This window comes from Salmo salar, chromosome ssa27 (genome assembly GCF_905237065.1).
Source record: "Salmo salar chromosome ssa27, Ssal_v3.1, whole genome shotgun sequence".
Taxonomy (NCBI): domain Eukaryota; kingdom Metazoa; phylum Chordata; class Actinopteri; order Salmoniformes; family Salmonidae; genus Salmo; species Salmo salar.
The window spans coordinates 10,936,310-11,080,488 of record NC_059468.1 but is presented as its reverse complement, the minus strand read 5'-3'; the positions used below and the strand labels follow the sequence as shown (position 1 = coordinate 11,080,488).

Sequence of the window (144,179 nt, the reverse complement as noted above, 5' to 3'; positions counted from 1 at the left end):
CACAGCTTAATGATTTCTTTCCTTGGACCCAGTTTTTCTTTACAATAACTGCCTGGCCAAGTTTCCAAAACCTAGAAACAGGCTACAATAAAAAGAGACACATGGATAATGCAACACTTAACAGTTAAAACACACAGTACCAGTCAAAGGTTTGGACACACACTACTCATACTCAGCCCAGTCAAAACTGTTCGCTGCTCTGGCACCCCAATGGTGGAACAAGCTCCCTCACGACGCCAGGACAGCGGAGTCAATCACCACCTTCCGGAGACACCTGAAACCCCACCTCTTTAAGGAATACCTAGGATAGGATAAAGTAATCCTTCTAACCCCCCCCCCCCCCCTTAAAAGATGTAGATGCACTATTGTAAAGTGGTTGTTCCACTGGATATCATAAGGTGAATGCACCATTTTGTAAGTCGCTCTGGATAAGAGCGTCTGCTAAATGACTTAAATGTAAATGTAAATACTCATTCATGGGTTTTTCTTTATTTTTACTATTTTCTACATTGTAGAATAGTGAAGACATCAAAACTATGAAATAACACATATGGAATCATGTTGTAACCAAAATGTTTTAAACAAGTCAAAACATATTTTATATTTGAGATTCTTCGAAGTAGAAACCCTTTGCCTTGACAGCTTTGCACACTCTTGTGACATTGTCCTGAGCGGGGTGGAGCAGGTTTTCATCAAGGATCTCTCTGTAATTTTCTCCGTTCATCTTTCCCTTGATCCTGACTAGTCTCCCATTCCCTGCCGCTAAAAAACATCCCCACAGCATGAATCTGACACCAACATGCTTCACCGTAGGGATGGTGCCAGGTTTCCTCCAGAAGTGACGCTTGGCATTTAGGCCAAAGAGTTCAATCTTGGTTTCATCCGACCAGAGAATCTTGTTTCTCATGGTCTGAGAGTCTTTAGGTGCCTTTTGACAAACTCCAAGTGGGATATCATGTGCCTTATACTGAGGAGTGGCTTCCGTCTGGCCACTCTACCATAAAGGCCTGATTGGTGGAGTGATGCAGAGATGTTAGTCCTTCTGGAAGGTTCTCCCATCTCCACAGAGGAACTCTAGAGCTCTGTCAGAGTGACCATCGGGTTCTTGGTTACCTCCATGACCAGGGCCCTTCTCCCCCCGATTGCTGTTTGGTCATGCAGCTAGCTCTAGGAAGAGCCTTGGTGGTTCAAAACATCTTCCATTTAAGAATGATGGAAAATCCTTCGACCTCATGGCTTGGTTTTTGCTCTGACATGCACTGTCAACTGTGGGACCTATTATAGACAGGTGTGTGCCTTTCCAAATTATGTCCAATCAATTTAATTTACCACAGGTGAACTCCAAGTTGTAAAAACATCTCAAGGATGATCAATGGAAACAGGATGCACCTGAGCAAAATTTCTAGTCTCATAGCAAAGGGTCTGAATACCTACGTAAATAAGTTGTTTGTTTTTTATGTTTAATAGATTTGCAAAAATTTCTAAAAACCCATTTTCACTTTGTCATTACGGGGTATTGTCTTTAGATTGCTGAGGATTTTTGTATATTTTTTTAATCCATTTTAGAATAAGGCTGTAACATAACAAAATATGGAAAAAGTCAAGGGGTCTGAATGCTTCTTGAAGTGAAATCATTCTTACTGCTGTTCACCGTTGAAAGTGTCTCAAACAAGAGCAAAACTATGACAAAGTACATTTTGAACACTCACATGTATTGTATGACCCGGAAATATACAAATATACTAAATTCTGCGTCTACTTCAGGTCCGCCACACAATGCTATGACTGTGTGCTCTTAGCTTTCCCTAACAAGTAAACTCCTGTTGTCACGTCCTGACCAGTAGAGGGAGTATTTGTTATTGTAGTTTGGTCAGGACGTGGCAGAGGGTATTTGTTTTATGTGGTTCGGGGGTTGTGTGTATTGTAGAGGGGTGTTTTATTTATGTGTTCCAGGGTTTTGGGTGTATGTTCTGGTTATTGGTATTCTAGGGTTTTCTGGTTTGTGTATTTCTTTGTTGTCTGTGTGGCTCTCGATCAGGAACAGCTGTACTTCGTTGTTCCTGATTGGGAGTCATATATAAGGAGCTTGTTTTCACCTGGGGTTTTGTGGGTAGTTGTATTTTGCACTGCTAGTTATTTAGCCTGTGAAACTGTCTCCTGTCGTGTTTTCTGCATTTCTTGTTTTTCCGTATTTAATAAATGTCGAGCACGCAACCCGCTGCGTATTGGTCCACTTTCTCCGACAGTGATTTCTCATTATCAGACGATGAAGAACGTGACACCTGTGTTGATCCTGATCATTAAGTTGAACAGGTGTTGTACAAAATCCAAAGTCTCTTCTCTGAAACTGTACTTCATAAGCAATAGTCATAATCATGGTTTTGCACACTATTCATATTCAGAACGCAAATGCGCTGTTGCTTACAATTCTGTTATCATTAGCCAGCACTATCCTCCTGCAGATAAATTCATGTGCAACAGGCTATACTTTTCAAACTTTTAAACAACATTTTGGCCTGTACTGTTGAATATATGGTAGACCATATTTAGAAATACAGAATGTGGAAAAAAAGGGGCTTTTATTATTTATTTTGTATTTTTTTCAGAAAAACAAATAAATCATACAGGATGTTTGAAAAGCAGTACAGATTATATACATTGTGTGCGTGTGTACGTCCGTGGGCATGTATGTATGCAATAAGTCATGTAAAACACTTGCTTAGTAAATAGTAACAGCAATGCAATTAATTAATTAAATAATTTGGTGAATGCATTTAGTCCACAGGTAGCATGCATAACACCTGAGACCCTATTCATTAAAAAACACTAACTAGGTTTCTGGCATAAGAGAAAAAAATGTTTTGTCTTGACCTTCAAAACTGCATGTTAGAATTATTTGTGTTCTCCATAAATCAATGTTTAAAATGTGATATTAAAAGAAACTCCAATGCATATTAATTCAAGAGTGTAGCTTTGTCTTAGCCTGGTAACCCAGTGAACGGTTTATGAAATGGGCCCTAGGTTGAAATAAACAATCATAACAAATGATATTACAAATACCCCAAGTATTGACAATGCGCTACAATATTAAACAGCATAATTTGTACATATATTTGCAGGATCTTAAAACAAGATATACAATACGGTTGAAACACTCATGAAACACACAAATGTGATATAGAGAATGTATGCTTTTAAGTTAATCAAAATATTACTTAAAATATAATTTATGATTTTTATTTCAATCTAGGGCCCATTTCAAAACCATTCACTGGGTTATTTGGGTATTTGCAATGTTTGTCTATAACTCTTTTGAAATATTATAAAATATGAGTATGTCATTGATTGGCCAGGGATATAAAACATATCAGCATATACCTCTAGGTTTATATAACCCTGATCTAGTACAAATTTAGTTATAATCCCTGAAGAATGATACAATTACCTTAAAGATGCCTCTCCATACAGTAACATCCACTGTAACAGTAAAACAATGAAATGTACGACAGAATACATAAATTGAAGAGAATGAAGAGGCAAGATGGTGCCGACAGACATGGCAGCTTTGCTTCTAGCATTTCGCTACACCCGCAATAACATCTGCTAAATATGTGTATTTTTTTTTGTGGACCCAAGGAAGAGTAGCTGCTGCTAAACAAATGTGTGTAAAATTGCAATAGTCAATATCAGTATATAGGCTACTGTAAAATTGCAAACACATTACAAACATACATCTTCTTTGAACATCTTTTACTTTGTGATAAAAAAAAACAAGTCGATAATGCTATGTCTGGCTAGTAAAAAAGCTAATTGATGTATTTGATCGGTTTCCCTACAAATGTGTGTTGTTATTACACCGTGCCTGGCCTGTAAGTGCGCAATAGCTTTCCAGTCATCGACACATTGTATGGAGGAACGAGCATAAAAGTAGACTACAAATGCTACAATACAATTACAACAAGTAGACTATTGTGATAGTAGACCGCAGCAGTTTATATGGTAAGCGATTTTAAAAGTATATTAATTTTATTATTCTTTGCCACACCTGGCAGTACATTTTCACTTTCACTTTGATATTCGAGTACACCATTTACCGCTTTGACTCTGGCAAATACATTCTAGTGAAAAAATATACAACAAAAAGCATCAAATTAGGTCTATACATCTTGCTAATTACACTACAGACGTGTTCTAAAGATATATCACTATTTTAAAAAGAATATGTCGATGGAAAGCTCCTTCACAAATGTCCTTCGAATATGGTGTATTTCTTAGGAGTTTGAAGAGTATTTCTATCCAATGATTTGATGGCTGAAATAAACCTAGCTGTTGTCAGGTAAAATAGAGCGTGGGACGTTTCCGTGGCGTCATACTGAAGAAAAATATAGCCACGGCTATGAAAATATTCGAACATATTTTTACTTGAAATCAAATATTTAATAAAATCTCTATAATGAGTCAATAACAAAAAAATAAATATTCTTACAACTCTATCATAGGTTTACTTGATTGTAACCCCTGATCTTATCTTTATTTTATGAGGTACTTAGACTTTTGAAACTTGTCACTGACAATTCATGTGAAGTGATATTTATTTATTTGCTTTACTTTAATGTTATTGTATGTTTCTTATGAGAAAATATACTTGTAGTGATATCCTATGTTCATTTGTTATTGTAATGCAATTAATAAAAGATAGAATTTATAGATAATTGGCCCTCTTTCTGGGACTCACCCACAAACAGGACCAAGCCTGGCCTGTTGAGGAGTGACGGACTCCATCCTAGCTGGAGGGGTGCTCTCATCTTATCTACGAACATAGACAGGGCTCTAACTCCTCTAGCTCCACAATGAAATAGGGTGCAGGCCAGGCAGCAGGCTGTTAGCCAGCCTGCCAGCTTAGTGGAGTCTGCCACTAGCACAGTCAGCGTAGTCAGCTCAGCTTTCCCCATTGAGACCGTGTCTGTGCCTCGATCTAGGTTGGGCAAAATTAAAAATGGCGGTGTTCGCTTTAGCAATCTCACTAGTATAAAGACCTCCTCCATTCCTGCCATTATTGAAAGAGATTGTGATACCTCACATCTCAAAATTGGGTTACTTAATGTTAGATCCCTCACTTCAAAGGCAGTTATAGTCAATGAACTAATCACTGATCATAATCTTGATGTGATTGGCCTGACTGAAACATGGCTTAAGCCTGATGAATTTACTGTGTTAAATGAGTCCACAGACCCACTCCAAAAGGCTTTCGGAGCCATCATCGACTCAGTGGGTTTTGTCCAACATGTCTCTGGACCTACTCACTGCCACAGTCATACTCTGGACCTAGTTTTGTCCCATGGAATAAATGTTGTGGATCTTAATGTTTTTCCTCATAATCCTGCACTATCGGACCACCATTTTATTACGTTTGCAATCGCAACAAATAATCTGCTCAGACCCCAACCAAGGAGCATTAAAAGTCGTGCTATAAATTCTCAGACAACCCAAAGATTCCTTGATGCCCTTCCAGACTGCCTCTGCCTACCCAAGGACGTCAGAGGACAAAAATCAGTTAACCACCTAACCGAGGAACTCAATTTAACCTTGCGCAATACCCTAGATGCAGTTGCACCCCTAAAAACTAAAAACATCTGTCATAAGAAACTAGCTCCCTGGTATACAGAAAATACACGAACTCTGAAGCAAGCTTCCAGAAAATTGGAACGGAAATGGCGCCACACCAAACTGGAAGTCTTCCGACTAGCTTGGAAAGACAGTACCGTGCAGTATCGAAGAGCCCTCACTGCTGCTCGATCATCCTATTTTTCCAACTTAATTGAGGAAAATAAGAACAATCCGAAATTTCTTTTTGATACTGTCGCAAAGCTAACTAAAAAGCAGCCTTCGCAAATGGAGGATGGCTTTCACTTCAGCAGTAATACATTTATGAACTTCTTTGAGGAAAATATCATGATCATTAGAAAGCAAATTACAGACTCCTCTTTAAATCTGGGTATTCCTCCAAAGCTCCATTGTCCTGAGTCTACACAACTCTGCCAGGACCTAGGATCAAGGGAGATACTAAAGTGTTTTAGTACTATATCTCTTGACACAATGATGAAAATAATCATGGCCTCCAAACCCTCAAGCTGCATACTGGACCCTATTCCAACTAAACTACTGAAAGAGCTGCTTCCTGTGCTTGGCCCTCCTATGTTGAACATAATAAACGGCTCTCTATCCACCGGATGTGTACCAAGCTCACTAAAAGTGGCAGTAATAAAGCCTCTCTTGAAAAAGCCGAATCTTGATCCAGAAATTATTAAAAAAACTATCGGCCTATATCGAATCTTCCATTCCTCTCAAAAATGTTAGAAAAAGCTGTTGCACAGCAACTCACTTCCATCCTGAAGACAAACAATGTATACGAAACGCTTCAGTCTGGTTTTAGACCCCATCATATCACTGAGACCGCACTTGTGAAGGTGGTAAATGACCTTTTAATGACGTCAGACCGAGGCTCTGCATCTGTCCTCGTGCTCCTAGATCTTAGTGTCGCTTTTGATACCATCGATCACCACATTCTTTTGGAGAGATTGGAACCCAAATTGGTCTACATGGACAAGTTCTGGCCTGGTTTAGATCTTATCTGTCGGAAAGATATCAGTTTGTCTCTGTGAATGGTTTGTCCTCTGACAAATCAATTGTAAATTTCGGTGTTCCTCAAGGTTCCGTTTTAGGACCACTATTGTTTTCACTATATATTTTACCTCTTGGGGATGTCATTCGAAAACATAATGTTAAATTTCACTGCTATGCGGACGACACACAGCTGTACATTTCAATGAAACATGGTGAAGCCCCAAAATTGCCCTCGCTAGAAGCCTGTGTTTCAGACATAAAGAAGTGGATGGCTGCAAACTTTCTACTTTTAAACTCGGACAAAACAGAGATGCTTGTTCTAGGTCCCAAGAAACAAAGAGATCTTCTGTTGAATCTGACAATTAATCTGGATGGTTGTACAGTCGTCTCAAATAAAACTGTGAAGGACCTCGGCGTTACTCTGGACCCTGATCTCTCTTTTGAAGAACATATCAAGACTGTTTCAAGGACAGCTTTTTTCCATCTACGTAACATTGCAAAAATCAGAAACTTTCTGTCCAAAAATGACGCAGAAAAATTAATACATGCTTTTGTTACTTCTAGGCTGGACTACTGCAATGCTCTACTTTCCGGCTACCCGGATAAAGCACTAAATAAACTTCAGTTAGTGCTAAATACGGCTGCTAGAATCCTGACTAGAACCCAAAAATTTGATCATATTACTCCAGTGCTAGCCTCCCTACACTGGCTTCCTGTTAAGGCAAGGGCTGATTTCAAGGTTTTACTGCTAACCTACAAAGCATTACATGGGCTTGCTCCTACCTATCTTTCCGATTTGGTCCTGCCGTACATACCTACACGTACGCTACGGTCACAAGACGCAGGCCTCCTAATTGTCCCTAGAATTTCTAAGCAAACGGCTGGAGGTAGGGCTTTCTCCTATAGAGCTCCATTTTTATGGAATGGTCTGCCTACCAATGTGAGAGACGCAGACTCAGTCTCAACCTTTAAGTCTTTACTGAAGACTTATCTCTTCAGTAGGTCCTATGATTAAGTATAGTCTGGCCCAGGAGTGTGAAGGTGAACGGAAAGGCTGGAGCAACGAACCACCCTTGCTGTCTCTGCCTTGCCGGTTCCCCTCTTTCCACTGGGATTCTCTGCCTCTAACCCTTTTACAGGGGCTGAGTCACTGGCTTACTGGTGTTCTTCCATGCCGTCCATGGGAGGGGTGCGTCACTTGAGTGGGTTGAGTCACTGACGTGGTCTTCCTGTCTGAGTTGGCGCCCCCCTTGGGTTGTGCCATGGCGGAGATCGTTGTGGGCTATACTCGGCCTTGTCTTAGGACGGTAAGTTGGTGGTTGGAGACATCCCTCTAGTGGTGTGGGGGCTGTGCTTTGGCGAAGTGGGTGGGGTTATATCCTGCCTGTTTGGCCCTGTCCGGGGGTATCATCGGATGGGGCCACAGTGTCTTCTGATCCCTCCTGTCTCAGCCTCCAGTATTTATGCTGCAGTAGTTTATGTGTCGGGGGGCTAGGGTCAGTCTGTTACATCTGGAGTATTTCTCTTGTCTTATCCGGTGTCCTGTGTGAATTTAAATATGCTCTCTCTAATTCTCTCTTTCTGTCTTTCTCTCGGAGGACCTGAGCCCTAGGACCATGCCTCAGGACTACCTGGTATGATGACTCCTTGCTGTCCCCAGTCCACCTGGCCGTGCTGCTGCTCCAGTTTCAACTGTTCTGCCTGCGGCTATGGAACCCTGACCTGTTCACCGGACGTGCTTGTTGCACCCTCGACAACTACTATGATTATTATTATTTGACCATGCTGGTCATTTATGAACATTTTAACATTTTAACATCTTGACCATGTTCTGTTATAATATCCACCCTGCACAGCCAGAAGAGGACTGGCCACCCCTCATAGCCTGGTTCCTCTCTAGGTTTCTTCCTAGGTTTTTGGCCTTTCTAGGGAGTTTTTCCTAGGGAGTTTTTCCTAGCCACCGTGCTTCTTTCACATGCTTTGCTTGCTGTTTGGGGTTTTAGGCTGGGTTTCTGTACAGCACTTTGAGATATCAGCTGATGTACGAAGGGCTATATAAAAATAAATTTGATTTGATTTGTTTGATTAATAAATTTTTTTTTTAAAAGGCTATCAAAATACTGTGATTTTTCATTGTAGGTTGAAATGGATAGCTTAAATCATGGACAACATAAAATATACATTCACATACCCTCAATCATTTTATTATGTAACAATTATGAGAGTTTGTATTTTACATTGACAGACATTTTCTGACCACTTGGTAAACTTTCTCTTTATCGGCTTGTCATTCTCTTTTTCTCTGATGATACACATCTCATCATAATGTAATGATTGATTGCTCTGACATAGGTGTCAATCAGCACATCTCTACTGTCAACTCATCCCTCCCTTCATCATCTTTATCCTCCAGCCCTCTACCTTACCGTTTTCCAAGTTCCCCACACTCCAGAAGTCCGAGTGCCTCCTCTTTTTCCCGACCCTTCCCTCCTTTGTTACTTCCTTCCGAAGCAGAACCCGAAGCCTCCCGTCTTTTTGTTGAAAGCCTGAAGCCCACCAGTGATAGATTTAAGAGCCTCTTTCCTCCCCCCTCTCCTTCCTCTTCTCCCCCCCTCTTGGTAGTGCAGAGTGTCCATAGGGTAGCCGGGGAAGGGACCCAGCGACCACCTCTCCAGATCCCCCCTCATCAAGCCCTTCTGTCCCCCAGCTGTTCTCTGCCACCAGCTCCCTGAGCAGGCCCAGACGTGGGTCCTCTGGTCCCAGCTCCAGCAGCGGCCCCCAAGAGCGGAGGCCCGCTGCAGCTACAGCCCCTGGGACATCGAGGGAGGCTTGGAGCTGGAGTAAGTCAGCCTCCCACTCAGGGTTCGCCAACCTGGGTAGGATGGCAAGGGGGAAGTGGGGGTGCCCGTGTGCCCCCGAGATGGGAACCAGCAGAGCCAGTGAGAAAAGAGTGAGCATCAGCTGAGAGGCACAGAGAAGGAACGAAGATAGTCTCATCTATAGGTTGTTGGAAAGATAAAGTAGTTGTGAAATAAATCAAACCTATCCAGATATTTGCAAGCCCTGATTCTTAGGGCCCTGTTCAAGAATAAGAAAAACATAACTGTGTGGTGCAACAAAGAAGATAAACATCATAACACAGCATTTCTTCTTCCCACACAAAAATATTATTTTACCCTGAAATAGCACTAAGTGAGTTAGATAAGATAGGACAGCAGCACACAAAATGCACACCTAACATGCAGATTTCTACAGGTATTTACTTAGAACCATTTACTATGTAAGCACTGAATCATATGTACCTGTTGACAATATTATTACACAGAAATAAACAGAATATCAACATCCACACCTAATACCAACCACATGAGCATTGATATATCCATTGGCTTACCTTGTAGAGTTTTCAGTGTTTCTGCCTTGACATTCCCCTGACCCTTTAAATACCCCATAAATTAAGAGTTTATCAGCTGACAGCATCGTGATTGGTTAATCGGGCCCTTGACGCACAAGTGTAACGCAACTCTGACATCTACATTCTTCTGACTTGGAAACACGTCTTACTTAACTGATGGACTCTAAAGTGTCCAATTATTGTACTTGCTTGTGAAGTGATTCATTAGGATTTGAAGAAACCTCCTTAAGGTCTCAGTCATTGAGGTCATCTCACAGGGAGGACACAGACACACCTGAAAGAATTCCATTGTCCGGTTCTGTAAGGATCGACGTTGGTAGAGACGAGAAGCAGGTACAGGGAGTTAACATTTAATAATTATCGGACATGGAACGGAACAGGACAGGAATGCCTCTGGACAAGAACACATAACGACATTAATGCTGACACAGGGAATAAAGTGAGGAGCAGACCAATATAGAGGGGATAATCAACTAAGTAATGGAGTACAGGTGAGTCCAAAATTACGCAGCTGTGCGTAATGATGGTGGCAGGTGTGCGTAATGTAGGCAGTCTGTCGCCCTCGAGCGCCAGAGAGGGAGAGCGGGAGCAGGCGTGACAGGTTCCTGACATAATCCCAGTCATTACAGACATAGTTCATAAATACTCTGGATCAGTCACTTTTCCCAATTGAACTATTCAAGTAAAAACGTTATAAAACAAGACTACTATTACGATTATACAATACCAACTATGTCTGAAATTCCAACACGAAAGATAACTTCTCTTTTGCTTTCTGTTTACCATGTAAAAAAATCACTATGGTGAATTAAGTTTGTTGGAGCCTCTCCAGCGCGCTGACAATAAACAATGATTCATTTAAGATTGCCTTCGAGTGTCCCTCGTGGTAATTTCCAAGACACAATCGTAAGTGGTTTATTGAGGTCACACCCAAACTATAGATTAAATTAATTACTTAACAGAGCGGTTATCCTCACAGAGGACAGTCCTCTGTGCTTAGTAAATGTTCCTTTTAAAGAGATTCTCCTGTACTTTTGTATACTTTTAGCCAGTAGTTCTGAAAGTTGTGCTCACGAGCCAAAAGTGTTCCCTGAAAATTGCTTGCTCTGTCACACAAACTGTCACACAAACTGTCAACTGCGTTTATTTTCAGCAAACTTAACGTGTAAATATTTGTATGAACATAACAAGATTCAACATCTGCCACATAAACTGAACAGGTTCCACAGACATGTGACTAGCAGAAATTGAATAATGTGTCCCTGAACAAAGGGGTGGTCAAAATCAAAAGTAACAGTCAGTATCTGGTGTAGCCACCAGCTGCATTAAGTACTGCAGTGCATCTCCTCTTCATGGATTGCACTAGATTTGCCAGTTCTTGCTGTGAGATGTTACCCCACTCTTCCACCAAGGCACCTGCAAGTTCCCAGACATTTCTGGGGGGAATGGCCCTAGCCCTCGCCCTCCGATCCAACAGGTCCCAGACGTGCTCACTGGGATTGAGATCCAGGCTCTTCACTGGCTACGGCTGAACACTGACATTCTTGTCTTGCAGGAAATCATGCAGTATGGCTGGTGGCATTGTCATGCTGGAGGGTCATGTCAGGATGAGCCTGCAGGAATGGTATCACATGAGGGAGGAGGATGTCTTCCCTGTAATGCACAGCGTTGAGATTGCCTGCAATGACAACAAGCTCAGTCCGATGATGCTGTGACACACCGCCCCTGACCATGACGGACCATCCACCTCCAAATTGATCCCGCTCCAGAGTACAGGCCTCGGTGTAACACTCATTCCTTCGACGATAAACGCGAATCCGACCATCACCCCTGGTGAGACAAAACCATGACTCATCAGTGAAGAGCCCTTTTTGCCAGTCCTGTCTGGTGGAGCGACGGTGGGTTTGTGCCCATAGGCGACGTTGTTGCAGGTGATGTCTGGTAAGGACCTGCCTTACAACAGGCCTACAAGCCCTCAGTTCAGCCTCTCTCAGCTTATTGAGGACAGTCTGAGCACTGATGGAGGGATTGTGCGTTCCTGGTGTAACTCGGGCAGTTGTTGTTGCAATCCTGTACCTGTCCCGCAGGTTTGATGTTCGGATGTACCGATCCTGTGCAGATGTTGTTACACGTGGTCTGCCACTGCAAGGATGACCAGCTGTCCGTCCTGTCTCCCTGTAGAGCTGTCTTAGGCATCTCACAGTACAGACATTGCCATTTATTGCCCTGGCCACATCTGCAGTCCTCACGCCTCCTTGCAGCATGCCTAAGGCATATTAACGCAGATGAGCAGGGACCCTGGGCATCTTTCTTTTTGGGGTTTTCAGAGTCTGTAGAAACTTTAGTGTCCTAAGTTTTCATAACTGTGACCTTAATTGCCTACCGTCTGTAAGCTGTTAGTGTCTTAATGACCGTTCCACAGGTGCATGTTCATTAATTGTTTATGGTTCATTGAACAAGCATGGGAAACAGTGTTTAAACCCTTTACAATAAAGATCTGTGAAGTTATTTGGATTTTTACGAATTATTTTTGAAAGACAGGGTCCTGAAAAAGGGGCGTTTCTTTTTTTGCTTAATTTATGTGCTCCCTCTCTTGCTCTGCTGTGTGTGCATCTTGCTAGCTGTTACTCAAATGGGAAAGGGGCTGAAGCTCATTGGCTGAAATTCTAATTGCTAGGGGGCTGGCCCATGTGGGGGAAAATGGTGCTGCACAGCTTCCAGAAAACAGTCGCTTTCAAACTAGGGATTTTGTGGCCAATTGAGGTAAAACAGTAATTCTGCTAATAGATTATGTATGAACTACACATTGAAACATCCAGCCCAAAGCAGGAGGTTTGAAAAATACTTCCTAATTGCCAAAATTCCGGAGCATGTCTAAGAGGATTGTAGCATGATCCTAACTTAACCTGGTCTGTTAAAAGCAGTCTAGTAAGGCATGACTTCTCCGATTTGACTGATAGGAATTTACTTCAGCTATCTGATCTGTTGAAAAATGCTTTTAGACAACGAGTAGATTAAAGACAACCTATACTTCCATTAGTTAATACAGAACATTTATTAAAGTACAAAGATACAAAGACCTCATATTGTCATAATAGGGGTGGGATTGGGTTACTTGATATTGCACACACACATTTCCTGGCACTTACTGTGTACAATATCATCACAAACATCTATACATCTTATTATTGATTACTGCATTGTTGGGTTTAGAGCTTGCAAGAAAGGCATTTCACTGTACTTGTGCACATGACATTAAAAATTGAAACTCTAAACTACATGCACATACTGATATTATAACCATGACAAACTGTGGAACAAAACAAGTAGTCACGAGGAATAATCATAAAATGCTTAAATTTACCATAACATTATTATATACTGAACAAAAATATAAACACAAGATGAAAAAATATCACAGATTTTACCGACTTACAGTTCATATAAGGAAATCATTGAAATAAATAATATGATATGCATTGCTGGGTCTCTGCTTTTCACTGACAGTCACATCTCAACAATAATCTATTTTGTATTTGCAGCACGTGCTGCCCAACATGCGGGCTCTTCCAACTGTAGGCCAAATCATGCTTTCTGGTGTAGTATCCGATTTTCAATGATTTTATTTATTTCTGTATAGACAGGAGTAAGCTAATTAGGCTATATAATTTTAGCAATTTAATTATATTTACTTTAGTGAAAGCGTAGCTTCCCCTAGCCTTATGGATACGCCGCCTATGCCTTTTAATGTGGAATAAACACAACCAGTCAGGAGGTTTTCATCTGACTGCCAAACAATCGCTTAACAAAGGCGCTCCTATAGGCTATCTGCGAACATTCGTCCACTCACTAAATAGTTTCAGCAACCAAACCCCAACAGTGCACTGAGCAGCCGCAATGTGATGAATGGAAAGAGACACCTGTTACAAAACACCTAGGTGTATTGTGATGACATTCTGCCATTGTCATTAGGCCTACACTTAGCCTAGCCTGAATTGATGCATCCACTGTTGTCCACGCGGTCCTCAGACTCCGAATTGACCTCCAGCGTCTCGACCTCTCATCTCCACCTTTACAAAATGTAAGTGTTCTCCTCAAACCACAATGCAATTTGGAGCATAGACCACCATGTTAATTCGAAAATGTTTCATGCCTCAGACATGTAGTAATGTTACATAATGGTGTAATAGCCTATATTTTTGAGGGCATGTTGTATTAATTGTGATAGGCTCATGTTTTACAGGTACGGCGTACCCCCAATATTTATTTTGCGGGGACGTCATACTGGACCTTACCGCCTTACTTTCACCCCTGATATATGGCAAACATTAAATGCCTTACAATTGTTTTCTTTCTGAGTGTATTTGTGTAGCGACAAATCCCCTTAAATTCAGGTGGTAAAATAACTAGAAAGAAGCCCATTCTGTTGAGGTAAAAAAAAATATGGATACAGCAATATACACCCAAGGTTAGATAAACCATACCCCATTCGGGTGAGTTTTGGTTAAGTGGGACACTTAGCAAAGTGGGACACTTAAGCTTTGTAATGGATATCTTTAAACGTGTACAATAACACAACCATCAATGCCTGTGTGTTAGTGGGGAGGTATGTGATTGTAAAAAAATGGGTTCAATGGGTATGGCGTCATCATTGTGGGCGTTCGGTCTTCATTGATGACCATAGAGCAGCACCAAAAACAAAAATTGAACTTAAACAACATTTTTTACTTTTTCCAAAGTCATTGTATTCTGTCACAATAATGCTCCTCTACTGTATGTGGCTCTTGTGTGGGATTTGTTTTCAACATCTTTCAGTAAGTTGTTTTGATCTTGAAGGATGATCTCATCCTTGTCGATCTTCATACTAAAGCTGAAAGTATGTGAAGTACACCTAGAAAGTATGTGAAGTACACCTAGGTTCATTGTGTCAAACAGCATGCTCGTTATTCTTCAGTGTTTAGAAGGTAGGTGTTCATGTTACCATTCACCTGCGTCTTCACCATGAAGAGAGAGAGAGAGAGAGAGAGAGAGAGAGAGAGAGAGAGAGAGAGAGAGACAAACAGAGACAGACAGAAACCAGACCGACAGACAGACAGAAAAATAAAAAGACAGAAAACTAGACAGAAAACCAGACAGACTGACAGAAAACTAGACAGGCAGACAGAAAATCAGACAGACAGACAGAAAACCAGACAGACAGACAGAAAACTAGACAGACAGACGGAAAACTAGACAGACAGACAGAAATACCTCATTAGTGCTCCTCCTCTGGTTGGGGTCCAGGTGAGTGTAGAGGACCACGTCTTGGGCTGAGTGTTCCCAGGTGACCCTGAAGCTCTCTGTGGAGAACTCGCTGCTCCTCAGGTTCAGATGTTTTGAGACAGTCTTTGGATTAGACACAAAGGGCGAGTCATTTAAAGAGAGCACACAACATATATTTTCAATCTAAATTGCTTCCTAAAAACATTCAGAATTTATTGCACACGGGTAGTTCATAGAGTGTAGCACAATGAGATCGCCGCATAGGCTGGATGAAAGGTGGCAATAAATGTTACAAATTCCCTACCTCTTTTTAGCACCTCACAACCCTACCTGTCGTCAGCAGAAAAATAAGTAAATCAAAATGACATATTATTTACACTAAATCCTATCATTAAATTCCTAAGATAAAGAAAAGCAGCTCCCAAGTGCTCACTCCTCCCCAACTCACAGCTGTCATGGTGACTGGTACCAGACTGTGTGTCTTCTCCTCCCAGAGGATCCCTCCCAAAGGATCCCTGCTGGCTAACAACAACATATCCTGACATAATGTAAACATTATACATTACCTTCTCTCCCTCAGTGACATGAATAAGTATATTTCATATTCTCAGAACCCAACAGTCCCTCCTCTTGAACAATAGCTTCCTGCTGTTCATCTTACATAAACTTGGAAATGACTTATACATGAACAAACAATGATAACAAAACATGAACAAAAAAACAAAACATAATTAACATTCACAGTGAGGTTTACAAACTCAGAGACTTATGGCCTCTATTCTATAGTCATACCAAGCACAATCGTATTTCCATTTCTCGTAGAACACTGATAATAACGTGTCCACTGGAGCTGTTGACCTCAAAGCAACAAGAAACACAAAACATAACAGTATTAACAATGTGGTAATCTATGCATAATTATACATGCAAAGAAAACCCAAAGTTTGATAACATGACCATTCCCACTCTCTCTTCACCTGACTATGCCTTCAGGATACTTTTCTGCTGAGTTTGGCAAAAATGAAAGCCTTAAAAACCCTCCTCATGCTTTCGCCCAGTCTTCCCCGTCAGACCACAGGATCCAAGAGGTGTTCCCAAGCCATGTCATTTTCACTTTGTTCCTCATCTCTTTCCTCCTCCATTGCCACCTGATAGGCACGTCACCTGATAGGCGAATGCGTATCCCTAATCAACGCTACATCCTCTTGAGGTAACCCAGCACTGTATATGCTTTCACATCAATGCCTCCAGAATGTTGTCCAGAGTACAATTACCCCAACATCTATCCTTTCATCTGATGCATTAACCAATAAAGCAACTAACCCAACCCAACTATGGTGGTTAAAGTAGCTCCAAGACCCAACCCATCTGCATGTCTATAGTGGAATCTACTCTTTCTCTCTCTCTTTAGCTCCGCTTCCTCTGTCACTGCGTCTTCAAGCTCACCCATTATGCAGCTGGACCTCACTTCACGTGAGAAGGGTGAACCCACCGAGGAGAGACGATCTTTACCACTGCAGGTGCTGTAAGGAGTACTGTGTGTAGACCAGACCAACGCTGTCCCAACACCCCCTCCAGGTGTATCTTGATGTACACTCAATCTCCAGAATTCAGCCCGTTCTCTCGGTTATCTCCTGCTCCTCATGTGCCGCTTTCACCTGGGAATATACACACTGCAACGCATGGGTCATTTCCTGACAACATAGACTCTCCCTACAATGCTACTACAGTAACCCCTGCTACTACTAACACTGCCCATGACGCACACCTCAAAATCCTCAATTTGCGCCGTAGTCCAATTCCATGTGGTTACTATAGCCTCCTTCAATTATTGTCCCTATAGCGACTGCCGTGAGAATAACTACTGCATGGAATCTGTTAAGTGTTCGCTGTCTGTTTGGCTGTTATAAATGGGAAAGAGATCAATGACGTTGGAAGAATATCAAACCTAACAAAACTCTGAGTCACAGGTTTCCTGAAAGTGTCTGAAACGCCAACACTATCTCTGCTACTTTCACCATGATCTGGGTATGTGTAATAGTCCCTATATTGTGCAGTTAGCTGTCCTCCCTCTCCTACGAGCTATCTCCTGTAACAATATACATAGCCTCTGGGAATGATACCACTATCACCCCGACCTCAATTTTTAAGCCCCCACAGATCTCCACCTCAGTCACATTCGATCCCACTTAACAGCCTTATGTAAACCTTCTGTCTCAAACGCAGACCTCATGTGTACCTCGCCTCCTGCTACAGATACATTTGCACATATATCATTCCATCTAACCCATAACACATGGTCACTACTCCTAATGCACTTCTAAAGTTATAAATATACTAAAATATTCTCAAATCAATTAGGCAATATATGTCAGTCCCTCCTCTGGAACAATGATTACTCTATGTTCCACGAAACCTAAAAACATATTGACTTAAACAGGGAAGAGAGAAAATACATGTTTAATAATTTCACACCACCCTTGATGCTACTACAACTGGGGACAGAACCGCCCATCCTTTACGTGCTATGCCGATGTCATGCTGGTCTCCATGCCCGTCTCCTTCATTTTCATCCTTGGGTGTTAACACAAGACACAGACTATGAGCCTTGTATGCAATTAATTGTACCGCATCATCGAGCAATCTATATGTATCGATGCGATTTGACATAAAAATTCTGATGACATGGTAAAAATGATTTTTATAATGAAATAAAAAATTGTTGACCCAAGCTATCATCCAGTGAGTTCTCTAGCAACCTCCCTATTGGAGGACACTTAAAGACAAGGTCTGTACAGCCTCCGTAGGCCTAATACATTTGGGCAGTGTACCCACCCCTCAACAGTCTGAGAGCAACTCTCTCGCTGGAGCCGAATCATAGATAAAACATTTTAGAAATTATCCAACCCAAATTTAGAATGACAGTCTTTAGGGCTTTACTTTGAGTCTATCACTCTAATGCGAGCTTCTCAACCTAGCACACATCTTCACGGTTAGAATGTACATTTATAAGCGGGACCTTTTATTTCCGGTAATAACACTTCTCATTACAACCCCCCTTTGTCCCTGTTTTCCTGTCTCAAGTGGCATGGTAATGAAATATCGGTATCTCAATGCATTCTTAGTCTAAATTGTTCGCAGTGTGTAGACCTTGATTAATACCACCCCCCCTCCCGGCACTTCCTCCTTCCCAACGGCACATTTGTAACTCTTGCCTGTCACATTTGATGGCCCTTGGTAATATAAAGTAATCAGTTTTTCCCACATACGAGTCTCTCACCTGAGCTGCTACCACCATTCTGTCTGGTCCATTTCTCCCACCAGTACACCAGGAGCTTGAGGGAAGTTTGAATGTTATCTCTCCATGCTCACTCCACATGCGCGGTCTCAGGACTCATGGCGCAGTCCTTCCGCCCGTACCCAGGTTAATGAGTCGGACTCAGACAGGAGTGTTGTTACTATCGCATTGAACGCCTCTGTCGCTCTTTCTTCAGCCGGTTAGGGAGGGTTTTGAGGCTCACACACACTGTTTGTGGTCAAATTATTCCTACCATGCATTAAGACACAATCTGACATCACCTTCCATGATAACCTCAAGAGAGGACAGATAGAACAAAAGTTTAGTTCAATTCGTTTCTGATTCAGGAAATCCAGACAAGCATTGACTATATGACAAATTATTACATTCCCAATTTTCTTAATAACCTTATCTCTACGACAAATGTCAAAGAGCATAACAACATACGGTTACTGTTGAAACCATTTCAAAATTTAGTTCATACTCCCTTGTTTTACTGGCGACCTCTCGGAAGAGTTACCAGATCAGGGAGTTAGCACCCTAACCCATGGGGGTATCCCAACAATCCAGCAGACCCAATCTGGTGAAATTTGTATTGAAACAAAACAAAAGTGAAATCAGTAATACACATATCACAATCCATTTGGAGTAACTGTCAACTCTTATTAACATATTTTCCCTTCTATATGCAGACTGAACAAAATACATTTGTGTATTTACCCAAAGACCAGGGCCCCAGGGAACTGGTAATTTCCCCTTTGAACACATGATTCACAACGTGATTCAAAAACAAACACTGCATGTTAACTCAAAAATAATTAAATTGAATAACCAATCAACTTAGATTTACAACTCCATAAGGAAATAATAGTATCTCATAAAGTAATGGTTAAATAGAATAGAGACTGGTGTTTCTTATTCATTTTATAATTAAATCCCACCAGTTTCGATTTCTATTTCATTTCTAATGAGATTGATCAGGCCTCACCAGAAAGTCAGGATACAGGGCATTCGACACCGTTAAATATTTCCTATCCCTTTTTTTCCCCTGTCCTTCCGAAACCCTTTACAAACATTTCAAACATTTCCATCATTCTGCATACCCAATTTAAAACCAAATTGAAAAGGTCCCACAAAATAAATCCCATGGTATCCGGTAAGTTGTGCATGCATGCTGGTGTGTGTGGTAAATCGTAGGTCAAAAACACACATGAACAGGCCTTACTTATCTGGGAACTCCGTTTATGGCCTAATCCAGATACTTTTATACTTAAAACTGACGAATATCACTAACTGCTCTCCCCAAGACAGTCTCAGGGAACATTCACTTCACTCGGGCATAATAGAGGGGTGTTGCGCTACCCGGTTCTGCACATGCGCAGATCAAATACACAGCTGGAATGCTGATTAAGCTGTACATGTCCTAATAATTCTAAAGATTGCTCAGAAAAACAGGTGTTTTTATCGGCGTATGCTTACTCCGATTATGATTTTTGCCGATTAAGATAAGCAGAGTAAGGTGTTTACATGACTAATGCCATACTCGGCCTTCTGCCATAATCAGTTTAATATCGAATTATTAGTGCGCATGTAAACTACTCATTGTTTCATGGGTTGATGTACGAACTAAGATTCATATGTTATCAAGTTTACCATGTGATTTGTTCTGAGGTAAAGAAAATCTCTTTGCAGTGAATTATTGGACACCTTTTTAGACATTAACACTAAGAGCTCGATTCAATCTGTAGCGATCATGCAGAATATCAGCGTTGTAAAGCAGTTCACAATTAAAGGGGAAATCTGTCGTTGCTGTATGCATTATTGGACTTATAAAATCATTATACATACCCATTGATCCTTCAAGAATATAACTTATAAATGCCTCATAAATAAAGGGCAAGTTCACAATTTGTATGATTTATATTTAATCGGGGTTCTGCAGCACCCTCAGCAGACCTACTTCACGCGGCTATGTGCCAATAGACTATGAGCATATATAACACTCAATTCTGTATATCTGTATCTAATTAAAGAATGATAATATTATCTTTTCCCAGTGATAAATTATGACACTAGCAGCACTGACTGGTAATGTTATTAAAAAGTATTGTCAGTTATTTTATTATATATTTCTTAACTACATAGTGATTGCAGTTGAAACTATGGAAGTACAGATGTTAGTTCTGCTGTTCCAGGTCAAGGCAGCAACGAACGTCTAGAGGGAGGCAATGCTGACTAATGGAGGTAACATAATTTATCATTAATATATTTGTTTTTTATACAATCATGGCCTCATAGGAACTCATTCTTTTTGTAACAGTATTTTTTATTGGAGTTTCCAAATTTTCACCCACATTAAGAGATACAACAACAAAGACAAGGTAAAAAAAACAGCACTCACTTACACATATCCGTATGTATGCACGCACGTACACACACACACACACCCCTTTCCCTCTCCCCGCTCAGCGCTTCTCTCACCCCATCCCCCTCATTGTGTCTCTCAATACATACATTTTAAACAAACATAAACAGAGATAAAAAAATAAAAAATTAAATTAAATTAAAATTAAATTAAATTTAAAAAAGCTCAGTTTAAACCAAGAAGTTGAGTTCACCACATGGAACGTACAGTGTAATTCTGAAATACATAGACCACCATTCTAAGAGAATCCTTGCAGCATAATAGCTGACACTTCAGGTTCTAGGTAATTTAGGTAAGTTTCCCATACTCTGTAGAACTGATCTGTCTTAGAATGCAATGTACATGTCAGATATTCCAGCGGCACCCATTCAAACAGTATCTTATGCCAATCTTTAATAGAGGGAACCTTATCACTAATCCACTGTAAAAGTATGTTTTTCCTCGCTGCGAAGGTGAGGATGTTGTAAAGCCTCCTCTTACCCACAGAAGTTACATGCCTACTAGGGAGACCTAACAGTAGAGAGACTGGGTCCAATTCTAGATCGACCCCTAGGATCTTTTCAATTTCTTGCAGAACACCCGACCAATATCTTTGTATTTTGGTACATGACCATAAACAATGTGTTAGGGTGCCTGTATCAGTTTTACATTTAAGACATTGAGGAGAAGTGGAAGAGGGGCTAAAAGCATGTCTGCGATTTGGGGATATATGCAATCTGTGTATTATTCTTAATTGAATTGCTCTAGTACGATTACATATAGATATTGTTTTTGCATATTTCCAAATGTCCTCCCACATCTCTTCGTCAATAGTAACAGACAGTTCTTTCTCCCACACTTGTTTCACCCTTTGTGTATCGACAGCGGAAAAGGACCTTAAAGCATCATAAAACAGACTTACAGACATTTTCCTTTGTGGGAAAAAAGCATTCTTTCAATGACAGACATATCAGGGTTGCCAATTAAGGTGGTGCTCTTCAGAATATAATGTCTTACTTGTAGGAAACGGAAAAAGTCCTGCTTTGGGAGTTGATATTTCTCGACCATCTGCTCAAATGACAATAAAATCTTATCCGCAAATAAGTAATTTAGTCTGCGTATGCCCTTATTAAGCCAAACGTTAAAGCCAGCATCCAGCAATCCTGGGGCGAAATCTGGGTTGTTGAGAATTGGGGTAAGAGCAGAGGTTAGTTTGGACCTTCCCAGGAAACGTTGAACTGACCTCCATACTTTGAGTGTGTTAAGTGTAATGGGGTTGTTACAATTATCTTTTACAGACTTGAAACTTGTGAAAAACAAAAGATCCTGTAAAGGGTATTTTGAAAGAGAAGTCTCAATGTCTAACCAAATAGAGGAGTCATCGTTTGTGATCCAGTCTGAGATATAACATAGGTGGGCACACCACTGATAGAACCTGATATTGGGCAGATCCAAGCCACCCATAGAACTTGGCAGCTGCAATATTGCCATCTTAAGTCTTGGCTTGCGTTTACTCCATATAAAGGAACTTAGCCATCCATTTACATCCTTTATTACCTTATTGGAGAGTAATACTGGGATCATTTGGATTGGGTAGAGTAGCCTAGGTAAAATGTTCATTTTCAAGAGGGATATTCTACCCAACCATGAAATCGGAAGAGAGTTCCAGCGCTCCAGATCCTGTCTTATTGTGTCGAACAAGGGAACAAAATTGGCTTTGTACATTTGCTGGAATTTAGGAGTTACAAATATACCCAGATATGTAAAACCTGAGGGAGACCATTTAAAAGGGAAGGGGGAGAAGTATTAGGTACAGAGTGAAGGTTACCAAGTGGCATAGCCTCTGATTTAGTTAGGTTAATCTTGTAGCCTGAGAATTCGCTGAATAACTCAATAATATTAATAAGAGATGTGATTGAAGTCTTGGGATTAGAAATGAATATCAGGACATCATCAGCATACAAGCTTATTTTATGGTGAACATCACCAATGAGCAGCCCCTGTATAGCAGGCGTTACCCTGATGGCCTCGGCCAGTGGTTCCATAACAAGTGCAAATAGGAGGGGGACAAAGGACAGCCCTGTCTGGTACCTCTGTGTATAGGGAAGCTATTTGACCGTAGTCCATTAGTAAGGACAGCAGCCTGAGGATCATCATATAAAACTTTCACCCATTTTATAAAGTTGTCCCCCAGACCAAATTTATTTAGAGCAAAGAATAGGTAAGACCACTCCACACGATCAAATGCTTTCTCAGCATCTAGGGAGAGCACAAGACCATCCATAGCACTTCGTTGGTAGACTTCAATTACATTAAGAAGCCGTCTGACATTGTTACATGACCTACGTCCCTTAATGAAGCCAGTTTGGTCTTCTTTCACAATTAGTGGCAGTGAGTCCTCTAATCTTGTGGCTAGAATTTTAGAAAGCAATTTTCTATCCACATTCAGAAGGGAAATTGGTCTGTACGAGGAACAAGACTCCGGACATTTTCCCTTTTTGAGAATAAGTGATATGTTGGCTTCTCGCAGCGTTTGGGGGAGCTGGTCATTTCAAAATGAGTGGTTAAACATATCACGCAATGGCTCAAGGATCAGGCCATGGAACTCTTTATAGAACTCACTACAAAACCCATCCGGTCCTGGGGCCTTACCATTTTGCAGATTCTTAATTGCGGACATTATCTCTTCCTCAGTAATAGGAGCATTAAGGAGAGACCTCTGTTCTTCGGAGATAGTAGGGAGCTCAATCTTAGAAAAGAAGTTCTCCATTAACTTGGGTGCGTCATTTGGCAGTTCTGAGGCATAAAGATTTGCATAAAATTTCTTAAATGAGTCATTTATCAATTTATTTTCATATAAATTATTTCCATCAGAATCAGTAATAGCCGCAATTGACTGTGAGTCAGCTCTCTTTTTAGCTAGGTACGCCAAGTACTTTCCTGGCTTATCGCCGTGTTCATATAGCTTTTGCTTGACAAATCTCATTTTCTTTTCAGCGTCCTGTGTTAGGAGGGAGTCCAACGTTGATCTAATGACTGATATTTCCTTTAATAGGGCAGGAGTGGGAGTTTCAATGTAGTCCTTCTCTTTAGTTCCTAATTCACCCTCTAGTGTTTTTTGCTTTTCACGCTTTTCCGCCTCTTAGTGGCTGCGTATGACATAATCAGACCCCTGGCGTACGCCTTACAGGTTTCCCAAAGGAGTGAGGGGTTATCTGTTGATTGAGAGTTAATAGAGAAAAATGCTTTAAACTCTGTAATAAAATATGATGTGAATGTATGGTCTTTAAGAATGGTTGTATTCAACCTCCAGTGTCTTGACTGATTGAATGCCCCGTTGAGTTTTATGTCCAGGATCACCTCCGCATGATCAGATATGACTATGCTTCCTATCCTAGCGGATAAAACCGACTGCAGTGACGTCCTGGGCATAAAAAAGTAATCTATTCTAGTCTGACATCCATGAGGTGCAGAGAAAAAAGTGAACTCTCTGTTGGAGGGATGAAAAGCTCTCCAAACATCAGCATACCCCAGATCATCACAAATAGCTGTAAGTGACTTAGCTTGAGGAGAGAGTGAGGCTATACCACTGGGAAGCTTATCAATAAGGGGGTTCAACAAACAATTAAAATCTCCTCCAACCACTGCAGTGTCTGAGTTTAATTCTGAAAAGTCTAGAAATACCTTAGTGAGGAAGTCGGGGGGGGGCAGGGGGGAAGTAAATATTCATTATGGAAATGCTCTGCCCTTGTAAAGTACCATTAATTATAACAAAGCGACCCAATTTATCTTTCACACACTTCAAGACCTTAAGTGGTAGGTTCTTTTTCACAGGAATTGCTACACCTCTACTTCTGGATGTAAATTATGAGAAAAACACTTGACCAAACCCCCCTTGTTGTAATTTCAGATGCTCCTTATCATTCAAATGAGTTTCTTGTAACAGGGCAATATCAATATTTTCTTTTTTCAAAAAGGACAGTACCTTCTTCCTTTTAATGGGGTTATGGCTCCCTCTAATGTTCCATGTACATACACGTAGTCTGTTACCTGCCATTGCGCTTTGACCATTCAATATCCAGACTGAATCCTACTGTAAACATGGGGTGGTACCTTTTTCCATGTGTTGAACTCTCCTCTATCTCACTGAGCGTAAACAAACGATATGAACCCTGAACTCGAACTATATTAAACCCAAAAATTAAACATGAAAAGATCCAAAAGGGGTTTTTCCCACTAGCTAACATGCAGGGGATTTCAACTTTCCAATGTAGACTCTTAAGTCCGCATTGCCACTCAATAGCCTCATCCTTTATATATGTGGAAATTAAAATCAATAGAAGAAGATTGAGGCTCTTCTACCTAAAACCAAGCCTGGGCACCAATATAGGTTCACACATATCTCAGTCTGCGCTACGGCGGCAGTTACTTTAGCAAGAAAAATAATAACGATACGAATATTACTGAACAGGAGCACATGAGAATTTACACCACTGTTTCATGATCAGATTAAAAATAAAATAAGACGTTATCCAATGCTGCGGAGGTGTAGCTTAAGGTTATTTACCCGAGAGAGTCAATAAACGCAGCAGCCTCTTCAGATGTGTAGAGTTTTTTAGGCGATCCGTTGACCATAATCTTCAATGTGGCCGGGTACAGCAGTGCGTAGTCGATCTTCATTCTCTTGAGTCGAGCCTTCACCTCATCAAACGCCTTGCGCCTTCGTACAACCGCTGTGGAATAATCATTGAAGAATGAGACCTTTGGACCTTTACGTTGACTACCGTCAGAACCGATGTTTCTAGCCGCATCCATGACGCGCTGCTTGTCGGTAAAGTTGTGGAACTTTATAACCACTGGTCGTGGGCGCTGATTGGGACCGGGTATCGGTGCTTGAGAGCGATGTGCTCTGTCTAGCTTCACCCGACCAGCCTTAGTGTCCATTTGTAGGTAGTCAGGGATCCATTCCTCAAAAAATTTACTGAACGTGTCCCTTCAGAATTTTCCGGGAGTCCCATAACACGTATATTGCATCTGCGTCCTTGATTATCCAAGTCGTCAATGTGCTCCGCCATTTCGCGCACCTGTTTCTCAAGTGCTTTTATCTTAGTGTCCATGGATGTAGTTGAAGTTTCCACAGTAGCAATTCTTCCTTCCGCCTCATCAACACGTTTGACAACCCTCTGTAGTTCAGCTGAATGGCCTGCTATTGCTTCCAGGACCGTTCTTATCTTAACATCGATCACTTTAGTAATGTTATTCGTCATCCTTTGAATCACTAAGTCCATTGTGCCTGGATCTGTAATGTTGTTAGATTCGCTAACGTTAGCTAGCTCCTCCTGCACATCTACACGGATGGCGGTTTTGGTCGACTTCTTAGTAGCTCTGTTGGGCATGTTGTCGGAGATTTTTGAGAAATAGTCGCCAAGACTCATTGTAGGGTAACTTATTTAGCCAATTCTGCCACTTTTTCAAGCTAGGAGATTAATGTAAGAATATAAATTTACGAATACCGCGTGAGCTCGCTGAAACACCGTGTTCTCTCTACGGCGCCATTTTGTTCCCCCCAGGAACTCATTCTTGAAAGTTGCCTTTTTTTCTGGTGTCAATTGATGTTGCGTGTATAACAAACGCTGTGTCACGTCCTGACCATAGTAAGAGATTATTTTCTATGGTAGAGTTGGTCAGGGCGTGACAGGGGGTGTTTTGTGTTTGGTTCTATGTTTTCTATTTCTATGTTGTGTTCTAGTATTCAATTTCTTTGTTGGGGCTTTTTGGGTTGATCCCCAATTATAGGCAGCTGGTCCTCGTTGTCTATAATTGGAGATCATACTTAAGTAGGGTTTTTTTCCACTTGTGTTTTGTGGGTTGTTGTCTTCTGTGTAGTTTATGATCCTCACAGGACTGTGCGCGCTCGGTTTCCCTTTCTTTTTTGTTGTTGTTATTTCTTCTTTAGTGTTCTAAGTTTAAATAAATATTGATTATGAGCATTCAACACGCTGTGCTTTGGTCCACTCCTTCCGACAGCCGTTACAGAACAACCCACCACAAAAGGACCAAGCAGCGTGATGAGGAGTGGACCTGGGAAGAGATCCTGAATGGGGCAGGACCCTGGACAAGGCCTGGGGAGTATCGTCGTCCGCAATGGGAGATAGAGGCAGCAAGAGCGGAGCGGCGATACTACGAGGCGCTATATCCGCCTATAGGTAAGTGCGAGAGGTAGCCCCCCCAAAAAAATGGGGGGGGGGGAGGGGGCACACGGGGAGTTTGGCGGAGTCAGGTTGGAGACCTGAGCCAACTCCCCGTGCTTACTGTGGGGAGCGGGTGACGAGGCAAGGACCGAGTTCTGCGGTGATGTGCACTGTATCACCAGTGCGCATTCACAGGCCAATGCAATCTGTGCCCTCGCCCTGCATTGGTCGAGCTAGGTTGAGCATCCAGCCAGAACGGGTGGTGCCAGCTCTACGCTCGAGATCTCCAGTGCGCCTTCACGGCCCAGTATGTCCTGTGCCTGCTCCTCGCACTTGTCCTGAGGTGTGTGTTACCAGTCTGGCGCCTCCTATGCCAGCCCCACGCATCAGGCCTCCAGTGCGCCTGCCCAGTCCGGGGTGTTCAGTTCCTGTGTCCCGCACTCACCCTGAGGTGCGTGTTACTAGTCTGGCGCCCCCTATGCCAGCCCCACACATCAGGCCTCCAGAGCTTCCGGCGACAGTTCCCAGTCCAGAGCTTCCGGCGACAGTTCCCAGTCCAGAGCTTCCGGCGGACAGTTCCCAGTCCAGAGCTTCCGGGGGACAGTTCCCAGTCCAGAGCTTCCGGGGGACAGTTCCCAGTCCAGAGCTTCCGGGGGACAGTTCCCAGTCCAGAGCTTCCGGGGGACAGTTCCCAGTCCAGAGCTTCCGGCGGACAGTTCCCAGTCCAGAGCTTCCGGCGGACAGTTCCCAGTCCAGAGCTTCCGGCGGACAGTTCCCAGTCCAGAGCTTCCGGCGGACAGTTCCCAGTCCAGAGCTTCCGGCGACAGTTCCCAGTCCAGAGCTTCCGGCGACAGTTCCCAGTCCAGAGCTTCCGGCGACAGTTCCCAGTCCAGAGCTTCCGGCGACAGTTCCCAGTCCAGAGCTTCCGGCGACGGCCTACAGTCCGGAACCTACTGAGATGCAGAATCCTCCGGCGACGATCCGCAGCCCAGAATCCTCCGGCGACGATCCGCAGCCCAGAATCCTCCGGCGACGATCCGCAGCCCAGAATCCTCCGGCGACGATCCGCAGCCCAGATCCTCCGGCGACGATCCACGGTCCAGTGGCACAGAAGCAGAGGGATCAGCGGGCGGAGCGGGGGTTACTCCCCGAACCAGAGCCACCTCCTCCACTGGGGAATGCGCGGGATGAGAAGGTTCTGGGTACTGCACATGAGCTGCCATAGACGTTAGTCACCCACCCTACCCTCCCTTTGTGGTATTCTTTTGGGGGGGGGTGTTTGGGGGGGTTTGTTGTTTTGTGTAGGTATGGTCAGAGTCCGCACCTTTGGGGGGGGGTACTGTCACGTCCTGACCATAGTAAGAGGTTATTTTCTATGGTAGAGTTGGTCAGGGCGTGACAGGGGGTGTTTTGTGTTTGGTTCTATGTTTTCTATTTCTATGTTGTGTTCTAGTATTCTATTTCTTTGTTGGGGCTTTTTGGGTTGATCTCCAATTATAGGCAGCTGGTCCTCGTTGTCTATAATTGGAGATCATACTTAAGTAGGGGTTTTTTCCACTTGTGTTTTGTGGGTTGTTGTCTTCTGTGTAGTTTATGATCCTTACAGGACTGTGCGTGCTCGGTTTCCCTTTTTTTTATTTCTTCTTTAGTGTTCTAAGTTTAAATAAATATTGATTATGAGCACTCAACACGCTGCGCTTTGGTCCGCTCCTTCCGACAGCCGTTACACGGTGTCTGAGCACTTAACAGATTTGGTGCCAGCAGCCATACCACCCTGCATCCAACTACAGGCATTGACACTGCAAACCATATATTAACCAACATCCCAACAAATATCAACATCAAGAGACTACATGGACATGTAATACTAACACACCACTACTATTTATTTCATGAAATGGTCCTTGTCCACCCCCGACTCTGGTAATATTGAACTTCTATTGTAATTCATAGAGTTATCTAAATTAATGTTATTAGAAATCCCACTGTTACTGCAGCTATAGCCCTGAGTATTAAAAGCAAGCAGCCATTGCCATAATGACTTTATCTCTCTATTCTCTCAGACATTAAAGTGACTGACAGCGCATCCAAACCAAAGAACGTGTGATTCTGTTTTTTTAATCAACAAATACTGTGAATCTGGATGTATTCATTTCCAAGCATTTACCATTCTGATCAGATATGTTTGGATATGAAGTTCTTAGTTTATGATCATTTTGATCTTTTGAAAATCGCAGTGGGATTCCTTGTGAGAATAAGATGTGCCAAAATAAATGTGTTTTCACCCGAATAACATTTTTGTGAATCACATTTTAGATATAGAAAATGAACATGTGTTTTCATGTTTTTCTTACCAGATGTATTGATGCTGGAACCATAATTCGATTTCTATTGTACAGTTTACATAACCAACCAAACTTGTTTGACCACATTCCATGAGGAAAGCCTGGAGCTCACCTTGTTGTGAAAGCCAAGGTGCACTGATGTCACAATGTCTAGTTCACCTGGAAATTTGAAGCAGACTTTATTTAGGCATATTAGTCTTCTTATTTTCGGGCCGTTCAACATTCATGTGTGCGTTAAAAATGTATTACTTTTGTTCCTTTTTGCGACACTTTCGACGGTGGACAGCGGTAAGAATATTTATTTCTGTAAGTGAAATGTTTTTTTGCCGAGTTGCAAGTAAAAAAAATATAATAATAATATGGGGAAATTATTTTGACAAATCATGTTCAATTATTGTATCATGTGAAAATGTTATGTTATTTATTGTTCTGTTGACACCCAAAATGTGCGTGAACTGTCAAAAATAATAATTTGTTACTTAACTACAACGTCTCAACATTTTATTTAGTTCTTAAAACTGTATTGATAATTAGGCTACAATTGTATTATTCGCCTGTTGCTGCCAAGTACATTGACTATACCTGACTGTACACCTGTGAAAACTCTCACCTGGCAACAGAAAAGGACCGTTTGATTGGTTGGAAATGCTATGGTGCCGACTAGCCTAGTGTCCAATTTCGTTGATCAAAGATCAGTTTTTTTAGTTTGGTCTCTTTCAACAACCATTGTAGGCTAAGTGATGAACAAAAAATTGAATGATTATTAAATACAAATAATAGAAAAAATGTAACAGATTGATTAAGGTACATTTTATTACCATCATTCCTTGATTTAGAATTCCAATTAATTTGATATTCCTTAAAACAGCGTTTCCCAAACTCGGTCCTTTTTCGCAGTAACACTACACAGCTGATTGAAATAATCAAAGCTAGATTATTACTTCATTTTTTTATCTGCTGTGTAGTGCTAGGGCAAAAACCAAAACGTGAACCCCTTGGGGTCCCCAGGACAAGTTTGGGAAACCCTGCCTTAAAACAATCGTCCTCAATTCTTGGACAGGCAGTCCACACACTCCTTCCCAGGTAGCCCTTGGTGTTCTGGTTGAGGATCTGCACCCCATCCCACTTCCTCTTAGTCGGCTGAGCTTGAACAACTGGGGCCACCCACTGCATAGTGGCATCATCAAAGGCCAGGAAGTCGTCACCATTGTAGCTGTATTGGTCAGTGCCCTTTATGAATTTCAATGTGCCGTCAATCTGTTGGGCAACCGCACAGTCATGTTTCCACTGAAGACTATGGACATAAGAGGAAAAACAAGTAGAATAGAGCCCCACAGTGGAGGTGCCATAATACCCATAAAACCTAGCGGTCAAACAGGGAAATGGTTCCAATCATTTTTCAACCATTCATTTTTACCATAGGGGATTTTAGACACACTTGAAATAAGGGCTGTGTTTCGTATAGGCTTAGCCTGGCGTGGCGTTTTGATATCCATGTAAATTTCTCTCGGACAAGATGATTTTTATCAATATATTCAGCTCTATTTACTCTCAGATTCTAAATGCTAATTAGCATCAAAGTAGACATCATGCAAGACTACAAATCCCTGCAAACTCCTGCACGTCATCTCTAACTGACACCTTTGCTAACAGGTAAATGTAAAGAAATGTAGAAAATGTATTCATTGCTACATTTAGCTAACATTAGATAGTTAATCCAGAGATTCTTTTCAGCAGTCTCATCCATATCATCGTTGCATGTTTTATGATAGCCACATTAGCAGTTAATTCGCATTTCATTTGTTGGGGGTAAATACAGGCAAATATACTGATAAATGTCACCTTGCCGAGAGAGATTTACAGTTATCAAAACGTCACGCCAGGGTAAGCCTACACAAAACACAGACCTTCTGTTCAGTGTTTATAAAATCCCCTATTGGGAAAATGAATGGTGGAAAACGATTGGAACCATTTCCCTGTTTGAACGCAGGGTTTTATGGGTATTGTGATTCATGCTGAGGTACTCTACAGAAGCAGGATATACTCACCTATGGTATGGTCAAGTCCAGTCTTTGCATTGTACTTAGAAGTTGATCAATTATCTTGGAGTTTTAGTAAAATATAGTAGGCTATGTAGTGATACAAATGCAGGTGCGGTCCATCACCAGTGTTGTAATGCATCATGTGCTTCATCAAGATATCGACATTAACTTTGATCCACTGCTCCTTGCTCTTGCGTGACTGAGTGCCTTTTTCCCAGTAGTCTGCTGGCAGCTTCTCCCTCATCCAGTCCTGTTTGGGAATCTTCTTCTTTGACACACTGTCATAGTAGTCAATCTGTTTGTTATTCATCAGACTCATGGCAGTGAATTCACGGATACCTGGCAATTCTACTGGCTTTGACAGGGCAGTGTAGATGTAGCTCAGCGCCCATGTCTCTAACGGTTACAAAATGCAGCAAATGGGTTAGTCACAACTCCTGGGTAGAGATGTAAAAGAAGTGAGGAAGTGATGTGAATTTAAAAACAAAGTATGAGTATTGATAACTGTAAACATAGTAACATCATAATCATTGTCTTGGTATGAAATCTAGACTACCTGATCAATCAATCCATTATTTTATTGAAACTTTGTTTAATTCAATGATGTATTAGACTAATTTGTTGTTCTGAAAGAGACTAAATAAGACTAAACAGAGACTAAGCACTTTTATGTGCCAGTCATACTATATAGTCTTGTCATCTGACACCTGGCAGTTCCAACCAATCCAACTGTCTTATGTTGCCAGGTCAAAATGATTTTCTCAGGTGTATAGTCAATGGAACTTGCCAGCGGCAATAAGGAAACATCGCAATATAAGGACCTTCAAAACTAGCCTACCATTAAACAAAAAGCTGGAGTTATCAATAATATGAATATAACATTACAATATGAATAATATGAACAAAGCATTATATTTCATTCAACCAAAATAATAAGCTAGCAATTCAAAATTAAGTTTATTGATTTGAAAAATAATGTAGGCTATATATATATATATATATGGCTCTGCCAAGAGCTTTCATTTTCACTTATGATACATTTTCTAGAAGTAAAATCCTTCTTAATGCTGTTCACTGTTGAAAGTGTCCCAAACAAGAGCAAAATTACAACAAATACATTTTGAACCCTCACATGTATTGTATGACCCTAAAATATACAAAAATACTAAATTCTGTGTCTACTTCAGGTCTGCCACACAATGCAACGACTGTGTGCTCTTAGCTTTCTCTAACAAGTAAACGCCTGTGTTGATCCTGATCATTAAGTTGAACAGGTGTTGCACAAAGTCCAAAGTCTCTTTGATGCAACTGTACTTCATAAGCAATAGTCATACCTTGTCTTTGCACACCATTCATAATCAGAACTCTGTGCAAATGCGCTGTTGCTTACAATTCTGTTATCATTAGCCAACACTATCCTCCTGTAGATAAATTCATGTGCAACAGGCTATACTTTTCAAACTTTTAAACAACATTTTGGCCTGTACTGTTGAATATATGGTAGACCATATTTAGAATTACAGAACGTGGAAAAAAAGGGGCTTTTTTATTTATTTATTTCAGAAAAACAAATCATTCAGGATATTTGAAAAGCAGTACAGATTATAGAGAGTGTGCGTATTACATACAGTAAGTCATGTGAAATACTGGTTTAGTAAATAGTAACAGCAGTGCCATTAATTAATGAAATAATTTGGTGAATGCATTTAGTCCACAGGTAGCATGCATAACACCTGAGACCCTACTCATTAAAAAACACTAACTAGGTTTCTGGCATAAGAGAAAAAATATTTTTGTCTTGAGCTTCAAGATTGCATGTTGGAATTATTAGTGTCCTCCATGAATCAATGTTTAAAATGTGATATTAAAAGAAACTCCACTGCATATTAATTCAAGAGTATAGGTTTGTCTTAGCCTGGTAACCCAGTGAACGGTTATGAAATGGGCCCAAGGTTGAAATAAACAATCATAACAAATGATATTTCAAGTAATATTTTGATTAACAAAAAATCACATTTTCTCTAACACATTTGTGTGTTTCATGAGTGTGTTTACCATATTGTATATCTTGTTTTAAGATGCTGCAAATATATGTTAAAATTGTGTTGTTTAATATTGTAGAGCATTGTTAATACTTAGGAAATTTGCAATGTTTGTCTATAACTCTTTTGAAATGTTACTTAAAATATGAGTATGTCATTGATTGGCCATGGATATAAAACATATCAGCATATACCTCCAGGTTTATATAACCCTGATCTAGTACAAGTCTAGTTATAATCCCTGAAGAATGATACAATTACCTTAAAGATGCCTCTCCATACAGTAACATCCACTGTAACAGTAAAACAATGAAATGTACGACAGAATGAGATACATCAATCCAAATGGTGCCTAACCACCTCACTTATGAGACTCTATTTGGAAGCAAGTACTTACTCAAGAACAGCAAAAACGATAAAATTCAGCAGTTTTTAGCACATTGCATCAAAGTAACTATCATTTCCATCACTAGCTTATAAGATTGAAACATTGTAACTGAATAACAAGCGTTATCAATAGCCATCCTATAAAATTATGAAATTGAGGTTCCTTTGTGGTCCGGTCAGGAAGTTTGGCCACCAATGGTCATCGATCCACCTGCACATAATTAGACAACATGGAAAATATGGGCATTATTAGATTGAACACGAGTTACAGTGCAAAATGTAGTTACACTGATTACTTATTACTACTGAGATGGAAAAACAACTCAACAATTTCAGACAAAGCAGTCATCTAAACTATTGCATAATCCTATTTCATCTAAATGAATTATGGGTTACTATAGCTTTTATTTTCACCATAAAATAATACAGTTGTAAAATAACTGTCCATAAGGATGATATAGTAATTTGATATTGCTCCAACTCTGGCCACCCCAAAAACTAGATAAGGCTTGAAATATCATGAAACCATTTGTTAATGAAAAATATGCTTATTGTGTGGTAAGCAAACAATATTTTTTTTGTGTATATGTGATTGAGAATAGTGCCTTGTTCTGTTCTCTGGCATATTGTGACTCAGATTTCCCTGCATGTTTATTATCATAATAACAACATTGCTTGTCTTATAGAGTAACCAAGGAAACCTTTGGACTATGGTGAAGACCACACACAAAATCTCTCATATTGGGGTCAGCCATTGAGAACAGCAAAAACAAAATCTACAATCATTTGGCTAGTATTTACACATACTTGTAGAACTCATTATGAATACATTTATATGTAATTTACCATCAACTTTCTGAAGCAACACCTAACCTAATTGATTTAGTTTATTTGTGTGATTGAAGACTGTTGTCTTACCTTGCTATTTCCTTTTAACCCCATTACAGCCACTCCATTGCCATCTTGTATACCATTGCCATCTGTATACTTGTATACCATTGCCATCTGTGAACTTCTGGCCCTTCTTTGGACACTGTGTTAACTAACCTCCAGACGAGCTTCAATGCCATACAACTCTCCTTCCGTGGCCTCCAACTGCTCTTAAATGCAAGTAAAACTAAATGCATGCTCTTCAACCGATCGCTGCCCACACCTTCCAGCCCGTACAGCATCACTACTCTGGACAGTTTTGACTTAGAATATGTGGACAACTACAAATACCTAGATGTCTGGTTAGACTGCAAACTCTCATTCCAGACACATTTAAGCATCTCCAATCCAAAATTAAATCTAGAATCGGCTTCCTATTTTGCAACAAAGCATCCTTCACTCATGCTGCCAAACACACCCTCGTAAAACTGACTATCCTGCCGATCCTTGACTTCAGCGATGTCATTTACAAAATAGCCTCCAACACTTTAATAAGCAAATTGGATGCAGTCTATCACAGTGCCATCTTTTGTCACCAAAGCCCCATATACTACCCTCCACTGCAACCTGTATGCTCTCGTTGGCTGGCCCTCGCTTCACATTCGTCGCCAAACCCACTGGCTCCAGGTCATCTGTAAGTCTTTGCTAGGTAAAGCCCCACCTTATCTCAGCTCACTGGTCACCATAGCAGCACCCACCCGTAGTACGCGCTCCAGCAGGTATATTCCACTGGTCACCCCCAAAGCCAATTCCTCCTTTGGCCGCCTTTCCTTCCAGTTCTCTGCTGCCAATGACTGGAACAAACTGCAAAAATCATTGTCGCTGGAGACCCATATCTCCCTCACTAACTTCAAGCACCAGCTGTCAGAGCAGCTCACAGATCACTGCACCTGTACATAGCCCATCTGTAAATAGCCCATCCAACTACCTCATCCAACTACGCCAGTATCTCTACTTGCACGTTCATCTTTTGCACATCTATCACTCCAGTGTTTAATTGCTAAATTGTAATTATTTCACCACTATGGCCTATTTATTGCCTACCTCCCTTATCTTACCTCATTTGCATACACTGTATATAGACTTTTTCTCTATTGTGTTATTGACTGCATGTTTATTTATTCCATGTGTAACTCTGTGTTGTTGTTTGTGTCGCACTGCTTTGCTTCATCTTGGCCAGGTCGCAGTTGTAAATGAGAACTTGTTCTCAACTAGCTTACCTGGTTAAATAAATATATATATATATATATTTTTTTTTTTAATTAGCTGAAGAAAAACAGGAAGATGTCATTATATGTTCGAATGTATAGCTACAATACACTTCTACAGTGTCTCGTATGGCTCAGTTGGTAAAGCGTGGCACTTGCAACACCAGGGTTGTGGGTTAGATTCCCACAGGGGACCAGTACTAGAAATGGATAAGAGCATCTGTAAAATGTTGAAAAATAAAAAATGCAGCCTTTAGTTAGTTTTGTGAATTTGTATGTCTGTCAGAGAAAAGCAACTTTCCTTGAGGAAATACCTAACTTCATGTACTGTATTTTGTTTAGTTGTGGCATTACACACTTTGTTGCCTTACCATACTATGAAGTGTTCACTCCAGAAAATGCCACTCCATTGCCAGTAGCTGGAAAAACACAATCTAAAGTTTCAGTACATTGAAAAAACAGAATTATCTGTGACTTTCAAAAGTAACTTTTAACACAATGTATTCAATGCAACCACTCTCTTCAGAAGAGGAGAATGTAATAGGAATGAGTGTCTTAAATAGGCCTTTTTTTCAGAACCAAAAAGTATATCTGAACACAGTAAATGCTTGATTGCAACATAGGATTTCTTTACAATTGGACAAACTAGTTTTGATTAAAAACATCATGTTGTCCTTACAACTAGTGTCAAAAGTATGTTATATGTAACAATCGACCATTATGTTGATAAATGACATGTATACAGACCGAGGGAGAGGCTGTGATACTAACCTGTAGTTCTCAAGCCAGGAATCACTTTAATGTGTAAAGAGAAAAATAAATAGAAATGTTATAATTCATATGGATTTTGGCCGTAGTGCCCAGCTTTCATAGTAGTACCTTAGATAAAACTTTTCTTAACATTTAACGACAAAAACATTTAATTGTTAATTGATATAAATAAAGACCTACCAATTGTCCCTCTTCTGTGCAGAACAAAGAGGACCACCAAGATCAGAACTACAATAAAGGTGATGACTACAGCCCCAATGACTACAGCATTGAAACTACTGCAATCACAACATATTCCATCTGCAAAACAAAAAGGTATAGTATATATAAAAAGCAACAATATGTAACCAGAAGCTAATTTCAGTTTCGTTCCTGCTTCACTTGCAAAGCTGTTGTTAGTATGCTGTTCTGTTCAAATTAAGATTGCTTCCTGTGTCAATAACACTAAACCATATTAACCATCAATAACAACACTAAACAAAATTAACCATACTTTACCCCATTTTATCACAATTGGCTTCTCCAATGTTGTATGGTGGACATAACATTCATACGTTTCCTTGTCTGCCTCTGGGATCTGCACACTCATCCTGATCTGGTAGGTCTCATCATCATTGGGTAGGACTCCTGCAGACTGCACTCCATCATGTTTGGTCAATGGAACACCGTTCTTCTTAATATTCATTACCACATCTTTGGGATAGAAACCTGTGGCCATGCAGGTCAGTCGGACATGTCCTGCGGTTTTGGCCTTTTTAGCAAATGCATAGACCTTTGGAGGGGCTAAAGAGGGAATAAACAGAGAACATTATTATTTCTGATCTCACATGTACAAATGGTCGTTTTTGTTTGTTATGCTATACTATTTAAGTACTCACAATCAGGCCTACTGAATTCTTTCTCCCCATATTCCATGAATTTGGACAGCCAGTCCACACACTCCTTCTCCAGGTAGCCCTTGGTGTACTGGTTGAGGATCTGCACCCCGTCCCACTTCCTCTTAGTCGGCAGAGCTTGATCAACTGGGGCCACCCACTGCATAGTGACATCATCAAAGGCCAGGAAGTCGTCACCATCGTAGCTGTATTGGTCAGTGCCCTTTATGAATTTCAATGTGCCGTCACTCTGTTGGTCAATCTCACAGCCATGTTTCCACTGAAGGATATGCACATCTGACAGGAAAAAACTATATTGAAAAAGGTGAATGACGCCTCTATGACAATATACATGGATAACTAATGACCTACAATTTTAAAAGATTAACAGTGAGCGTAGGACAGATTGCAGGTGTTCCCTCACCAGTGTTGTTGTGCCTCATGCGATCCATCAGGATGTTGACGTTGACTTTGAACCACTGCTCCTTGCTCTTGCGTGACTGAGTTCCTTTTTCCCAGTAGTCTGCTGGCAGCTTCTCCCTCATCCAGTCCTGTTTGGGAATCTTCTTCTTTGACACACTGTCATAGTAATCAATCTGTTGGTTGTTCATCAGACCCATGGCAGTGAACTCATGGATACCAGGCAAGTCTACTGGCTTTGACAGGGCAGTGTAGATGTAATTCAGGGAGTAGATGTCTGTAGGGAAAAACATTTAAACATTTGAGATAATTTGTCTGAATCTGCCTTCTCTCCATGTTACTCAGACAATGCTGTAAAACTTGAAACGGAAATTACTGTATGTTAAATATTTATCTATATCATACTGTAGGTCTGTAATGGCCAACAAAATAATGTATTCAATTAATAGTGTTCAATTAATTGCATGATGTTGTCTAAATGGTAGGTGACATAAATAACAAATAAGCCCACACTAGTGCATTAGTGAGAACTAGGACACATTCTGCAACTTATAAATCAACCTATTTCATGTTAATATATTGAAGAGATACTTCTGGATTTTGGCAATGAGGCCCTTTATCTACTTCCCCAGAGTCAGATTAACCATTTTTTATGGCTGTGTCCAGAATGAAGGAAGTTAGCATTGGCTTGTGAAACTACCTCTAACTAACGTTAGTGCAACTGCTAACTAGCGTTAGCGCAATGACTAACAATCTTTGGGTACAGCTAGTTAGCATTGGCTCAAAAAGTAACACCAACTTCCTCCACACTGGACGCAGATACCTAAAAATGGTATCCACAAGTTCATCTGACTCTGGGGAAGTAGATGATTGACAAAACCGAACTCATCAAGTAGTTCGGACCTCTTGCTGTAATGATTAAATTGTTGGCTTGACAGTCGCTAGATCCAGGTTTGAGTCCCGGTCGGGGCTATCCCCCGGATTCTCTACCATATCAAGGAAATAAATCATATGCATTTCCTCTTTCCTTTGTTAAATGTATTGTTCTTTTGTTGTTGTATATCGTATTAGACATGTGTATGACCGTCCTTGTCTATCAGTGAGTGTATAAGTGTTTTGTTAGTTGTCATGGTATGTTTTTGTTGCACCCCAGGAAGAGTAGTTGCTGCTAAAACAAATGTGTGTAAAATTGCAATAGTCGTCAGTATATAGGCTACTGTAAAACTGAAAACACATTACAAACATATAAAATCTTCTTGGCACATGTTTTACTTTGTGATAATGCAATGCCTTGTTGTTCTAAGTAAAGTAAAAAAGCGCAATGTATTTTATCGGTTTCCTTACAAATGTGTGTTGTTATTGCACCGTTCCTGGCCTGTAAGTGCGCAACAGCTTTCCAGTAACCGATACAATGATGGAGGAACGCGCATAAAGGTCGACTACAAATGCTTCAATGCAATTACAACAAGTAGACTATTATGCTAATATACCACAGCAGTATTTATGGTAAGCGATTTTAGTTATATTTTTTTATTATTCTTTTGCCACGCCTGGCCGTAAACGTTTACTTTCACTTTTGATATCGAGTACATAACTTACGGCTTTGGCTCCGGCAAATACATTCCAGAAAAAAAATAAAACAAAAAACATCAAATTAGGTCTATACATCTTGCTAATTAAACTACAGCCGTTTTCTTAAGCTATATCCCTATTTAAAAAGTATATGTCGATGGAAAGCGCCTTCACAAATATCTGTTGCGTTCCTTCTTCCTGCAGTGGGTTTTATGGCTGACTACAACCCAAAACGGTGTTTTGCCGCCGCCAACTGGACGGCTTGAAACCAAAACAAGGTAAAAAGAAAATCCATACGTGATAGAGAAACTAACCTAATCCACCCAAATAAAAATGCTATATTGACAAAACAAAACTCGCACTACTTCCTTCAATTCTCCATATCTCCCATCATACTCCTTCGCAGAATCTTTCAACCCCAGGAACTGCTCTGCCGCTTCCACAATGATTTCCATCTTCCTGGACATGCTCACCATCTTGGCAGTGCCATTAATCACAATAGTTATGAAGGCCACAAAGTCCACCTTCCTAACCTTTAAAATCTCAGGATCCTCCTGGTGAAAGGCAACCCGTGCAGCCTGCAGTGAAGGCCTATCCACAACCATATTACTCTTCAAGTGCACCATTCAAACCCTCAACACTTTTAACAGCTGCTGCATACGAAATGCCCTGACATGATCGGATATGAAAAGCCAACTGACATGTACGTGTGGAGGTGCTGGCTCCACCACTATCACTAGCAGGCCCGCTAGTTTCTCGAAGCTCCGCTACAGCTAGCTTCACAGTTGTGTACAGTTCGCATGGCGGTGTAGGTTGTGAGTAGAACTGGCTTTATATGAGATTTTGTTTTGGAAAATTTTACACTGTGCTCTAACATTGGCTACATTATTAAAATGCATCCAAATGCTACTGTGCTTCCGACTCATTTTCCAGCTGTTGTTTTCACAGCTGTCCAACCTCCATTGGTTGACACTGCGTGTCTGATTGACAGGAACAACAGGTAAGGCTGTTAGTCTGAGCAGACAGTCAGAACGAATGTGTGTACACTTGAGCATTTAGTTAATTATATTCATTTAAATCTTATGATTATTCATATCTTAATTTAAAAAAAAATTACGAATAGATTTGGCTCTTCTGATATGCAATGTTCACCGACAGAGCCGACTCATTCGCGAAAGACCCATCACTAGTTTCAGGCACTGAAGGGACATAATTGTACCACTGATAGATGAGAACATCTTTGATTGTGAGTGTACAAACTCGATAAAACACGAGGGCTGAGGGGCTTAACGTTGCCAACTTCCCTTTCTTGGCTAAACACTTGGACCGACGACAAAGATGGTCGCGGGGATTCCCCCAAGGGCGGAAGGCGAGGGTAAGTGGAGGAGGATGTGTCATTAATGAGTTTGAAATGCTGCCTACTTTTTTCCCCCTGCGTTGCGTTCCTTGTTCTTTGAAGAGTATTTCTATCCAATGATTTTCGAGGGTTGAAATTAACCTAGCTGTTGTCAGGTAAAATAGGGCGTGGGAGGTTTCCATGGATGTAGGCTGTGCCATCATACTGAAGACAAATATAGCTATGGCTATGGAAATATAATACATTTTTAACTTGAAATCAAATATTTCATCAAATCTCTAGAATAAGTCAATAACAAAAAATAAATACATGTATTCTTACAACTCTCATAGGTTTACGCAATTTTAACCCCTGACCTTATTCTCTTTATTTTATGAGGTACTTAAAGTTTTGAAACGGACATTTCATGTGTAGTGATTTTTATTTGCTTTACTTTAATGTTATTTTATGTTTGTTAAGAGAAAATATACTTGTAGTGATGTCCTATGTTCATTTGTTATTGTGTTGCAATTTTGCATTGAATTTAAAATAAAAAATAATGGCTATCAAAATACTGTGATTTTTCACTGTAGGTAGGAATGGAGAACATAAATCATGGACAACAAAAAATAAACATTCACATACACTCAATAATCGTATTATGTTACAATTATGATACTTTCTATTTTACATAGACAGACATTTTCTGACCACTTGGCAAACTTTATTTTTATTGGTTTGTCAGTCACTTTCTCTGATGATGCATATCTCATCATAATGTAATGATTGATTGCTCTGACATAGGTGTCAATCAGTACATCTCTACTGTCACCTCATCCCTCCCTTCATCATCTTCATCCTCCAGCCCTCTACCTTACCCGTTTCCAAGTTCCCCACACTCCAGAAGTCCAAGTGCCTCCTATTTTTCCCGACCCCTCCCTCCTTTGTTACTTCCGTCCAAAGCGAAACCCGAAGCCTCCCTTCTCTCTATTGAAAGCCTGCAGCCCGCCGATGATGGACGTGATAGCCTCGTTCCTCTTTCTTCCCTCCTCTCCTTCCTCTTCCCCCTCTTGGTAGTGCAGAGTGTCCATAGGGTGGCTGGGGAAGGGACCCAGCGGCCTCCTCTCCAGATCCCCCCTCATCATGCCCTTCTGTCCCCAGCCATTCTCTTCCACCAGCTCCCTGAGCAGGCCCAGACGTGGGTCCTCTGGTCCCAGCTCCAGCAGCGGCCCCCAAGAGCGGAGGCCCGCTGGAGCTACAGCCCCTGGGACATCGAGGGAGGCCTGGAGCAAGTCAGCTTCCCACTCAGGGTTCTCCAACCTGGGTAGGATGCGAAGGGGGAAGTGGGGGTGCCCGTGTGCCCCAGGGATGGAAACCAGCAGAGCCAGTGAGAAAAGAGTGATCATCGGCTGAGAGGCACAGAGAAGGAACGAAGATAATCTCATCTATAGGTTGTTGGAAAGATAAAGTAGTTGTGAAATAAATCACAAAATGTAAAAAGAGAATGCATCTTAAATTGCAAACCTATCCAGATATTTGCAAGCCCTGATTCTTAGGGCCCTGTTAAAGAATTGAAAAAAAATGAAGTGTGGTGCAACAAAGAAGATTCACGTCATAACACAGCATTCCTCCTGCCCACACAAAAATATTATTTTACCCTGAAATAGCACTAAGTGTGTTAGATAAGATAGGACATGTCTAGCAGCACACAACATGCAGATTTCTACAGGTATTTACTTAGTACCATTTACTATGTAAGCACTGAATCATATGCACCTGTTGACAATATTATTACACAGAAATAAACAGAATATCAACATCCACACCTAATACCAACCACATAAGCATTGATATATCCATTGGCTTACCTTGTAGAGTTTTCAGTGTTTCTGCCTTGACATTCCCCTGACCCTTTAAATACCCCATAAATGAAAAGAGTTATCAGCTGACAGCATCGTGTCCTCTGTCCCTGATTGGTTCATCGGGCCCTCGACGCACAAGTGTAACGCAACTCTGACATCTACATTCTTCTGGCTTGGAAACAGGTCTTACTTAACTGATGGACTCTAAAGTGCCCAATTATTGTGCTTGATTGTGAAGTGAATCATTAGGATTTGAAGAAACCTCCTTAAGGTCTCAGTCATTAAGGTCATCTCACAGGGAGGACACAGACACACCTGAAAGAATTCCATTGTCCGGTTCCTGACATAATCCCAATCATTACAGACATAGTTCATAAATACTCTGGATCAGTCACTTTTCCCAATTGAACGATTCAAGTAAAAACGTCATTCAACCAGACTTCTATAATGATCATACAACACAGACTATGTCTGATTTTCCAACACAAAAGATAACTTCTCTTTTGCTTTCTGTTTGCCAAGTAAAAATCACTATGGTGCATTACGTTTTTTTGGAACCTCTCCTGTACGCTGACAATAAACAATGATTAATTTAAGATTGACTTTGAGTGTCCCAAGTGTAAATTTCCACGACACTGTTTAAGAATTTCCACAACACAATCATAAGTGGTTTATTGAGGTCACTCCCACACTATAGATTAAATGAATGACTAAACAGAGGTTATCCTCACAGAGGACAGTCCTGTGTGCTTAGTAAATTCTCCTTTTAAAGAGATTCTCCTGTACGTTTGTATACTTTTTAGCCAGCAGTTCTGAAAATAGTGCTCACGAGCCAAAAGTGGGCCCTGAAAATTGCTTGCTATGTCACATATGTGCAGATATATGCTCCCTCTCTTGTTCTGCTGTGTGTGCATCTTGCTGGCTGTTAGTCAAATGGCGATGGGCTGAAGCTCATTGGCTGAAACTCTAATTGCTAGGGGGCTGGCCCATGTGGGGGAAAATGGTGCTGCACATCTTACAGAAAGCAGTCGCTTTCAAACTAGGGACTTTGTGGCCAATTGAGGTACAACAGTAATTCTGCTAATAGATTACACATGTATGAACTACACATTGAAACATCCAGCCCAAAGCAGGAGGTTTTAAAAATACTTCTTAATTGCCAAAGTTCTGGAGCGTGTCTAAGAGGATTGTAGCATGATTCTAACTAAACCTGGTCTGTTAAAAGCAGTCTAGTAAGGCATGACTTACTAAGGCACTGCATCGCAGTGCTAGCTGTGCCACTAGAGATTCTGGGTTCGAGTCCAGGCTCTGTCGCAGCCGGCCGCAACCGGGAGACCCATGGGGCGCCGTTCAATTGGCCCAGTGTCATCCAGGTTAGTGGAGGGTTTGGCCGGCAGGGATGTCCTTGTCCCATCGCGCACTAGCGACTCCTGTTGGTGGGCCGGGCGCAGTGCACGCTGACACGATCGCCAGGTGTACAGTGTTTCCTCTGACACATTGGTGCCGCTGGCTTCCAGGTTAAGTGGGCATTGTGACAAGAAGCAGTGCGGCTTGGTTGGGTTGTGTTTCGGAGGACTCACGTTTCTCGTCCTTCACCTCTCCCGAGTCCATACGGGAGTTGCAGCGATGAGAGGGAGAAAAAACAGGTTAAAAAGTTTTTTTTTTAAATAGTAAGGTACGACTTCTCCGATTTGACTGAGCAATCTGATCTGTAGAATAATGTTTTTAGACAACGAGTAAATAAAAGACAACCTATACTTCCATTAGTTAATACAGACCATTTATTAAAGTACAAAGATACAAAGACCTCATATTGTCATATTAGGGGTGGGATTGGGTCACTTGATATTGCACACACACATTTCCTGGCACTTACTGTGTACAATATCATCACAAACATCTATACATCTTGTTATTGATTACTGCATTGTTGGGTTTAGAGCTTGCAAGAAAGGCATTTCACTGTACTTGTGCACATGACATTAAAACTTGAAACTCTAAACTTCATGCACATACTGATATTATAACCATGGCAAACTGTGGAACAAAACAAGTAGTCACGAGGAATAATCATAAAATGCTTAAATTTACCATAGCATTATTATATACTGAACAAAAATATAAACGCAAGATGAAAATTTTTTAAAGATTTGACCGAGTTACACTTTAAATAAATAAATGAGGCACTAATCTATGGATTTCACATGACTCGGGAGGGATGTAGCCATGGGTGGATCTTGGAGGGCATTGGCCCACCCACTGGGGAGGCAGGCCCACCCACTGGGGAGGCAGGCCCACCCACTGGGGAAGCAGGCCCACCCACTGGGGAAGCAGGCCCAGCTAATCAGAATGAGTTTCCCCCCCACAAAAGGTCTTTATTACAGATATTTGGCATGATCAAAGGTGGTCCAACCAGTGCCCGCCGTTTAGTTTTGTCCTGCCCTGCTGTGTTAAGTGATAGGTGAAGTACATTCTCTTCTTGGTTGTACTGAGGAGCTGCAGCAGGTCGTGTTTTTGCTGTCTAACAGAGTGGGACATGGGCCTTGAGTTGACAGGTGCAGTTGTAGCAGTTTTTGCAGAAGGGGCATTTGCTGGGTCTCTCCCTGGCAAGAGTGACATGTCTCTGTAAGCCAGCTTTCATGAGCAAATGCTTCGCCACAGTGACATTTTTTAGACGTGGTGCTACATTTTGAACAGTGTTCTCCCGCTGGTGGGTCGGGATCCAATGGTGCGTGCACTGCTGTAAAGTCCTACTGAGTCGCTGCTTCCAGCTGAGATGTAGCTGGAGGCATTGTTTTGATTATCTGGAGGGTCACAGGGAATGTCTAAACACTTTAGCTGGGTCACAGCGCCAAAATATTTTAGATCCACTAGTTTAGAGTCACTCTCTGTTCTCCACAGTCTGGGTTTTGGGAAGAGACAAGGACTGAAGTGGGTCCTCCTGAACCCATTCACTTTTCACACAGCGAGAAATGCATATTAACTCTTTGGTATTAGCCTATTGCCCTTGAAGCTGCACTTCCTCGGGGCTGGTCTTGACTTCCTTCTGTTCCTCTGTAATCTGTGTGGGCTCTGGGCCCTCCTGCCCCAGACTGGAGCACCACTCCTGCTCACAGTGCAGCTGCTCATGGGGAACCTCCTCTTCAGAGACAGGGAGAGAGAGCTGCTGGGAGTCATGAGGGAAGAAGAGAAGCTAGCTAGCTAAAGCCTTTAGACATGCCTAAGTAGCTACAAGTTTTCCGCGAGACAACTAGCTAGCTATTTAATCATGCATGGTGAAAGTTCAACTTGAAAGTTTCTGAAAAGTTAATCGATGTTAGCCTGCCCCAAACAGTGTATCGAGTAGATAATATCTACATACACTATATATGATATACAAAAATATGTGGACACCCCTTCCAATTAGTGGATTTGGCTATTTCAGCCACACGCGTTGCTGAGAGGTGTATAAAATCAAGCACACAACCATGCAATTTCCATAGACAAACATTGGCAGTAGAATGGCCTTCCTGAAGAGCTCAGTGACTTTCAAGGTGGCACTGTCATAGGATGCCACCTTTCCAACAAGTAAGTTCATAAAATGTCTGCCCTGCAAGAGCTGCCTCGGTCAACTGTAACTGCTGTTATTGCGAAGTGGAAACGACTAGGAGCAACAACGGTTCAGCCGCAAAGTGGTAGGCCACACAAGCTCACAGAATGGGACTGCCGAATGCTGAAGCGTTCACTACAAACCTCCTCAGGAAGCAACGTCAGCACAATACCTGTTAGTTGGGAGCTTCATGAAATGGGTTTCCATGGCCGAGCAGCTGCACATAAGCCTAAGATCACCATGCGCAATGCCAAGCATCAGCTGGAGGGCTGTGGAAACGCGTTCTCTGGAGTGATGAATCACGCTTCACCATCTGGCAGTCTGATGGACGAATCTGGGTTTGGTGGATGCCAGGAGAACGCTACCTGCCCCAATGCATAGTGCCAACTGTAAAGTTTGGCGGAGGAGGAATAAGGGTGTCATGACTCTCCTGTGAGGATCCAAAGATCAGGTTACAATGGATCAGCGTCCACCAGACCCCTCTCACCTGCAGAGGGGAGGAGGGATTGGTGTGGGTGTTTTATGACACCTCATGCCCGGTGGTAAATTGGCTCCAGGTCATCTACAAGTCTTTGCTAGGTAAAGCCCCACCTTATCTCAGCTCACTGGTCACCATAGCAACACCCACCCGTAGCACGCACTCCAGCAGGTATATATCACTGGTCACCCCCAAAGCCAATTCCTCCTTTGGCCGCCTTTCCTTCCAGTTCTCTGCTGCCAATGATTGGAACGAACTGCAAAAATCACTGAAGCTGGAGACTCATATCTCCCTCACTAGCTTTAAGCATCAGCTGTCAGAGCAGCTCACAGATCACTGCACCTGTACATAGCCCATCTGTAAATAGCCCATCCAACTATCTCATCCCAATACTGTATTTATTTATTTATCTTGCTCCTTTGCACCCCAGTATCTCTACTTGCACATTCATCTGCTGCACATCTACCATTCCAGTGTTTAATTGTTATATTGTAATTACTTCGCTACTATGGCCTATTTATTGCCTTACCTCCCTTATCATTTGCACACACTGTATATAGACTTTTTTTTCTACTGACAAAATAACAAACTCACCCGAAGGTCAGAAATGCACCCAAACTTGTTAACAGTGCATTTAAAAAACAGTCAGAGGTTATGGGAGATATAGCTCTGTATGTTTTTTTATTCCATGTGTAACTCTGTGTTGTTGTATGTGTCGAACTGCTTTGCTTTATCTTGGCCAGGTCGCAGTTGTAAATGAGAACTTGTTCTCAACTAGCCTACATGGTTAAATAAAGGTGAAAAAAAATATATATTTTTTAAATCTCTAGAGGGGGAAACTTTCTCTCTCTACCCTTTAGTATTGAGATTGGAATCTCTTTGTTACAGAGATGTTTTGCCCCACAAAAACTCTAACGTCCAACAGTGAATACTGGGACAATATTTTTTACATCCGAATGTAGGGGATGATGAGAGATGGAATATGGGAAATGAATGTCTATTTTGTGATGTATAAAAATGACGTAACGAAAATATTGTAACTTGAAGAGTTTTCACACAGTGTATGTCAGGTTTCCATCCTTTACGTTGTGTAGGAAATACCAGGGATGAAGAGAATATTTTGTTGTTAAGTTTTCTAACAGGATCACATAGTTTTGATGATACTTTGCCCAGTAAGTAGCCATGCCCGAGGGAGCTCAGAGAGCATGTCAGCATGACGGAAACACCTGGAGAAGGACGGCCACTACAGCTGGAGCAGCACCCTGACCCTCCCTGTCGACCAGTGGAAGAAGGTGGGCTCTGTGGTCTGTGAGGCCAGCCAGGGCTCCCAGTCTCCACTCTCTGAGACACTGAGGAGAGACCAGTGTTCTGATTAATGAGCTCCCCCCTCTGACTCCACTGTTTTTACTCTGCACCTCTCCTTCTTACTGTTCCAGCAATACCAGCACACTGGTCTAATGCTGGGCTGGATCCTGTGTGGGAATCCTTCCTCCAGCTGGAGCTTTTAGCATAGTGGAACAAACACCAGAATATATGTCTGGTTCTGATGTCAAATAGATCTGCTTGGCTTTCATATCACATGTGTTCTGAACCGTATTACTGTAAGGCTGTTGGTTCTGACATGTTGAGATAATTAAGATGGTCAATATTTTAAATTGTGTGCTTGGATATCATTCTTTAATGAGTTATACCATGAGATATTTTTCTTTATGATTTGTTTAGATGTCATAAGGAATGGAGAGCTCTGCCATGAAACATAATGTTACTGAAACATTTCAGTTAATGAACCTCTCTCAATGAACACTTAGCTGATTGGGCCAAATTTGGTACCAGTCAAAAGGATATCTACAGTATGACTCATTGTTACGGTTGTCTTATGGATTGGACCAAAACGCAGCAGGAATATGTATACTCATCTTCTTTTTATTTTGAAGAAGGAGAAACAAATAAATACGTATACAAAAAAGAACAAAACAAAACAGTCCTGTCAGGTGCAACAAACACTAAACAAGGAACAACTACCCACGAAATCCCATAGAAAAACACCCCTCTTAAATAGGACCTTCAATTAGAAGCAACTAGGAGCAGCTGCGTCCAATTGAAGGTCAACCCAACAAACACCACATAGAAATAGACATACTAGAACTAACATAGAAATAGACTAACAAGAACATAACCCAACAAACCCCGAAACACTCTAAACAAACACCCCTCTTAAATAAGGACATAGCCCAACAAACCCCGAAACACTCTAAACAAACACAACCCTGTCACGTCCTGACCAAACTACAATAACAAATAACCCCTTTACTGGTCAGGACGTGACACTCATACTGAAACCATGTGCTCTAAACTCACTGGTCTTCATGATGTTACTAATAATGAAGCCATGTGTTCTAAACCCACTGGTCTTCATGATGTTAATAATACTGAAGCCATGTGTTCTAAACCCACTGGTCTTCATGATGTTACTAATACTGAAGCCATGTGCTCTAAACTCACTGGTCTTCATGATGTTACTAATACTGAAGACATTATAAACCCACTGGTCTTCATGATGTTACTAATACTGAAGACATGTGTTCTAAACCCACTGGTCTTCATGATGTTACTAATACTGAAGACATTATAAACCCACTGGTCTTCATGATGTTACAAATACTGAAACCATGTGTTCTAAACTCACTGGTCTTCATGATGTTACTAATACTGAAGCCATGTGCTCTAAACCCACTGGTCTTCATGATGTTACTAATACTGAAACCATGTGTTCTAAACCCACTGGTCTTCATGATGTTACTAATACTGAAGCCATTCTAAACCCACTGGTCTTCATGATGTTACTAATACTGAAACCATGTGTTCTAAACCCACTGGTCTTCATGATGTTACTAATACTGAAACCATGTGTTCTAAACTCACTGGTCTTCATGATGTTACTAATACTGAAGCCATGTGCTCTAAACACACTGGTCTTCATGATGTTACTAATACTGAAACCATGTGTTCTAAACCCACTGGTCTTCATGATGTTACTAATACTGAAACCATGTGCTCTAAACCCACTGGTCTTCATGATGTTACTAATACTGAAACCATGTGTTCTAAACCCACTGGTCTTCATGATGTTACTAATACTGAAGCCATGTGTTCTAAACCCACTGGTCTTCATGATGTTACTAATACTGAAGTCATGTGTTCTAAACCCACTGGTCTTCATGATGTTACTAATACTGAAGCCATGTGTTCTAAACCCACTGGTCTTCATGATGTTACTAATACCGTAATTTCCGGACTATTAAGCGCACCTGAATATAAGCCCCACCCACTGTGTGTGAAACTAACACATTCGGTCTTCAACGAGATCCGGAGGGTTGCACCGAAAATGTGTTATATTTCCTCGCCGTAAAAATGTGCTAAATTAGCCTATCCACTGTTTTTTGAATTTTCAATGCTCCCTGACTGTCTAGCTTTCATTTCAGTGGTTCTTAGTGAGCTGGACAGTCAAGAAGTAGGTCCATTATCATTTCTACACAGTAGCGATTTGGTTTGAGTTATTTTAAAGTATACTGCTCAAAACAATAAAGGGAACACTTAAACAACACAATGTAACTCCAAGTCAATCACACTTCTGTGAAATCAAACTGTCCACTTAGGAAGCAACACTGATTGACAATACATTTCACATGCTGTTGTGCAAATGGAATAGACAACAGGTGGAAATTATAGGCAATTAGCAAGACACCCCCAATAAAGGAGTGGTTCTGCAGGTGGAGACCACAGACCACTTCTCAGTTCCTATGCTTCCTGACTGATGTTTTGGTCACTTTTGAATGCTGGCGGTGCTTTCACTCTAGTGGTAGCATGAGACGGAGTCTACAACCCACACAAGTGGCTCAGGTAGTGCAGCTCATCCAGGATGGCACATCAATGCGAGCTGTGGCAAGAAGGTTTGCTGTGTCTGTCAGCGTAGTGTCCAGAGCATGGAGGCGCTACCAGGAGACAGGCCAGTACATCAGGAGACGTGGAGGAGGCCATAGGAGGGCAACAACCCAGCAGCAGGACCGCTACCTCTGCCTTTGTGCAAGGAGGAGCAGGAGGAGCACTGCCAGAGCCCTGCAAAATGACCTCCAGCAGGCCACAAATGTGCATGTGTCTGCTCAAATGGTCAGAAACAGACTCCACGAGGGTGGTATGACAGCCCGATGTCCACAGGTGGGGGTTGTGCTTACAGCCCAACACCGTGCAGGATGTTTGGCATTTGCCAGAGAACACCAAGATTGGCAAATTCGCCACTGGCGCCCTGTGCTCTTCACAGATAAAAGCAGGTTCACACTGAGCACATGTGACAGACGTGACAGAGTCTGGAGACGCCGTGGAGAACGTTCTGCTGCCTGCAACATCCTCCAGCATGACCGGTTTGGCGGTGGGTCAGTCATGGTGTGGGGTGGCATTTCTTTGGGGGGGCCGCTGGGTTGTTGCCCTCCTATGGCCTCCTCCACGTCTCCTGATGTGCTCGCCAGAGGTAGCCTGACTGCCATTAGGTACCCGAGATGAGATCCTCAGACCCCTTGTGAGACCATATGCTGGTGCGGTTGGCCCTGGGTTGCTCCTATAATGCAAGACAATGCTAGACCTCATGTGGCTGGAATGTGTCAGCAGTTCCTGCAAGAGGAAGGCATTGATGCTATGGACTGGCCCACCCGTTCCCCAGACCTGAATCCAATTGAGCACATCTGGGACATCATGTCTCGCTCCATCCACCAACGCCACGTTGCACCACAGACTGTCCAGGAGTTGGCGGATGCTTTAGTCCAGGTCTGGGAGGAGATCCCTCAGGAGACCATCCACCACCTCATCAGGAGTATGCCCAGGCATTGTAGGGAGGTCATACAGGCACGTGGAGGCCACACACACTACTGAGCCTCGTTTTGACTTGTTTTAAGGACATTACATCAAAGTTGGATCAGCCTGTAGTGTGGTTTTCCACTTTAATTTTGAGTGTGACTCCAAATCCAGACCTCCATGGGTTGATAAATTGGATTTCCATTGATTATTTTTGTGTGATTTTGTTGTCAGCACATTCAACTATGTAAAGAAAAAAGTATTTAATAAGATTATTTCATTCATTCAGATCTAGGATGTGTTATTTTAGTGTTCCCTTTATTTTTTGAGCATTGTATATTGAGTTTGTTTCCCCACCCCCCCAAAACAATTATTGATACAAATGTTGTTTTTACTCAAACCACCCAGGGGCAGGATTGGACACGCCATATGTTAAACACCCCTGCTTTAGAGTTTCCAGTATAACACCATCAGTTTACATACATATACTTTCACTATTAATAGGCCACAAAGAGGCCCTGCATCTGTGCTACAGATTAACTAGAGACGTTAATGTATACATTTATTCTAAATCCAATTGATAATTACTTTTGAATGAAAAGTTATTTATCAGTTAATTATTTAGATGAACCAAACCTGAATGGGTGCAATTGATGCAGAGAGGAAGGTTGATATATACCGACCTTAACCAGGTAACAGTTGTTGGTTCACATCAATATCTTCACGGCTGCCAGTTGGAGATCCCTCCTGACTAGAACCTTCACTAGAACCTTCACTAGAACCCTGACGTGAAAAAATAACAGCAAAACAGTCCAACCCCATCACCTACACAGTTTACGTGTTAGACCTAGTCAAAACCAATGTTATAAAAAACATAATGAGGTAATCATTTTAAACATTACCTGAGTCAAGAGGAGAGGGGTTGTCATTGGTCTTCCCTGAAAAAGAGAGTGTGATAAACTTATTATTGTCACGTCCTGACCATAGAAAGCCTTTATTTTCTATGGTAGAGTAGGTCAGGGCGTGACTAGGGGTTTAGTCTAGTTTATATTTTCTATGTGGGGTTCTAGTTTGTTTTTTCTATGTTGGTGTTTTGGCATGATTCCCAATAAGAGGCAGGGCTATCGTTGTCTCTAATTGGGGATCATACTTAAGTAGCATTTTTCCACCTGTGTGTTATGGGATATTGATTTGAGTTAGTGCACATAGCATTTGCTGTAGTCACCGTTCGTTGTTAGTTTACAGTTTATTTGTTTTTGTCTTTGCTTAGTTTCACTTTCTAATAAATAATGTGGAACTCAACATTCGCTACGCCTTGGTCCGACATTCATTCCAACGAACATGACAATCATGCTTATATTATCACAAATAATAAAGAAGAATATGACATCATATTACTGTCATGTCTCTCTATCCTTCCCCACTGTAATCCTTTCTCTCTCTATCGGTTATTAAAGTCAGAAATGTACTTAAAAAATATATATTTTTATATATATAAAAAAGATAAGTCAACTGACGTTGAACTTATACAAAGTTTTAGCTTTTCCCAAAGTCATTGAATTCTGCCACAATAATTCTCCTCTATGAGGCTCTTGTGTGGGAACATGACAACATTTATCAGTAAGTTGTTTTGATCTTGAAGGAGGATCTTATCCTTGTCGATCTTCATACTAAAGCTGAAAGTATGTGAAGTATACCTAGAAAGTATGTGAAGTACACCTAGGTTCATTGTGTCAAACAGCATCCTTGTTATTCTTCAGTGTTTTACTTCCTTGACAAACCTGTTCTGGATCAGAACTACAGTAACTCCTCTGTCTGTCCTGTTTATGACTGATGTACCACGTGATTTACGATAAGTGATGAAAGCAACCTTTGCAATGAAAACAAACATTAGTTATTTCTAAATGGTTCCTTGTGTATTTTTTTGGTAAACCCTGCTGTCTTTTTGTATAATTGTTTGGTAAACCCTGCTGTCTTTTTGTATAATTGTTTGGTAAACCCTGCTGTCTTTTTGTATAATTGTTTGGTAAACCCTGCTGTCTTTTTGTATAATTGTTTGGTAAACCCTGCTGTCTTTTTGTATAATTGTTTGGTAAACCTCACAGTAATTTTTCACCTAAACGTTGCCTAATAGTGTCACTATACATACTCAGCTATAATCAACTACGTTGGCCTTGTTATGTTGAAAGTTCAACAGTGCAATTACAAAGTGAATGCGACTTTGTAATTATGGGTCTGCAGTAGGTGTGTAAGTCCTTGAGAGTGGTTAGATTAGCTACATATCCTGTAGTTTACCTGTTGACTCGTTGATGGTCACGGCGTCACTTTCAAACTTGTCTCTGAAGATGGCGGACACGCCCACCTTGTATTCAGTGTTGGGAATCAGTCCAGTCAGAAGGTAGGTGTTCATGTTACCATTCACCTGCGTCTTCAGCATGGGGGGAACGAGATCAATTTCAGTAGGCAACAGGAGAAAAAAGCAGATGGACAGACAGCCAGACAGACAGCCAGACCTCTTTAGTGTCTCCTCCTCTGGTTGGGGTCCAGGTGAGTCTGTAGAGGACCACGTCTTGGGCTGAGTGTTCCCAGGTGACCCTGAAGCTCTCTGTGGAGACTTCACTGGTCTTTAGGTTCAGAGGCTCTGGGACTGTCTCTGGATTTCACGCAAAGGATAAGTGGTTCCAATGGCTGAGTGTGTTAGAGCATGGTGCTGGCAACACCAGGGTTGTTTGATCAATTTCTGCACGTGCTACATATGAATAAATGTGTCACAGTCAATGTTGACAGTGACACATTCACTTTGGGTAAAAATGTATGTGTTACCTCACAACCCTATCATCTGTGGAAATATTCAATCATATTTTTACACTACATCCTGTCATTCAATTCCTAAGATAAAGAAAAGCAGCTCAGGCAACACACAAGAGCAATAGAGAATTACAGTAGAGTAGAGCAATAGAGAATTACAGTAGAGTAGAGCAACAGAGAACTACAGTAGAGTAGAGCAACAGAGAACTACAGTAGAGTAGAGCAACAGAGAACTACAGTAGAGTAGAGCAACAGAGAATTACAGTAGAGTAGAGCAACAGAGAATAACAGTAGAGTAGAGCAACAGAGAATTACACTAGAGTAGAGCAACAGAGAATTACAGTAGAGTAGAGCAACAGAGAATTACAGTAGAGTAGAGCAACAGAGAATTACAGTAGAGCAGAGCAACATAGAATTACAGTAGAGCAATAGAGAATTACTGTAGAGTAGAGCAATATTTTGGACTAGCAACTCTCTGGCCTTCAGCCTATCTCCTTTAGTACCACTCTACCACAGGTACTATACAGCTCTCCACAACTAACAGCTGGGGAGAATAGAGAGGAGGGGAGAGGCAGTCTTACTGGTGGTAAATCTGCCAGTCAGGGGCTTGGCTTGGCGACCCCCATCATACAAAGCCAAGATGGTCACAGTGTACTCTGTCAGTGGCATCAGGTTACTAAGCAACACTGGGGTTTCGTTGCATCCACATACGCCCTATGGTCAAAGAAGAGGTAAGGCTTAAGGTGAGTGCGAATTCATCTCATCTCAAATAATATGTACTGTAGATGGCATTCTGGTCCTGATACAGTCTTTACATCCCGGCCAATATCGAAAGCATTCATTCATTTTAAGAATAATAACAATAATGGTACTGGGATGTCTGTGCCTGTTGGATTAGCCTTTTTTTCTACTGTATCTCCACTTTACATTTCAGAAGGGGGAACATGCACACGATAATGAGATTATTGTGGAGAGTCAGGTTAATATAATAGTTTGTTTAAAACGTTTACATGGTTTGCAAGAAGAACGATTTCCCTAATAATCCTGTTTACGTTTAACCATCTGAAATCAGGCTAATGATGGGACTTGGATAAATGCAGAAAATCGGCAATCAAAATAAACGTTCTACCACAGTGACCATGTTATTTTTGCGAAGACTATTTGATTCTGAGTTCGGACATATAACGTTTGCATGTGAAAACTATTTATAAGATGAATACTTTCAGTTTTTCAGAATTGACTTAACTCGGCTTGTGCTACCCGGTTCTGGCCAATGCGCAGATCAAATACACAGCTGGAATGCGAATTAAAGTGTTTTCATGTCCTAATAATTAGAAAGATTGCTCAGAAAATCAGGTGTTTTAATCAGCGTATGTTTACTTCGATTATGACCTTACACCGATTAAGACAAGCAGAGTAAGGTGTTTACATGACTAATGCCATACTCGGCTTTCTGCCATAATCAGTTTAACCTCCCTGGGCAAGGTGGGACGCTTGCGTGGAATCGTGTAGCGCGAAATACAAATACCTCATAAATGCTATACCTTCAATTTCTCAAACATATGACTATTTTACACCATTTTAAAGACAAGACTCTCGTTAATCTGACCACACTGTCAGATTTCAAAAAGGCTTTACAGCGAAAACAAAACATTAGATTATGTCAGGAGAGTACCCTCCCAAAAATAATCACACAGCCATTTTCAAAGCATGCATTTTTGTCACAAAAAACAAAACCACAGCTAAATGCTGCACTAACCTTTGATGATCTTCATCAGATGACACTCCTAGGACATTATGTTATACAATACATGCATGTTTTGTTCAATCAAGTTCATATTTATATCAAAAACCAGCTTTTTACATTAGCATGTGATGTTCAGAACTAGCATACCCACCGCAAACTTCCGGTGAATTTACTAAATTACTCACGATAAACGTTTACAAAATACATAACAATTATTTAAAGAATTATAGATACAGAACTCCTTTATGCAATCGCGGTGTCAGATTTTAAAATAGCTTTTCGGCGAAAGCACATTTTGCAATATTCTGAGTAGATAGCCCGGCCATCACGGCTAGCTAATTTGACACCCACCAAGTTTGGCCCTCACCAAACTCAGATTTACTATAAGAAAAATTTGATTACCTTTTCTGTTCTTCGTCAGAATGCACTCCCAGGACTTCTACTTCAACAACAAATGTTGTTTTGGTTCGAAATAATCCATAGTTATATTGAAATAGCTCTGTTTTGTTCATGCGTTCAGGTAACTATCCGAAGGGTGACACGCGGGCGCATTTTGTGACAAAAAAATTCAAAATATTCCATTACCGTACTTCGAAGCATGTCAAACGCTGTTTAAAATCAATTTTTATGCGATTTTTCCCGTAAAATAGCGATAATATTCCAACCGGGCGACGTTGTATTCGTTCAAAGACTGAAAGAACAAAATGGAGAATTTACATGAACGCGCATCTCCAGTGTCACTGTCCCCAGGCAGGCCAGTAAGAAACAGAGCTGCTGTACTTAACCCAGAGACTGCAGAGCTCTCATTCCACTTTCTGGCGCCTTCTGAGAGTCAATGGAAGCCTTAGAAAATGTCACGTTACAGCAGAGATGCTGTATTTTTGATAGAGATAACCTAGAAGGACAATAAATTGTCAGACAGGGCACTTCCTGCATGGAATCTTCTCAGGTTTTGGCCTGCCATATGAGTTCTGTTATACTCACAGACACCATTCAAACAGTTTTAAAAACTTTAGAGTGTTTTCTATCTAAATCTACAAATTATATGCATATTCTAGTTTCTGGGCAGGAGTAGTAACCAGATTAAATCGGGTACGTTTTTTTATCCGGCCGTGCAAATACTGCCCCCTTGCCCTTAATATTGAATTATTAGTGTGCATGTAAACTAATCATTGTTTCATGTGTTGATGTACGAACTAAGATTAATATGTTATCATGTTTACCATGTGATTTGTTCTGAGGCAAAGAAAATCTCTTTGGAAAGTGTATTGATATATACCCATTGATACTTCAAGAATATAACTTAGAAATGCCTCATGAACTTAGTTGTTGTCGTACCTCATCAGAGCCCAAAATATAAGCTCAAAATCAAATTTTATTTGTCACATGCGCCGAATACAACAGATGTAGACCTTACAGTGAAATGCTTACTTACAAGCCTTTAACCAGCAATGCAGTTTTAAGAAAAATACATGTTAAGTAAAAAATAGATAAGTAAAAAATAAGAAATAAAAGTAACAAATAATTAAAGAGCAGCAGTAAAACAACAATAGCGAGGCTATATACAGGGGTACCGGTACAGAGTCAATGTGCGGGGGCACTGGTTAGTTGAGGTAAATGAGGAAATATGCACATGTAGGTAGAGTTAAAGTGATTATGCATAGATAATAGAAGAGAATCTTCACGACTGCCTTGGTGTGCTTGGACCATGATAGTTTGTTTTACTCGAAGGTTTGTAAACAAAGTAAATGTAAACAAACACTATGTAGCCTCAAAACAAGGTTAAAACGATCATTTTGATACCATGGATGCTTAATCCTTGCATCCGTAGCTCTGATTATGAATTTGAGAGTGGTTAGCTACATTTCACCAGCCTCATCTTTCAGCTTTTTAACGAAACGGGTGGGGAAAATGCTTTGCTAATGTTTCAACTGCCGGTTGAGCCCACATACGCAGCGTTTACCGTGAGAATGCAGTCTCTGCAACTGCAGGAACATTTGCCTTTAATTGTCAATTGTGCTATAAAGCGGATCTTTAGTGCTATGGATTGAATTGAGACCAGACTATGACATAAAGTCCAGCCATGTTATTGGCTGAGTGTTGGTGTAAACGTTTACCTTGGGTCTTTACCCCGTTGGTCATGGCATAGCAGCAGTAGCGGTTGGCCTTAAAGAGCGGTGGCCCCCAGGTGAACATTGCAGAACTGTGGTCGATTTTGGGGAATTGCAGGTTCCGCGCCCAGAGTGCTGGGAGAAGAAAGGGCTTAGACGTTCTAGACAAATGTGTTCTCAATACAAAAATAACAATGTGTCTCGAATTAAATAACCACGTTATGTTATAGAACAATAACTGCATGAACTTACATATTATGCCTTTTTTCAAAAGAAACAATATCAAGGGAACTGAGATCATTATGAGCAGAAGGACCACAACAGCACCAACGACACCACCTGTGACTTGGTTACAGTCACAGCATTTTCCATCTTTATTGAAGAAAAGAGGACATATTAACCATTAACAATATAATCCTATATATTGAGCTTGAAACTGTTCTCATTTGCATAATAATTTTTCAACAGTCAACCACTTAATTTATGTTCATTATTCAAATTAACTAAATATAATATTAACTTGTGATAAATAGGGGACAAATATATTATTATGTCACATTTTTTATAGATAGCTAACCAAAATAGAATCAATATTCATGACCTCATAACTGTGAGAGCGAAGAAACATCTGATTTTACCTCCATTGATACTAACACTAGAATACTTTACCCCATTTTTCCACAATTTTTCCTATAAGCAGCTCGGCCAAAACAACATTTGACTTTTTAATTTCTATCTATCTATCTATCTATCTATCTATCTATCTATCTATCTATCTATCTCTCTCTCTCTCTCTCTCTCTCTCTCTCTCTCTCTCTCTCTCTCTCTCTCTCTCTCTCTCTCTCTCTCTCTCTCTCTCTCTCTCTCTCTCTCTCTCTCTCTCTCTCTCTCTCTCTCTCTCTCTATATATATATTTATTTACATTATTTTTTTTATTTTTTAGGGGTGGATCAGCTTAATATTGCAGAAAGATTGTTGCTTCCATCACTGTAATTGTCTGCATCATTTCCAATCCACCATATCTTTTTTGGATAAATATTTATATCCATATACATAAACGTGCATACACATATGCATACATATACACATATATACATACACATACCTACAGTTGAAGTCGGAAGTTTACATACACTTAGGTTGGAGTCATTAAACCTCGTTTTTCAACCACTCCACAAATTTCTTGCTAACAAACTATAGTTTTGGCAAGTCGGTTAGGACATCTACTTTGTGCATGACACAAGTCATTTTTTCAACAATTGTTTACAGACAGATTATTTCACTTATAATTCACTGTATCACAATTCCAGTGGATCAGAAGATTACATACACTAAGTTGACTGTGCCTTTAAAAGCTTTAGAAGCTTCTGATAGGCTAATTGACATCATTTGGGTCAATTGGAGGTGTACCTGTGGATGTATTTCAAGGCCCACCTTCAAACTCAGTGCCTCTTTGCTTGACATCATGGGGAAATGAAAAGAAATCAGCCAAGACCTCAGAAAAAAATGGTGTACCTCCACAAGTCTGGTTCATCCTTGGGAGCAATTTCCAAACACCTGAAGGTACCATGTTCATCTGTACAAACAATAGTACGCAAGTATAAACAGCATGGGACCACGCAGCCATCATACCGCTCAGGGAGGAGACACTTCTGTCTCCTAGAGATGAACGTACTTTGGTGCGAAAAGTGCAAATCAATCCCAGAACAACAGCAAAGGACCTTGTGAAGATGCTGGAGGAAACAGGTACAAAAGTATTTATATCCACAGTAAAACGAGTCCTATATCGACATAACCTGAAAGGCCGCTCAGCAAGGAAGAAGCCCCTGCTCCAAAACCACCATAAAAAACCCAGACTACGGTTTGCAACTGCACATGGGGACAAAGATCGTACTTTTTGGAGAAATGTCCTCTGGTCTGATGAAACAAAAATATAAGTGTTTGGCCATAATGACCATCGTTATGTTTGGAGGAAAAAGGGGGAGGCTTGCAAGCCGAAGAACACCATCCCAACCATGAAGAACAGGGGTGGCAGCATCATGTTGTGGTGGTGCTTTGCTGCAGGAGGGCCTGGTGCACTTCACAAAATAGATGGCATCATGAGGATGTAAAATAATGTGGATATATTGAAGCAACATCATAAGACATCAGTCAGGAAATGGATGTTTGGGTGTTGCTTGTTTTTGTAATATTTGTCGATACATTTCTCTAGTCTTAAGATTTGTTTTGTGTTGTTCTCCAGATTGAAGGTTATCACCCACCAGATTGTGTAGTGCTAATATTTAGTCTAATTTACCGATATTGAATATTACGTTTTTATCTTGAGGTGCTCTACATAACTACGTTCAGTCCGCCATCAAACAACATTTTACTTTGACTTTTAGCAACATTACAGATAAATTATCTTGGGCCTACCACTGTCCATTGTCAAAGTGTCCCAAAAAGGAACAAAAGTACGACAAAATATATTTTGAATGCTCACATGAATGAATTGCCCGAAATATCCTAAATAATTTCTGTGTCAAATTCGCAGGTGAGCCACACAGTGCGACGACAGTGAACCTGGCCTCTCCTGACAGGTGAACTCCCATCTTTCCTCATGGAACATGGTCAAACTAGTTTGGTTGCTTGTGTTAACTGCAGCTAGGCCTATATGCATCATGCAATATGCATAGTCTTAACTTTATTCATTGGTATCCTTCATTATTATAATGACTCAAAAGCATAACAAGGGTCCAATAATTCTTGGAACAGTCAAATGTGGCATGCAGTGTTGAACACACAAGGGATACTGAGGCGTTCACATTGGTTCATAAAGGAGTCATTTATTAAAGCAGTGATTTATACTTTCCCTGAAAAATGTCAACAAAACATATTTAAAAAGCAGTTCAGTGTATGTGGGTTTATATGTGTGCAATGATTTAAATGATTGGTTTCTAGTTTAAAATAAACCATCTACAATAGAAATAGAATAAGGTTCCAATACCAATACATTAAAATGGCCAAAATACAGGCGATTTACAAATCAATTTGTTGAAAAGGAATTCTACTATGATATTCAAAAGATCAAAACGTTCATTAATAAGTATTCATATCCAAGCCGATCAAAACGGTCAATTCTTGGGAATGTACACATCCAGATTGACAGAATTTGTTGACAAAACAGAATCACATGTTGTTTGCTAGATTTAGATGAGTTGTCAGTCACTCCCCAACGGCTGAGAGAATAGAGAGAGAAAGTCATTATGGGAATGGGTAGTTGTTTTTTATACTCAGGCTATAGCTGCAGTAACAGTAGGAATTCCAGTAACGATAATACAATAATTTAGATAACTAAGAATTACACCTAAATAATACATAATAATAGTGCAGTTAGTATTACATGTCCATGTAGACTCATGATGCTGATATTTGTAAAAGAATGTTGGGATGTTTGCAGTGGTGTAAAGTACTTAAGTAAAAATACTTTAAAGTACTACTTAAGTAGTTTTTTGGGGTATCTGAACATTACTTTGCTATTTATATTTTTGCCAACTTTTACTTTTAATTCACTACATTCCTAAAGAAAATATATATATATATATTTTTGTACTCGTTACATTTTGACAGGAAAATGGTCCAATTCACATTCTTACCAAGAGAACATCCCTGGTCATGCCTACTGCTTCTGATCTGGCGGACTCACTAAACACAATAACACGAAAATTGTGCTGTCTGGTTTGCCTAATATAAGGAATTTGAAATGGTTTATACTTTTACTTTTGATACTTAAGTACGTTTTAGCAATTCCATTTACTTTTGATACTTAAGTATATTTAAACCCAAATACTTTAAGACTTTTACTCAAGTAATATTTTACTGGGTGACTTTCACTTTTTACTTGAGTCCTTTTCTATTAAGGTATATTAACTTTTACTCAATTGAGTACTTTTTCTACCACTGGATGTTTGGGGATGTTAGTTAATATATGGTTTGTACTGTTGATGGACATGTGCCAGTTGCCTAGTTGGATACAGGGTGGTATGGCTGGAGGAACCAAATCCTTTAAGTGCTGTTACATAATAGTACTTTCAACAACAACTAACACCAGCAAAATGTGTAACTTTCAAAAATGAGATTGGGAGGCCATGATTGTACTACATGATATATATTTTAAGGATAAATTATGTTACCTCCAGTTGTCATCATTGGCTCAGTCTCTAGATATTCATTGCTGCCTTGACCTGGAACAGCAGAACTAACATCAGCACTTCCATAGTTTCAACTGCATTAACTGTCTATGTAAGTAATATAAGATACAATAACAGCCAATACTTTTGAACAACATTACCAGAGTCAGTGCTGCTAGCGTCATCCTTTTTCACTGGGAAAAGATAATATACTCACTCTTTAATTAGATACAGATATACAGCATTCAGTGATGATCATTGGTCCTCTATAGGCATGCATATTCCCAAATAGAATTTTATGAATTAATGGAAAAATAATCATAGCAATTTAATTCACTCTCTGATTTGACTGAATCGAAAACTACACACCTAGTGAAGAGAAGATTTGACTTTACATTTCACGTCAGTGTCATAATAATCCTACTCAGTACAGATAATTCATGACTTAGTATTAATGTGTCATGTTGTCCCCCACTATGTTCAGTGTCTAATTGCTAGTTATTCTTTAGGTGTTCCCTTCCTTGAGAAACATTTTCTTGACTACGATTCACAGTCCCCTCATTTTACAAGTCTATATACCACATGATTTATGATAAAGGTTATTAAAGCAAAGTTTGCATCAAAAAGCAAACATGACAGAATTACACATAAATAAATAGTAATAGTGCAGTTAGTATTACATGTCAATGTTGTCTCATGATGCTGATATTTGTAAAAGGATGTTGGGATGTTTGGGGATGTTAGTTAATATATGGTTTGTACTGTTGATGGACATGTGCCAGTTGCCTAGTTGGATACAGGGTGGTATGGCTGGAGGAACCAAATCCTTTAAGTGCTGTTACATAATAGTACTTTCAACAACAACTAACACCAGCAAAATGTGTAACTTCAAAAATGAGATTGGGAGGCCATGATTGTTTTACATTATATATATATATATATATATATTTATATTTTATGGATAAATTATTATCTCCATTTGTCAACATTGGCTCAGTCTCTAGACGTTCATTGCTGCCTTGACCTGGAACAGCAGAACTAACATCAGCACTTCCATAGTTTCAACTGCATTAACTGTCTATGTAAGTAATATAAGATACAACAACTGGGAATACTTTTGAATAACATTACCAGAGTCAGAGTCAATGATGCTAGTGTCATCCTCTGTCACTGTGAAAAGAGAATATAATCACTCTTTAGTTAGATACAGCATTCAGTGATGATAATCGGTCCTCTAAAGGGGATGCATATTCCCACTTAAAATGTGATTCATTAACTGAAAAAACCTCATAGCAAACAATGGGCAATTTCCAATACATTCATTTAATTCACTTCCTGATTTGACTGAATCAAAAACTACCCGCCTAGTACATAGATGTGACTTTACATTTCACGTCAGTGTCATAATAATCCTACTCAGTACAGATAATTCATGACTTAGTATTCATGTGTCATGTTGTCCCCCACTATGTTCAGTGTCTAATTGCTAGTTATTCTTTAGGTGTTCCCTTCCTTGAGAAACATTTTCTTGACTACAATTCACAGTCCCCTCATTTTACTAGTCTATATACCACATGATTTATGATAAAGGTTATTAAAGCAAAGTTTGCATCAAAAAGCAAACATGACAGAATTACACGTAAATAAATAGTAATAGTGCAGTTAGTATTACATGTCAATGTTGTCTCATGATGCTGATATTTGTAAAAGGATGTTGGGATGTTTGGGGATGTTAGTTAATATATGGTTTGTACTGTTGATGGACATGTGCCAGTTGCCTAGTTGGATACAGGGTGGTATGGCTGGAGGAACCAAATTCTTTAAGTGCTGTTACATAATAGTACTTTCAACAACAACTAACACCAGCAAAATGTGTAACTTCAAAAATGAGATTGGGAGGCCATGATTGTACTACATTATATATATTTTTTAATACATTTTTTCACGGATAAATTATGTTACCTCCAGTTGTCAGCGTTGCCTCAGTGTCTAGACGTTCATTGCTGCCTTGACCTGGAACAGCAGAACTAACATCAGCACTTCCATAGTTTCAACTGCATTAACTGTCTATGTAAGTAATATAAGATACAATAACAGCCAATACTTTTGAACAACATTACCAGAGTCAGTGCTGCTAGCGTCATCCTTTTTCACTGGGAAAAGATAATATACTCACTCTTTAATTAGATACAGATATACAGCATTCAGTGATGATCATTGGTCCTCTATAGGCATGCATATTCCCAAATAGAATTCTATGAATTAATGGAAAAATCATCATAGCAATTTAATTCACTCTCTGATTTGACTGAATCGAAAACTACCCACCTAGTGAAGAGAAGATTTGACTTTACATTTCACGTCAGTGTCATAATAATCCTACTCAGTACAGATAATTCATGACTTAATATTAATGTGTCATGTTGTCCCCCACTATGTTCAGTGTCTAATTGCTCGTTATTCTTTAGACTGTTCCACAGTCCTCTCATTTTACAAGTCTATATACCACATGATTTGTGATAAAGGTGATTAAAGCAACCTTTGCGGCAAAAAGCAAACATGACAGACCTTGTTGTATTGTTAAAGTCACTTTTGAAATCATGAAGGCGTTTTTTTACAATACCAGAAATCAATGGTATCAGTCAATCATTCTTAATTGCAATTCTAATCTGCACTCCGTTGCATGAATGAAATTGGAGCCTTCTCTGCTTTTAACAACTGTAAAACATAACATGACCTCCACTCTACAACTATGAGTTTTGTAAGTCTAACCAGGCATGTTCAGAACAGCTGCTCCAAATCCATTTCCTGAAAGTAATCGAGTCATGTGAACAGAATAACTTTGCAAGTGCATGGTTCATGTTGTGCTATATACTAATCGGTATTGTCCAGAACAATAAGTAGACAATAAGAAGTCAAACTATTCGTCTGTATGTGATTAATAAAAATGATTGATGTGTAAAAACAAGGATTGGGGGGGGGCTGTCATTAATTAATTGAATCATCACAAGACATAATTAAATCACAACAATTAACACTGATAAGATGGCCCATCCATTATACATATCCCTACCAGATCTTTGGTGTTGCTGTGCTGCTGCTGTACATGTAATTGTTTACAGGAAGGATAAAAAAACGTGACATTGTATCAACGGTACCATTTAGAGGTTCCTGGATCTCAGTAGGTGGTGGAGCTCCTTTTTTACCAGCAACTAAAACAATGGAGCCAGATGTTAACGCCAAATATGACAGCTTTTTATTAAATGAGTATCTGAAACTGTGGGATAAACAGTGGAAACACAGTGGTAGGAAAAATATATATACTATACTTCACTTTTTTTGACCTCCTGACTTGAGATTTACTAAAGTCATGCCCTGATGTCAAAAAAGGTTTCGACATGCCTAAATAACCACAATCGCTTTAGTTTATCTCACAAAACAATACAAATAAGAAAAATAACATACTGTATGAAATTCATTCACAATGTGAGAAACTTACATATTTTGCCTTTCTTCCAAAGAACCAACAGTGGGGTAACCACGATGAACAGGAGGACCACCGCAACAACAGCAATGATAACACCTGTTACTTGGTTACAATCACAGCATTTCCCATCTGCATGGAAGACAATATAAGAGGACATATTCAGCATTAACAACAACATATTGTACATTGAGCTTGAAAAACAGTTGTCACATCATGACCTGTTAACAGACTCAGAAATGTCTGATTTTACCACAATTGATAGCCATGCTAATAACTGGTTTGTTGAAAATATATACAGTACCGGTATATTGAATATAAGGACTACTTTACCCCATTTTTCCACAATTGGCTCCTTCAATGTTCTATGGTTGACATAACATTCATACGTTTCCTTGTCTGCCTCTGGGATCTGCACACTCATCCTGATCTGGTAGGTCTCATCATCATTGGGTAGGAGTCCTGCAGACTGCACTCCATCACGGTCGGTCAATGGAACACCGTTCTTCTTAATATGCATAACCACATCTTTGGGATAGAAACCTGTGGCCATGCAGGTCAGTCGGACATGTCCTGCAGTTTTGGCTTTTTTAGCAAATGCATAGACCTTTGGAGCAGCTAAAGAGGGAATAAACAGAGAACATCTATTATTTCTGATCTCACATGTACAAATGGTATTTTTTGTTAACCATTTGTGAGGCTATGCTATTTAAGTATAAGCACTCACAAGTACTCACAATAAGTACTCACAATCAGGATTGCAGTCAATCCGTGTCTATAGACTGCTTTAGTAGCAAATATCTATCTAGTTCTCTGAACTATCCTCAGAGTTACAAATAGACCTTTTATGTTATCCATAGTTAGGCTACACTATGTGAGGTTTAAAATACCTTTCAAAAAGTACTCACAATCATCCATTCTCAAATGCTTCTTCCCATATTCCATGAATGTGGACAGCCAGTCCACACACTCCTTCTCCAGGTAGCCCTTGGTGTACTGGTTGAGGATCTGCACCCCGTCCCACTTCCTCTTAGTCGGCAGAGCTTGATCAACTGGGGCCACCCACTGCATAGTGACATCATCAAAGGCCAGGAAGTCGTCACCATCGTAGCTGTATTGGTCGATGCCCTTTATGAATTTCACTGTGCCGTCACGCTGTTGGTCAATCTCACAGCCATGTTTCCACTGAAGAATATGGAGATCTGAGAGGAAAAACCAATAATGAAAAAGAAGGTGAATGACTCATCTATGACAATATACATGGATAACTAATGACCTACAATTTGTAAAAGATCTAACAGTGAGCTGTAGAGGACAGATTGCAGGTGTTGTTTCTCACCAGTGTTGTTGTGCCTCATGCGATTCATCAAGATGTCGACATTAACTTTGAACCACTGCTCCTTGCTCTTGCGTGACTGAGTTCCTTTTTCCCAGTAGTCTGCTGGCAGCTTCTCCCTCATCCAGTCCTGTTTGGGAATCTTCTTCTTTGCCACACTGTCATAGTAATCAATCTGTTTGTCATTCATCAGACCCATGGCAGTGAATTCATGGATACCAGGCAACTCTACTGGCTTTGACAGGGCAGTGTAGATGTAATTCAGCGACCATGTCTCCACTGGTCACAAAAAGTGAAACATGAGTTAGTCGTGACTCCTGAGTAGAGATGCTTCTACAAAGACCAAAAGATTTGGGGATGATTTTTTAAAGGAATATCAAATTAATTGGAATACTAAATGAAGGGATGATGGTGACAAAATGTACCTTAATCAATCTGTAAATTTTTTTATATTATTTGTATCTAAAAAAATCATAAAATTTTCGTTCATCACTTAACCTACAATGGTTATTGAAAGAGACCACACTAAAAAAACGGATCCTGTATCAACAAAATTGTACAGTAGACTTGTCGTCACCATAGCATTTCCAACCAATAAGACTGTCCTTTTCTGTTGCCAGGTGAGATAGTTTTCACAGGTGTACAGTCAGGTACAGTCAATGGCACTTGGCAGCAAGAGGCAAAACATAAACACTGAAGCCTAACTATCAATACAGTTTTAATAACTAAATAAAATGTTGGGAAGTTGTAGTTATTAAGTAAGTAATTATTATTTTTGACAGTTTGCGAATATTTTCAACAGAACAATAAATAACTTTACCTATAATTTTCACGATACAATAATTGAACATGAATCGTCAAAATGTGCCTCTATAATAATAATTTCGCCATATTATTATTATTTTTCCTAGGTCTATAGCAACTCAGCCAAAAAAACATTTTACTTTCACCTTTAGCAACAAGACAGAGAAATAAATGTTCTTACCAGTGTCCTCCGTCGAAAGTGTCGCAAAAAGGAGCAACAGTGCGACTACATACATTTTAAAAGCAGACATGATTGTTAAATGCCCCGAAAATAGTAAGAATAATATGCATCTAAATAAAGTCTGCGTCAAATTCCAAGGTGAGCCGAATAGTGTGACAACTGGCTTTCACAACCAGGAGAGCTCTAGTCTATCCTTGGCTTTCACAACCAGGAGAGCTCTAGTCTATCCTCACCGAACGTGGTCAAACAGGTCAAACAAGTTTGGTTGGTTATGTAATCCGTAACTGAAACTAGGTGTACTTCATGCAGTATATATAGACGTACGTTTATTCATTGCCATCTTTCATTATTATAATGACTCAAACGCATAACAGGGGTCCAATAATTATTGGAACAGTAAAACGTGGCATGCATTGTTGAACAGTTACTGTAAGGGCTACTGAGGCGTTCACGAAGTAGTCCTTTATTAAAGCAGTGATTTATACTTACAAAATATATATTTAAATAAGTGCTGTCTGTGTATCCAGAGATTCTTACCTTTGACTCAAATCGGCAGTCTCGTCCAGGTCATCATGGCATTTGTAGTTCTTTATGACAGCCACATTTGACATTTTAATCATTTAACAGACACTCTTATCCAGAGCGACTTACAGTAGTGAGTGCATACATTATCATACATTTTTTTTTTTCCCCCATGGGTATCGAACCCAGAACCCTGGCGTTGCAAACACCATGCTCTACCAACTGAGCCACACAGGACCAACGTTAGCAGCTAATTAGAATTTAATTTGTTGGGGGTAAACACAGGCAAATATCTTGATAAAAGTCACCTTGTCTGAGAGATTTAGTTATCAAAACGTCACGCCAGGTTAAGTCTACACAAAACAGCCCATATGTTAAGTGTTAATAAAATCCCCTATGGGTAAAATTAATAGTGGAAAAACGATTGGAACCATTTGACCTCTAGGTTTTATGGGTATTATGACTGTGGTACTCTATAGGAGGCAATGACACACCTATGGTCAAGTCCAGTCGTCTTTGCGCATTGCAAGTTAATTATCTTGGGAGTTTTAGTAAAATAACTACACGATGTTGACGTTGACTTTGATCCACTGCTCCTTGCTCTTGCGTGACTGAGTGCCTTTTTCCCAGTAGTCTGCTGGCAGCTTCTCCCTCATCCAGTCCTGTTTGGGAATCTTCTTCTTTGACACACTGTCATAGTAATCGATCTGTTGGTTGTTCATCAGACCCATGGCAGTGAACTCATGGATACCAGGCAAGTCTACTGGCTTTGACAGGGCAGTGTAGATGTAACTCAGCAATCATGTCTTTAATGGTTACACAGAGAAGCAAATTAGTTAGCCACAACTCCTGGGTAGAGATGTAAAAGAAGTTAGGTAGAGATTATGAAAAAAAATATGATAATAGATACTAGTTAGCATAGTAACGTCATAGTAATCATTTTGGTATGAAATCTAAACTATCTAATAAGTCAATCCATTATAACTTTTCTTAATTCAATGATGTATTAGACTAATTTGTTGTTCTGAAAGAGACTAAATAATACTAGAACGGAGACTAAGCACTTTTATGTGCCAGTCATACTAGTCTTATCACCTGACACCTGGCAGTTCCAACCAATCAAACGATCTAATCATGTTGCCAAGTAAAAATTATTTTCTCAGGTGTGTAGTCAATGGAACTTGCCAGCGGCAACAAGGAAACATCGCAATATAAGGACCTTCAAAACTAGCCTACCATTAAACAAAAAGTTTGAGTTGTCATCAATAATATGAACATAACATTACAATTTAAATAATATGAACAAAACAGTCTATTTCATTTAAGAAACATATATTTTTTTAACTCAGCAAGTCAGAAAAGAACAAATTCTTATTTACAATGACAGCCTAGGAACAGTGGGTTAACTAACTGCCTTGTTCAGGGGCCCCACGACAAATTTTTACCTCGTCAGCTTGGGGATTTGATCTAGCAACCTTTCAGTGACTAGCCCAACGCTCTAACCACTAGGTTACCACCTCGGCAGTAAATGAAAATGGCTTTTTAAGTTTATTATTGACTTGAAAAATAATGTAGGATATATACACTGCTCAAAAAAATTAAGGGAACACTAAAATAACACATCCTAGACCTGAATGAATGAAATAATCTTATTAAATACTTTTTTCTTTACATATTTGAATGTGATGACAACAAAATCACACAAAAATAATCAATGGAAATCCAATTTATCAACCCATGGAGTTCTAGATTTGGAGTCACACTCAAAATTAAAGTGGAAAACCAAACTACAGGCTGATCCAACTTTGATGTAATGTCTTAAAACAAGTCAGAATGAGGCTCAGTAGTGTGTGTGGCCTCCACGTGCCTGTATGACCTCCCTACAACGCCTGGGCATGCTCCTGATGAGGTTGCGGATGGTCTCCTGAGGGATCTCCTCCCAGACATGGACTAAAGCATCCGCCAACTCCTGGACAGTCTGTGGTGCAACGTGGCGTTGGTGGATGGAGCGAGACATGATGTCCCAGATGTGCGCAATTGGATTCAGGTCTGGGGAACGGGCGGGCCAGTCCATAGCATCAATGTCTTCCTCTTGCAGGAACTGCTGACACACTCCAGCCACATGAGGTTTAGCATTGTCTTGCATTAGGAGGAACCCAGGGCCAACCGCAACAGCATATGGTCTCACAAGGGGTCTGAGGATCTCATCTCGGTACCTAATGGCAGTCAGGCTACCTCTGGCGAACACATGGAGGGCTGTGCGGCCCCCCCAAAGAAATGCCACCCCACACCATGACTGACCCACCGCCAAACCGGTCATGCTGGAGGATGTTGCAGGCAGCAGAACGTTCTCCACGGCGTCTCCAGACTCTGTCACATCTGTCACATGTGCTCAGTGTGAACCTGCTTTCATCTGCGAAGAGCACAGGGCGCCAGTGGCGAATTTGCCAATCTTGGTGTTCTCTGGCAAATGCCAAACGTCCTGCACGGTGTTGGGCTGTAAGCACAACCCCCACCTGTGGACGTCGGGCTCTCATACCACCCTCATGGAGTCTGTTTCTGACCGTTTGAGCAGACACATGCACATTTGTGGCCTGCTGGAGGTCATTTTGCAGGGCTCTGGCAGTGCTTCTCCTGCTCCTCCTTGCACAAAGGCAGAGGTAGCGGTCCTGCTGTTGGGTTGTTGCCCTCCTACGGCCTCCTCCACATCTCCTGATGTACTGGCCTGTCTCCTGGTAGCGCCTCCATGCTCTGGACATTACGCTGACAGACACAGCAAACCTTCTTGCCACAGCTCACATTGATGTGCCATCCTGGATGAGCTGCACTACCTGAGCCACTTGTGTGGGTTGTAGACTCCGTCTCATGCTACCACTAGAGTGAAAGCACCGCCAGCATTCAAAAGTGACCAAAACATCAGCCAGGAAGCATAGGAACTGAGAAGTGGTCTGTGGTCACCACCTGCAGAACCACTCCTTTATTGGGGGTGTCTTGCTAATTGCCTATAATTTCCACCTGTTGTCTATTCCATTTGCACAACAGCATGTGAAATTTATTGTCAATCAGTGTTGCTTCCTAAGTGGACAGTTTGATTTCACAGAAGTGTGATTGACTTGGAGTTACATTATGTTGTTTAAGTGTTCCCTTTATTTTTTTGAGCAATGTATATATACAGTATTTATATGGCTCTGCCAAGCGCTTTTATTTTCACTTATGATACATTTTCTAGAAGTAAAATTATTCTTACAAAATACGTTTTCAACACTCACATGTATTGTATGTCCTGAAAATATACAAGTATACACAATTCTGTCTAATTTAAGTCCGCCCCACGATGCTATGACTGTGTGCTCTTAGCTTTCTCTAACAAGTAAACTCCTGTGTTGATCCTGATCATTAAGTTGAACAGGTGTTGCACAAAATCCAAAGTCTGTTCTCTGATGAAACTGTACTTCATAAGCAATAGTCAATACCTTGTCTTTGCACACCATTCATAATCAGAACGCACATTTTTGTTTGTTGTTGCTTACAATTCTGTTATCATTAGCCAATAATATCCTCCTGTAGATAAATTCATGTGCAACAGGCTATACTTTTGGATCTTTAAAAAAATATGCCTGGTAGACCCTATTTTCAATTATAGAACGTGCAAAAAAGGGGCTTTTATACGTTTTTTTTATTCAGAAAAACAAATCATACAGAATGTTTCAAAAGCAGTACAGGTTACATATATTGTGTGTGTGTGTGTGTGTGTGTGTGTGTGTACGTCTGTGGGCATGTATGTATGCAATAAGTCATGTAACATAGTGGTTTAGTGAATTGTAACAGAGTAATGCCATGAGAAATTAATGAAATAATTTTGTGAATGCATTTAGTCCACAGGTAAAGTTCATAACACCTTTCACATTCATAAAAAACGCTGACAAAGTTTCTGGCATAAGATAAAAAAATATATTTTTGTCTCGAGCTTCAAGACTGCATGTTGGAATTATTTGTGTTCTCCATAAATAAATGTTTACAAGGTGATATTAAAAGAAACTCCACTGCAAATGAATTCAAGAGTGTAGCTTTGTCTTAGCTTGGAAACCCAGTGAACGGTTTTGAAATGGGCCCTAGATTGAAATAGGGTTGGCTTGCCTTCTCTAGTCACTCGGAGGCTCAGTCACTGGTATACTTTACAAAGCCATTTTGGGTTTACTACCATTTAATTTGGGCATTTTTATTATTCAGAAATGTGATGGGAACTCTCTTTGTTCGCAGGACTTTATCCTGCTGACTGTTCCAAATGTCCGAACTGAATTTGGTAAAAAGGCTTTTATGTACTCTGCACCATCGGCTTGGAACGCCTTCCAAAATAGTTTTAAACTGGAAGAACTTGTCCCGATTGGTGTTTTTAAATCATTGATGAAGGATTTTGTTGCCGATTCCTTGACCTGTCAATGTTTTTCATTTGCCATTTTATGATATCATTATGGCCACTACCATAAATGGTTTTTACTTTTAGTTTTTCATGTCGTCTGTCTGTAATTGTATATGACTTGGTGCTGCCTATCTTGGCCAGGATAAACAATCATAACAAACGATATTGCAAATACCCAAAGTATTATCAATGCTCTATATTAAACAACATAATAATTTGTACATAAATTTGCAGAAACGTAAAACAAGATATTGTTTGGCCAGAGGTATCAAAACATATCAGCATATACCTCTAGGCTTATATAACCCTGAAGCATTATACAAATACCTTAAAGATGCCTCTAAGAAACATCCATTGCAACAGTAAAATAATGAAATACACAACAGAATACATTCACTATTATCCCCCATAGTACAAAAGTTAACCTATTCTATTCTGTGCAAATAATAAATATTCCAAACAGTCTGGCACAGTTGTGGGATGCGATAGATCCTAAATGAATACAACCACTAGCATAAAAAAAACAGTTTCAAGCAATGAGCCTGAAGCCATAGATGAGAACATTTAAAATGTTGATGAACTATTAGGCTATTTCTTCACAGTATAAGCGCAGCAATGCGCACATAGCAGTAGGCTATAAATGCAAATGTTCCATTAGCAGGAAAACACTATTCTCAAAAGTGACCACAAATGCGATAACGCATGTAATGCTTCTTTTTGTATATAAAGATGCATATTTATGGTGAAAATGATCTTCCCCAAACTTCAAACTCACACACTCTGTGAAGACAAAGGAGCTCTCCAAACAGGTCAGAGACAAAGTTGTGGAGAAGTACAGATCAGGGTTGGGTTATAAAAAAATATCTGAAACTTTGAACATCCCACAGAGCACCATTAAATCCGTTATTAAAAAATGGAAAGAATATGGCACCTCAACAAACCTGCTAATAGAGGGCCACCCACCAAAACTCACAGACCAGGCAAGGAGGGCATAAATCAGAGGCAATAAAGAGACCAAAGATTACCCAGAAGGAGCTGCAAAGCTCCACAGTGGAGATTGGAGTATCTGTCCATCGGACCACTTTAAGCCGTACACTCCACAGAGCTGGGCTTTACAGAAGAGTGGCCAGAAAAAAAGCCATTGCTTAAAGTGTTCGCCAAAAGACATGTGGGAGACTCCCCAAACATATGGAAGAAGGTACTCTGGTCAGATGAGACTAAAATTGAGTTTTTCGGCCATCAAGATAAACGCTATGTCTGGCGCAAACCCAACACCTCTCATCACCCCGAGATGAATAGCTACGCACACTCCAATTTTCCGTTTTTTTTGTCTTATTTCTTGCTTGTTCCACAAGAAAAATATTTTGCATCTTCAAAGTGGTAGGCATGTTGTAAATCAATGATACAAACCCCCCCAAAATCTATTTTAATTCCATGTTGTAAGGCAACAATATAGGAATAATGTCAAGGGGGTGAATACTAGAGGACGACCGATTATGATTTTTCACTGCCGCTACCGATTATTGGAGGCCCAAAAAAAAGCCGCTACCGATTATTCGGCCGATTATTGTTATGATTTATTTTATTTTTACATGTGTATATATATATATACACACACACACACACAGCTCTGAAGTGACAACGATACTGAAGAGTCTGCTTAGGAGACAAATACTCTCAACTGTTTGAACAATAAAAATAGAGTTTAAGTTACCTGTGATGAATGCTGAAAACAAAAACTGTAATTTCTATATGCAGGAAATCCTATTTTAATAATGGGCATGGTAAGAATTGACTACCAAAGTGCGAGTCACAATTCCCATGACATTTATGACTTCATTTATTCCATAGGATATTTTTAGATTAACTTAAAATAAGGTCTGTGTTTGGTTTAGGCTTACACCACCTTGCCAATTTTATAACTGTGTAGATATCCATAGGATATAACTCTGATCAATATAAGCGAAGATCATTTTTTTTGTAAAGGGGATTTATGAAAATATGTTGACAAACGTTACCTAGTGAGATTTACACGGGTATCAAAACGCCGAGGCGGTTTAAGCACAAAACACAGACCTTATTAGAAGTAGATCAAGACATTCTCTATGGAAGACATGAACGGTAAAATAACGAAGGAACCCCTTTCAAGTTCAGCCGCAAGTTATTACAGGAATTATGACGCGTCGACTATTTCTCTCTAAATCATATATCTTTGACTATTACGAGCCTGCTGCTGCCTACCACCGCTCAGTCAGACTGCTCTATCAAATATCAAATCATAGACTTAACTATAATATAATAAACCTTAGGTCATTAATATGGTCAAATCCGGAAACTATCATCTCGAAAACATTATTCTTTCAGTGACATACGGAACCGTTCCGTATTTTATCTAATGGGTGGCATCCATAAGTCTAAATATTCCTGTTACATCGCACAACCTACAATGTTATTTCATAGTTCGCAACAAGCCAGGCGGCCCAAACTGCTGCATATACCCTGACTCTGTTTGCAAGAGAAGTGACACATTTTCCCTAGTTAAAAGAAATTCATGTTAGCAGGCAATATTAACTAAATATGCAGGTTTAAAAATATATACTAGTGTATTGATTTTAAGAAAGACATTGATGTTTATGGTTAGGTACACGTCGGAGCAAAGACAGTCCTTTTTCGCGAATGCGCACCACATCGATTATATGCAAAGCAGGACAGGCTAGATAAACTAGTAATATCATCAACCAAGTGTAGTTAACTAGTGTTTATGATTGATTGATTGTTTTTTTTTATAAGATAAGTTTAATGCTAACTAGCAACTTACCTTGGCAATGTAAAGCAGGTGGTTAGAGCGTTGGGCTAGTTAACGTAAGGTTGCATCCCCAAGCTGACAAGGTAAAAATCTGTCGTTCTGCCGTCATTGAAAATAAGAATGTGTTCTTAACTGACTTGCCTAGTTAAATAAAGGTTGTTTTTTTTATCGGCAAATCGGTGGCCAAAAATACCGATTACCGATTGTTATGAAAACTTGAAATCGGCCCTAATTAATCGGCCATTCCGATTAATCGGTCGACCTCTAGTGAATACTTTCGCAAGCCACTGTATATCATTCAAGTGATAGTCATCATTCAAGGCTAATATTGTCACCCATCAGACTATTCTTGATTTAATGTTGTCTTTACATATATTAAATAATATATGTGTGAAATTTGTTTTGATTTAGAATGGACCATTATCATGCACTTGTATAGAAACAGGGACAGCTGAAACAAATGCGTCAGTAGGCCATACTCCTGTTTTAAAGTGAAGCAATGTGCTTAATACTAGGATAGTTGAGAAATAAAATATAGTAGACCTAGCATATAGAAAGCTGATGGAATCCTATTTTTAATAATGACCATCATTCTGTTTCCTCACGCAATTGCATAGCCTATAGAAATGTTTGAGCATCATGACCTCTAGGGCTCTCGTGAAATGTTTGATTCGATTTTTGAATACATTTGCATTGATCTCAGAGTGATTAAAGGGACAATAGAGTTAGCCAGTTTGGTAGGATACTAATGACCATCAGCAGCATCAGACCTTGGAGAAGTCTAATTAACGTGACTAAATGGTCATGTGGAATTTGACTGCCGTCATGACTCGTGGCCACACCGAAACAGCTCTAGCCATACTATAAAATGATGAAATGAATTGACTGTCCTTCATGGTCCGGTCAGGAAGTTTGGCCACCAACGGTCATCTAGACACCTGCACATAAATAGACAACATGGAAAAGATGTGCATTATTAGATTGAACACATACATTACAGTGCAATGTTGTAAAATATTACCCATGACAATAATTGACATGACTCAGCTCTAATTACAAATGGATGGTGTCAAATACCACCTATGAATTTGTTCTTAACTGACTTGCCTAGTTAAATAAAGGTTGAATAAAAATGTTATTAAATTAACCAACCAGTGGTTTGGATCTTTAACTTTATCTTTTGGTGATAAAACAAGTGTTATCTGTGACATTTTGAAAGTGATATTCCTTATGTTCTAAACTGTCTATTTATTGACAAATGCAAACTTTGTAAGATCAACAAAGGAAATGTATTTATTACATTAAAGTAACCAATTCTAAGTGACAAACCAAAGCAGCATATAATTCATACTCATTTTATGCTATCTCCATAATTACTCGTTAGGAAATTATTTTGGTAATAAACAAGCAACATTTAAATATTAGAGGAACCAGAAGAACCCTTTGAGACTTGAGTTGGATATCACTGAATTATTCAACCATCCAAATTGCAAGTTGAAGAGATGACAGAAGGGTTGATATCAATCTAGACTTACTTCCCTTAGGCAGCATTGACTTCTTAACGTCCTCCCCACTGCCACTGTCTGAGGACCCTGCGTTCTGACTGCCTTTACCTGAAATAGTGTCAGAGGGAAACTGTCTTTCTACAGTCTCAAAGTAATTAGTAAACAAATACAATCTAAGTCTTGGATTGATATTAAGTATGGACACATGACTGTAAGTCACTTTGGATAAAAGCGTCTGCTTAATGTATTTTATTTTTTATTATGGGTCAACGGATATTAGATTACCAGAGTCTGATGAGGTTCTGCTTTCATCATCTTTGGCTAATAAAAGGGAGAAAACAGTCACTCATTTCATTCCAGATATTACTAAAATATCTGTTTCAGTACAAGAAGATCATGTTGTAATAGGATAAATGGGTCCTTATTCAAAACCCAATGGGAAATCTAAACAGTATTGGTTGTTACATAGAACACCTTTTTAAGTTTGATTGTTGTTCTGATATTAAAGCATCATATTGTCCTTATAACTAATGTCAAAAGTATGTTATATGTAACATTCAATGTGTTGATAAATGACATGTACAGTGCATTCGGAAAGTATTCAGACCCCTTCCCTTTTTACCACATTTTGTTAAGTTTCAGCCTTATTATAAAATTGATAAAATTACATTTGTTTCTCATCAATCTACACACAATACCCCATAATGAAAAAGCAATACATTTTTAGCTAATTTATGAAGATAAAAAAAATAACAGAAATACCTTATTTACCCAAGTATTCAGACCCTTTGCTATAAGAATCGAAATTGAGCTCAGGTGCATCATATTTCCATTAATCATCCTTGAGATGTTTCTACAACTTGATTGGGGTCATCTGGTGGTAAATTCAATTGATTGGGCATGATTTGGGAAGGCACACGCCTGTCTATATAAGGTCCCACAGGTGACAGTGCATGTTCGAGCAAAAACCAAGCCATGAGGTTGAAGGAATTGTCCTGGGGTAGGGTACCAAAAAAATGTCTGCTGCATTGAAGTTCCCAAAGAACAGTGGCCTCCATCATTCTTAAATGGAAGAAGTTTGGAACCACCAAGACTCTTCCTAGAGCTGGCCACCTGGAGAAGGGCGTGACCAAGAACCTAACTGTCACTCTTACAGAGCACCAGAGATCCTATGCGGAGATGCGAGAACCTTCCAGAAGGACAACCATCTTTGCAGCACTCCACCAATCAGGCCTTTATGGTAGTGGCCAGATGGAAGCCACTCCTCAGTTAAAGGACATGACAGCTTGCTTGGAGTTTCCCGAAAGGCACTAAAAGGACTCTCAGACCATGAGAAACAAGATACTTTGCTCTGATGAAACCAAGATTGAACTCTTTGGCCTGAATGCCAAGTGTCACGTCGGGAAGAAACCTGGCACCATCCCTACGGTGAAGCATGGTGGTGGCAGCATCATGCTGTGGGGATGTTTTTCAGCGGCAGGGACTGGGGAGATTAGTCAGAATCGAGGGTAAGATGAGTGGAGCAAAGTACAGAAAACCTTAGGACCTCAGACTGGGGCAAAGGTTCACCTTCCAACAGGCCAACGACCCTAAGCACACAGCCAAGACAACGCAGGATTGGCTTCGGGACAAGGCTCTGAATGTCCTTGAGTGACCCAACAGGAGCCCAGACTTGAACCTGATCGAACATCTCTGGAGACCTGAAAATAAATGTGAATCGATGCTCCCCATTCAACCTGACAGTGCTTGAGAGGATCTGCAGAGAAAAATGGGAAAAACTCCCCAAATACAGGCATGCCAAGCTTATAGCGTCATACCCAAGAAGACTTGAGGCTGTAATCGCTGCCAAAGGTGCTTCAACAAAGTACTAAGTAAAGGTTTAAATGTCTTATTTCAGTTTCACATTTTCCATAATTTGCAAAAATGTCTAAACCGGTTTTTGCTTTGTCATTATGGGGTATTGTGTTGTTGGGTTTTGAGAATATGAAATATACTAATTCAAGTCACTGATGAAGTGCTAAGGTTTAGAGGGTAACACCAGAAGTTAAGGGTTATATGAGGAAGGTATATAGTGGGTGCAACTAAGCTTCGAATGTGTTGAGTGCAGGGAACACCATCGCATGTAGCAGTACTGATAAACCGTTGAAGGCTCATATCACTTAGCTCCCTGCTTAGCAAGAATGATGGAGGACGAGGAGACTCCACCCAAAGTGGGGTATGAATACTACCACGGGGGAAGCCATGTCTGTGTCTGAATTACAGCTGTATCGACCCTTTGGGAGGAATTAAACTTGGTTAAGCTTCTCTTGTGACAGTGAGTTATTTACTCTGAAAATTAGAACCTAACAGTGTCCAGATTGAAGAGGGAGGGAAAAAAAATGTAATCCATTTTAGAATAAGGCTGTAACGTAACAAAATGTTGAAAAAGTCAAGGGGTCTGAATACTTTTCGAATGCACTGTATACAGACAGAGGGAGAGACTGTGATACTAACCTCTAGTTCTCAAGCCATGAATCACTTTAATGTGTAAAGAGAAAAATGAATAGAAATGTTAAATTCATATAGATTTTGGCCGTAGTGCCCACCTTTCATAGTAGTACTTTAGATAAAACTTTTCTTAACATTTAACGACAAAAACATTTAATTGTTAATTGATATAAATCAAGACCTACCAATTGTCCCTCTTCTGTGCAGAACAAAGAGGACCACCAAGATCAGAACTACAATAAAGGTGATGACTACAGCCCCAATGACTACAGCATTGAAACTACTGCAATCACAACATTTTCCATCTGCAAAACAAAAGCCATAGTATATATAAAAAGCAACAATATGTAACCAGAAGCTAACATCAGTTTCGTTCCTGCTTCACTTGCAAAGCTGTTGTTAGTATGCTGTTCAGTTCAAATTAAGATTGCTTCCTGTGTCAATAACACTAAACCATATTAACCATCAATAACAACACTAAACCAAATTAACCATACTTTACCCCATTTTATCACAATTGGCTCCTCCAATGTTCTATGGTGGACATAACATTCATACGTTTCCTTGTCTGCCTCTGGGATCTGCACACTCATCCTGATCTGGTAGGTCTCATCATCATTGGGTAGAACTCCTGCAGACTGCACTCCATCATGTTTGGTCAATGGAACACCATTCTTCTTAATATTCATTTCTACATCTTTGGGATAGAAACCTGTGGCCATGCAGGTCAGTCGGACATGTCCTGCAGTTTTGGCTTTTTTAGCAAATGCATAGACCTTTGGAGCAGCTAAAGAGGGAATAAACAGAGAACATTATTATTTCTGATCTCACATGTACAAATGGTCGTTTTGTTAACCATTTGTTAGGCTATACTATTTAAGTACTCACAATCAGCCCTACTGAATTCTTTGTCCCCATATTCCATGAATTTGGACAGCCAGTCCACACACTCCTTCTCCAGGTAGCCCTTGGTGTACTGGTTGAGGATCTGCACCCCGTCCCACTTCCTCTTAGTCGGCAGAGCTTGATCAACTGGGGCCACCCACTGCATAGTGACATCATCAAAGGCCAGGAAGTCGTCACCATCGTAGCTGTATTGGTCGATGCCCTTTATGAATTTCACTGTGCCGTCACGCTGTTGGTCAATCTCACAGCCATGTTTCCACTGAAGAATATGCAGATCTGAGAGGAAAAACCAATAATGAAAAAGAAGGTGAATGACGCCTCTATGACAATATACATGGATAACTAATGACCTACAATTTTAAAAGATTAACGGTGAGCGTAGGACAGATTGCAGGGGTTCCCTCACTAGTGTTGTTGTGCCTCATGCGATCCATCAGGATGTTGACGTTGACTTTGAACCACTGCTCCTTGCTCTTGCGTGACTGAGTGCCTTTTTCCCAGTAGTCTGCTGGCAGCTTCTCCCTCATCCAGTTCTGTTTGGGAATCTTCTTCTTCGACACACTGTCATAGTAGTCAATCTGTTTGTTGTTCATCAGACCCATGGCATTGAACTCATGGATACCAGGCAAGTCTACTGGCTTTGACAGGGCAGTGTAGATGTAATTCAGGGAGTAGATGTCTGTAGGGAAAAACATTTAAACATTTGAGATAATTTGTCTGAATCTGCCTTCTCTCCATGTTACTCAGACAATGCTGTAAAACTTGAAACGGAAATTACTGTATGTCAAATTTTTATCTCTATCATACTGTAGGTCTGTAATGGCCAACAAAATAACGTATTCAATTAATAGTGTCAAAGAGGCTCTGCATGATGTTGTCTAAATGGTAGGTGACATAAATAACAAATAAGCCCACACTAGTGCATTAGTGAGAAGTGGGACACATTCTGCAACTTATAAATCAACCTATTTCATGTTAATATATTAAAGAGATACTTCTGGATTTTGGCAATGAGGCCCTTTATCTACTTCCCCAGTCAGATGGGTTTTGGTTTTGAATTAGACCATTTGCATTTGTGAATATGAAATTGACCTAGTATTATTAGCAGTTGAATTAAATATACTACATCTTAATCTATGTCAGAATTTCAGAAATAAATCATTATAGCAAAACCATGAAATAGTACAACCCGTCCTATTTTTTTTGTAACAAAATTCTGTATGTCAATCCAAAACATTCTGCTATAAATACAGGCAAAAAACAAATGCAAAATGGTCTCCTCCTCCATTCCACAGAAATCACATTTATAGTCAATATTCAGCTTGAATCTTTCCAAAACATGTTTCACAGGATAAATGATATGTAACATTTTAAATGAAACTTCCTTTACCTTGTACAATATTTGTTAGCAATTTTCCATGCTTTCCCCCCATTGTATATCACCATAGATATTAGACCAAAAGAATCTTGCTGAGGGAATTGTAGTATCACAAACAATGTTCCTAATCTGTTTATTACTACATTTATCTTTGATGTTAATATTGCCAATGAATACATTTTAATGTAAATCTATGTTACTTATATCAACCACAGAGGAATTTAAGAGATACAACCCCCCCTTGGAATCGCATCAAAAACAATTGCATATTCTTTTGGGGTTATTGGAATTTTAAACTTACCAAGAAATTCCCCATATGAGAGTAGATATCCATCCTCATTCAGTAACTGACCAACCAAAATAATTGTATTCTCAAATCAGTTACGAAAAAAAGAGACTTATTTTTAAATCGTATATCTTTGTTGTTCCATATAAAGTATCTGTGAGGGAAAAAATTGTGTTTATACGCTAACATCCAAGCTAAAATTGCCTGCTTATGGAATTTGGCCAACTTTACTGGGAATTTATCAACATCAAAATTACATCGAAGCAAAAATGTAAAACCACCACCAGAGTCAAATAAATACTTAGGGAAGACATTCCAAATACTGTTCTGGTTCTTAACATACTTCAGAATCCAATTTATTTAAAAAGTATTATATAGAGTATTGAAATCTAAAACGTCAGGACCTCCTTGTTCTTGGGTATTAGTGAGAATATCTTTTCGTAGATAGTGAGGCTTGTTCCTCCAAATAAAAATATAAAGAATCTTATCTAAGTCCTTTACAATTTTAGGGGATAATTAAAGTAATAAGGAGACATAAACTGATCTGGATAAGCCTTCAGCTTTGGACAATAAAACCCGATGTCACGACTTCCGCCGAAGTCGGCTCCTCTCCTTGTTCGGGCGGCGTTCGGCGGTCGGCATTCGGCGGTCGACGTCACCGGTCTTCTAGCCATCGCCGCTCCACTGTTCATTGTTCCATTTGTTTTGTCTTGTTTCCCCCCACACCTGGTTTACATTCCCTAATCACACTACATATATATTCCCTCTGTTCCCCCCATGTTTTTGTGTGGAATTGTTTTTGTTACGTTTCGTGTTACGCGCCAGGCTGGTTTTCCCCAGGTACCGTGTTGTACCCGAGTGTGTTAAATTGTTTAACTTATGCATTATTGTGACTGTCGTCGCACTTTGCACAGGTTTTTGGAGCAGTTGCGTCAGTCCGTTGTTACTTCTGTCAATTAAAGTGTGCGCCTGATCACAACTCTCCTCTTTCCTAAACCTGACTTCTTACCAGTAGCGCACAACCTAACACCTGACCATATAACAAAATATCTCTCAGCAACCAGAGGTTCAATTTCTTCTTTGTTTTCTCAATAATGGGGTTAAAGTTCAATTCACTCCTGTGTTTTTCATCCTTACATATAACAATTCCAAGATAAGTAACCTTATCTTTAATTGGGATACCATTTACTTCCTGTAAAACACAATCCCTGTCACGTATCACTTGAATAGCAGGAGGGGTGAAGTCAGGCACAGGAGACTGAGGTCCGTGAAACACACGTTTAATAAATAGTCAAAAAATGCCACAACAAGGCAGGGCGCACACGCAAATAAAATAGGAGAACATCTCCTAAATACAGTGGTACGGGACACAGCCCGGCAACCCTAATGCCTAAAAATACGCAGCGTAGAGAGGACAAACAATTCCCCTTCTTGCCAAAAAGGAATGACATAAAATAATCCCGCACAAATCCCCAAACGAAACAGACCAACTAAATACCCCACTAATTAACTAACACAGAACAGGTGCTGACCTAGACAGACATAACCAAAAGACACAGAAACATAGATCGGTGGCAGCTAGTAGGCCGGCGACAAAGACCGCCGAGCACCGCCCGACCGGGGAGAGGCGCCACCTTCTGTGGACGTTGTGACAATCCCTGAGTGGAAATAAGACTAATTTATTGATATTAATTTTCAAACCCGAAACTAAGGAAAAGTCTTCAAAACAGTTAACCGCTTTAGAAACCTCATTCCTGTTTCTTAAAAATATGGTGGTATCATCAGCCAGTTGACATACTATAAATTCATTGCCAAGTGCTGAAACACCTTGAAAATTCTGTGAATTTCCCTTCCATTAACAAAAGCCTAGGCTCCCGCAAAGTATGAACTTTTCCCTTCCTTTCTAGCTCTCTTATTCATCGGCCGCAGACGATTCCGAGCTTTTTTGTCAAATGCTGTCAGATCCTCCTCGAACCTCAGGTTGATCTTCTTTAAATAGTCATTTTTCTTTGCGCTTTTCCATGTCATATCCATTTTCCATTTTAGTCATTTAGCAGACACTCTTATCCAGAGCGACTTACAGTAGTGAATGCATACATTTCATGCATTTTTTTGTTTTCTTGTACTGGCCCCCCATGGGGCCAGTACAAGAACCCACAACCCTGGCGTTGCACACACCACGCTGGCGTTGCAAACACCATGCTCTACCAACTGAGCCACAGGAAAGGCCATCCCTCGCTGTCCTGGAGATGAATCTCATGATCACTGGTCGTGGTGGCTGGTTGTTTTCCCCATCTCTCAGCCGACCCAGGCGGTGCACTACACCCAGAGAACAACAACATTTCACTCCTCCTCCGGGACTATTGCCCTGAAAATATCCTTCACTCTTGCTTTAATGTTCTCGTCAGATATTTCTGCTATTCCATAAATTCGAAGATTCCATCTCCAACCATACCGGTCATTCTCGTTTACCTTTGACTCCATTTCAGTGAGTTTCTTCTCCTGCTTTGCAACCTGAATTTTCAATGTTGCGTTCTGCTGCTTCAGAGTTTTTACTTCCTCAGCATTGAAATCAATTGATTTCTTCAGGCTAACGATACTGATAGTGTTCTTTTTCACCAAATCCATGATGTCATCTGCGCTCGCTTTGATTTTAGCCGTGAGGATGCGGACGATGTTGTCCTGTAGCTGGCTCATTGATGGTTAACTTCTCAGCTTCTTTGGAAGTTGCTCCTTGGTTGGGGTGTTCGGGTATGAATCACATTCACCCCCCTTTTTTACACTGCAAGCATATGAGTGAGTTACAACAATGCCTCTTTTCAGGCTAACTTAACTACACAAGCTGAAACTTTTCGATAGCTAGCTTGTTCGTTGGAAATCGTCAAAAATATATTTCAATGGTTTGATTTAATTACAAAATGATTCAAAATAGCTACAGTGTATGGTTAGATATCATTTTTTTGTGGAAAAAAAAACAAATTGCAACTGCAGTCTAAAACTACAAACTTTGTGAGAAAACCCTAAAATTCTTTCTCGGCTAGAAATGTCACACCCTCTCATGCCACCATCTTGAGCCGCCCCCCCCCGTGTTTTGTTGTTGTCATATTTTTTTGGGTGGGCCGCAAGAAGAGTAGCTGCTGCTAAACAAATAAACAAATGTGTGTACAATTCCAATAGTCATTATCAGTATATAGACTACCGTATAATTGCAAACACATTACAAACATATAAACTTATTTGCACATGTTCTACTTTGTGATTAAAAAAAGTAGATAATGCTATGCCTTGTTGGTCTAAGCAAAGTAAAAAAGCTCATTAATGTATTATGTTTCCTTACAAATGTGTGTTGTTATTGCACCGTTCCTGGCCTGTAAGTGCGCAACAGCTTTCCAGTAACCGATACAATGGATGGAGGAACGCGCATAAAGGTCGACTACAAATGCTACAATGCAATTACAACAAGTAGACTATTATGCTAATATACCAAAGCAGTATATATGGTAAGCGATTTTAAAAGTTATATTTTTTATTATTATTTTGCCACGCCTGGCCGTAAACGTTTACTTTCACTTTCACATCGAGTACACAACTTACCGCTTTGACTCCGGCAAATACATTCCAGAGAAAAATATAAAACAAAAAACATCAAATTAGGTCTATACATCTTGCTAATTAAACTACAGCCGTTTTCTTCAGCTATATCCCTATTATAGTATATGTCGATGGAAAGCTCCTTCACAAATGTATGTTGCGTTGCGTTCCTTGCCCTTTGAGAATTTCTAGCCAATAGTGATGGGTCGTTCGCGAACGAGTCGGCTCTAAGAGCTGGCTCTTGTAGGTGAACGTTGGGAGCCGGCTCGCATTGGGAGCCGGTTCTACGCACAACCTACAACGGCATGCGAACTGTGCACCCAACTGTGAAGCTAGCTGTAGCAGAGCTTCGAGAAACTAGCGGGCCTGCTAGTGATAGTGGTGGAGCCAGCATCCACTCACTCAAGTAAGCCTTCTCCGCGACCCACAGCCACTCAGTCTTCTATGGACCAGTTTATGCCAAAGTCTGTCTGTAGCAAAACAAGGCCAAATTGATATTGCATTGGCTAAAATGATTGCCACCGATTTTCAGCCATTTTCGATCATGGAGGACAGAGGTTTTAGAAATTATAGCAATAGTCTAAATCCGATGTACACAATTCCAAGCAGGAAAACCCTTTCAAAATCACTTATTCCACAACTGTATGAGAGCACACAGGCTTCAGTGCGGGAAAGAGTCCAAAAAGCTACTGCAGTTTGCCTTACCACTGACTGCTGGACATCAAGGGTAACCACTTCTTAAATGTTGCATGTCACTTCATTGAAGATTTGTCGATGTCTAGCTGTCTTCTGGACTGCTTTGAGTTCAGCGACAGACACACCTCAGAGAACTTGGCAGAGGAACTGTTGAGAATGGCAAGTAGATGGAAAAGTGGTCTGTTGTGTTAGCGACAATGCAGCTAACATAACCAAAGCCATGAAAATGTTTAAATGGACCCATCATCCATGTCTCGCCCACACAATCAACCTGATTGTAAGAGATGCTCTGAAGATGATGAAACCCACTGTGGACAAAGTGAAAGCAGCTGTGGAATATATCCACAGGAGCACAGTAGGTGCTGAAAACTAAAGTCTACACAACGCCAGATGGGGATGCCTGAGCTGAGGTCTAAACAAGACTGCACTACAAGATGGAATTCAACATTTTATATGTTGAAGCGGTTTCTTGAGTCAAAGGATGCCATCATATCTACCCTGGCCATTGTCAATACACTTCTTGATGCTCTGAGCCAAGAGGAATGGGAGGTGGTGGAGGAGGTGTGCAGAGTCCTGGAACCCTTTGAGCAGGTCACTGTGGAAAGAGGTACAGTAAGCAGCTATTACTACATCATTATTTAATCCAGTATTATATATGTATATGAGCAGTAGATGAGAATGTAGTATCAGTAGACAAAACATGAACCTGAACTAATAAGTTACTGTTCTCTCTTTTCAGCTGTGTGACAGCCTCAAAAATGATACTCCTGTGTAAGGGTCTGCAGCGAATCACAGCCAGCCACCAGAGAGAAGCAAATGTAACCACAGGACATGTGACAGAGTTGATGGACACCCTATGTTCATCAATGGACAGAAAGTTCCACAAAATGGAATATAGTCACATGCTATCAGAAACCGCTGCACTTGACCACAGGTTTAAGAAGTTAGCCTTCAGTGATGCCAGAGGAATTGATGAGGCTCTTCAAAGAATAACCTCAGCAGCAGGGAGGGACAGCCACAGCAGTCAGCTGGCTCAGGCACCAGGGCAACAGGAAGAAGAGGGATCAGATGGAGTAGAAGCACCAGCAGAGGTGCCACAAACGTCTACTGTTTGGATGCTGTTTGGCGAGAGAGCAACTGGGGATGCAGCACGAAGGAATCTCTCAGCAGATGCCATAATGGAGGTCCGATCCAGTTGAATGTTTTAAGTGGGATGCTGCAGTTTTGCACATTATTTATTTTTCTTTGATATGGTGCAATATTCTATTATGCTGTTCAGATTGTATTCGTTTTGAATGGTTAGATTTGCACATTGTTTATATACATTTAAAAAGTTATACTTTTGTTAGGGTTGAACTGGCTATTTGTATGCATAACCTTTATAATATACCGGGGAAGCTATGATACAATATTAAGTATATAAACTACGGATAAATCAACTGCTGAAGACAGGAAGAACGACACCCGGCGACAGGAAGTGCGTCACTAGGCTGGGACCTGCCTGCACGCCGATGTTAGGATGAGCAAGTTTAAACCACGCTCCTCCTCCCTCTGACAGGCCAGCATTGAGCGGGAACTATCTCTGTCAGAGTATAAAAGAGAGAACAATAGAATGTGACGCCCTCTTCTGTTTGCCCTGCGAGGTATAACAGAGAGACCGTATACGAACGACATATTTACCATACACGTGTTTGCATTAATTAAAGTACAGCTAAATCAGAAGTTACTATGTGCTGACTATTTTGTTCTGATATCAGAAACGAACAGGACGCAACTTTAACACTTTAAATGCAAATGTTAAATAACATTATTTTTCATAACAAACCAATGCATTGTTAAATACATTGTGGTTAAGGTAGAGTATGATTTAATTTAATCATTTAATTAGAATTGTTTTAACACATTGTTTTAACACACAGTCAAACTATTGCAAAAAAATACAAAACATATATATAGCCGTTTGGGAGCCAAAACATTCGGCTGTTTTTGTTGAGCTGAGCCGAACGAGCCGACTCACTGAAAAGAGCCGGAATGCACATCCCTACTAGCCAATGATTTTCTAGGGCTGAAATTAACCTAGCTGTTGTCAGGTAAAATAGAGTGTAGGAGGTTTCCGCGAATGTATGCTATTGCGTCATACTGAAGAAAAATAGACTATGAAGATATAATAGCATATGTTTTACTTGAAATTAAATATTTAATAAAGTCTGTAGAATAAGTAAAGAACAAAAATAAATACATGTATTCTTACAACTCTCATTTTTATTTGACGTACTTAAACTTTTGAAAATGTTGTAACTGACAATTCATGAGTGGTAATTTCTATTTGGTGTTTATTTGCTTTCATAATATTTTATGTTTCTTAATTTAAGAGAAAATATACGTGTAATGATGTCCTATGTTCATTTGTTATTGTATTGCAATTTGACATTTAATTTAAAAAATAAAAAGGATATCAAAATACCTTTTTCACCTTAGGTCTTAAATCATGGACAACATAACATAAACATTCACATACCCTCAATCATTTTATTATGTAACAATTATGATACATTGACAGACATTTTCTGACCACTTGGTAAACTTTCTGTTTATCAGTTTGTCAGTATCTTTCTCTGATGATACATATCTCATTATAATGTACTGATTGATTGCTCTGACATAAGTGTCAATCAGTACATCTCTACTGTCAACTCATCCCTCCCTTCATCATCTTCATCCTCCAGCCCTCTACCTTACCCGTTTCCAAGTTCCCCACACTCCAGAAGTCCAAGTGCCTCCTATTTTTCCTGACCCCTCCCTCCTTTTTTACTTCCTTCCGAAGCGGAACCCGAAGCCTCCCTTCTCTCTGTTGAAAGCCTGAAGCCCGCCGGCGATGGATGTGAGAGCTTCGTTCCTCTTTCCTCCCCCCTCTCCTTCCTCTTCTCCCCCCTCTTGGTAGTGCAGAGTGTCCATAGGGTGACCGGGGAAGGGACCCAGCGGCCTCCTCTCCAGATCCCCCCTCTGGCCCCTCATCAAGCCCTTCTGTCCCCAGCTGTTCTCTGCCACCAGCTCCCTGAGCAGGCCCAGGCGTGGGTCCTCTGGTCCCAGCTCCAGCAGCTGCCCCCAAGAGCGGAGGCCCGCTGCAGCTACAGCCCCTGGGACATCGAGGGAGGCTTGGAGCTGGAGTAAGTCAGCCTCCCACTCAGGGTTCTCCAATGTGGGCAGGATGGCAAGGGGGAAGTGGGGGTGCCCGTGTGCCCCAGGGATGGGAACCAGCAGAGCCAGTGAGAAAAGAGTGAGCATCGGCTGAGAGGCACAGAGAAGGAACGAAGATAGTCTCATCTATAGGTTGTTGGAAAGATAAAGTAGTTGTGAAAAATAATCACAAAATGTAAATAGAGTCAATGCATCATAAATTGCAAACCTATCCAGATATTTGCAAGCCCTGATTCTTAGGGCCCTGTTAAAGAATGATACAAAATGAACTGTGTGGGGCAAGAAACCTCAACTTCATAACAGAGCATTCCTCCTTCCCCCACAAAAATGTAATTTTACCCTGAAATAGCACTAAGTGGGTTAGATAAGATAGGACAGCAGCACACAAAATGCACACCTAACATGCAGATTTCTACAGATATTTAGTTAGAACTATTTACTATGTAAGCACTGAATCATATGTACCTGTTGACAATATTATTACACAGAAATAAACAGAATATCAACATCCACACCTAATACCAACCACATAAGCATTGATATATCCATTGGCTTACCTTGTAGAGTTTTCAGTGTTTCTGCCTTGACATTCCCCTGACCCTTTAAATACCCCATAAATTAAGAGTTTATCAGCTGACAGCATCGTGTCCTCTGTCCCTGATTGGTTCATCGGGCCCTTGACGCACAAGTGTAACGCAACTCTGACATCTACATTCTTCTGGCTTGGAAACAGGTCTTACTTAACTGATGGACTCTAAAGTGCCCAATTATTGTGCTTGATTGTGAAGTGAATCATTAGGATTTGAAGAAACCTCCTTAAGGTCTCAGTCATTAAGGTCATCTCACAGGGAGGACACAGACACACCTGAAAGAATTCCATTGTCCGGTTCCTGACATAATCCCAATCATTACAGACATAGTTCATAAATACTCTGGATCAGTCACTTTTCCCAATTGAACGATTCTAGTAAAAACGTCATTCCAACACGAAAGATAACTTCTCTTTTGCTTTCTGTTTGCCATGTAAAGATCCTCATTTTTATATGGGTAGTCAAATGTTTTTGTTTGTTTTCTTATCAGTATATTGGTACCCAAGTTCATGTCATTGTCTGGTGTTGTTGGGTGTCTACAAAATATCCTATTCTGGGCAGTGGGTAATTGGTATTATGCAATCGTAAGTGGTTTATTGAGGTCACACCTACACTATACATTTTATTAATTATTTAACAGAGCGGTTATCCTCACAGAGGACAGTCCTGTGTGCTTAGTAAATTCTCCTTTCAAAGAAATTCTCTGGTACTTTTGTATACTTTTTAGCCAGTAGTTCTGAAAGTAGTAATTACAAGCCAAAAGTGGGCCCTGAAAATTGCTTCCTATGTCCTGTGTGTGCAGATATGCGCTCCCTCTCTCGTTCTGCTGTGTGCATCTCACTTGCTGTTACTCAAATGGCAAGGGGATGAAGCTCATTGGCTGAAACTCAAATTGCTAGGGGCTGTTATGGGCCATGTTGAGGAAAATGTTGCTCTGCAGCTTCCAGAAAAAAGTCGCTTTCAAACTAGGAATTTTGTCACCAGTTGAGGTGAAACAGCATACCACCCTACATCCCACTGCTGGCTTGTTTCTGAAGCTAAGCAGGGTTGGTCCTGGATGGGAGACCAGGTGGTGTTGGAGGGCCAGTATGAGGCACTCTCTACTCCAAAAAAAATACCCCAAGGCAGAGATTGGGGACATTGCCCTGTGTAGGGTGCTGTCTTTTGGATGGGGTGTCAAACGGGTGTCCTGACTCTCTGTGGTCACTAAAGATCTCATGGCACTTATTGTAAGAGTCGGGCTGTTAACCCCAGTGTCCTGGCTAAATTCCCAATCTGGACATCATACAGTCACCTAATCATACCTAGTTTACAATTGGCTCATTCATCCCCTTTAACTGTTCCCCAGGTCGTTGCTGTAAATGAGAATGTGTTCTCAGTCAACTTACCTGGTAAAATATGGGTAAATTAAAAAAAAAAAAAAAAATTCTGCTCATTGATCATGAATGAACTACACATTGAAACATCCAGCCCAAAGGAGGTTTAAAAAAAATACTAATTGCCAAAGTTCCGGAGCATATCTAAGAGGATTGTAGTATGATCTGAACTAAACCTGGGGCTGGATTCACAAAACATTACTTACGAAAAAACTTAAGCTGCTTAAGAAAAAAAATAAGAAGTTCATAAGATAGTTCGTAAATGCAATTCATCAAAAATGTTCTTAGGAATTCATCGTTTTCTTAGGAACTTCGTAAATATCTTCTTATGTGGCATTGACATTAGTGACGTGCTTGAAACCAGTAAATAATCTTACGTGACAGGGATGATAGGATTTGGCCCACTAAAGTGTTGATATTTCAATTTTATTACATTTATTTTTTTGCTTTATGTCTCGAGAATAAAAATGTTTTAGTTGGCTCGCAAACCCTTTACACAAACAAAAACATTTTTTTCACACATTATAGCCATCAGACTAACGTTAGCTACTGTACATCAAAACCAAAAATGGATAAACAAGGAAAGCTTAATAAAATCTCCAGTAAACAAGAGCTTGAAGTGATGGTGGAGGAAATAGCCGCCAGGAAAAGGTTGCTGTTGGGGAGACTTGAGACCAAAAAGAGAGGATGGGCGAGAGTGGCCGAGTCGGTCTCTGCCTTCGGGGGTATGGCAAGGGACAGTGACGCCGTAAAAAAGAAGTGGTCCGACATCAAGTCGGCTGCTAAGAAGAAGGGAGCTGAGAGACCGTTCATGTGGACCAGCTGGAGGAGAAGGTGTCGTCCATCATAGATATGGTGGTAGAGGTACTGCGTGACCGGTAAGTTAATTAGCTACGTTAGCCATCTAACGTGTAAAGACATTATAGCCAACAAAGCTAACGATGCTAAAGTTAGCCAAGTTCTTCTTTGCAAATTGACAAGATAGCGCTACCTATTTAACACTTCTAGAATATTGTAATATATTGTTAATTACTAGCTAGCTAGATAATGCGTGTTTAATTTGTATTCTTGCTGTATTTAAATATCCGGTAGCCAACTGTTTGTGTGGCGCAAGAAAACATTAACAATTACAAAAGTACCCATTCGTCTCAATACAAGGGTTTAGCTGTCCTAAAGTTAAGTAAATTTCCAAGAAGAAATCCCAAAGCATTATTTTCAAGAATCCTATTAATTCTTAACTTTTTTCTTAGGAAGAAACTTAGGAAAAACCTTAACATTTCCAAGAACTTTATTGAGGAATAGCAACTTTGCTTAACTTTCTTCTTAAGTCTACAGTTAAGTAAAAAATGGCAGTTAAGAAGAAATTTATACTGAAGGTTTTGTGAATCCGGCCCCTGGTCTGCTAAAAGCAGTCTAGTAAGGTACGACTTCTCAGATTTAACTGAGCTATCTGATCTGTTGAAAAATGCTTTTAGACAACGAGTAAATAAAATACAACCTACAGTTGAAGTCAGAAGTTTACATACACCTAATCCATAAACACTTAAACTTAGTTTTTCACAATTCTTGACATTTAATCCAATTAAAAATTCCCTGTCTTAGGTCAGTTAGGATCACCACTTTATTTGTGAATGTGAAATGTCAGAATAATAGCAGAGAGAATGATTTCTTTCAGATTTTATTTCTTTCATCACATTCCCAGTGTGTCAGAAGTTTACATACACTCAATTAGTATTTGGTAGCATTGCCTTTAAATTGTTTAACTTGGGTCAAACTGTTCGGGTAGTCTTCCACAAGCTTCCAACAATAAGTAGGGTGAATTTTGGCCCATTCCTCCTGACAGAGCTGGTATAACTGAGTCAGGTTTGTAGGCCTCCTTGCTCGCACACATTTTCTATGGGATTGAGGTCAGGGCTGTGATGGCCACTCCAATACCTTGAATTTGTTGTCCTTAAGCCATTTTGCCACAACTTTGGAAGTATGCTTGGGGTCATTGTCCATTTGCGACCATGCTTTAACTTCCTGACTGATGTCTTGAGATGTTGCGTCAATATATCCACATAATTTTCCTTCCTCGTGATGCCATCTATTTTGTGAAGTGCACCAGTCCCTCCTGCAGCAAAGCACCCCCACAACATGATGCTGCCACCCCCGTGCTTCACAGTTGGGATGGTGGTCTTCGGCTTGCAAGCCTCCCTCTTTTTCCTCCAAACATAACGATAGTCATTATGGCCAAACAGTTATATTTTTGTTTCATCAGACCAGAGGACATTTCTCCAAAAAGTACTATCTTTGTCCCCATGTGCAGTTGCAAACTGTAGTCTGGCTTTTTTTATGGCGGTTTTGGAGCAGTGGCTTCTTCCTTGCTGAGCGGCCTTTCAGGTTATGTCGATATAGGACTCAATGCACTTATTTTGGATCCATGAATAATATCCCCTTTAAAATGCATTAATGTACATTATGGCACTTGAATAAACAGTATTATTCTCTGTCCATGTGAATACATGAACGCCTTCTATTTGACTCAAAAAAAATCCTCGCCATTAAAGGGATGCTGCGCTGTTTAAACATCTAACTCAAAAAAAATTTTGCCCAGTGTGTTTCGCGGTCACAGGTGATGCCCTAGCACACCTGTAAACAGGACCATCTGAAGCTGTTCCAGGCAGGTGTGAAAATATCTGATTGGCTGCCTGCTGGGAAATCAGACAGATCAGGGGCCAGGAGGCAGCAGAAAGCTGTCCCAAGAGACCAATTAAAAAAGGGAGAGCCTAAAGGGGCATCTGGCAACACCACACCGTCAGATGAAAATACAATGAGACAAAAGGTGGTGGATGAAACCACATGCACACAAACACCAGAGACATGTTATAATTGGGCATGACAAATAACAGGTTAACATGAAAGAAACTAATGTCCAGGTTCTAAGGAATGGAACTGTAGTGCTACAATAGCTGTATGGGTCACCACCCTTCATTACAGAATGTGTCATTAGCAGGTTGTCCATAGACATCATATAATCCACTACATGTAATTCTACGATTTTATCCCTGCACATATGAAACAGAGGTATACAAATGTGAGCCATTTCTAATTGTTTTCGTACTGAATAAAAACATTTATTTAAAATCCAACATGAAAACAATTTATCTAAAAATTATTTACAGAAAATCTAATATTTTACAGATTTTACCAGTATACTAACTTGGCTTAGGTACCATGAGGTCCAAAACACAGATGAACTAAAGCAGTATACCCAACACAGTGTTGTCCCTTCACAATGTACAATGAAAATATGTGTTTCTAAATGCAAAACATTGGTCAATAGTCTTTGCCTGAGTTAGCATTTTGTTATAGAATATACAGAGGTTATAACTGGCATGAACATAATGCATGTATGTTTGGGGCAAATTAGATCCACTAATGCTTTGCATCAAAACATAGCATTGTTAGGTCCTCAACACCCCATGGTCCATGATCCAAGGTCACCTTGGCTGAGCTTGAGTGAAAAAAAAGAGGCTACAACAGACCCCATCCCAAGCCAAACTGCTCATCTGAGCATTCTCAGAGATCATCCACTCCTCGAATTCGCCGGGCAAGCTGAATGTCACGGGGGAACAGCGTTACACGCTTGGCGTGGATGGTACACAGGTAGGCGTCGGAAAACAGTAAAACGAGGAAAGCCTCTGCAGCCTGGAAGAGAAATAATGGTGTCAAACAAGGACCAGCAAACGTTCATATTGACAACACAATTAATAGGGATACAAAAAAAGCAGAGGAGATTTTTTTTTTATGCAAATATGGAAAAAATACAAATAATAATGTGTACTATGATGTTATAATCATTTTAAACTGTGTACTATGATGTTATAATCATTTTAAACTGTAAGAAGGGTTTAGAGCAGAGGTCTCCAACATGTCGATCGCGAGCTACCAGTAGCTGCAATTGTCACGTGTTCCACCACAAACTGTCAAAAACAAATCTCACAAGTATCAGACACCGCAAACTCCCAGCTATTATTTAACCAATGCAACATTGACATCCCACCGCTGGTTAGCCACTATTGGCTTAAAAAGCCAAACTTAACACAATATATGCCAATTAATTTCCAGCAATATTGCCTCTTTTTTCCCCCGGTGTGGTGCGGGCGTTTGTCTATCACTCCATGTGTAGCCACTGCCAGTTGATGTGATAACAGTCTTGTGGGTTGACAGAAATACTTTCCCCAAAACCTTCTCAATTGAATGTTAACTGCAAAGTAAGCTTATTTGCAAACTTTGCCATGAAATAGGCAGCAGCAGTACAGAAACATCACTAGACCGGCACACTAGATGCGCATTTAACCTCTCTAGGGTAGGGGGCAGTATTTTCACATCCGGATAAAAAACGTACCCGATTTAATCTGGTTATTACTCCTGCCCAGAAACTAGAATATGCATATAACTGTTTGATTTGGATAGAAAACACCCTAAAGTTTCTAAAACTGTTTGAATGGTGTCTATGAGTATAACAGAACTCATATGGCAGGCCAAAACCTGAGAAGATTCTGTACAGGAAGTGCCCTCTCTGACCATTTCTTGGCCTTCTATAGCCTCTTTATCGAAAACAGAGGATCTCTGCTGTAACGTGACATTTTCTAAGGCTCCCATAGGCTCTCAGAAGGCGCCAGAACGTTGATGACTCTGCAGTCCCTGGCTGAAAAACAGTAGCGCATTTGGATAGTGGTCGATCTGAGAACAATGACACGGGTGCGCGCGTGCACATGAAGAGTCCATTTTCTTCTTTCAGTCTTTGAACGAAAACGACGTCTCCCGGTCGGAATATTATCGCTATTTTACGAGAAAATTTGATTTTAAACAGCGTTTGACATGCTTCGAAGTACGGTAATGGAATATTTTGAATTTTTTTGTCACGACATGCGTCCGCGCGTCACCGTTCGGATAGTGTCTTGAACGCAAGAACAAAACAGAGGATATTTGAACATAACTATGGATTATTTTGAACCAAAACAACATTTGTGGATGAAGTAGAAGTCCTGGGAGTGCATTCTGACGAACAGCAAAGGTAATCCAATTTTTCTTATAGTAATTCTGAGTTTAGTGAACGCCAAACTTGGTGGGTGTCAAATTAGCTAGCCCGTGATGGCGAGCTATCTACTCAGAATATTGCAAAATGTGCTTTTGCCGAAAAGCTATTTTAAAATCTGACACCGCGATTGCATAAAGGAGTTCTGTATCTATAATTCTTAAAATAATTATGTTTTTTGTGAATGTTTATCGTGAGTAATTTAGTAAATTCACCAGAAGTTTTCGGTATGTTTGCTAGTTCTGAACGTCACATGCTAATGTAAAAAGCTGTTTTTTGATATAAATATAAACTTGATTGAACAAAACATGCATGTATTGTATAACATAATGTCCTAGGAGTGTCATCTGATGAAGATCATCAAAGGTTAGTGATGCATTTAGCTGTGGTTTTGGTTTTTGTGATATTATATGCTAGCTTGAAAAATGGGTGTGTGATTATTTCTGGCTGGGTACTCTCCTGACATAATCTAATGTTTTGCTTTCGTTGTAAAGCCTTTTTGAAATCGGACAATGTGGTTAGATTAACGAGAGTCTTGTCTTTAAAATGGTGTAAAATAGTCATATGTTTGAGAAATTGAAATAATAGCATTTTTAAGGTTTTTGAATATCGTGCCACTTGATTCCACTGGCTGTTGACTAGGTGGGACGATTTCGTCCCACATACCCGAGAGAGGTTAAAAGGGCCAGATGTGCAATTAAAGGGGAATTACACACAAATCAATTCATACAAACCACATCAATTTAAAAAATAAATCTAAAAACAGTCAAATTAAAACAGAAAATTCATCCGATTTTATAGTGCCCCTCTTGAGTTTTATTTAACCATTCTTTTTTTTAAACAGTATATTGACAGAAAATACAGCGCACTATTTTCTCTTGTACACTCAGGAGCTGGGGAAGAGTGGCAGGGGAGAGAAGAATGTGCTTTTTCGAAAGCTAGAGAAAAATGTGTAGCTTGTTTCATTTTTATAAAGTAGCTCTCATGCTAGAAAATGTTGGAGACCCCTGGTTGAGTATTGATATAACAGTTATTCAGATAAGCACAGGAGTGGGAACCAACATACCTCCTGCAAGGCCAGAAGAGCGTTCACCTGCCATCTCATGAAGTCCCTGCTATAAGTCTGGCACACCTCCCGAACCTGCGTAGTCAACATGAGTAAACAACCTTGTAATTCACTGCTGCGGCAATTCTGTAATTTTGCAATGATTTTGTCCAACTTGTCAAGAAAATGCACTGACAAGGGAATGTTTGGTGACATGTGGCTTAATTGGTCAAAATTGCAAACCCCCTTATTGTAGTACGGTGATTGGTCAGTTGTGTGAGATAATATTGCGATGATTTGACTGTTGTATGCGGTAATAGTATGGTGATTGGTCAAATATGCAAGCTCTCGCATAATATGCGGAGAATTGTTGATTTTGCAACCAAAAAAAGGGTCAAGTTCACTGGGCTAACTATGTATTATCAACAAGTAATGTATTGTCAAACAGTGGCAGCATCCATCTAAGAATGTAAGGTGACTATAGACAAAATGGTGGTTGTAAAATCAGTTCGCAGGAGCCATGTGCTAACCAACCTCTACCAGACAAGAAAGGACAGAACCAGGGGCATCGTACCAGGCGTGCAAACGGTCCCTTGCGCAAAAGCAAGTCAGTGCTTTTCTGGTACTTGCGAATTTCCAGCAGAGCTCGGTTGCCAGGGCGAAACCTTCTCTTTTTTTGCGGGGAGGGAGCTGGACCTGCAGGGGCTAGAGGGACCCAGATCATCTTTAAACAATGATAACAGAACCTTATAATTCTTCATTGCAACACTTTCAACTAGTGGTCACATACAGTGCATTCATAAAGCATTCAGAGCCCTTCCCTTTTCCCACATTTTGTTATGTCACAGCTTTTTTTTTTTATCCTCAAATCTACACACAATACCTATAATGTCAAAGCAAAACCTGTTTTTTTAATACATGCAAATGTATTAAAAATAAAAAACAGAAATACCTTATTTACACAAGTATTCAGACCCTTTGCTATGAGACTCGAAATTCAGCTCAGGTACATCTGGTTTCCTTTGATCATCCTTGAGATGTTTCTACAACTTCATTGGAATCCACCTGTGGTATATTCAATTGATTGGACATGATTTGGAAAGGTACACACCTGTCTATATAAAAGGCCCCACAGTTGACAGTGCATGTCAGAGCAAAAACCAAGCCATGAGCTTGAAGGAATTGTGTGTAGAGCTCCGAGACAGGATTGTGTCGAGGCGCAGATCTGAGGAAGGGTACCAAAACATTTCTGCAGCAATTGAAGATCCAACATTCTTAAATGGAAGTAGTTTGGAACCACCAAGACTCTTCCTAACGCTGGCCGTCCGGCCAAACTGAGCAATTGGGGGAGAAGGGCCTTGGTCAGGGAGGTGACCAAGAACCCGATGGTCACTATGACACGAGCTCCAGAGTTCCTCTGTGGAGATGGGAGAACCTTCCAGAAGTACAACAATGTCTGCAGCACTCCACCAATCATGCCTTTACGGTAGAGTGGCCAGACGGAAGCCACTCCTCAGTAAAAGACACATGACAGTCCATTTGGAGTTTGCCTAAAGGCACCTAAAGGACTCTCAGACCATGAGAAACAAGATACTCTGGTCTGATGAAACCAAGATTGAACTCTTTGACCTGAATGCCAAGTGTCACGTCTGGAGGAAACCTGGCACCATCCCTACGGTGAAGCATGGTGGTGGCAGCATCATGCTGTGGGGATGTTTTTCAGCGGCAGGGACTGGGAGACTAGTCTGGATCGAGGGAAAGATGAACAGCGCAAAGTACAGAGAGATCCTTGATGAAAACCTGCACCAGAGTGCTCAGGACCCCAGAATGGGGAGTAGGTTCACCTTCCAACAGGACAACAACTCTAAGCACACAGCCAAATCAACACAGGAGTGGCTTCGGGACAAGTCTCTGAATGTCCTTGAGTGGCCCAGCCAGAGCCCAGACTTGAACATCTCTGGAGAGACCTGAACATAGGCTGTAATCGCTGCCAAAGGTGAATCCACAAAGTACTGAGTAAAGGGTGAATACTTGTGTAAATGTATTATTTCAGTTTTTTTTTTATTTAATACATTTGCTAAAATTTCTAAAAACCAGTTTTTGCTTTGTCATTATCGGGTATTGTGTGTAGATTGATCATGGATTTTTTTTTTAAACTCAATTTTAGAATAAGGCTGTAACGTAACAAAATGTGGAAAAAGTCAAGGTCTGAATAATTTCCGAATGCACCGTACATAGCTAAACAAAAACAGTTTGCTTCAGTGTAAGCATTGAGAAGCCATGAGTCCAACCCACATTCCCCCTTCTCCCTATTCCCCTCACCCGATGGTCCGCTCAGCCGTGGTGCCTTTGCCTTTGATGTTGAAGCAGTCGCGGTGGAGGCTGGAGGCCGACGCTTGGGTACTGCACCCTTGCGCCGGCTTGCAGAAGAAACGTCAGGATCGCGACGGGGCATCCTCCAATACTAGTTCACAAAACAGTGTCAATGAAGCCAAACTGTTGCCTGATAGTGAAGAGGAGATAGAGAAAAGTAAATGCGTTGTGACTTGCTCCAGTATTGACCATATAGGTTTGCATGGTCTTCGTCATTAATCTTGCATGTCATCACACACACACAACCCTGTTAGCCATATGGTGTATATTGAAAAAGAAGAATCGAAAGGGTTGGACTCAAAATGCATACTGAAAAAATAAAAATCGATTTGGAACCGGGCTGCCTACCAGGAGTGAGCCAGGTGCCCCTCTGTCCGACAGCGAATTCTGTTCAAGACAAAAGTGACATAATTATGCATGTGTAATAATACATTTTATATAGCGCTTTTCATTACAAAAGGGGAAGCAGGTAGCCTAGTGGTTAGAGCGTTGGGCCAGTAACTGAAAGGTTGCTAGATCGAATCCCCGAGCTGACAAGGTAAAAATCTGTCGTTCTGCCCCTGAACAAGGCAGTTAACCCACTGTTCCTAGGCCATCATTGTAAATAAGAATTTGTTCTTAACTGACTTGCCTAGTTAAATACATTTAAAAAAAATAATAATTAAAAACAAGTAGAATCTCAAAGTCGCTTAAAAAACAACATGTGTCAGTTCTTGGGTGATGGTCTTCAACAGCATTAGATGATAGGCAATTTCGGAAAAGTAGTATCTTGAGCAGATGGAGCATAGATGGAGCAGCCAGGGAGGTAGGTAAAAACATCTAACAAACAGGCCACGGAGCTCTTCATCGGGCACCTCGTCGTCTTTGATGTTCACAGTTCCTGGATCGTCCACTACTGAATTGTAGCAACCACTTGGGCGAGGCTTCAGCGACTGTAAAAGCAGCAGTATAACCACTACTCCTCAGCAGCAGTCCGGAAAAGCCCCCTACGAGGCGAGCCTCTGCATCACCTCACACCGCTGTCCACCTCTAAGAACCGGGGCAGTTGGCCAAAAAGCTGATGCTGTTGATCTGGTGTTGCCGCATCATTAATACCACACTATATTAGCTAGCCAAGCCAAAACAAGTTATCAAAAACAAAGAAGGTTGATTTAAAAAGGCCATAGCCCGGTGTACCCCGGGCCAGGTTAATCAAACCCCCTCAGTGACAAGGTTAGGGTTCAGGGTAGGATTGTCTCAAGGGTCCCACTTACCAGACCATGGTAGATGCTAACTCTGGCTGTGTCATGTTAGGCTTAGGCATGACATTGTGGGGTCACGTTCAGGGGGGTGTTCTGATAGGTGCAACGTTCTTCACTACATCTGAACGTTCGGAAGATAAGCAATCTGTTATACATAAAACATAATACAACGGATGGGTCTAATCCTGGATGCTGATTGGTTAAAACCGCATTCCAGCCAGTGTCAGTTCCACAAAGTACCACCAACTAAAGCTGACATTTAAATGCCTATTTAATCTGTTCCATCTCACTGTGCAATCCACTGTCTCATCAGCCCAGCCAGGCAATTTATAAACTTGATCTCTACTATAAAAAAAGCATCTAGACATCTCCCATTTCTGTTAGACAAGCATTTGATTTAACAGCAGAGGTTTTATAAACCTTGCTGTCAGTGTCTCCGACATTTGCAAAACTGTTTCAATATTGAAATTCGATCTTCAGTTGTCACTAATGAAAAAGCTGGGATGAGACAGTCAGCTTTTCTTAGCCTGTCCAAATCATTAATTAGCTGTTATAACTATTCAGGATATAGACAAAGGAATGTCTATAGAAAACAGTTCAAACTAAAAGGCAGCTAGATGGCTGTATTTCCAGTTTCAGTTTGAAATGATTGTCGTAGCTGTGTTGTTGGCTAGCTCCTCAGTACAGTATCCTGACAAGAGATGCGAAATCGCGCATCATTAGCTCATTCTTATGGACCTACCGCTAGAAAACAGCTTAACGTTAAGTGTCTGAACGTTCTGTAACGTTGCACCGTCCTGGATATGCCTCTGAACTCAACCAGGGCCAAACTGGAAACAATGCAAACCCGCATTTACTCAAAAGGTAACAAGCAGATAGTTAGCCAATTCGCCACAAGCTACTTACATTATCTAGTTAGCATCGGGTTGAACCCATAGAATTGTAAATCAAGAATTAAAATACGGTAACTAGCACGTTCATTTTCGGGAGGTAAGAAAGCTAACGTTAAGTAACAAGTTCTTCGTAGAGCTTTGCATCTAATAAATTAGTTAGCTACTAATTAGCTAGCTATTGAGCAAGCATGCCACCGCAAACTAAGCAAACCATACAGAGCTAGCATCATTTTTGAACGTGTCGAAATTCCACACTTACCAGCCGATATAAATCTTATGTAAAGAGCTTTTTGTCAACAATGCACCAAAGACTAAACCTCTCCCTGAACCAATGTGACAGAAATTCAAACGACGCTCCTTAGTCGCAGAACCAATGAGATGTATCGATGGGCGTATGAAAACGCCTTGTTTACCGTTACTCCAATGGGTGGTGTTAGAGAAAGTGAAGCTGCTCGTTTATTGGGTAAATCAGTCAGCTCGAGCATGTGATTTAACATGACGTTAACGTACAATCACAGATACAACAATGAGCCAGAAATTTCACCTGACGTATAAATGTGAAGCATCGGTTGGCTATAAAAATCTTTGTTACACTAGTAACAGCATATCTAGCAGTAGTATGTCATACTCTAGTAATATAACAAAGTAGCTTTGTAACTCTGGGCAGCTCAGTTGTAGCTCTGGGCAGCAGCTCTGGGCAGGCTGGTGTAAGAACAATTATACAGGCATATTCAACAGATTCAGGTGTGGAGTTATCATAGTGACTGTGCTGTACTATTGCATGCATGTTCTGGTAGAAGCAGGGCTGCCCAACTCTCTTCCTGGAGATCTGTCCTGTAGGTTCAGTCCAACCCTAATTTAGCATATCTGATTCAGCTAATTAAGGTCTTGTTGAGCAGCTAATTAGCAGAATCAGGCTTGTTAAAGTAGGATTGGACTGAAAACCCACAGGACTGTAGATCTCCAGGAAGAAGGTTGGGCAGCCCTGTCCTAATAGGTTTAATAAAAACATCTAAATGCATTAGTTGTATTTTGGTAGTAAGTACCGGTCAGGATTTAGAATTAAAGTAGACATTTTTACTAATGAGTTTTGGAATTCATGTGGATTTGATAACGCCTGCAGCAGCATAGATTTTACTGAGCGTCCATAAGCTGAATTGATTCATCAACGACGTCCAGAGGCAGGGGTGTGACGGTCTTTGTTAAAACTGCAGTGGTGCCAGGCTTGTACTTGTACTGTCCTTCTCTGGAAATGGGCAAAGAGAAAGGAAATATTTACAGTATATTGTAATTCCCATTATGAATAATCAAGTAATAATCACACATTTGTGTTGGTTGTAGCCCAGTAGAAACTTGTATGGCTCACTTTTTCCCCTTCTGGGCAGGTTGGTCATAGCTCCTAAGGTACTGAACCCCTGCCTGAGTGATGACACACAGGTCCACGTTACTGCCAGAGCCCAAGTCACAGAAAATCCCAGCAGCAATGGCATCCCGCACCAGCTTTTTAGCCTCTTCCAGCTGAGCAAGAGACAGATAAGACAGGTGAGCAATACATTGGATGAAATTAACTGTTCAATGAAAAATAACTGCATCTCACCTCCATGTTTGGTCTGTATCTGTCTTCAAAGATAGAAATAGCTGCACCTGCTCCTGAACCTGCAAATACAACGGCAGTACTGTTACCTTTTTCTAATGTTTCAATATTCAATACAACTTACCATTAGAAGCTCTTCCCACGGCCCAGATTAATTATTTGATGGCAGATGATTACCAAAGACAAACAAGACAGGCATCCATCTGATTATGCTGGACTGAAACACAAGGACATGGTGCAAAAAAAAAAGTCTCCATCGCTGATAAAGTCAAGCATTGACTAGATAAACAAATGGAGATCAATACCCATAGTAAGGAATGGTAGTTTGTCATAGGAGCCGTGTGGGTAGACACTGTAGAGGTGAGCGCCAGTCACATCCACACCTCCAACAATCAGAGAGGAGCCAATATGTCCCTGGTACCTGGAATGGAAGCATGGCAGAAGCCACAATTTAGGTGTAGAGAGCTACAATGTAATAGCATCATCAATGTTTGTGATAAAATTGTAATCAAATGCGGGATTTGATATTGATGAAGGCACTATTGTGGCAGTTTTCTATTATGGTCTGGAAAGTAACTAGATTGTCAGCATGCAAACAATGTTATGAGAATGGCCACTGTAGATGTCTTATTTTCCCATTGTCACAGACTCACTCATGCTCTCTCACCTGAAGAGCATCTGTTTCAGTTGTCGGGTAACCATGACAACAAGGGGAGGACGTCCTGTGCTGAGTGAGTGCAGCTCCACATTGGATGACATCATCTGAGTGGTGACTTCAGCATCTGCAGCCACACCTGCTCCACAACAGCTACAATAAAAATTGAGATTAGTGGGTGAAACATGGTGGTTCAAATAGACATCAACAAAAGCCCCAGTCTGTGCATACCATTGTACAGGGGCTGATGCTCAACTACATATGGGTTATACAAGCTACACTATTATACTGTACAAGGTGTATTCTTTGTGGCACTTACTAGATGTTGGGAGCAATGTAGTGGATCTTCATGCAATTCTTGTCAGCTACCACCATGTCATCAGTGGCTCTTGTGTCAGCTCCAAGTATCACCCCATCCTGTGGCAGGAGGAAACGCAAACTATAATCATACTTTGTGCTGAGCTCAATCCTGAGACCACTACATCACAGTAAACAGAAAATATATAATGACTGATTCTCACCTTGAATACTATGCCAGCGATGGTGGTTCCAGTCTTCCTTGCCTTAGGAGAACTGTAACCAAGCTCTGACAAATTCCCTTCCAACACAGCATTCCTGCAAATTGAGAACTTATTATGCAATGTTGGGTATATTTAGAGAAGCTGGCTTTGTGTTGGCCTAAGCAGAGCCCGGCCGATCACTGGGGCCATGCTTCCTGCCACCAGCACCTCTATACAAGTCAGAGGAAGGCCCTAAAAATTTGTCAAAGACTCCAGCCACCCTACTCAGAATTCTCTGCTACCACACGGCAAGCGGTACCTTAGCGCCAAGTCTAGGTCCAAAAGGCTCCTTAACAGCTTCTGCCCCCAAGCCATAAGAATATCAAACAGTTAATCAAATGGCTGTACTATTTGCAACCCCCCCCCTCCCTTTTTTTTTTTTTACGCTACTGCTACTTGCTGTTTTATCTATGCATAGTCACTTTACCCCTACCTACATGTACATATTGGCTCAATTACCTCGACTAACCTGTTAACCCCTGCACATTGACTCGGTACCCCCTGTATATAGCCTGGTTATTTTGTGTTACTTTAAAACTTGTAGTAAATATGACTTTTTCTTAATTTGTTGGTTAAGGGCTTTTAAGTAAGCATTTCAAGGTAAGGTCTACACCTGTTGTCTTCAGCACGTGACAAATACAATTAGATTTTTAGATATCTGCCGATATTGGCCATAACACTACCGTATCAGCCGATAACGCCACCAATAAGACATTCAATTCATTGGATGAAAAAAGTAAATCTCATGCTGATCTGAACACTTATGGGCATTCTCATGTGTCATTGTCACAATGTATGAAATCAAAATGTGAAGCATAGTTATTGGACTCTTTTGGATGGCAATTTATGAGCATTCAGTGTGGAAAAATTACACTTTTTTATTTCCCCACTGTAAAACAGTATTGGCAGATATCGGTAAGTTTTGCCCCCCCCCAAAAAACGATATCAGGCCCCCCCAAAAAAACTGTCAGGCTATAAACATAAGCCTACTAAAACCAGAAATTCAGGAAATCTTCCTCTACTGTCTCTAAAACTATTTACATGGTAACAATGTAGGCCTACAGTGATTATCCTGTTTTAAACTGCAATGTTGTTCATTATTTTTCGGTATGTTCACAATTTTACACAACCAGACAAATTGAATAAAATTCAGAAAATTAAAAGGAAAATTCTGTCACTTTTTAACCTCAATCATCTCCAGCACAAAACCTGTCTAAAAAAAAAAAGTTATTGGTCACACATATTTAGCAGATGTTATTGTAGGTGTAGTGAAATGCTTGTATAAACTGTTTCTATGATCTGTGGTTAAAAAGTTAAAGGCTAGAAAATTGTTTAATCACAGGGTAGGATTAAAAGTAAAGTGATTTTCAAAACCTGCAACAAGGGAAGGTATTTTCTTGCTTTCCACATCCCCGTGAATCTCATTGTTTGAAAATGTTTTAACTTTTGATGTCATCTGGTATAACTTTATATATTTCTTACTACAAAAAAGAAAATGTGCCCTTTTCACACATGTTAGCTCCTCCAACCAGCCTCCTTTGGACTATAGGAGGGTGGGCTCATTGTAGTTGGTGGAATGGAAAAAAATGGAACGGAGTCAAACGTGGTTGCCATATGTTTAATGCCATTACAATCAGCCAGTCCTCGTATAGTTCCTCCCAAAAGCCTCTGGTTGACATTGGTATTGTGCAGAGAATGAAAATTAGGTTGAAAAGTGGTGGAGTTGCCCTTTAATTGTGCGCAAATTGGGTCTCGATCAATGTTATGGTCTTAACTCGAACCCCTGACATCCACCTCAAGTCACAATACATAAAAAATGAATTGCAGTAAATGTTTCTCAAATTACCCTGTGGACCACTAAGAAATTAACTCACCTGCGAGTGTTCTCAAAGGAAAAACCAGCGCTTTGAGGTTGGGGAGGTCGAGAATTATGGAGCATCTTCAATCAAGATGGGCGAACGAATCCACAACTCGAGAACCCTCAGGTGAAAGGAGAGAGCCTACTGCACTTTACTTTTCAACCCCTTTTACTTTGTTAAACGCTTACACGGTAAACTGTCTCGGTTGGATGTGTCAGCGTTTCGTGGGGTGAACTTTCACTTTCAATTTTAACACCGCCTCAGACGAATCAAAATACAGTATAGGACAGGGAGCACAACATTGTCATGGCTAGAAGGGTTACAGCTTGTCAAATTAACTTCAAAAGTTGATTTGTTTTTAATTTGAGCTAAGCCTTCTAACCTAATCCTCCTAACCTGCTACGTAAATTCTAACTTGCTGCAAAAAGTCCAATCTGAAACTGTATCCCATCTTGTCAAAACAGAACAAAATGGATTCTCAATGGCTGGTTGATAGGAATGGGATCCTTGGGTGTCCCTACTCCATTAACTGAAAAATGGTAACACGGAACCCAAACCGGCTGCGCGCGTGCGCCATCGTGCATACAATTATTTTGCGCCCCTACACAAAACGCGATCACCGAAACGCAGGTTAAAATATCAAAACAAATTCTGAACCAATGACATTAATTTGGGGACAGGTCGAAAAGCATTAAACACATATGGTTATTTAACTAGTTAGCTTGCACTTGCTAGCTAATTTGTCCTTTTTAGCTAGCTAATTTGTTCTGGGATATAAACATTGAGTTGTTATTTTACCTGAAATGCACAAGGTCCTCTACTCTGACAATTAATCCACACATAAAACAGTCAACCGAAACGTTTCTAGTCATATCTCCTCCTTCCAGGCTTTTTCTTCTCATGGCTTTATATTGCGATTGGCAACTTTCATAAATTAGGTGCATTACCGCCACTGACCTCGTTCGTCTAAGTCAACCACTGGGTATAACCAATGATGGCACGTGGGTACCTGCTTCTATAAACCAATAAGGAGAGGCAGGACTTGCAGTGCGATCTGTGTCAGTTCTATTTCTGACTTCTATTTCCCTGACAACACCATTCTCTGCAAATAAATTTAGAAATCTATGTTCAATTATTGCACCCACACTGCCAACGAATGCGCAGATCGCGCTGCAAGTCCTGCCTCTCCCATATCATTGGTTTATAGAAGCAGGTACCCACGTGACATCTCATTGGTTATACCCACGTGGGTGATTGAAAGATGAACTTTGTTGCCAGTCGTAGTGGTAATACTATGAAAGTTTAGATGCCAATCACCACCTAATTTATGAAAGTTGCCAACCGCAATATAAAGCCAAGAGAAGAAAAGGCCTGGAAGGAGGAGAGATGACTAGAAACGATTCGGTTGACCGTTTTATGTGTGGATTAATTGGCAAAGTAGAGGACCTTGTGCATTTCAGGTAAAATAACTCAGTGTTTATATCCCAGGACAAATTAGCTAGCAACAGCAAGCTAGCTAAAAAGGACAAATTAGCTAGCAAGTGCAAGCTAGCTAAATTGCCATAAATGTTTAATGCTTTTCGACCTGTCCCCAAATTTATATAATTGGTTGAGTTTGTTTTGATATTTTAACCTGCGTGTCGTGATCGCGTTTGGTGTTGGGGACAAAATACATTTATGCACGATGGCGCACGCGTGCAGACGGTTTGGGGTCCATGGGTTAGGGATGTCACAAGGATACCAGATAGGCGGCCTAAAATAGGTTCACAACCTGCTGTTTGTACCAATTCTGCAGCTGTTCATTTTCCAAAGGTGTTAATTATAGAACAAAATGAAAGCAGCAATGAAAAAGGGGTGGAGTGTGAATAAGCCTACTACATTTTATATGCATGTCTATAGCGTGATTAAAAAAGTTAACATGCCATCTACGGTCATGCTATCAATGGCATAGCCTAGGCTATTTGTGAGGTACCAGTTTGGAGTGTGGGGCATGTTATGGAAGTGACAATGTCTGTGTAAATGTACTGTATGTTTAATATTAGTTTGAAATGCAACACTTTCTCAACATAATTATATGTAGGCTAAAGGGAACTTTTTTATATTTTCTCTGTCTTCATGTTGCACAGGGATGGATGGATGTCAGGTCTCCTGCTTTGGTAGCAGAAACATCCTCGGCAGGGAGAAGTCTGCCACCAAGTTGAAAGCCTCATTTCAGGAGACTTGTAGACATGGCAGGTATACGTGTAGCTAGGGTGTGGTTTCTGATTTATGTGTGGCCAGGACAGTACCCCACCACTGGTCAAATGGAAAATTGTGTCCCTCTTGCTGCGTTTAGACAGGCAGCCAAATTCTGATCCCACTATTTCCCACTATTGGTCTTGACCAATCACATCAGATCTTTTTCAGAGCTGATCTGATTGGTCAAACGACCAATTAATAAAACAAATCTGAATTGGGCTGCCTGTGCATCAAAAGGCTAGCTAAAGACCACATTACCTCCAGTACACCTACCGCCCCGACAGCTCCACGGACGGCGCAATCGCCATTACACTGCCCTCACCCACCTGGACAAAAGGAAAGCATATGTGAGGATATTGTTCAACTACAGCTCAGTCGTCAATACCATAGTACCCACTATGCTCACAGCCCTGAACCCCTCCATATACAACTGTCCTGGACTTCCTGATGGACCACCCCCAGGTGGTGAAGGTAGGCAACATCACCTCCACACGGATCATCAACACCGGGGGCCCCCACAAGGGGGCATCCTCAGTCCCCTCCTGTGTAGCCACGACTGCGTGGCCTCGCAGTTCCAACTCCAAGTTAACACCACAACAGTAGTAGTCCTGATTACCAGCAATGTTAGAGCCTACAGAGAGGTAGGCAGTGACGGCATAAACAACCTCTCCCTCAACATCAGCAAAACAAAAAGGAGCCGATTGTGGACTTCAGGAGGAATCAGGCTGGGCACGCCCCATCCTCATCAACTGGGCCAGCGGAGACGGAAAGCTTCAGTTTCTCGGCATCCACATCTCAGGAGTCAGAATGGTCAAACCACAGACACCATGGTGACACGACAGCAACTCAACCGCAGAAAGTTGAAATTCGGCCTGTCCCAGAGGGCCAAGTGTTCCACAGGAGCACCATCGAGAGCATACTGTCAGTTGCATCACAGCCTGGTACGGCAACTCCACCGCCGCTGACCACAAGGCTCTAGAGGGTGGTACACTCAGCCAAAAGCACTAATTGGTGCACACTGCCTGCCCTCTAGGACGTCGACAACACCAGGTGTCACAGGAAGGCCAAGATCAGGGACCTCAGCCACGGCCTGTTCTCCCCGCTTCCATCACTCAGACGTGGGCATTACCATAGCAAAAACTGTCACTGGCCAATAGCTTCTACCTCCAGACCATCAGGCTGCAGAATAGCTCCCCATGTCCCCTGGACACATTTGCCTGATGACGTGCAATTTGAAGAGTTTTCATACAAGCGCGTTTGTCCACTTTCGCTCTTCGCTGCCTCGTATCAGTTACTGTAAACTAACAGACTGGGTAGGAGATAATGGGCATGTCTGCAAGAACACAAGGAGAGGGTAGTCTGAATTTTTATTGAAACAAGTCTGTAGGCTTCTAAAGGTAAAATGTCACAGCTGGTGAAAAATGTCACAGCTGAAAGATGCAGAGGGTGAGAAATGGATGTCGAGGCACAGACAGAAATTATTTTAATGTAAAACAGAGGCGCATGGTAGAAAGGACAAACATACCCAAAATAAATACTCAAAACACTAGCGTTACACAATTGGCAAATAAGGGAAGTGCACTTAAATTCACAAATCGGAATTAAATACCTTGGTCGCCATGCACCATAGTCATACAATATGCACAGTCAGTAATGCATCTCTAGTGGGCCGTGCTGTTTGGTTGAAAGGGGACGAGCGACTGCAGGTGGGGCATTTAAAGGGGTAGCTCCGCCTCTTTCAGGTGGACGTGATTGTTCTTAACAAGCTTTGATGGAGGTGTGTGGCGACCAATGAGGGGAGGGCTCCCCTCCAGGTAGGAGGAGAGTGGGCGGGGTTTTGTACAATTAACCTTGACCCTTTTCCAAAAGGAGGATGGAGGAGAGAGGACGCAGGAGGTGAGCCAATCTAATTGATAAAAGGCCAGCGACTCTTTCATCCTTTCCACGTATACTATCTGACTGAGATGACCACGGCATGCCGCACCACGTGCAATGAGAATGGAGGGCCCTATTGTGGCTTGATAAGGAATGTGAAGCAGAAGACACCTCACTGATTTATGTCCCTTTTATGTTCAGTTCTTTCCCCTGCTCCAGAATGACAATTAGATTTGGTTTGGGGTAACTAATGTTGAAGCAGGCCCACATTCTGAGTTGAGCAATTCAGCACTGGGAGCTGTCCATGTGCAAACAGAGTCCACAGTGTTCATAGGCTGTTCAGTTGAAGAACGTCTGCTGCTAGGCCACTGTGCAATGGCATTAAGGGCAACATTGTAAAGGCTCTAATCAACAACAAAAAATACCAACATTTTACTAATCTAATTAGTAATGGAGCAGTAGCATGAGCTTTCCGTGATATTGACCTTCATAAAGAAAACAAAAAAATGCATCATGACAAAAAAAGAAACGACAATTTGCAATATTTAGGCTTATTGCAAATCTCAACACCCATATCGACAATAATTGGTACGGGAATAATTGGTAAAGGAACCAAGATTTTCTTTGTTTAATGTCTTTATTGCCAAATTTGAGCTTTTTGCTAGAACAGAAATGCAGTATGCTCATTTTGTTTCTTGTCAGAGGATGAACGATGTCCAGTGGATGGTGTTGGGTAGATATCCATGCCTTCCAAGATCAGCAATCGACCGTAGAACTGTTTGGGTCACTAAACCTGTGATCTCTTTCTGTCCCTGCTGCAATTTGGGGCGCCTCTGTGTGCTACTGGCTACCTGACTGTGGTTATTGGTGACTAAGGGCCCAGATGATTCTGATCCAGAGTTGGCTGTTCTGTTGACTCCTGCTCTCTCCTCTACACCAGTTTTTGTGGATTTGAGAGCACTCTCGGGCCACGGCGTTGGTCGACAATGGCGCCTTGGCCAACAGGCGGGCATGGACAGTGGTCCCGGAGTGCGACTGATCCCCTGTCCGTTTACCACGGTCATGCTGACTGCGAAATCCGCCCATCCACGAAGAAAATTGCAGACGTCCATGTTGAAACCTAGGTCTGTCAGACACTCGTGCTTACTGATGTCCCCTCGGCACTCCTTCATGAACTTATCCATGAGGTTATTGAGGACGAGCCCAGTCAGACGGCCAACAATCAAGGTAAACTCGTCTGTTGTGTAGTCCTCCCACTGCTTAAAGACTCTCTTATCTCCAACATCTTGAAATGAAGCGAAATCAGAGAGATCTACAGGGATCCCATTAGACTTGTAATACTGCAGATCTTGAAAGACATTATCGCACACATCGTTGATGAATCTCTCTGCCACATTGAGCCAGAAGGGTGTTATTCCCGTTACTTGTTCTAATTTGTCCATGTTGTAGCCATGTCGCCTAGGTGACTCAAGTGGGTTGGCAACGGCTTGCTGCAAGTAAATGAAAGAACTGACAGGGATTTTGAAAGTAAAGTACCAGTCAAAAGTTTGGACACACCTACTCATCCCATTTTTTTTACTATTTTCTATATTTTTGAATAATAGTGAAGACATCAAAACTATGAAATAACACATATGGAATCATGTAGTAACCAACAAAGTGTTAAACAAATCCAAATATATTTTATATTTTACATTCTTTAAAGTAGCCACCCTTTGCCTTGATGACAACTTTGCACACACTTGGCATTCTCTTAACCAGCTTCATGAGGTAGTCACCTGGAATGCATTTTAATTAACAGGTGTGCCTTGTTAAAAGTTCATTTGTGGAATTTCTTTCCTTTTTAATGCGTTTAAGCCAATCAGTTGTGTTGTGACAAGATAGGGGATACAGAAGATAGCCCTATTTGGTAAAAGACCAAGTCCATATTATGGCAAGAGCAGCTCAAATAAGCAAAGAGAAACGACAGACAATCATTACTTTAAGACATGAAGGTCAGTCAATCTGGAAAATTTCAAAAACTTTGAAAGTTTCTTCAAGTGCAGTCGCAAAAACCATCAAGCGCTATGATGAAACTGGCTCTCATGAGGAACACCACAGGAAAGGAAGACCCAGAGTTACCTCTGCTGCAGAGGATAAGTTCATTAGAGTTAACTGCACCTCAGATTGCAGCCCAAATAAATGGTTCACAGAGTTCAAGTAACAGAAACATCTCAACATCAACTGTTCTGGGGAGTCTGCATGAATCAGGCCTTGATAGTCGAATTGCTGCAAAGAAACCACTACTAAAGGACACCAGTGAGAACAAGAGACGTGCTTGGGCCAAGAAACACGAGGACATGGACATTAGACTGTGAAAATCTGTCCTTTGGTCTGATGAGTCCAAATTTGAGATTTTTGGTTCTAACTGCCGTGTCTGTGAGACGCAGAGTAGGTGAATGGAGGATCTCTGCATGTGTGGTTCCCACCGTGAAGCTTGGAGGAGAATGTGTTATGGTGTGGGGGTGCTTTGCTGGTGACACTGTCTGTGATTGATTTTGAATTCAAGGCACACTTAACCAACATGGCTACCACAGCATTCTGCAGGAATACGCCATCCCATCTGGTTTGCGCTTAGTGGGACTATCACCCAATTGAGATGGTTTGGGCACCCCAGTATCTCTACTTGCACCCCAGTATCTCTACTTGCACATTCATCATCTGCACATCTATCACTCCAGTGTTAATTGCTATATTGTAATTATTTCGCCACTACGGCCTATTTATTGCCTTACCTCCCTAATCTTACTACATTTGCACACACTGTATACAGATTTTTCTATTGCGTTATTGACTGTACGTTTGTTTATCCCATGTGTAACTCTGTGTTTGTGTCGCACTGCTTTGCTTTCTCTTGGCCAGGTTGCAGTTGTAAATTTGAACTTATTCTCAACTGGCCTACCTGGTTAAATCAAGGTGAAATAAAAAATAAATAAATAATACATAAATTGGGACTAACTGGGGAGTTTGGTAGAGTGAGGAGGGTTGGTATTCAACATAAAAAATAACTGTGTATTGTAACACATTTTGTCACTGTGCAGTTTATCTTCAAGGTCTCCAAATCTAACACCTAGCTATCAATGAGAACCTCACTTACATACAGTACTTGCTCATATAATGGTACACCGAGTGCAGTTTGTGTCCGCAATGTAAATAAAGACTGATGTTGAACTATTAGCCCATTTACAATACTGGAAGCAGACATAATACACGAAAACAGAAAGCAAAAAATCAATAAAATCATTTTAGTTAGCGGCTTCTGCTGCCTATGTTCCACCATTATTTTATTATTGTTGCAACTACAATTTGAGAATTGGGGCAACAGAAAATACAGGACATACAACCACAAATAAGACAAAGGACACAACTTGAGAATTACCAGTCAAGTACAAACAAATCTCCATTATTCACCCGCTCATTTCCACGGTTGTACCATCATAGCGAGGGGACAGTGCATACATTTTTACAGCTGACGCGAGGGGTGCCACAACACTTTGAGTAAAAAAAATAAAGGACATTGCAAAGATAATCTAGAAACTGTACAATATAACATACGGATGGATAACTGTCCTTTATACATTTTGAAAAAATCGAATCGCTTTAGTCTGGAGAGAAAGGCATTTGGAGATTTTTCAACTATAGCTAATAGGTGGATGTACTGTGTATGCATGTGGGATTGAGTGTGTTTGCCTGTGTGCTTATGTACAGGAAACTGGCCAAATGAAGGAAACACTTGAGTAAACAAGGGATACAAGGTATATTGAAAGCAAGTTCTTCCACACAGGTGTGGTTCCTGAGTTAATTAAGCAATTAACATCCCATCATGCTTAGGGTCATGTATAAAAATGCCCAGTTGCCCCATTATTTTGGCTACCATGGCTAGAAGAAGAGATCTCAGTGACTTTGAAGGAGGGGTCTCAAAGGAGCATAGGAGGTTTAAAGTGTGTGTGTGTGTGTGTGTGTGTGTGTGTGTGTGTGTGTGTGTGTGTGTCAGTCACCATATCTCAACCCATTTGAACACTTATGGGAGTTTCTGAGACAGCGTTTTCCACCAACATCAAAAAACACCAAATTATGGAATTTCTCTGGATGAATGGTGTCGCCTCCCTACATAAGAGTTCCAGACACTTGTAGAATCAATGCCAAGGTGCATTGAAGCTGTTCTGGCTCGTGATGGCCCAATGCCCTATTAAGACACTATCTGTTTGTGTTTCCTTTATTTTGGCAGTTACCTGGCTGTGTGTGTGTGTGTGTTCATAAAGTGTGCCTCTCTCCCCTTCTCATTTTCTGTCCACCACTTTGTCATTACCCCTGAGTTGGAGGGGTGAAAGATGTTGGTCTGAGCTTCATCTCAGTGAAAGGGACGGAATAATCCTTGCCTTTCCAGGCAGTCCAGATCAAACCCTGAGACACAAAGAAACAATTCAGTCAACAAACCACCCCAAAAATGTAACTGATTGTAGTAGTTGACGACTTAGATTACATGACTTAGATTCATTTGGTGATTTAGACTCTGAAATAGTGAAAGGAGGTATGAAGTCAGCTGGGATTACCTGGTGATTGACATTGGTGTCGTAGAGGCCATTAAGGTTGGCCTGGTGGCAGTTCTTATACCACCAACCCCCCCTATAGGACATGGCGCAGCGGGTGATGAAAGGCGCGGGGTCTCTGTCTCTGGTAGAGAACATGCGCCCGTTGTGGTAACTCATAGAGTCACCTACCGGGACGAAAAAAGTAGATAGGGGAAAAGGGAGATCGAGTGGAAAGACGGATGGCAGGTGTGAGGAGGGGAAACAGTAGGTGTGGAATAGAGGGAAAAGGAGAGAAAATAAACGATGGGGTTTAATGATTATGTGGAAATATGCACAATAAGAGGTCAATCATGTTTAGTGGACAGATTCTGTTCATACCTGCTGTACCGCTGTACCCAGACACTTTGAGAGCGTAGTTCCTCCTAACAGTGTCCACCATGAACGTGGAGTACTTGGCAAACACGGATTCGTCCCCTGCACGGAGGTCCACACGTAGGGTCATTGGTGCCATGCTGGTTAGATTGTGTAGGTTCTCATTACCTATATACGGATGGAGATGAGTGGGAAAGAAGGTGTTATAGCACACAAAAAACTGCTTACTGCCAAGCCAACTGTAGTAAACTATATGTATTGCCTCTAGGGGGCGCCGAAGACTATTATTTTCATCAGATCTGCGCAGTAGACCATGATGCTCCTCAACGTTAGAATAGTGGATAGTGTGCTACCGGCACTAATGCTCAGCCAATTGCTCCAATAAAGTGAAAGGGCTTTGATGAGTGATAGGCCCTCTGCTACTGCTCTTGGTTTTCCTTCTGTTTGTGCACCAATAGTGCCAGTAGTCTGCTTTTTTCTACCCTCTTGCCATACGTTTCCATATTAAATTGATCCTTCTCATCTGGCATTGCACTGTTTAATTTCTCTGCCTAGCAATGGGTCTATTTACAGAGTTGATCTGTCATGAGGGCTTGCACTGTTTACGTAAAATTGACATGGTTTAGCTTTTGTGTCGTCAATGTAGCAGTTCTGTTTGATGTTATGCTGGTGCACTGCTGCTGAAGCGGGTGAAAACAAACTTCGCGTGACAAATGACTCTCACCCAGCCAAAATTCCCCACTCAGTTCTCCAAATCCTTTGCTGTAGTTCTTCCAACCTTGGAAGAAGTCAGTTTTCCCATCCATCCTTCTCTGGAAGACCTGTAATACACACACGCTCATACAGCTGACATATACCATGCTAAACCAACCCTTAACATGTCAGTTAAAGTAAAACGCCAGTCTTTTGTTTTGTTAGTTCACTGTTGATACAGTCCCAACATTTTCTGCATGTCAGCAATCAAGTTTTCAAGATAGACTAATATCTTGAAAACTTGATTGCTGACATGCAAAACCTTTTGGGACTGTATCAACAGTGGACTAACGAAATACCACAAGATAGTTTTTGTGTGGTCCCTCTCACAATCATCTTCTCTTACCGTCCAGCCGCCTCCATCAGTCACCTGGTCGCAGTAGACCAACACTGGTTTTCCCTGCCTTCCCTTTGGGAAGATCTCCACCTCTCCAGACTCACGCATCCCGTTCAGCAGCTCCTGGGAACAGTCACTTGGGAAGGGGTACCGGAGATTCCCTGAGAGAAAAAAAATCAAAGAGAGAGACCAACTTTATGAAACTGCGCTTTCGATGTATGTATTTCGTTTGTTCAGTTTAGTCAAATATATTTGACCACTTACCTGTGGTGAACTCAGTGGAAATTGCAGCAGTATAGCTCCCTCCCCTCTCCCCTTGTAGCTGCACGGTGTACTTGGACATGGGATGCAGCCTGGTCAACTTGAACTCCGTTACTGTGGCGTCAATGGTAACCTCCTGTTGAGAAGAAAAAGCTCATCTGTCTAGACCAGTGTTTGTTGCATTTTGTCCTAGTGTACTGTACTGAATCAAATAGAACGTGTGTCTGTCTCCACCTTTTTAATCACTTCCTTACCTGCATCTCCTGTCCCTCCGTCTGATAGGTCAGCTTGTAGCTTCCCACGGCGGCAGAGGGTGGTTTCCACGTCAGCAACGCTGAGCGAGGAGTCACCTGACTGGCCTTCAGGTCACGCGGGACTTCCCCGTCTCCCTCGGATCCTGCCAGATGGACATGGACACAATCACAAGAAGCTCAGTTGTGGGATTCAATAAAAACAGCAGCCTTCCTTTTCTTCTCTGTCTCGGGTGAGTTGATAGTTTAAAAGCATTAGGGTAGTTTGAGAGTGTGTGCGGACTGACCACTGGTGGTGGTGAAGACAGTGATGGCGGGAGCGCCGTCCAGGTTGCCCAACTGACTGGTGACCTTGACGGTGTACATAGTGGAGCCCTGCAGGTCCTTCAGCTGCTGCTCCGCCGCGTTGCCCGACACAGTGATCTTCACATCATCTGACCCTTGGTTGACACAGAAACAAGTAAGCGGCAAAGAGAGAGCAGGTGAGTGGCAGGGGAGAGAGGTAGGCAGCAGGATTTAATTTATTTCTCAGTGTTTATATTGTAATGCTGTTGGGGTGGTCATAAACTGGCTGGCCAACACAAGTATTATGATCTCATCTTGAATGCCTGTGGCCTGTGAAAGCTCCAACTGGAAAGGGAAATGCTCTAATATGGCTAGGGGTTTAAAAAGTCCCACAGGATATTGTTGTAATGAATATCCAACCTGTGATACCCGTTACCTTTTTCAGAGCCATAAACTATGACATAACGGTCAACCGTTGCCAGTGCTGGTCGCCATAGCAGCAAGGCCTTGGTGTCTGTGACATTAATGGCCTGGAGATCCGTTGGAGGGTCAGGGACTAAGATCGGTTTGGGTTGTGAGAAAATGAAGGCATGAGAAAGTGAGCGTTATTTATCACAGTGTGAATTCAAACCCCTTTGATATATCATTGGATTTCGCAACATATGGAACATAGATATCTCATTCTTGCAAAAAAAAAAAGTATTTAGACATTTTAATTGAAGCGGCTCCAGAATAGACCCTTTGAGAAAATATGAAAATGCACAGATCTTTCCCAGGTCCTGCCACCTGCTAGAACCATTATTAGAACACAGAACCCATTGAAGAACACACACGAAAGTAAGAAACAAAACACACATCACTCATGTGGTATATAATGCTTAACTTAAATTCGTTGGCCGAGACATCACAAAGGACCAAAAAAAAATGGATGTCGATAGTCTTGATAATTTACTATAATTTATAATCTGATCATTTCCTGTAAATTAACATTAATCCTAAAACTGAAAGTCAACAGTAAACTTACGTGTCATAACCAGGTCTTTGATTGCATCGCTCTCGTCCAGTCCAAGGACGGATATCACACTGACCTCATAGGGGGACCCCGGAGAGAGCTTTGACAGTGCCAGTGTGGAATCCCCAGAGTCCACCATTACGGAGACAGGCTCCCCTGGAATAGAGCGGACAAATTGCGAAATATGAAGTGTTCTACAGATGTGAAGTGACATGACTCAACAGTCAGGATGTTGACTTCCAGAACGTCTGTGTAAGGTCCTACCTTCCTGTGTGTGAGTGTAGGTGACCTTGAAGCCACTCACTGGACTGTTTGGCTTGGTCCAGGACACAGAGAAAGACGTCTCAGTCACTTCACTGAAGAGAAGACCTGAGGGAGGCTCTGGGCCTGGGCATGGCACGGGAATGATATGTGTGATTGAGAGCGAAAAAGAGAAACGAAAGAAGGAAAAAGATATAGAAAGACAAATAAAAACAGGGAGAAAGACATAAAAACAAAGAAAGACAAATAAAAACAGGAAGAAAGACATAAAAACAAAGAAAGACAAATAAAAACAGGAAGAAAGACATAAAAACAAAGACAAATAAAAACAGGACGAAAGAAAGAAGGTAAAAATAGTGTACATGGAAACAGAGCTACAATACATTTGAGAAACAGAAAAGTTAGACTTGAGAAGGTAAGTCATTACTACTTGTGTGGAGAAGTAACAGATTAGGTCAATATCAGTGGAGGCTTCTGAGGGAGGACGGCTCATAATAATGGCTGGAACGGAGCAAATGGAATGGCATCAAACACACGGAAACCACGTGTTTGATGTATTTAAAACCATTCCACTAATTCTGCTCCAGCCATTTGCACGAGCCCGTCCTCCCCAATTCAGGTGCCACCAACCTCCTGTGGTCGGTATGCTCTAAAATGTAGGTGCACCCATACTTTACTCACGCTGTTATTATTAGTGCTCCAATGAGTTTGTGTATATATGTACAGTGCAAACATATATACAGTATACGCAGTACAGCATATACTAAAACAGACAAAGGTGTCACTGTTAAATGCAGATGTTGGACCCTGGAAAGCAGCAAGGGAAAAGGATGAGATATTAATGTTGATCTGGTCTTTTGATCCTGAAAAAAAAAAAAAGAAGTTGGCAGGAAAGAGAAAAAGTTAAAATAGTTATAACAGAAGAAAGGAAAAATCTTAAGATATTGATAACAAATACAGTTGACCACTCATTTTTTAAATACACGAATAAGAGAGATAAAGCAAGCAAAATAATTTCAAAGGAATAAGAAATGTGTTGACCAACAGATTTTCAACCTTGAGTGAGCAGAATCCTGCTATAATGATTCCAAATAACATTTGAGACCTCACCCTCTGAAAAAAAACAACAACAAAAAAAATGAGCTAATCGTTAAAACCTTGTGGAATTTCATTATTTTCTTCTTTTTATATATATAAAAAAGACTCATAGGATTAAAATCTGTACATTTCACACTTAAGATCAGGAAAAACCATAGAGACCAACCATGGTCTTACCCTGGGTTTTGTGAGTGATGAAGGGAGCCAATGAAGGTTGCTGACTTAAAGCTTACCCTAAGTGAGAGAAGATCAGACCAGCAGTGAAGGGCGGTTGTGGCTGAATGATTCAAGTCTTTTAGATTGTCTCATGAATATCAGTCATTTTCATTAGTACAGTGCCTTCAGAAAGTATTCACACCATTTTACTTTTTTTTGAAACATTTTGTTGTGTTACAGCCTGCATTTAAAATTGAGTAAATTGAGATGTGTCACTGATTTACACGCAAAACCCCATAATGTCAAAGTGGAATTTTTGTTTGTAGAACATTTTAGAAAGTCAAAACGATTGTCAAAATGTGCTTAACATGTCATATAATAAGTTGCATGGGTTCCCTCTGTGTGCGATAATAGTGTTTAACGTGATTTTTGAATGACTACCTCATCTCTGTACCCACACATACAATTATCTGTAAGGTCCCTCAGTTGAGCAGTGAATTTCAAACACAGATTCAACGACAAAGACCAGGGAGGTTTTCCAATGCCTCGCAAAGAAGGGCACCTATTGGTAGATGGGTCTCACGACTTCCGCCGAAGTCGGTCCCTCTCCTTGTTCGACGTCACCGATCCACTTTTCATTTAACATTTGTTTTGTCTTTGTTTTCTACACACCTGGTTTCTATTCCCCAATTACATATTCATTATTTAACCCTCTGTTTCCCCCATGTTTGTGTGCGTGTTTGTATATAATGTTCAGGTCGTTACTTGTTGGCTGGTATTGTTTGCCGGATTCGTATTTACGCCGTTATTTACGAGTGACTGGTAATTTCACGCACCTTTAGTATTTGTTTTTATACTGGTGCTGTTCATGGAATAAATTACCTTGTACACTCATCTCTGCTCTCCTGCGCCTGATTCCATGCACCAGTTACCCACAGCCTGACAGAGGGTAATCAAATTTTAAAAGCAGACACTGAATATCCCTTTGAGCATGGTGAATTTATTATTATACTTTGGATGGTGTATCAATACACCCAGTTACTACAAAGATAGAGGCGTCCTTCCTAACTCATTTTCCGGAGAGGAAGGAAACTGGTTAGGGATTTCACCATTAGGCCAATGGTGATTTTAAAATGGTTAGTGTTTAGTGGTTGTGAAATGAGGACTGAGGATGGCTCCACAACATTGTAGTTACTCCATAATACTAACCTAAATAGCAGAGTGAAAAGAAGGAAGCCTGTACAGAATAGAAATATTCCAAAACAAGAAATGGAATACAGCTATAAGCACAGGCAAAATCCTAGAGGAAAACCTGGTTGTCTGCTTTCCAACAGACACTGGGAGACAAATTCACCTTTCAGCAGAACAATAACAAACACAAGGACATATATACACTGGAGTTGCTTACCAAGATGACATTGAATGTTCCTGAGTGGCCTAGTTACAGTTTTGACTTAAATCGGCTTGAAAATGGCTGACTAGCAATGATCAACAATCAACTTGACAGAGCTTGAAGATTTTTTTTCAAAGAATAATGGACAAATATTGTACAATCCAGGTGTGCAAAGCTCTTAGAGACTTCCCCAAAAAGACTCACAGCTGTAATCGCTGCCGAAAGTGCTTCTACAAAGTATTAACTCAGGGGTGTGAATACTTATGTAAATGACATATTACTGTATTTAATGTTCAATACATTTGAAAAAAAATCTAAAAACATGTTTTCACTTCGTCAATTTGCAGTATTGTGTGTAGATGGGTAAAAAAAACTAAGATTTAATCCATTTTGAATTCAAGCTGTAGCACAACAAAATGTGGAATAAGTCAAGAGGTATGAATCCTTTCTGAATGCACTGTACGTAACACATGGATGTGTTTGGGTTGACATACTGTACATGTACAAAATGGAAAACGCAGGCTGTATATGATATGTCGTATATGGACCAGGGAGACTATGTGTTTATTGTGTAAGCTGTATCACTGATCAAAAACCTGGATCTGCAACTGTTACAAATGCAATGATTATGGATTACATTTCAGAAATTACATTTGTTGATGGGACGCACTTCAAATATTTTCCCAGTAAACAACTGCCCATTTCCCCTGTGTGTTTTGGCAATCATCCCTGTTTTTCCACAATGCACCCAGTATGAACACCACACATCACAGTTGCACGCATCACTGCACAACATGGCATAAACAAGGGGTTAACATGAAATACAATTGATTAGCACATATGCATGGTTATTTGGTCATTGCATATTTTGTAATTAAAGCTTTGGACATGGCTTTAATTAAAAGCCCTCGGTTGTCAAGGACAAACCAAAAGAAACAGCTCACGGTATCAATAAGCAGATGATGCAAATTAACGACAGACATGATGAAGTACTGTAATTCAGGAAGTTACAGTATCAAGAGTGTGACGGCTCTTGAAATGGATATGGATCAAGCAGCTGTGCAAGTGTACCTCACCTAAAATGGTGTGAGGAGGTATCGGCATCTACCTTGGGTGTCTGGAATAACTTGTATAGTTCAAGAAAAGCGAAGTCCTGTATTTGAACAATAATGAATGGACCCTTGTAGAGGTTGGTAGAGTTTAAACTATGGCCAGTACCTGTGCTGACGATGAGTCTGTGAATTTTGGAGTGTAGTCCGGGACCCTTCCCAAACACGGACAGGGAATAGCGGGTCTGTGGATGGAGATTCTGGAATGGGAATGAGCGAGCCGACCCAGGAAGGACTTTGGAGAATTTGATTGTACCACCGTCATCAACTTTAGCCGTAGCATTACTGTCGCTGCTCTGTCTTTGGTTATCACTTTTGCTATTGGTAACAGTATTCTCCTCCCCGCCCTCCTTACCTTGGCCCACCCCCATTTCACTTTCCTCCTCATTCCCCTTGTTCTCCTTCTCTGTTTGTCCCTCCGCCTCCCCTTCCTCCTGCCTATCCTCCTCTGACTCACTCCCCCCCTCCTCCTCTTCCTTTTCCTCCTCTTTCTCTGCCTCATTCTTACTTCCATGCTCTTCCCGGGTTACTATGAAATTTCTGTACATCCCCTCTGGTGCTCCCCAAACGAGTATGAACCCTCCTGAGGTTATGCTTTGAACCCCCACTGAGTTTAGAGGCTGGCCTGTTTTTCCAGCAGTAGTGACATCTGATCCATTTATCTGGTTTGGGCTGTCTCTTGAGTCAGCATTCTTACTCACTTGGCTACTTTGGTCAGGATGGCCTGTTTTTGAATCTTGGCCCCTTTGGCTCAAGCTACTGTTATTTCTTATGTATGTTTGACCTCGTGCTATTTTACCAGCTGTGGCATTTGTTTTCTTGAGGAGAGTTTTGGGCTTAAGGTCTGTGTTTGTGCCATTCTGGCTGGTGCTGTAGGTGCCCTGCTCCCCTGGTTGAGGGGTTTGAATGGTGATGCCGTTGTCCCTGTTTGTCAGTTTAGGTGGGAAAGGCCTGCGTATGGGGCCTCTTGATGGATGCTGAGGGGGTCTCAGGTTTGTTCGTGTCCTGTTTGGGAATGCGCCCATATTTGGGTGTGGACGGCGTTGCTGGGTCCCCTTCGGAGGTAGACGGCGTAAGGGTGGTGTGCTGCCCAGTGTCAGAGTCTTTGACCTGTTCCGTTCAGTTCCAGACGACACCACGTCAGTTGCCCTGTCCCCATCTCTGCTGATACCATCCTCTGCCACAGCAACATTTTCTTTAGTTAAGTCTGATTCCTCTGAAGTGGAGGATGATGATGAATAGCTTTTGCCACTGTGTTCTGATTCACTGGAGGACTTTGGCGCTCTCTCTGGCTGAGCATCTGGAGGGAGGGTTGAGGATTGTGCTGGGGAAACCGCTAATGTCTTTGGAAACACTAGTTGTCTGTCAGTCATGGGTTGACCCGTACCGGTCTTTGATTCATTTTGTTTTGTGGGAGCTGAAAAAGGTGAACGTGTCCTGTTTTGAAACGGTCTCATATTTAGGTTCGGGCGGCGTTGGTAGGGCCCCTTTGGAGGTAGGCGGCGAAAAGGTGGTGAGCCGCCCACTCTCAGAGTCTTTGTCTTGTTTTGTTTGGTTCCGAACAATCCCACGTTAGCGGTTTTCTCTCCATCTTTGCTGACACCCACTTCTGCTACTGCAACATGATCTTTACCTGAGTATGAGTCCTCAGGGTTGGAGGGAGATGGTCCTTTACCATTTTGTTCTGATTCACTGGAGGATGTTGGCTCCCTCTCTGGAGGGAGGTTGGATGATTGTGGAACAGGCAAAGTCTTTGCATTCACCACGTCTCTGTCAGTCATAGGTTGACCCATGCCGGTCATTGATTCATCATGTTTTGCGGGAGCTGAAGAAGAAAGTGACATGTAGGAAGTAGGTGATACTGGTGAAGAGGAAGCTGGATATGTAGGACTTTGTGTGGTGTGTGGAGGAATGTCATCTGCTTCACTCTGTGTGTGAATTACCAGGTTACGCTCCTGAAATGTTGTCTTTGAATCTCCTGTTTCAGACACTTTTAGGGCACTGTCCTCTTTTTCAGCTAAACCCTGCTCTGTTGCGGGTTTACTTTGAACTATTGTGCCATTCACCCTCCCTCCAATGACTCTCTCTCTACGTGTCACATTGACTTTCCTGTGTGTCAATTTAACCTTGTTGACACATTTCTTCCCATTCGGGTGAACCGTAGTATTTTTTTCTGATGTGGTGGTATGCTCCAAACCCTCTGTCCCTGGCCCTGGCTCAATCTCTGTATCTTTTTTTCTATCGGGTAGGTCCTTTAAGCCAGGAATCACTGTTTGTTCAGAACCAGAGCTTGGAGTGGCATTTACAGGAAGGATTCTGACAGGATATGTCTTTGGCAAAGTTTCATATTTTTCTCCAAGAGGACTTGTCTCCAGGTTAGTTTCTTTCACAGTTAAGGCTATAGTCTTGTCCCCAACAAAGGGATTTTCTGGTTTAGAGTCAGTATCCAAGGTCTTCTTGACCTTTGGCCCCACCAAAGGATTTCTGCTTGTAGGCTTTTTCAGAAGACTGTGACCCACTCTCCTCCCACCCTGGCCAACTCTTGTACCATTAAAATGGATAGAGCCTCCAATGTATGGCTTCCTGGGCAAGGTTATTCTATCACCTGTTTTAGGTATAACCCTGTAGTTTCTGTTGACAAGTGGTCTTGTACTGGTTCTAACAGATGTGTCCTCTCTGGTTCCATTGGTGCCTTCGACTGTTACAGAGCCTGGTCCACTCCAATCCTTCACCCTCTCTGGTTCTTCACCCTTGGCCTTCGTGTGGAAGATGTCCTTCACAGGATTTGTATTCCCTGCTGAGTCTCCCTCATGGCTTTCTACTCCTGGTGCTACCGGCATGGTCACCCTGGATATTGTCTTTGTGGATTTTCCTAAAGGCATGAAGCGATTGTTTGGAATCAAAGATACTACAGGAGGGAAGCACTGTTAGATCCAAATGGGAAAGTCACAAATATTATCTTTGAACTGAACAATTCGAAAAAGTATTCTTTCCAACAACACCTGCATTGACATTAGTGCAATAAATAGTTGGCCTATGTGCTGTCCAAACCTGCAAAGAGAAGTGGAAAGATTATTACATTTGGTCATCAACACAACCTTGCCATTCATTGTTCGGGTGCTGAAATATTCAATGTTGTGAGTTAAGTGTGTGCTACTATTGTCGAGAAAGAGAGCAGCATTAATCATACAAAAGAAAGAAAGGAAAGGAGAATGTATTTTACGAAGAGAGATCAGCTTAGCTCCAGGAGGAGTTTTTATATTGTACATACATTAATTTCAATCTAACGTTTTAATTTCACTTCCAATGACCTTCTCTATTGAATAATGACGTGTCTAGACATGTTAACTTTAGTGGGATAACAGTTCACAGGAGCAGGGCTGGCCTCCCTTGCATATTCACATTGCCAGGGAATCCAATTTGTTTCAGAGATTTCTCTCTTTTTAAACATAGTGATGACTTTCTCTCTCTCCTGCTTCTTCTGCTTAGTTCACAGTTTCTTTGTTGTTTCATGACTGTGTATTTGTGCAACTTCCTTATCTCAAAATATAGTATTATAATCTGACATACTTAATCAAGATCGCTTCTCATACAACCTAGTCCCTGGATCTTTTCATATACAATGTAGTAAGTAAGGTAAGCAACCCCCTCATCCAATAAAACTCACCAGGAGTGACTTGGACTGTTGCTGGCTTGCTCTTGATCCCGCCTTTTTCAGCCACTAATGTGATGTCATACAAATGTCCCGGGTCCAAACCGTCAATCTGGGCAGAGTCCCTCTCAGGGGGCAGGGTCAGGTCTTGTCTTCCCTTGGCTGTTCCGTCTGTCTGATTGGGTGTAACAGTTAAGCGATACCTGTCGATGTCTCCTTGCGATTGTTCCCATTGGACAACTGCAGATGTTGTGGTTGTCTTCACAACTTGAAGGTTTGTGGGACCAGAGATAACTGGGTGAGGGAAAAGCAGTGGGGGGGTGGGGAACGACTTAGCATTTATGCCTATCGATAACCGAAGTAGCAGATGATACTGATAATAAGGGGATACAAAATGGGGTTTCCTGACTCACGAGTGGTGAATTCTGCTGTGCTCTCAGCGCCCATTCTCCCATCTATTTCTCCATTGATTGTCACCGTGTACTCCTGCCCGGCCGCCAAGCCTGTTTGGGTGTAGGCCGTGAGCTTGCCTCCAACTTGAGATGTTATCTGTTGATCGCCCTCTTTCTGTGTGGCACAGAAAATGATAAAGTCAATGTTAGAACAGATATCAAGAGGATTAATAATCAATTTTCCTTCATAGGCCTACTGGTATTTTAGTTAATTTGCTAAAGTAACTGTAGTTAGAACCTGTTAAAGATGATATAGAATGGGTGTATGTATGCTTACCAGCAGGGGGAGTAGGCTAACTTACAAATTCTGTCATGCAGAAGCCTATATTCAGATTTTTTTTGTAAACATCAACCCGAGCCTACTCTCTAAATTAGTAACTGGACTCATATTTATTCATGATCATATTATTATTTTCTTGGCACTGAGATGAACAGCCTCATATTCCAATGATGTAATAGTAGTATTGTGAAAAGAATAAATGATTAACATGTCAGGGAAGTCCAGTAGATCACAAAGCTTTGAGAACTGTTTTCAGCCTTTCACATTCCAACTCTCACAATTTCCTTAATTGATATGTGATCATTTGAGGAACCAACTTTATAAAATATGCTATTAAAACCAAAACAGTATCAGGTTGTTATTCTTCAACCTACGTATTGGAAAACGCCATTATTTCCATTCATTTAAAAGCAGTAGTTTCAGGTTTTACTCAATTACTCCAGTATGGGGGTGTTCTCCAAGTCTTTCTCAATTGTGTAATATATTCTCTCATATGAGAAATGGGGCCCAGCTGGGTTGCCAGGTTGCCCAGCGTTGACCTACAGAGTGCGCATGTCATATGCCTCTAGTTTTGAGCGTGTCATTGTGCTTTATCTTGCACAATGTGGGGTTTGTGTCCTGTTTAGTCTGCGTGTGTTGTTTATCTGTAAACATGAGAGATGAATGTGTATCTCCCTCATTCATTCTCTTCCGCTGTGTCACAGCTGCCGACCAGTGAAGTCATTTCTCTGGCCAGGGCCATGTTTTTGACAGTGTTTACGGTTGCCCTAGCAACAAGCATCCCACATCTGCATCTTTTCTTCTCCCTTCCTGCCCACTCTCTCTATCTCCCATTATCCTTCCCTTTCCCTAACTATTGTTGCTATGACATTCTCCTTTGACTCTCCTATGACTAGTTTAATATATTCCCTTTACAAGGATGTCCTCCCTTCCTCCATATTTCTTCTCACACCTACCCATGTCATGTACGGAAAATAGGCTGTTTCCGCTGTTGTTTTGCGATGAGCTTTTGGAATGTATCCTGGTGCTGATGCTGTGGCCAAACTTCACTCTACTAACCTCCAATAGTCTCTGTTTTTCACAACAACAACAGAAATCTCTCTCTTTTTTTTCTTTGTCTGGAACCCTTTTAGGAAGAACAACAATCTCATTCACACATTGAAAGAGTTCCATTAAGTAGGAAAAAGAGGGTTGTTTAATCTTGTAGCACTTCCCTACCTTTTCCAATGGTCATTTTGGTTGTCATTGAGGTGCTTCTCGTTGTTTCAGTGTTGTAGATTAGACTTTTACGGACATGGATACAGCTTCTCTAGAGTGCGTGTGTCTACTGTAATAGCAAGGTCCAACAATATGTGGATGATGAGTATCAATCCAGTTTGTCATTGTGTACATCTGACATCACCACTCTGTGCAGGTTGGGAGCATATGCTCTATTAAAGGTCCAATGCAGCTATTTATATATTAATATCAAATAATTTCTGGATAACAATTAAGTACCTTATCTTGATTATTTTGAATTAAAATGGTTAAAAAGAAACAAAAATAGCTTCTTCGCAACAAGCAATTTCTCAAGCAAGAATTTTGCTAGGACTGTCTGGGAGTGGTCTGAGTTGGGAGAGAAACATTGAAAACTAGCTGTTATTGGCAGAGAGGTTTGGAACTCTTTCTTATTGGTCTATTAGCTAATTTACCGCCTGGTGATGTCACCACAACTCCATCTCACCAAAACAGGCAAAAATTTCAGGCAGTCTTTTCAACCAGCTCTTACACTAAAAGGGCATTATCATCATTTTCTAAGTATTATTATTTTCTAAGTATTATTATAGCACAGTATTATTCCAACCTCATAATGTTGAAATATATATAAAACACAAGAAAATCACGTTTTTGACTGCACTGGGCCTTTTTAAGGCACAATTACAGTGGGAGACCTCACATGGCCCGGATATTGTATTAGATCATAACAACGTATGTTCTTTATACATAGTGTCCAGGCTACTGTATGTTAACTGAACTTGAACTCAATAGGAAGTTATTCTGTAATGCAAATCAGTGAAACACTAATAACATCCTATACTCAAAACAAAGAGTACAAAAGCAGCTTTGAATACAATTGGTAGCATATGTCTCTGTGAATTCACTGGAATTCATTTATTGCATCGGTTAGCTACCTTTGATATTGGATACTGGATGTGATCTTTTTGGTCCACTGATTGATACCATGAGCTGCTGAACAAATTTAATACAACAACACACTTATGTCATGTTATGAAGTCCCGTTATGTCAGTCATATGTTTTACATTTTATGTAATGCTTTTATATTAATTTTATATTATTACTATTATTATTTTATATTGTATCCTCCATTCTGTGGTTACCAGGGCTGTGAATCCAACCATATAAGTTGAACCAGTATAGAAGTATATCAGCTGAAACCAGTATTTACTGTAGTGACAGTTTATTAACACCAAACATCATTAAACAGAAACTGGAAAAATGTCCACTGCTATTTCCTTTGGCAAAGCGTTTGAATATCTGCAATTTTACAGGATCTATAAACCTTGCTACGTACTCTACCAGTCCACTAAAGGGTTTTACTCAGTGAAACAATGGTTTTGCCATTTGAAAGTCTTTTAAGGCTGAGTGACATTAATGACTGAATTTAAATAGAAAAACACAGTAATCGTGAGTTAATTAAGAGGGATTGAGAGTCATCTGTTTCTGGAACTTTTGTGATGGAACTTTTGTGATGGACCTTTGCTGCTCAGCTGTCAAACTGTGGTGTGTTACTGTTCTCAAGATCAATCTTTGGATTGATTTATTTGGCATAGAAAACGAAGGGCTCTCTATTCAGTCCGTATCGCAGAGGTTCAGCGTTACAGTGTAATTGAAATTTAAGGGCAATGTTCCGGCGTTAGCGGAGACTGCATTCACTGTAAAAAGCTATATACACTGCTCAAAAAAAATAAAGGGAACACTTAAACAACACAATGTAACTCCAAGTCAATCACACTTCTGTGAAATCAAACTGTCCACTTAGGAAGCAACACTGATTGACAATAAATTTCACATGCTGTTGTGCAAATGGAATAGACAACAGGTGTAAATTATAGGCAATTAGCAAGACACCCCCAATAAAGGAGTGGTTCTGCAGGTGGGGACCACAGACCACTTCTCAGTTCCTATGCTTCCTGCATGATGTTTTGGTCACTTTTGAATGCTGGCGGTGCTTTCACTATAGTGGTAGCATGAGACGGAGTCTACAACCCACACAAGTGGCTCAGGTAGTGCAGCTCATCCAGGATGGCACATCAATGCGAGCTGTCGCAAGAAGGTTTGCTGTGTCTGTCAGCGTAGTGTCCAGAGCATGGAGGCGCTACCAGGAGACAGGCCAGTACATCAGGAGACGTGGAGGAGGCCGTAGGAGGGCAACAACCCAGCAGCAGGACCGCTACCTCCGCCTTTGCGCAAGGAGGAGCAGGAGAAGCACTGCCAGAGCCCTGCAAAATGACCTTCAGCAGGCCACAAATGTGCATGTGTCTGCTCAAACGGTCAGAAACAGACTCCATGAGGGTGGTATGAGGGCCCGACGTCCACAGGTGGGGGTTGTGCTTACAGCCCAACACCGTGCAGGACGTTTGGCATTTGCCAGAGCACACCAAGATTGGCAAATTCGCCACTGGCGCCCTGTGCTCTTCACAGATGAAAGCAGGTTCACACTGAGCACATGACAGACGTGACAGAGTCTGGAGACGCCGTGGAGAACGTTCTGCTGCCTGCAACATCCTCCAACATGACCGGTTTGGCGGTGGGTCAGTCATGGTGTGGGGTGGCATTTCTTTGGGGGGCCGCACAGCCCTCCATGTGCTCGCCAGAGGTAGCCTGACTGCCATTAGGTACCGAGATGAGATCCTCAGACCCCTTGTGAGACCATATGCTGGTGCGGTTGGCCCTGGGTTCCTCCTAATGCAAGACAATGCTAGACCTCATGTGGCTGGAGTGTGTCAGCAGTTCCTGCAAGAGGAAGGCATTGATGCTATGGACTGGCCCGCCCGTTTCCCAGACCTGAATCCAATTGAGCACATCTGGGACATCATGTCTCGCTCCATCCACCAACGCCACGTTGCACCACAGACTGTCCAGGAGTTGGCGGATGCTTTAGTCCAGGTCTGGGAGGAGATCCCTCAGGAGACCATCCGCCACCTCATCAGGAGCATGCCCAGGCATTGTAGGGAGGTCATACAGGCACGTGGAGGCCACACACACTACTGAGCCTCATTTTGACTTGTTTTAAGGACATTACATCAAAGTTGGATCAGCCTGTAATGTGGTTTTCCACTTTAATTTTGAGTGTGACTCCAAATCCAGACCTCCATGGGTTGATAAATTGGATTTCCATTGATTATTTTTGTGTGATTTTGTTGTCAGCACATTCAACTATGTAAAGAAAAAAGTATTTAATAAGATTATTTCTGTCATTCAGATCTAGGATGTGTTGTTTAAGTGTTCCCTTTATTTTTTTGAGTAGTATATATCGGCTCAATCAGAAATTACCTTTAAATGACCTTACTTATTATCCACTAACGGCAAATAGGGGCAGGCAAATGTAACACTTATCTGCCTACTCAGAGCATGCGCTGATATTTTCAACCTCTCCCTGACCCAGTCTGTAATACCTACATGTTTCAAGCAGACCACCATAGTCCCTGTGCCCAAGAATGCGAAGGTAACCTGTCTAAAACACCATCGCCCCGTGGCACTCACGTCTGTAGCCATGAAATACTTTGAATGGCTGGTCATGGCTCACATCACCATCATCCCAGACACCCTAGACCCACTCCAATTTACATACCGCCCCAACAGATCCACAGATGACACAATCTCTATAGCACTCCACACTGCCCTCTCCCACCTGGACAAGAAGAACACTTACGTGAGAATGCTGTTCATTGACTGTAGCTCAGCGTTCAACACCATAGTGCCGTCCAAGCTCATCACTAAGCTCAGGACCCTGGGACTGAACACTTCCCCTCTGCAATTGGATCCTGGAATCCTGACGGGCTGCCTCAAGGTGGTGGGGGGTAGGCAACAACCGATCCGCCAAGCTGACCCTCAAGACGGGGCCCCTCAGGAGTGCGTGCTTAGTCCCCTCCTGTACTCCCTGTTCACCCATGACTAAGTGGCCGCACACGACTCCAACACCAGCATTAAGTTTAGTTTGCTGACAACACAACAGTGGTTGGCCTGATCATTGACAACGATAAGACGGGCTATAAGGAGGAGGTCAGTGACCTGGCAATGTGGTGCCAGGACAACAACCTCTCCTTCAACGACAGTAAGGAAAAGGAAATGGAGGGCTGAGCACACCCCCATCCACAACGACGGGGCTGTAGTGGAGCGGGTTGAGAGCTTTAAGATCCTCGGTGTCCACATCACTAAGGAATTATCATGGTCCACACACACACCAACACATTTGTGAAGAAGGCACTCTGAATGCCTCTTCCCCCTTGGGAGGCTGAAAAGATTTGGCATGGGCCCTGAGATCCTCAAAAGTTTTACAGCTGCACCATTGAGAGCATCTTGACTGGCTGCATCACCACTTGGTATGGCAACTGCTTGGCATCCGACCGCAAGGCGCTACAGAGGGTAGTGCAAATGGCCTAGAACATCACTGGGGCCGAGCTCCCCCCCATCCAGGACATCTATACCAGGCGGTGTCAGAGGAAGGCCCTAAAATTATCTCTGCTACTGCACAGCAAGCAGTACCGATGCACCAAGTCTGGAACCAACAGGACCATGAACAGCTTCCACCCCGAAGCCAAAGCCATAAGACTGCTAAATAGCTAGTCCGGGTAGCTATTGGTTAACTATATAGCTATCGCATTGACCCTTTTTGCACTAACTCTTTTGATTCATCACATACAATACACCACTATTTATTATCTATCCTGTTGCCTAGTCACTTTATCCCTACCTAAAGTGCCTTCAGAAAGTATTCACACCCCTTTACTTTTTCCACATGTTGTGCTACAGCTTGAATTTACAATAGATTCAATTGAGATTTTGTACCACTTATCTACACACAATAGCCCATAATGTCGAAGTGGAATTGTGTTTGTAGAACATTTTAGAAATGAATCAAAAATGAAAAGAGTCAAATAAGTATTCAACCCCTTCGTTACGGCAAGCCTAAATAAGTTCAGGAGTCAGAGTTTGCTTAACAACTCATAATAAGTTGCATGGATTCACTCTGTGTGCTGTAATAGTGTCTAACATGACATTTAAATGCCTACCTAATTCATCTCTGTACCCCACACATACAATTATCTGTAAGGTCCCTCAGTCGAGCAGTGAATTTCAAACACAGATTCAACTACAAAGACCAGGGAGGATTTCTAATGCCTTGCAAAGAAGGGCGCCTATTGGTAGAAACAAACAGACATTGAATATCCCTTTGAGAATGGTGTTTATTCATTTTATTCATTACACTTTGGTTGGTGTATCAATACACCCAGTCAATACAAAGATACAGGCATCAGAGAAGAAGGACACTGATCAGGGATTTCACCAGGAGGCCAATGGTGACTTTAAAACAGTTACAGAGTTTAATGGCTGTGATTAGAGAGAATTGAGGATGGATCAACAACATTGTAGTTACTCCACAATACAAACCTAAATGACAGAGTGAAAAGAAGGAATGATTCAGCATGATAATAACCTAAAACACAAGGCCAAATCTACACTGGAGTTGCTTACCAAGAAGACAGTGAATGTTCCTGAGTGACCGATTTACAGTTTGGACTTAAATCTACTTAAAAATCTATGTCAAGACCTGAAAATGTTTGTCTAGCAATGATCAACAACCAATTTGACAGACCAACAGAAGTTGCTCTCGGAGGATGTGTTGGTACCATTATTTATTCATGGCTGTGTTCTTAGGCAAAATTGTGAGTGAGCCCACTCCCTTGGCTGAGAAGCAACCCCACACATGAATGGTCTCAGGATGCTTTACTGTTGGCATGACACAGGACTGATGGTAGCGCTCACCTTGTCTTCTCCGGACAAGCTTTTTTCCAGATGCCCCAAACAATTGGAAAGTTGACTTTACCCCAGTCCTCAGCAGTCCAATCCCTGTACCTTTTGCAGAATATCAGTCTGTCCCTGATGTTTTTCCTGGAGAGAAGTGGCTTCTTTGCTGCCCTTCTTGACACCAGGCCATCCTCCAAAAGTCTTCGCCTCACTGTGCGTGCAGATGCACTCACACCTGCCTGCTGCTATTCCTGAGCAAGCTCTGTACTGGTGGTGCCCCGATCCCGCAGCTGAATCAACTTTAGGAGACTTGCTGGACTTTCTTGGGCTCCCTGAAGCCTTCTTCACAACAATTGAACCACTCTCCTTGAAGTTTTTGATGATCTGATAAATGGTTGATTTAGGTGCAATCTTACTGGCAGCAATATCCTTGCCTGTGAAGCCCTTTTTATGCAAAGCAATGATGACGGCATGTGTTTCCTTGCAGGTACCATGGTTGACAGAGGAAGAACAATGATTCCAAGCACCACCCTCCCTTTGAAGCTTCCAGTCTGTTATTGGAACTCAATCAGCATGATAGAGTGATCTCCAGCCTTGTCCTCGTCAACACTCACCACTGTGTTAACGAGAGAATCACTGACATGATGTCAGCTGGTCCTTTTGTGGCAGGGATGAAATGCAGTGGAAATGTTTTTTCAGAATTCAGTTAATTTGCATGGCAAAGAGGGACTTTGCAATTAATTGCAATTCATCTGATCACTCTTCATAACATTCTGGAGTATATGCAAATTGCCATCATACAAACTGAGGCAGCAGACTTTGTGAAAATTAATATATGTGTCATTCTCAAAACTTTTGGCCGTGACTGTATATAGTCAAGTTATCGTTACTCATTGTGTAATTATTCCTCGTGTTATTTAAAAAAATATATATATAATTTTTTCTTCTATCACGAAGCATGTGAGAAATACAATTATTTGATTTGATTTGATTAGATCCAAAGGAGTCAATGTCTTTTTCCATGAGAGATTTTTATTTACTCTATGCCACCATTGAATTCCCTTGGGCTTTCAGGGACATTTTAGGCAAACGATTTGGGGATTTGTCATGGAAATAACGCACCACCATGACCTTTTCAACATTTGCCCCCAAAACAAGTCTTAAAACCTGGAATGAGAACCGGGCTTCGTGCCATGAGAGCAACCTTCTGTTCATTTTGGTGACTGTTCATTCTCAGCTGATACATCTGTTGTCTAACAGTTGTTTCTCAAGTTCAGTTTACTTTGTGCTTTAGTTAGGACCCAGACTCACAACTTCATAAGAACTTGTGTGTAGGGTGTGTAGGGTGTTGTTACCTGGCTGGCGAAGGTGACATGGTAGGTGTCATACTGGACTGGAGGTGGGGTCCAGAAGAGGGTGACAGAGGATTCAGTGACGTCCTTGGTGTTGAGCTGGGACACACCAGACATGGCTAGAGACAAGGGGGAGGGTTAGGTGCTTAGTTCCAGTTATTCAAGCCAACAATGTCATGCAATGTTTACCGTGGAATTGATTTTAAAGGCAATAAGGCATCCTTTTGACCAGCTGTCACATTTCCCCCATTTAACTGTAAAGTCAATGTAAATGTATTTTTCCAAGTCCATTAAGTCAACTTGTGTAAGTAACGTCAAGCTGCAACATACAGTAGAGGTCTACATACAGTCATTGAACGCATAACAAATATAACAGTATGTCGACTTGGATAGAAGGGAACACTATATTTACATTTTACTCATTTAGCAGATGCTCTTGTAACCAGAGTGACTCACGGGAGCAATTAGGGGTAAGAGCCTTGCTCAAGGGGCACACCGGCAGATTTTTCACCTAGTCAGCTCAGGGATCTGAACCAGGGACCTTTCGGTTGCTGGGCCAACGCTCTTAACTGCTAAGCTACTTGCCGCCCTTTATGCCACACTGACTGGACACTGATGTATTAGCACTGCCCTGTGGCTAATACAGTGTGCCCTCTGTTTCACTGGACAATATAAAAGCCAATTGCAGCCGAGAGTGTTTATGGAGAATATTTGGATGACTTACCGGTGCCACAGTCAGCTCCAGTGAACCCAGCTTCACACTGGCTGCAGTCCGGGACGGCGAAACCACGGCGACACACACACCTCCCCTTCACACAGCGCCCTTTGTTGCTGCAGTTATCGGGACAGCCCTTAGCGGCGCAGTCCTGCCCAGTGAAGCCCACTTCACACACGCACTTCCCGTTCACGCACCTTCCCTTGTTGCTGCAGTTATTGGGACATGCTTTGGCGGAACAGTCCGGCCCCGTAAAGCCGCTATCGCAGACACACTGGCCGTTCACACACTTTCCACGGTTGCTGCAGTTGCCAGGGCAGGACTTGGTGGAGCAGTCTGGCCCTGTAAAACCGCTCTCACACACACACTTGCCATTCACACACTTCCCCTTGTTGTTACAGTTACCAGGGCATGCCTTGGTGGAGCAGTCGGGGCCTGTGAAGCCAGTGTTGCACACACACTGGCCATTCACACATTGCCCCTTGTTGTTACAGTTACCAGGGCATGCCTTGGTGGAGCAGTCGGGGCCTGTGAAGCCAGTGTTGCACACACACTTGCCGTTCACACATTGCCCCTTGTTGCTGCAGTTGCCAGGGCAGGACTTGGTGGAGCAGTCTGGCCCTGTAAAACCGCTATCACACACACACTTGCCATTCACACACTTCCCCTTGTTGTTACAGTTACCAGGGCATGCCTTGGTGGAGCAGTCGGGGCCTGTGAAGCCAGTGTTGCACACACACTTGCCATTCACACATTGCCCCTTGTTGTTACAGTTACCAGGGCATGCCTTGGTGGAGCAGTCGGGGCCTGTGAAGCCAGTGTTGCACACACACTTGCCGTTCACACATAGCCCCTTGTTGTTACAGTTACCAGGACAGGACTCTGAAGAGCAGTCTGGCCCTGTGAAACCTGGGTCGCACACACACTGGCCATTCACACACTTCCCCTTGTCATTGCAGTTGCCGGGGCAGTCAGACAAACTGCAGTCTGGCCCACTGAACCCTGGGAAGCAGACACACTTGCCGTCCTCACAGCGTCCCTGGTCACTGCACTCGTTAGGACACTCGTCTCCCTCCGGCTTGATGGAGCACTCAGCGCCTAAAGAGGGGGTTCGGACAGAGACAAAGAGTAAAACAGTAAGACACCAGAGTGCAATTTTCCCTCTAAGCTGCGCGTATGTGCAGGCGCGCAGTAGCCCCAGGACTGCTGCACAGAGTGTAAAAGAAATATCAGCCCACAGAGAGAAGCACAAGATTGAACTTCACTCAACTTTCTAGACTTTTCCCTGTTAGTTAACACTATCAACGTTTCCCTTCACTGTGGGAATTGTGATCGAATCAACACAATATTAACCACTTTCAATGCAACACGGAGAAGAAAAAAAACGATGCAAGAACATATCAGAGTAGGATTCTATTGTGCAAGACCATACTCAACACAGACCGGTGCGGCATAACCAATCAGAGCTGCAGTAGGCCTATATGAAAATAGATCATTGCCATATATGGATCTGTGCCGTTTACTTTGAACTGGACTGTGTTTACAGCTGTGGTTGTGAGTCCAGATCAAATAGAATTAGCTGCATGAAGCCACGTGTGCACATTTTGTTCATATCCTTTACTAGTTAGTGAGTTATTAGCCCAGTTATAGATCATTTGTAGTCAGCAATAGGGGACTGATTGCTTCCTACAAAAGCACGAAACATGGACATTTGTAGACATCTTTGAAAAGCAATTCAGGTAAAGAGGGTTTTTTTGTCTTAAAGGGTTAGTGTTGTATTTTGAGACAGGCTTGAATAAGCTAAGTAGCCAATAGGCAGAGGGTAGAATAATTTGTCAGATTTTTCTGTAATAATGGTATGGGAATAATAATACATTTTATTTTGTAAAGTGGTTTCTTGCATCAAACAACAATTTTTTTTTACATTTACATTTTAGCAGACGCTCTTATCCAGAACGACTTACAGTAGTGAATACATAGATTTCATTTCATGCATTTTTTTGTTGTTGTACTGGCCCCCCGTGGAAATCGAACCCACAACCCTGGCGTTGCACACACCATGCTCTACCAACTGAGCCACAGTCACCTCCTTGTCTGAAGGACAGGTGGATTAACAGGTTAATGTCAAGCCCTGCATGTTTTCTTTATTCAGTCTCATGGAATGTAGGCCCACATTGAACACCACACATTAGCTGCTACTGTAGGCTGAATGATAGAACAGCTATTTCCATGTTAAAATGTTATGGGATGCATTTTCTCCATTGTTTTTGATGGTAGGCCACTCTGGTAGGCCTACATTATGATCAAATGGACACACTAGCCTACTTGGACACTGTTAAAACGGTAACTTAAAGTAGATACAGCCTCAGTGCTCACAGTAAACGAGCGCTGGAAGTTGCACAGAATGTTCAGAATGTTCAAGTTTGCACTCAGCAAATCTGAAATTTACTCTGTGCCCCCCCCCCCAAATTTAAAGGAACATTGCTAGTGTATTGATATTTTAAACAGATTAGTGGATAAACTATCCCTGCTTTTCCAGAAAGTGTCCCACATTGAGAGAAGGGTGGAGAGCTAGATTAGGAAGATTGTCTGAGATCACATTGGGCACAAAGTTAGAGCTGGACCTTTTTATATACTTGCTCTGATTGGTCGAACCCATTAGTAGTCCTCATTACTCAGGTCAGTTAGATCATAATATGAGCATGGCTGTAGTCTGCCAGTTATACATGTGATCATGATTGAGATCAGTAATGGATCGTGTGTGTGTGCGTGTGCGCGTGCGCTCAAATTAGAACCAGTTGGGGGATTTCAGTGAGATGAGAGGAGCTATGAGGAGATTCTGTGTAATGTTCAAAACCAGACCCATTTGATCAGTGAGTCACCTGGCAGCAGTCCTACTGTACCTTTGCTCTGCTGGGACGTGCAGCAGCCCCCCTCTGGGCCTCCACACTTCTCCCTCAGGGCAGACACCTCCTTCTCCAGCCTCTCCAGACGGTCTCGCAGGGCAGCAAACTCGGCTTCGCACCCGCCTCCGCACGACCCCGGAACCAGTCGGATCCGATGGGTAAGGACTAGAGGGGAACCAGGCTCAAGGTCCAGTTCCTTTCCCTGATTCTGACTGGAGTCCCCCTGAACACACGCCTCAGAGATCACCACTTTGATTGGCTGCCCGCCACCCTCTGGCTTTGTGTTCCTGGGTGCCCTTTGACCCCCAGTCTGCAGGCTCTGGGAACCTGATGGGGTCAGGAGGGCAGGGCAGGCGAGGAGCAGGAGGAGGAAGGATGGGACAAGAGGCATTTTGGGCAGGAAGTTGCCTACAGGTGGAGGGGGAGGGCAATTCACTTTTTTTTTTTAAATGATTACAGTTATCAAAGAAAGGCTGGGGCAGAGGGATGAACTCTGCTGTGGAGGTGCCTACAAGTCAAGGGTTTTTGTCATCAAGGGGCTGCCTTAATCATGTGACTCTGCAGAACCGTCACCACTGTATCCCTGGGAAACAAGACAGTTAAGAATAAACATTCACCTGAATTCATGTAAGCACAACAACTATCGCAGTGGCTGGAATAGCCTTCTAGTTGTTTATGGCCCTGTCAACACAGCATGTTAGCTTGGAAAAAATGTTTATCTAGAAGAGTAATTCAATATACTCTGTGACCAGCGTTCCTATTTTCCTACGGCAACGTGATTGTGGCACATGTGGAACCACAAACTGGTTCTGAATAGTTTGCCATTCGTGAACAGCCCATTATAAGGATGGGGTCATCCCCAGGCCCAGTTGGTGTGGGTTAAGCTTGTGTTTGGACAGGGTAGAGCCTTGCAGGATAATGTGATTTACCGCTGGGACCCAATAAGGTCACTTTCCTCATTCCAGCAGGGGGTTTGGATGCAATTGTCTGACCTGGAGCCAGAGTCTCAGTCCGTACCACGTAGGCCAGGGGCAGTGTACCCACAATCCCTCCCTCTCTCACCTTACTGAACCCTAACCAGCCTATCCTCAGTCCTCTCAGGAATTTTTCATACCTGCCGTGTATCACAATATGGAATGCTATGGCTGCCATATCACCAGCCTAATGCATCGACCTGCTATGTGTCCAGTAACATGTGCTATGTATTTTCTAAATGAACTAGGTTAAGTCACAACCTACCTAAAATCCCCAGAATGTATTTGCACAAAAGTGGATCATGTTCAAATGATCTATGCACACACACAGTACAGCTCAAATGGTAAAGCATTAAGAGCAGCATAACGTCATAGCACCTAGAGAGTTGAGTGAGGGAAATAGATAAATATACAGAGATAAAAAAATGAGGGGGCAGTAAAAGAGAATAGGAAACAAAATAGCACCCGGAACCGACAACATGTTATTCAATTTCCGGCAGCCTGGAAAAAGCTTAGAAATTGAGGCCCTTGGTGGGCAAGTACAGTGCGTTCGTAAAGTATTCAGATACCTTGAATTTTTCCACATTTTGTTACGTTACAACCTTATTCTAAAATGGATTAAATGTTTTTTTCCCCCCCCTTATCAAACTATACACAATACCTCTTAATGACAAAGCAAAAACTGTTTTTTAGAAGAAATACCCTTCCCCAGATCTGTGCCTCGACACAATCCTGTCTCGGAGCTCTACGGACAATTGCTTTGACCTCATGGCTTAGTTTTTGCTCGGACATGCACTGTCAACTGTGGGATAATAAACGTGATTTTTTTTCTATAAACCTGTTTTCGCTTTGTCATTATGGGGTAGTTATTGGGACCTTACATAGGCAGGTGTGTGCCTTTCCAAATCATGTCCAATCAATTGAATATACCACAGGTGGACTCCTCCAATCAAGTTGTACAAACATCTCAAGGATGATCAATGGAAACAGGATGCACCTGAGCTCAATTTCAAGTCTCATAGCAATGGTCTGAATACTTATGAATATAAGGTATTTCAGTTTTTATTTTTAATAAACGTGATTTTTTTCTAAAAACCTGTTTTCGCTTTGTCATTATGGGGTAGGTATTGTGTGTAGACTGATGAGGAAAAATATTAATTTAATCCATTTTAGAATAAGACTGTAATGTGGAACAAGTCAAGCGGTCTGAATACTTTCCAAATGCACTGTATCTTGTCAGCCTGAGGAGACTCACAGACACACATCACTCAGGGATAGATTCACTCAGTCCCTCAGAGCTACACTGCTTCCAACCCCGCGAGGCTATGTAGCTCAGGGTTTACAATCATATAATATCTCTGGCACGGGAATACCAAAACTTCACACCAGCCTTACTCACAGTCACAACATACAGCTAACATCACAGAGTGAGGGAGGTAGGAAGGAGAGGATTAGGCAGAGGAACCAAATACTGAAGTCCACCTAGCTTCTACAGTGATGGTTGCTACTGCGCTAGTTGACTAAACCCAACTCCATGGTGAAGGAAGTTCTGATGCAGTCCACCAACGGAGTTGAGCAGGGACCAGGCTTTGTGGAATTCATCTACTACTGTGCATACTGCCACCTCTCTGAATGATAGGCAGCATGGGGATTTTTAACACTGGAACTGGTGTTTCCAACTCTCTGTGATTTCCATCCTGGTCTGAAACTCGGTAATAGACTCAAAAGTACTGACATTTCCTTATGAATACCTGTCACAGCTGGTAATAACTCTCTAGGTCACAAAAGAAAGCGGTATATTTTACAGCACTTCTGTCTGCAGATAGCTTAGTCAAATGGCCTGTGAAGTGTTTCAAATTGCTTTGCATCCTTTTTTGGCGTCTGCATCATGTTCCCACATCCCCACCTCCCTCCGGCTCTCTCACATTCAAGCACACTCATACACACATTAAAATATACAATGGAATATCAAAACTATTTATGCCTGTCAATACACCTTTTGTAGAGTGGTTTTGGATTGTATAACGGATAGGGATTGCATGCTTTTGTGTATTGCCACTAGTGACTCACTCTCTTCCATTTGAAGTCTACACAGACACTATGAACTACATCACAGACTTGTGTAATAAAACGTTTACAGGCCAAAGTCATATGGATTTGATCCTACCTATAACATATTTAAAACCGTTCCCTCATATACTTATTCAGTACTTATACTAATATGCATTGCTTACAAATGTACATCTAAGATGCCCAGATAATGTACTCAGCTCTACTTTTTATTCAAATAACTAATAATGAATTGATTTAATTCTTATTGATATGAATTAACCATCTTTGGCATTTATTGTCAATATAAATTTGAGCATAAAAGCATTGCTAATGTAAAGTACAAATGCATAGGGCTTACCTGGATACTCTGCCTCTCTCCCTGACCAATGTCTGTCAGTCAGTCCAAAGCTCCCTCTCACTGCTCTTGGAAAGCTCTGATTGACTGACCATGAGAAAGGGAGGGGGATAGGAGAGCGGGAGGGAGAAGGAAAGAGAGAGGGGAGGAGAGCAGTAACATTTTCTCATACTTCAAGAATTTTTCCTCCCTCTCTCACTTCTCTCTTTCTCTCTCCTCTCCCTCTTTCTCTCTGATGTAATTCTATGTGCTTTACGGGTCCCTTTTGGGCGGTGGATTTCGATGGAAAACATCTGAATTTTTAGATGTTTTGAACAACTGGGCCTAATCTTTAATCTTTTTTTGAACTCATCTTTGTCCTCTCCTTGGACACTTTATGATGTTAGTGAGACATTCCTCGTTATCTTCCGTTTGCTCTTTTTTGGCAGTTGACAAAGTCTGAATGTTTTATATCAGTCGTATTTGCTTCTTCAGACAGTACATTTGCACATAAGGCTTGTGGGTGCATCTGTTTTCAGACTTTTGCAATATGCATCCTCACTGTATTTTCTGTACTCTGTATGGCCATAATAAAAACAGTCATAATATATTTCATTTGTGCTGTGGACGAAATGTGGTTTTAGGCTTTAGGGGTATCGAGGGATTCTGGGAAGTGAAAATATGGAATTGTCTGATGTCTGTCGTGAGAGAAGGGGAGCCATCTCTAACTTGATGTCTTTTATAGATGCATGGTGGAACGTATGGAAAGCTCACAGTAAAGTAAAGTCAGGTGACATAAGCAGGCAGCACCATCAATCGGCTATCTACCAACCCATAGCACATCCCCAACTTCATTCATT

General features: G+C 41.2%; 7 protein-coding genes, 2 long non-coding RNA genes and 1 pseudogene across 18 annotated transcripts; 2 read left to right on the top strand and 8 right to left on the bottom strand.

Annotated features, from left to right (window-relative positions):
* Positions 1–30,474: 30,474 nt before the first annotated feature.
* On the bottom strand, positions 30,475–32,937 carry LOC106588260 (class I histocompatibility antigen, F10 alpha chain-like; annotated as a pseudogene).
* A 182-nt stretch (positions 32,938–33,119) lies between these two features.
* On the bottom strand, positions 33,120–40,009 carry LOC106588380 (major histocompatibility complex class I-related gene protein). The gene is given in 9 exon segments (XM_014177295.2): positions 33,120–34,221; positions 36,520–36,567; positions 36,920–36,943; positions 37,100–37,219; positions 37,418–37,702; positions 37,798–38,091; positions 38,219–38,491; positions 39,814–39,843; positions 39,846–40,009. Coding segments are annotated over 8 exon segments (1,107 nt in total). The 5' UTR covers positions 39,883–40,009; the 3' UTR covers positions 33,120–34,221; positions 36,520–36,523.
* Positions 40,010–61,367: 21,358 nt separating this feature from the next.
* Positions 61,368–68,843, bottom strand: LOC106588377 (class I histocompatibility antigen, F10 alpha chain). 5 transcript variants are annotated; one of them, XM_014177289.2, is made up of 13 exons: positions 68,537–68,843; positions 67,555–67,830; positions 67,124–67,417; positions 66,549–66,833; positions 66,231–66,347; positions 65,890–65,943; positions 64,852–64,884; positions 64,694–64,744; positions 63,863–63,901; positions 63,705–63,755; positions 62,893–62,925; positions 62,735–62,785; positions 61,368–61,780 (listed from the first exon to the last, which is right to left on the bottom strand). In XM_014177289.2, the coding sequence occupies exons 1-13, from the start codon at positions 68,604–68,606 to the stop codon at positions 61,767–61,769; spliced, it is 1,368 nt and encodes a 455-aa protein (XP_014032764.2). In that variant the 5' UTR covers positions 68,607–68,843; the 3' UTR covers positions 61,368–61,766. The 5 variants fall into 5 exon arrangements, with proteins under 5 accessions (XP_014032764.2, XP_014032765.2, XP_045565592.1 ...); XM_014177290.2 differs by lacking the exon at positions 63,705–63,755; XM_045709636.1 differs by lacking the exons at positions 62,893–62,925; positions 63,705–63,755.
* Positions 68,844–76,549: 7,706 nt separating this feature from the next.
* LOC106588378 (major histocompatibility complex class I-related gene protein) lies at positions 76,550–86,670 on the bottom strand. Its single transcript, XM_014177293.2, has 9 exons — positions 86,441–86,670; positions 81,589–81,861; positions 81,165–81,458; positions 80,779–81,063; positions 80,462–80,581; positions 80,283–80,306; positions 78,075–78,110; positions 77,820–77,897; positions 76,550–77,222 (listed from the first exon to the last, which is right to left on the bottom strand). Exons 1-9 carry the CDS (start codon positions 86,508–86,510, stop codon positions 77,215–77,217), a joined length of 1,188 nt encoding a protein of 395 aa, XP_014032768.2. The 5' UTR covers positions 86,511–86,670; the 3' UTR covers positions 76,550–77,214.
* Positions 86,671–89,642: 2,972 nt separating this feature from the next.
* Positions 89,643–90,478, bottom strand: qrfp (pyroglutamylated RFamide peptide). The gene has a single exon (XM_045709640.1). It carries the CDS (start codon positions 90,455–90,457, stop codon positions 89,942–89,944), a length of 516 nt encoding a protein of 171 aa, XP_045565596.1. The 5' UTR covers positions 90,458–90,478; the 3' UTR covers positions 89,643–89,941.
* A 2,431-nt stretch (positions 90,479–92,909) lies between these two features.
* LOC106588388 (uncharacterized) lies at positions 92,910–105,691 on the top strand. The gene is made up of 3 exons (XR_001324650.2): positions 92,910–93,175; positions 104,318–104,474; positions 105,174–105,691. It is a non-coding gene; the product is annotated as an uncharacterized lncRNA (long non-coding RNA).
* Positions 95,392–103,288, bottom strand: LOC106588385 (histone H3-like centromeric protein A). Of its 5 annotated transcripts, XM_045709641.1 has the most exons (7): positions 103,192–103,278; positions 102,052–102,160; positions 101,147–101,185; positions 100,748–100,928; positions 99,000–99,130; positions 98,447–98,521; positions 95,392–95,987 (listed from the first exon to the last, which is right to left on the bottom strand). In XM_045709641.1, the coding sequence occupies exons 4-7, from the start codon at positions 100,878–100,880 to the stop codon at positions 95,859–95,861; spliced, it is 468 nt and encodes a 155-aa protein (XP_045565597.1). In that variant the 5' UTR covers positions 100,881–100,928; positions 101,147–101,185; positions 102,052–102,160; positions 103,192–103,278; the 3' UTR covers positions 95,392–95,858. The 5 variants fall into 5 exon arrangements, with proteins under 5 accessions (XP_045565597.1, XP_014032777.1, XP_014032779.1 ...); XM_014177302.2 differs by lacking the exon at positions 102,052–102,160 and having other exon boundaries at positions 103,192–103,288; XM_014177304.2 differs by lacking the exon at positions 102,052–102,160 and having other exon boundaries at positions 100,748–100,889; positions 103,192–103,255.
* Positions 103,371–108,105, bottom strand: LOC106588382 (proteasome subunit beta type-7). Its single transcript, XM_014177299.2, has 8 exons — positions 107,616–108,105; positions 105,703–105,796; positions 105,501–105,598; positions 105,194–105,334; positions 104,832–104,947; positions 104,530–104,588; positions 104,299–104,450; positions 103,371–104,178 (listed from the first exon to the last, which is right to left on the bottom strand). Exons 1-8 carry the CDS (start codon positions 107,678–107,680, stop codon positions 104,067–104,069), a joined length of 837 nt encoding a protein of 278 aa, XP_014032774.1. The 5' UTR covers positions 107,681–108,105; the 3' UTR covers positions 103,371–104,066.
* Positions 108,106–109,224: 1,119 nt separating this feature from the next.
* Positions 109,225–118,477, top strand: LOC123730944 (uncharacterized). The gene is made up of 2 exons (XR_006762433.1): positions 109,225–109,835; positions 118,290–118,477. It is a non-coding gene; the product is annotated as an uncharacterized lncRNA (long non-coding RNA).
* Positions 114,984–143,470, bottom strand: LOC106588374 (tenascin-X). Of its 2 annotated transcripts, XM_045709628.1 has the most exons (18): positions 143,344–143,470; positions 139,957–140,542; positions 137,063–138,151; positions 136,342–136,457; positions 127,638–127,791; positions 127,240–127,518; positions 123,682–126,444; positions 119,820–119,942; positions 119,568–119,711; positions 118,980–119,099; positions 118,546–118,698; positions 118,262–118,404; positions 118,011–118,143; positions 117,756–117,907; positions 117,381–117,477; positions 116,663–116,824; positions 116,306–116,469; positions 114,984–116,156 (listed from the first exon to the last, which is right to left on the bottom strand). In XM_045709628.1, exons 2-18 carry the CDS (start codon positions 140,348–140,350, stop codon positions 116,058–116,060), a joined length of 6,285 nt encoding a protein of 2,094 aa, XP_045565584.1. In that variant the 5' UTR covers positions 140,351–140,542; positions 143,344–143,470; the 3' UTR covers positions 114,984–116,057. The 2 variants fall into 2 exon arrangements, with proteins under 2 accessions (XP_045565584.1, XP_045565585.1); XM_045709629.1 differs by lacking the exon at positions 123,682–126,444 and having other exon boundaries at positions 143,344–143,469.
* Between the last annotated feature and the right edge of the window lie 709 nt (positions 143,471–144,179).

What these genes read in the sequence shown, in the direction of transcription:
- LOC106588385 (XM_014177302.2), bottom strand. Translation starts at nt 100,880, where the DNA reads ATGCCCCGTCGCGATCCTGACGTTTCTTCTGCAAGCCGGCGCAAGGGT. An exon ending in ACGGCTGAGCGGACCATCGG is followed by an intron (nt 99,131 to 100,747) that starts GTGAGGGGAATA and finishes GGGTCCCTCTAG; the next exon opens with CCCCTGCAGGTCCAGCTCCC. An exon ending in CTCTTCTGGCCTTGCAGGAG is followed by an intron (nt 95,988 to 98,446) that starts GTATGTTGGTTC and finishes TTTCTCTTCCAG; the next exon opens with GCTGCAGAGGCTTTCCTCGT.
- qrfp (XM_045709640.1), bottom strand. Translation starts at nt 90,457, where the DNA reads ATGAGACTATCTTCGTTCCTTCTCTGTGCCTCTCAGCCGATGCTCACT.
- LOC106588378 (XM_014177293.2), bottom strand. Translation starts at nt 86,510, where the DNA reads ATGTATAGACCTAATTTGATGTTTTTTGTTTTATATTTTTCTCTGGAA. An exon ending in TATTTGCCGGAGTCAAAGCG is followed by an intron (nt 81,862 to 86,440) that starts GTAAGTTGTGTA and finishes TTTTCCCTACAG; the next exon opens with ACATCTACTCCCTGAATTAC. An exon ending in CAGAACCTCATCAGACTCTG is followed by an intron (nt 77,898 to 78,074) that starts GTAATCTAATAT and finishes ACACTATTTCAG; the next exon opens with GTAAAGGCAGTCAGAACGCA.
- LOC106588377 (XM_014177289.2), bottom strand. Translation starts at nt 68,606, where the DNA reads ATGTCTGCTTTTAAAATGTATGTAGTCGCACTGTTGCTCCTTTTTGCG. An exon ending in CGCTAGCAGCACTGACTCTG is followed by an intron (nt 64,745 to 64,851) that starts GTAATGTTGTTC and finishes CTGCTGTTCCAG; the next exon opens with GTCAAGGCAGCAATGAACGT. An exon ending in GCCAATGTTGACAAATGGAG is followed by an intron (nt 62,926 to 63,704) that starts ATAATAATTTAT and finishes ATCTTTTCCCAG; the next exon opens with TGAAAAAGGATGACGCTAGC.
- LOC106588374 (XM_045709628.1), bottom strand. Translation starts at nt 140,350, where the DNA reads ATGCCTCTTGTCCCATCCTTCCTCCTCCTGCTCCTCGCCTGCCCTGCC. An exon ending in AACAGTCCAAGTCACTCCTG is followed by an intron (nt 126,445 to 127,239) that starts GTGAGTTTTATT and finishes TCATGCCTTTAG; the next exon opens with GAAAATCCACAAAGACAATA. An exon ending in GAGTGGGGAATTTTGGCTGG is followed by an intron (nt 116,825 to 117,380) that starts GTGAGAGTCATT and finishes ATCCGTATATAG; the next exon opens with GTAATGAGAACCTACACAAT.
- LOC106588382 (XM_014177299.2), bottom strand. Translation starts at nt 107,680, where the DNA reads ATGCTCCATAATTCTCGACCTCCCCAACCTCAAAGCGCTGGTTTTTCC. An exon ending in CTGAAACAGATGCTCTTCAG is followed by an intron (nt 104,948 to 105,193) that starts GTGAGAGAGCAT and finishes CTTCCATTCCAG; the next exon opens with GTACCAGGGACATATTGGCT. An exon ending in ACTACCATTCCTTACTATGG is followed by an intron (nt 104,589 to 104,831) that starts GTATTGATCTCC and finishes TTGTATTTGCAG; the next exon opens with GTTCAGGAGCAGGTGCAGCT.